The sequence below is a fragment of the Macrobrachium nipponense genome, chromosome 40 (assembly GCF_015104395.2).
Source record: "Macrobrachium nipponense isolate FS-2020 chromosome 40, ASM1510439v2, whole genome shotgun sequence".
NCBI lineage: Eukaryota > Metazoa > Arthropoda > Malacostraca > Decapoda > Palaemonidae > Macrobrachium > Macrobrachium nipponense.
In genome coordinates this window covers 31013135-31119081 of record NC_061101.1, presented here as the reverse complement: position 1 = coordinate 31119081, position 105947 = coordinate 31013135, and the positions used below count along the sequence as shown (strand labels likewise).

At 40.9% G+C, this 105947-nt stretch overlaps 1 protein-coding gene across 1 annotated transcript; it reads right to left on the bottom strand.

Moving 5' to 3' along the window:
* Window positions 1-27775: 27775 nt before the first annotated feature.
* On the bottom strand, window positions 27776-101398 carry LOC135212059 (PHAF1 protein CG7083-like). Its single transcript, XM_064245399.1, is given in 10 exon segments — window positions 27776-29067; window positions 39825-39971; window positions 51671-51844; window positions 53726-53928; window positions 54293-54512; window positions 57587-57746; window positions 58518-58645; window positions 69958-69979; window positions 69981-70038; window positions 101000-101398. Coding segments are annotated over 10 exon segments (1236 nt in total). The 5' UTR covers window positions 101064-101398; the 3' UTR covers window positions 27776-29007.
* Between the last annotated feature and the right edge of the window lie 4549 nt (window positions 101399-105947).

Here is a 105947-nt window from a genome sequence, read left to right as displayed (position 1 = left end):
ACTGCAGTTGAAGCTTGTACTAAAATTCAGTTTGCAATTAAATGCTGCTACTTCCTGGGCTAATAGTAAAGGTTTCAAATTTTTCTGCAGAAAAACTAAAGCTATACGTTTTTTTGCAGAACACGAAGAAGGGAAGAGATTCCAACCTTATTTTTAGAAGGTTCTATCTTGCTTTATGAAGATAAAGTCAAATATTTAGGAATTATTTTTTTTTGACAAAAAATTGACTTTTGCTGAACATTATAAATGAGACTGTAGTAAATGTTAACAGCGGGGTGCAATATTTTCTTAAAGTTGTTAGTAACCTGAATCTTGGAGCAGACCGTACTACTTTTATTAAGAATTTATCAGGCACTATGCTTGAGTAAGATTGATTATGGATCTCAGGTTTATGGCTCTGCATGTAAGACTTGTTAGGTAAGCTGGATTGTAGTACACAATATGGCATTTGCGTATTTGTACAGGTGCTTTTAAACTTCTCCTGTTGAGAGCCTTTATGTAGACTCTGGTTTTTCTTCCTTCTCTTTTCATTCGGAGGGAGGAACAAGGTCTCCGATATGTCTAAGAGCACTAACCTCTCAATCTAATCCAAATTTTAAGTATATAAAAACATCCTGTGACAGAGCACCAACTAAACCTACATTGCCTAAGCCCCTTGAAGTTAGATTAAACATTAAGTGCGAGAGAGGTAGGCCTTATTCCTCCACTGGTTATGGAACTACATTTTCTAAATTCCCTCCTTGGTGTAGGCCTCCCTTTAGATATTTGCCAAGTTTAGAGAAACAACAAAAAAGATCAGCTCAAGTGTTTCAGCTTAAAAAAAAGTAGCTTCTTGGCCCATGTTTCTGAGCATAGTAACTCGATTTTTTGCTGGTATAACAGATGATCAAAATCAGCTAAATGGGAGTTTTGGATGTTCTTGTCATCGTCGGTGAGAGAACAATTACAAAAGCCTCCCTATTAAAAAAAATTCTCAATTTTAATGCAGAGATTTTTGCTATTTTTAGCTTTTTGTTTTTGAAATTTATTTTTAGTACAGGTAGCACTGGGGACTTCATATATTATTTATTGTGATTCCCAGAGTTCCCTAGCTGCACTCCAGAAGTTGACGCCATCTAATCAACTCGTCCAAGAGGTGCAGGATTGGCTGGTCCTCCTGCATTCTCGAAAACGCATCAGTGTGAAGTTTTGTTGGGTTCCCTCGCATGTGGGAATTCGTGGTAACGAGCTGGGCTGATACAGCCGCTAAGCAGGCAGGCTTCCTCCCGGGCTTCCCACTCTGTGAGGGTTCCCTGTGAAGATTTTAAACTTTTTTTATTAAATCATTTTGTAGGACTAAGTGGCAGAATCACTGGGTCCAACTTGAATAGTAATTTAAAGCTGAAATCGATCAGACCTTCTGTTCATCCCTGGTCACCTTCTGTTGGGATGGATAGAAGATCTAGTATAGTTTTAACACGCTTGCGTATAGGGGGCATACTTTTTTAACTCACCGGTATCTTTTAACTAGTGGAGGCAGAGAGGCAGGTTCCTCAATGCTCCCAATTGTAATGTTGACATTACAGTTGAGGCATATATTTTTGTTGACTGTCCTCTTTATTTTTTTTAAATCATAGACGTCGGTTTGGTTTCACCAACAAACCTTTTGTCAGATTATTTTTAGGAGAGGGTGCTCCCGTAGAAGAGATTTTTTAAATTTCTTAAGGAAATCCATTTGTTTTATGATATTTAATTGAGTATTTTAAATATGAAGTTTATTTTAATAATTTTGTGATTAATTATGTATACCTTTTTAGTAAATATATTTTGTTGATATATATGCGCTGAATGGCCTTTGGCTCCGGCGCGTGGCAAATGGCCACAAATTTTATAAATTCAATACAATCCCCTCCCTAATGGACTTCACCGCCTTCGATGCGAAGGAGATGCTGCCTTGTCCGCAAGAACTTCTCCGTGGCGCAGGTACTGAAGGCAGGGGTCTGGTCAACCAGACCACATGCCCTTCCTTCTACCTTCGGGATATTGCCCCAGGTCATTGGATCTTTTTCCTTGGGACCCGTGGTGGCTGCTCAACACGTTGTGTAGCGAACCCAGACCCTCGCAGGCTGAACAGCATCGAGTCCTGGTGTGACCATAAGAATGGATGAGTGAATGAGAGTGTGACTGGCTCCTCTTCCCATCTTTTTCTTCCCCTCTACCTGTGGTTAGAGGGACACGGTCGTCACCCTGCTGGATAAGGACAAGATGCAGGTGAGCTACTCAACAGAGCCCCATCCTATCCCTTTCACTAGGGATAGGAGCGTATATCCACCACTTCCTCCAACAAGGGGGGAGAATGTGGATGCCAGCTTGAGACAACCCATACTTTATGTTGCCTCTTGCAAACAGGAACAAGTTCTTGCTTGCTGGTACGAAGAGATACGCTTGCCTCTCTCTTAGTACTCGGCCCAGAGGTCTGACCATTGATCCTGCGGTGCACACCCCGATCAATCGGACAGAGGCTTGGATCCCTCCCTCGCTCTTACGACCAGGAGGCATTCCAGGGATGGACGAACACCAGTCTGTTCATCAAAAGACTCAGATTCCTCCCACCAAGAAGTGAGTCTTCCTATTGTTAAAAAGGACCGATGGTTTGTATTACGTATCGGAACAAATGACAATTTGTCGAAAATTGCATTTTTCCTAACTATACAAACCTGAGGTCCTTTACATATTAGTCCCTCCTCATGCCACCCCTCACTGCGTATTTTGCATGGGCCAAAAAAAGCAAAAGTGATTTTGTTTACCTCCCAGTCGCGCGGCGCGCGACTGTCGGACAAGCAGTTAACTACCGTTCTCCCCTTTGTTCGAAGCTTACGACCGTTCCAGCTGCCGCTAGCTACTTCCTATTGTTAAAAGGACCTCAGGTTTGTATAGTTAGGAAAAAAATGCAATTTCGACAAATTTTCATTTTTTATATCCTACAAACATTAGTTGTTTCCGTCTTACCTGTATTATTTAGCTGTCTCTTACACTCCACCAAGGGTGCCAATCAGCTAAAGTATATATCTGTCAGGGAAAGTTCATGTACAAAAATGATATTGTTAAAACTACAATAAAACAAAAGTTTTGTACATACTTACCTGGCAGATATATACGATTAATGGCCCCACCCACTTTACCTGGCAGATATATACGATTAATGGGCCCACCCAGCCTCCCCTCAGGAGACAGGTGGAAGAAGAAAAAGGAAAAAAAATCTGACAAGCAAACGGGAGTGGTTCGTACATCCGCACCACCCCCAGCGGCGGGTAAGGTAGACCCACCTGACCTACCTGTCGCGTGTGCCGCGAGAATTTTAAAAATTCTGTCAGGAACGTCGGAGGACTATGCTAAGTATATATCTGCCAGGTAAGTATGTACAAAACTTTATGTAGTTTACAATATCATTTTTATCATAATTTTATAGTATTGAAGTAGTTAGTTATGCAACATTAACATATTTATTTTGTTCATGAAACTTACCTGTCAGATATATTATATAGCTGTATTTTTCTGAAGTCCGACAGAATTTTAAAAACTTCCGACACACGCAGTGGTCGGCCAGGTGGTTAGTACCCATTCCCGCCGCTGGGGAGGCGGGGTATCAGGAACCATTAACCCATTTTCTATTCATAATTTTTCTGTCGCCGGTGCTGAAAACACCTGTTTTCAGTACCTCCGTCTTAGGATTTTGGAAACTTCATTGCCGTCTAAGTATCCTAATTGTCTTTTGATTTATTTACTTGGATTTGTGGGATTTGTGGCTAGGCATACGCTATCTTAAATTGATTTGAATTTGATTCATTTTTGCATAAAATATCTGAATCTAGTTAGGCTAGTTTCAGACGGGGTTGTCTGCAAAGATAGGTGTGGCTACCGAAAGCTTCGGTGAGATCCGCACTTTGGTATGTACGGAGGGGTATGGTCTTGCTTCTTTGTTGAGGATTTGTCATGTAAGGGAGTGTGAGACTTTGTCTTTTCCGTAAGGAAGACGTATGATTCGTATGTACGCAATTAATCAGTAAACATGTCTAATTCCGTAAGGAAGACATATGATTCGTATGTACGCAATTAATCAGTAACAAAAGTCAGGGGTAGTGAACCTGCTAAACCTTCCTGTAGACTTTATTTTGCCTAACCCTGTAGTATGGCCTACGGGCTATGAATATGTCTACGAGAGGTCTCGCTCTCCTTCATTGCTGTGAAGTGCTACTTCTGTAATTGTTACTCCTAACCCTGCAGTGTTGCCTTCGGGCCCCTAAGCAGTGTCTGTAGAGGAATTGCCCTTTCTCTGATACTCTTTCGATTCGCAACTTAGAATCGAAGTGCTTGCTTTAGAGAGTAAAAAGTGAAGTGCAGAAGTGCAGTGATAACCCCTTGTGTAGTGGAGGGTGCGTCAGATCGGCCTCGTTTCGCCTCTAGGCCGGGGAACCTCTGCTTGACTCCCAGGACCCGGGGAGGGAGCATGTCGAAAGCCTAAGGAGGGTTACAAGGAACCCCCACCGATCTGGCGTGCCTTCGGCAGTTTCTGATGAAAATCCCCAGACTGCCAAAGTGCGTTGCGCGTGTACGAATCCTGAAAGATTGCTTCTCGTCCTCCGAAGCGTCCCCCCGCCCCGTACAGGGGTTGGAGCTTTCGGGAAGGACTCGCGCCCTTCTAAATAAGAAGCTTTATAGAAGAGGACGCTTCACATCCTCTCTCTCTCTCTCTCGTTATGCGTTTCAGTAGCACGAAGCTTTTGAGAGCGGAACGCCAGGGACGCTCGGATGGGACTCCAGGCGCGCGCGGGTGCACGCCAAGCGCGCGCCCAGTGGACGGCGAGCGCGCCCGCCCAGTGGACGCCGACCCCCGCGCGCGCCAGTGAACGCCGAGCGGGCACCAGCGCACGCCAGGTGTGTCGCCCTGGCTGAACGTTTCTGTTGAACTCTTCAAGCTCTTGTTTCAGATTTGGGCCTAAAGAATTTTTACCTCTACCTTCGGTGATACCTTCTACCTCACCATGCAAAGAATGTGAAGTAGGCAGTGCTTCGGAGGAAGCTGAAAGTGAACAGACAAACTTCTTCTTTTCGAAACCCAGCAAGACATCGGGTTTCGTGAATTCAAGAGGTCTCTGTCAATTAATATTGCTTTTCGCATAGGTGGATGGAGTTAGGGAAAGCTCAAGGGAAGATCTCGTTTGCTCTACCGCAACTTTGCCAATTCTGCCATTAAATTTAAGTTGCCACTACCGCAGTCAAGACTTTGCGATAAGGCAGTTACGGGTTATGTAAGGCTCAATGTCCTGCACGTCAGGACTCTCGGCAACGTTCAGTAGGATTCTTGCAAAGGCACTCATCAAAAGGATGCTCTTCAGGAAAGCGCAATACAGGACTTCCTTTGCCATACTGCCAATAAATTTTAAGCTTTAGCAGGCATTAGTTGTGATACTGGGAGAGGAAGCTGGTTGGAGAGTTTCTTCCTCTTCCCCAGGATAATTTTTGCAAGCTTTTTTAGCCCATCTGAAAGGGTTTTTTCAGATGATAGATTTTGTTAGTTTCTAGTCGGGACTACGCTGCCGATTTGAAACATCGTCGTTCTACCTGCCGTAAGCCCAGTCTCTTAACAGGATTCTTGACCCTTCCCTCGTTTGAGACGGGATCGGAAAAATTAAATGCTCGACTTCCTGGATTACGTTTTGTCAATTCAGTGACTTTCCCCCATTGACAATATACTTTCGTTTTGTCAAGTAAGTGGGTATCCCCTCATTGACAAAACTATCTTTGTCCAGTAAATGGTTAGTTCTCATTGACAAAACACTCTCATTAACTTGATATTGCGTAAGCAAAATAAGCTCTTATTGACAAGATTCGGAAGAGCTTCTCATTCGTCATTCGCAGGACTCGTACAAGAAATAGACTTGTAGACTACGTCAATGAACGCTTATGTCCAATAACATAAGAAGCTAGAGCTGACTGCTTCGATTCTCTTAAAGTTTTGTTCATGAAACTTGCCTGTTCAGATATGTATGTAGCTGTATTTCCGAATTCAGCTATATATATGTCTGCCAGGTAAGTATGAACAAACTTATTGTGATATAATTTCATATTTTGCCTTGCGTTATTTTACTTCTGGTTGGTTCAAGTCATATACGCTTGCTGTAGTTACCTCTTCGGATGGCAACCGAGAGGTCTATTGTCTATTTAAGGACATTTAATCGTTATTTTCTCCCTGCAGCCTTCCAGGAGTTTCCGATTTATCTTTTTACCGTTGTATGGTAGTGTTCTGACGACACAAACGCATCTATATATTTAGCGTTTTCTGTTTCGCTTAAATATACCAGCTTGAGAGTCTTTCTGCTCAAAAAAAAAAAATAACGGACCTATTTCTTCGTAGAATAGGGTGGGTAGCTGGCAACCCAGACATAAAGTTAAGAGGACGAACGTTCGTAAGCTGCTGGCTTGCTGCTGTCACGCTGTGTTCTGTCCTCCAGTCCAACGAGCCAGTAACAGATCGTGCGCTGTCATGCGCTGTAGGTTACGTCTCTCTCTCCTGCGGGATTGACTGACTAACCGTATCTCTGTGCTGACGGTTACGTCTCTCCTGCGGGATTGACTGACTAACTGTATCTCTGTCCTACAATCACGGACTTTAGCCTAAGATTGAGGGGATTTCTTACGTGAATGAATAAATCGTTGCATTCGTTTTGCCTTACTATGTTCAACCAGAGTTATCTCTAATCCTTTCCGGTTTCGTGCTCGTTACCGCACGGTATGGAACTACGAGTCTACCGCAAACATTGCACTTTTATTTGCTCTCCTGCTTAGGCAAAGCGCAGCCTAATAGGGAAGTAAGCATACTCGGGGAGGGAATGATGAGCTTGCTGGGATCATTTCCTTCCTGAAGAAGTTTGTTTCCCCGAATAGACTGCAATTCAGACCACAGTTTTTTCCTACCGGGAAACTGAATATATTCTAGATCTAGGAATGATTCTGAACATCTCTCAGTGCGTCTATCACCTGATAGAAAGAAGGTGCCGGACATCTGGATAGTGTTTCAGATGTCCTGGATCTTAATGTGAAGAAGTAAAAGCGATTCGGTAGTCCCTCCAGTCCTCGAAAACGAGTTTTTGGGAACCAGTGGGTCCAGATCAACTCTGATATTCCACAGCTCTCTCATATCTTAAGAAGTATCTTCTCTCGGTCCTTATTCGAGTTTACGAGAAAGAGCCTATTATAACAACAGGCGTAGATGTAACGATCCTCTACAGGTTCGTTACAGGATTGCAAAAAAAGTCCGTACGGAATCGTTCTCGATCGACGGCAGCAAACTATTCACTTCCGAGTGGAATCTTTCTTTAGAAGTAAGTGAGAGTTGTGTAGACTTTAGGGACGCCCCTTTCATTCTTCTCTTTGATATGTTGAGGACGAAGAGGCTTCTTCTTCTCTGCTCCCTTATTCTCGATCCGGGATCGGTACCATTAAACGCCATCCTATGATATTGAACTGAATGGATGTTTAGTCTCTTTTTTTCCCCTTTTTCAATCGATTAGGAAATGTAATAAGAGGATTTATGACGTCACAGGGAGCGACAATGACGCTGATCGCCCTATGTTGGCCTTCAGGATGCTGGATTCACAGAGGTCACATACTTCCTAGTTCACTTTCCAAGGACCTTTTCCGAGAGAGCGGTCTACTCTAACTCGAAAGGTACCTATAACCTCTCCGCTCTGAGTCTGACTACGGTTCAGACTATCGAGATGTTGACAGGAATAAGATTACCGTCTTCCATTTCCGTCTGAAGAATGGGATAAGCTGGCAGTCACAAACTATTAAAGAATACGCAAATATGTTGTTGACGGCCTTTGGGCTCAGAGATTTGCGTCTGTCAAAAAACAACAAAGCCCTTCACGATCTTTGAGTTCTGTGGAATCTCGAAACTCGCTCACCATCTACTTTTTGTCTCACCTGTTTTCTCGGAGTCAGACACCTCGTGCGAGATCAGGCGACATATAGTAGCCCTGAGTTTTTCTTGTTGACGAAGTCGGTTGCGTTTATACACCCCCCGATGGATCGTGTAACATGAGACCAGGTTGGACTGTCAGGCATTCTTCCTTCGGGAACTGAATCGCCTTTTTCTTTTTGCTTTCCTTCCTCCTGGCACCAGAAGCTCGAGTCAGGAGTTTGATTCGCTGACGACGTTGGGTGCGTTGTTGATACACCCCAAGGTTTGCTTAGATTGAATCGCCCAGGCAGTCCAGACACTCATCCTCAGCGAATAGTGCCTTATGGGTGTTCAGGGTACAGCCTTGCTGTCCTTGATTCGTCTGACTGGTCAACTGGTCGGGGTCACCTGAAACTTTAGTACAGACGGACTGACTGTTGCATGTCCAGATCGAAGCTTTCAATATGGAACTTAGAGTAGTCTGAAGTTCTTGATGTCAAAGCATTCGAACCTCTTGCATGTGATCAGGAAGGCCTTCTTCTAACCACCCTAGATACGACAAAGAGGGTTAGTGAAATTTTAAGCCATCGTCACAAGTTTTGGCTTTAGAGAACACAAGGCGGTGTGCTCTCTAAGCCTTCCGTTGTGGCCTAAGAATGGAAACCCGTTTTGTCCTTGGGCCAGGAGCTTGGAAGCAAAGGATGGCAAACAAGTTAGTGGGGGGGGGGCAGGAGCCAGAGAGAGTCCTGTGCCCTGTCGGGTCTCTCAAGTTTTATCTACATAAAACTCAAGAAAGTCGAAGTCATTCGGGCAATCTGCAGTGTTCCGAAAAAGAGACCAGACTTGCCCATATGCGAAGAACACCCTGGCTTTAGTGTTAAGGAGTTCTTTCAAAAATGCTCCTTCATTGTGTTTGCACAAAGATTTGAAATCTTTTTATCTGAATGCTCACGAGGTGAGGGCGCGGCCTCGGAAGCATTTCAACAGAGCATGGCACTCAAGCAACATCCTGAGTACCATGTTTCAGCGAAGCAACTCTGTGTTCACTTCACACTCCCTGCCGAGATGTGAAGATGGCATATGAGATCTGCTGCGCTAGGGCCATACGTGTCTGCAGACACAATCTTGGGGGCAAGAAGTACCACTCATCCTATCCTGTAGAAAATGGTTAGGAAGAGCTCTAATTTAGTTGTTTGAGTCGCCGACAACGGCGATTTCTTAGTTAACACACATTAACTTTTGGCTAGGTTGGTCAGGTGGTGATATATATATTTATTTTACTTCTTAGCCCTCATGGTATGGGTCAATATGGTCTAGTCACGTCGTGGTCTCGCCCCTGTTGACAGATCATCTGGAGTGCAGCTAGCTATAAAGGTCTCTACCTCGCTGGCAACTCTAGTAGCACAAGCAGACTTACGTGGCAGTAACCACGAAGCCAGCTATGCTAACAGGTGGAACCAAGATGTAAATCATCTGCATGCATTGTTTCCAAAAAAAAAATCCCTTCTATTCTGTCCTTCCCCACCTCCAACTGGTGGGATTCAGCTATATATATATCTGACAGGTAAGTTTCATGAACAAAATGATATTGTTATGATACAATAAAGTTGTTCATACTTACCTGGGCAGATATATATAATCAAGTACCCACCCACCTCCCTCAGGGACAGTGGAAATAAAAATTAGAATAGAAAAAAATGGGAAAATGGTTCCTGATACCCGCCTCCCAGCGGCGGGAATGTCTACTAACCACCTGGCCGACCAACTGCGTGTGGTCGGAAGTTTTTAAAATTCTGTTCGGGATTTTCAGAAAATACAGCTATATATATCTGCCAGGTAGTATGAACAAACTTTATTGTATCATAACAATATCATTTCTGGGCTCAGTTCGTGTCGCTGCGCGCGAAAAATATCCTTTAATATCCATTATTTCTAAGGTAAATGAACTAACAAATACCAGAGAATAAACAAAAATAAAGAAAAAGGTCAGTATAACTGACTCGCTCACCCTCCAAGAAGGGCGTCGGTATGAAACACTAGGGCGAGTGAGACCACTACCACGAAAACCTCTTGCCAATAGAAATCTCCTACGACAAAACCCCCACAAGAGGGGAGCCGACCCACAGAAACGGGCAGCAACTACTACTACTCCACCCACGCTACCGACTGCTGCGCCTCTGGTGGCCATCCTTTTCGTTAGCACGGGCCTAATCGGACGTACTTTTTTGTCTCTTGTGTTTTCGTGCCCCTTTTTTGAGGATTTTGTTTAGTAATGGAGCGTTCAGCCATCGCATCAGCTATGTTTTAAGTATTCCGTAAGGTTCCTACTTAGTTTTTTCCAGCCTTGAGTCAGTATTTGCCGTTTTTTTAGGTATAAATGCTGGCTCGCGGCCGGAAGCATGGCGGCATTGTTCTGCCTCGTGGGCGGGTTCGTTCTTGGTCTTCCATACCTAGAACCATTCCTTTTACTTTACGCTCTATTACTGTTTATCTATATTATGTTTAGGGGATCCAGCCTGCATTGGTTTATGTCATGCATGCATGTCTTCCTTTACCTTGCGTAGGCATTTTCGCTTCTATCCAGACCCTAGCCACAGCTCTTAGTATCGGCCCCGGCTAGCTTTGAGTGGTAGACTTTCTCTCGGGTTAGTCGTACACTCCTGGATTTTTTCTCCTACTGTTTTATTTCCTTACTTTCATTTTAATTTAAGTTTTTGGTGATTTTATTTTATTTATTTTTGGGTTAGCCTAGGGCGTCTGGCACGTTAGCGTAGCCTAGGTTTATTTTTTATATCATGGTTCCATCAGTTTTGTTGCTTCCTCTCATCAGTTTTGTTGCATCTACGATGGGCATCTCGCTGATCAGTTTGGTTGCATTAACCTAGGCTATGGTTTTCGTGGGTTTTTATTGAGTTACCGCTTCGTGGTCACCATGTGATCGCGATACAGCCAGGCGCCCGTCCAGGTCAACCCTGCCCCTCCTCCCGCTCTCCCATAGAGGCTGGTGGGAGGGAGGTCCGTCCTCGCTCGCTCCACCCGGGCCTGTCTCCCTCTCTCCCCTACGCGGAGGGGAGTAGGGGGAGGCTGGACAGACACAGGACTGGACTTGACGTTCTCTCGGCTTCACGGTGTTGCTTTGTGGTGACGGGGTAGGGGGATTGGCCTTCCCCCTCCTTTGTTGCTCCGTGGCCCCGATGTTTGCTCGAGTCTGTCTCGCCCTCTCGCCCCTTCCTTGATTGTCAGTGCTTTTTTATCTTACCGGAGCTCCGTCAATCACGAGGAAGGGAGCTGGTTCCCCGCTTGCGGGCGGACCTCAGGCGTTACAGTTGGTCTTTTTAACTAACCATCCCGTCTCGTCGGTATAACGGGAGACGAACACCTCCGCGATCCGGAACCATTCCGGAATTTAGTGCTAATTTATGCTTAAGTGTATCATAAGTTTATTTTAAGCTATCATAAGTTTTAATTTAAGCTAGCTTAAGCCGGGTTCCTCCTTTACCTCTGTTTTCACACCGGGATCAACTCCGGGTTATAGCCTATTCAGGCGGTAATGGGAGGGGTTATGCCCAAAATTTTTTCGCTCTCCGGCATGCATCGGAGTTCTAATTAGCCTGTAAGTGATGTTTCTTTTTTATGGTAGTCATGTATCCTTCCACTTACAGACCACCAACTGTGAGCATCCGGGATGTAACGCCATGCTCCAAGACCCCTGCGGACATGAAGTCTGCAGGTCCCACGCACCGTGCGCGACTCCGCATGGGAATCTGCAGATTCTGGTTCCACGAGACCTGTACTATTTGTTATGATCTCGTGGGTCAGTTCTTAGATGGGGTAATTATTTCCAACTCTGTACGTGAATTCTAATGACTGTTCTAGATCTTAAGTTTAATTTTAATGATTTATTTTAAGCTTAAGCTCCTTATATGTTGGGAATTACATCCCCCGAAAACTTTTTAGGTTAAGCCTAGTCTTAGTTTAAGGTTGAATTTCAATTTTAAAACTTAAAACTAATAAACGCCCTCTCTTCCAGGCTGCTGCCGTTAGAGAGACCGCTCTGGCAACCCTGAGGGCTTGGGTCGGCGGATTTGTGAAGAACGCGGCCAAGGGACAGCCCTACATCCTTGAGAAGAGGATGGCTGTCCTGCTGTTTCCCCGGCGGCAAGTCGACCAGGTTACGTCGACCCGGCAGAAGCAGCCCCGACCTATGGCGGCGATCCAACAACAGATCGCCACTTCAATGAAGGAACCAGGCCACGATATCTCATCGGAAGTCGCGACGCTGGATTTGAATGTTGAAAACCGATGGTAGGTGTTGACGACCTGTTGGTCGAGGTAGGTACGTTGGACGCCCAAGGGCTTCCCTTGGGCGCCACTGGATCTTCTTCTCCTGCTACTTCTCCAGCTTCTTTCCAGGGCTTTACAGGAGCTGAGCTCCTTTATGCCCTTCACCCAGTGCTTCGGTGAAAACCCAAGGTGAAGGGCCAAAGGGTACACAAAACCCTTAAAAAGACGTCGTCGTCCAAAAAGACTTCGTCGGCGTCAACATCTCGTAAGTCTCTGGCTACAAACCCCGGAGCAGAGAAGTCTAGAGCTTCTGCTTCAAGCTCGAAGTCCTCTAAGAGCAGGTCTTCCAGGAGAGGCCCGTACTCCGGCGGAGCCTGCGGTCTCTCCTCTCCCCTTGGTACCTGTGCCGAGTTATCCCCCTTACCTCTGCATCAGCTCCGGCATTGGATCCCAATGCTGGATTGTTGCAACAGATGGGAGACTTGGTCGGCTCTCTGAGGAGCAGCATGGAGCAGATGTTCTCCGGTTGTCCGATAGGATTACGTCCCAGGACAATATAATTGCCGGACTTAACAGGCCCCTCTAGCACTACCTCCAGCACATTCGGTGCTGGACTGCTTCAGCTCCCACCTCATGACTCTGCCTCCGTTCTCTATGAACAACCCCTGGAGAGTGGCGTCATACGCCCCTTTCTAGGACGGCCTTATCTCTATCCCGGAATGTGGCACTTGAAGGATTGAGGACTTCGAGTTCTACCCGGAGGGCCTCCAACCGCGGGTTCATTGGCTACGCTAGACTTACTGACGCAGCCATGACTAGAGAAGATAAGGTGCCGAAGGAGACAGTCCTCTTACTCCCGTGACCAGGCTCAAAGAGAATGGTTCAGGTGTTAAGAGGAGATGGATTGTTCAAAACACGAGAATACAAGCCTTTAAGAGTCCCTTCACCATTTTTACGATGGAGGAGGGAACTCCTCTTCCCTTCTTGACCAAGATAGCGACAGTCACCATTCCGGGCTTGCCCTGAAAAGGAGAATCGTTACCGCAATTAAGGGAAGCAGACCCCACATCTCCTTTGCTCCCTTCACTTGGAGATCTGTGGGAAGATTTACCTAACACCTTCTCAGCTGGCAAACTCAAACCAGACTGCGCTATGGATCATTGTTCGGCGAGAAGCTGCCTAGGCTTCCTGACAGCCTCATTCAAGCCTGAATTTGAGGCCAAGTCTAGGCTTGCCAGGTCCATGAATACCTGGCAATGACGGAAGTAGCGGCTCTTTCTTATGCTTCAGAGCCACTCTTCAAGCTCCTGACTAAGTCCCAGACACATACCGTCCAGTCTGATCTGTTTGAGTTTTGCTACAGCTAGGTTAACTGCGGAAGCATGTCCTCCAGGAAGCAACTATTCGGCATGAGCCGAATAAGTTGCTTTCCTCCAACATCTGGGGGGCAGACCTCTTTCCTGAGTCAATGGTCAAGGAGGTCCAAGCAGAAGCAACAAGGCTCAACCAGAGCCTAAGGATCGTTGGGTCTCACAGCTAAGAGACGCCAAGATCAATCTACAAAAGGTAAGACACAGAAGAAACTCAAACGTTACCAGCCTTACCAAAAGAAGCAGCAACATTTCACCCAGGCTGTTTCGGCTGTACCTATGGTACAATCAGCCCAACCCTCTACTTCTAAGGCTCAGTCACAACCCATCTATGTGATTTCCCCCCAGCCTCAGCCTTCCACTTCCTACGCTGTCTCCCCAGCCTTTACCAAGTGTTCGAGGGCCAAGCCTTTCAGCACTATGACCCGGTTTGGCAGGGGAGGAAGAGCTAGGGGATCCTTTCGTCAGAGAGGATCAGGAAGGTCCCTCAACAGGGGAAAACACTTCCGTGGAGTCGCGGAGGTCACTCAACCCAGCAAACAGTGAGAGCCTCGAAGGTAAGAGGGAGGCTGCTTTCTCTTCCGTCATCGGTGGGGATTCAGCAAGGTGGGCACAGAGCATTGTGTCAAAAGGTCTGGGTTGGAGTTGGATTGCGGATCCTCCTCCATCCAGACCATTCCTTCAACTTCCATCAAAAGAAATGACGGAGTATGCGGAGGACCTTCTTTAGAAAGGAAAAGGAACATAGCGAGAGTCAACAGATTAAAGTTTCAAGGTCGCTTATTCTGCGTGCCAAAAAGAAAAGGGCTCACTAAAAAAGAAAAAGGGTAATCTTAGACTTGTCCCGCTTAAAACTTGGCCATTCGCTGCGACAAGTTCAAAATGCTGCTATCTCGCAGGTGCGGACCTTACTTCCCCGTGGGGCCGTCACCACCTCTTACGATCTTACAGACGCATACTATCATATCCCTATTGCAAGACACTTTCGCCCTTATCTGGGCTTCAAGCTAGGAGACAAACACATTCTCCTTCAAGGTAGTTCCCTTCGGTCTGAAACGTGGCACCCAGGTGTTCACGAAGTTGGCGGAAGTAGTCGTCCAACAACTGAGGTCGCAAGGGATAATGGTAGTAGTGTATCTCGACGATTGGTTGATTTGGGCTCCAACAGTCGAGGAATGTCACAAAGCCACTCTGAAAGTAATCCAGTTTCCATAGAGTATCTGGGGTTCAAGATAAAACAGAACAAAGTCAAGACTCAACTCAAGGAGTCCAACTTTCAGTGCTGGGCATTTCAATGGAATTTTATCTCCCATACTCTGTTCGATTCCATCAGCCAAGAGAAAGGAAATAGCGAAGTCAGTGAAAAAACAATTTCTAAAGTACAAATATGCTTCAAGGAGAAACCAGGAAAGAATCCTTGGTTCCCTCCAATTTGCCTCAGTGACGAACATCTTGATGAAAGCCAAACTGAAAGACCTAACCAGGATCTGGCGCTCACGAGCAAATGTCAGATCCAGGGACAAGTTGTCATCAATCCCACAGATTCTACGGAATCGTCTGCGCCCTTGGCAAAATTGAAGAACCTGTCCATATCAGTACCCCTTCAATTTCCTCCTCCGGGAATTACCATCCACACAGACGCTTCATTAAGCGGCTGGGGAGGATATTCTCAGTTCAAGAAGGTTCAAGGAACATGGTCACCTTAGTTCCGCCAGCTTCACATAAACGTATTGGAAGCGATGGCAGTTGTTCTTGACTCTGAAGAGGTTACGTCCGCCAAAGAACTCTCACATAAAGTTAGTTCTAGACAGCGCAGTGGTAGTCCATTGCGTAAAACAGGGGAGGCTCCAAGTCAAAGACATCTGAATCATGTCATGGTAGCCATCTTCTCCTGGCAGACAAGTTCAGTTGGCACCTCTCTCCACCCATATAGCTGGAGTGAGAGACATCATAGCAGATGCTCTATCCCGCTCAGTTCCTCTGGAGTCGGAATGGTCACTGGACAACAGTTCGTTCCAATGGATTCTCCGGAGGGTTCCAGGTCTGCAAGTAGATCTGTTCGCATCTCAAGCGAACCACAAACTTCCATGTTATGTGGCCCCCAACCTGGACCCTCTGGCCTATGCCACGGACGCCCTGTCCATAGATTGGAACAACTGGGAGAAGATTTATGTCTTTCCCCCAGTGAATCTTCTCCTGAAGGTACTGAACAAACTCAGGACGTTCAAGGGTCAAGTAGCTCTAGTAGCCCCAGACTGGCCGAAGAGCAACTGGTACCCTCTGATTCTGGAACTGGGTCTTCGTCCTCTTCGAATTCCCAATCCCAGGCTCTCCCAGTCAGTACAAACGAAGACTGTGTTCGCTTCCTCAGGAATTCTCAAAACCCTAACTTTATGGACTTCATGAAGTTTGCGGCTAAAAGAGATGCAGATATCGATCCACGAAATATTCTTTTCCTGGAATCTGATAAGAGGGATTCAACTTTAAGGCAGTATGATGCTGCAGTCAAAAAGTTGGCAGTCTTCCTGAGAGAATTTTTCAGACATTAAAATCATGACAATCAATTCAGCTATATCCTTTTTCAGATCCTTATTCGAAAAAGGCTTAGCAGCTAGCACCATTACGACAAACAAGTCAGCCTGAAGAAGATTTTTCAACTTGGTTTCAACATAGACTTGACAGATTCTTACTTCTCGTCTATTCCCAAGGCTTGTGCTAGACTTAGACCTTCAGTAAGGCCTACGTCAGTGTCATGGTTCTTAAATGATGTTCTAAAGCTGGCTTCAGACACAGATAATACGACATGCTCATTTATAATGCTCTTAAGAAAAACTCTATTTTTATTAAGCTTGGCTTCAGGAGCTAGAATTTCAGAACTGTCGGCGCTATCCAGAGACCCGAATCATATAGAATTTCTTCCCTCAGGGGAAGTTCTACTTTCTCCGGATCATAGCTTTTTTAGCAAAGAATGAGGATCCTTTGTTGAGGTGGGAACCGTGGAAGGTTATACCCTTCCTCAAGATGTCTCTTTGTCCAGTAACGACCTTACGAGCCTTTCTGTCCAGGGACATCCTCATCGGGTCCTCTCTTTAGAAGAGAAAAGGTGGTAACTTTATCAATTAAAAGGTATCAGGCAACAGATCCTGTACTTTATTAAACAAGCCAACCCTGAATCCTTCCCTAAAGTCCATGATGTCAGGGCAGTTGCCACCTCAATTAACTATTTCCAACACATGAATTTTGATGATTTGAAAAAGTATACTGGATGGAAATCGCCGACAGTATTTAAGCGTCACTACTTAAAGTCCTTGGAATCTCTGAAATTTTCAGCAGTTGCGGCGGGTAACATAGTTTCCCCCGACTCTGCTTAATCTTAAGTTGAAGATCCAGATCTCCTTTCTACCTATCTCAGCCAACAGTTTGTCTATACCTACCATGTTCAATCTACGTCTACCTTGAGTCTTAGCTGCTCTTGTGATGGTACAGTGGGTGTCCCTTATTTTTTTGCTAGGGTCACCCACAATTGATTGTATATAATGATCTCAATGATGTGGTCCCCTTATTTCTATGCTAGGGGTGACACATCTCCATTTACAATGGTTATGGATTTGTCTATTAAGATCTATAAATTTATTTACCATATAAGATCTATAAATTTATTTACCATATTGTATTTTAAGTTTGTTCAGAATCATATTATTTATTATAATTGCTTTAATTATTGTTGTCTGTGATAATTATACACATGTGTTAAGTTCAACATATATTTTCCATGTAAGCCCTGTACATATATGTTAAAAAACTTAAGCTAATCTTAAGTGTTGTTTCTTTTCCAAATTGTATAAACAATTATGTATGTGTATATACTTTCTTGCAATTATAATAATTTATTTTATTTTAAGTTTTATTGAGACCTTTATTTTCAATCTTGTGCTAATTCTCTGGTACGATTTCGCGCAGCGACATGAACTGAGCCCCAGAAAAGGGATTTTTGACGTAAGGAAAAATCTATTTCTGGGCGATTGGTTCGTGTCGCCCAGCGAAATCCCACCCTGCCCATCCCTACGCTCAAGATTGCCTGCTAACTTCAGGATGGCCACCAGAGGCGCAGCAGTCGGTAGCTGGTGGGGTGGAGTAGTAGTAGTTGCTGCCCGTTCTGTGGGTCGGCTCCCCTCTTGTGGGGGTTTTGTCGTAGGAGATTTCTATGACAAGAGGTTCGTGGTAGTGGTCTCACTCGCCCTAGTGTTCATACCGACGCCCTCTTGGAGGGTGAGCGAGTCAGTTTATACTGACCTTTTTCTTTTATTTGTTTATTCTCTGGTATTTGTTAGTTCATTTACCTTAGAAATAATGGATTAATGGAAATTTCGCTGGGCGACACAAACCAATCGCCCAGAAATAAATTTTTCCTTATGTCAAAATCCCTTTTTTGTCATTTTTTTTGCCGGGGGGTTACACGCCCTTGCCAGACCCTGGCCATTGATGGAAGATGCTTTCCAAAATCCCTGGGCCAGTCTGGATGTATATGTTTCTTTCTCATTCAGCCTGATTCATTGGGTGATCAGTAGGGTATGGATCACCTCAGTTCTTGTGATGCCCTTAGTTGTTCTGCATTGGCCTCAAGCTGAGTGATATCCAGATCTGCTAACTCTCCTGGCTGGGGCACTGAAAGAGATGCCCCTTGTGTGGCTCACTCTCCCCTGTCAACCACATGCTCAAAGGTGCCATCTTCAACTTCATTTAGTTATTATACTTATCTTGTGAGAGGCTTAATTGTTCCTACAAGATATACAAACCTTCGGTCCTTTACATTAGGAATTACTTTACTGCAAAGTGGGAACAATGGTGGCCTTGTTAAATTCTTGAACAAGATGGTTAGGCAGTAACTACCGTCTGGTAGGCGGGTGGGTAGACCACTTGCCCGGATGTAAAACACTTCACTTTGCTTTCAGCCGTCTTCCATGAAGACGTAAGTTTGTGAGCTCTTGCTGACTAGCCATTAATCATGTTTTCCTGATGGGATCTTTCTTTTATTATATTAATATTTTGAATATAATGTGTCTGATATTAATAATTAATTGGCTTTGATAATTAATATACAAACCCACTTTTTGTGATAAGCCTTGCTAGCCGCCTTTCCCCTTTGTGTTAAGGGTCAGCGGCAAGGCCTGTATCTACGTACACCCTTATCACTTATTTTCACCCTTTAATATCAGGGCAGGAGAATATATTTATTTATCATTTACACTTACAACTTTTGAGAATTACCGAGAGGGAATTCGGAAGTTTGCTTTTGTTTTTCTCCCAATATTCCTTCTTCTTTGACCTTTTTTTAAACTAGCTTATTGGACGAAGAGAGAAGACCGACGTGTGGGTTTGATGTTGCGGGATCTCCTCTCATTTTTGAGGGGAGTACCATTGGGAGCAAAAGGGTTATCCATTTTTAATCCTCATTTTTCCTTTTCATGTACGGGCTTAGTGAGCGATAATAGATTACTGCAGTAGATGGTTGGATGTCTCTTCATGTTGGTGATCATAGCCTGTTACAAGAGGATTGATGACTAATATTAGTCCTCTGCAGGCCTTAGGGTTCAAGGCAAGGAGCTGCCCGTGCCAGTGGAGTGCCTCTTTGAGTGGGGCATGAAGAACCTGGTAGCATGGCTGGCGCTTCTTGCTCGAACTGTTGTCTTTGAATCAGATGACACAAAACGATGTGCACTTAAAGAGACACCTTTCCAATGGTGCTCTGTCGAAGCCCGGGAAAGGGCAACAGGCTCAACGAAGGGGGTGACTGTCCATGGGCAAACCCCGCTGACCTCCCTTGGACCTCTGGTATGTCTTCTCCCTGGCGTTGGAAAGTGGGATAGGGACCTTCATCTAGCAGCCCCCTCCTTAACACTGACACTGGGCATGGCACTGTAGATTTTTCTCAAAAGCACTAAACGAGGAACCCAGCTCCATCATTGCCTCGGCTAAAAACTTGAACTTTTGATCGAACCATAATTCGAGGTCGGCAATGGCATTGGGATCAAGAAACATAGAAACTTAGAACAGGAGTTGATTGCAAAATTGTAGGAGACTACGGACAGGAGAAGCAGGAATGTGAGGATAAGAAACAGCACTAGGTTCTACAGTGCTTGTTCCTTGACTAAGCTCTAAATCAGTCTTATTTTTAGCTCTAACAGTCACCTTCCTTTTCATGTCTTTATCAAGTTTTTCCAAATGGGAACTAAATACTACCTTCCATTTTTCTCATCCCAATCATGACATCTGGGTAAGCGTTAACCTTATGGCAATCCTACCCTCTCATTGACACACTTAGTGTGGGGCTCATTGCAAGACTTAGTTAATATAATTTTACAACCTTGATTGCAAAACCTAACACTCAAAAGCTAGAGCCAGACATTTTAAAAAAGCTAATATTAAAGCTAACTAAAGCTAACAAAAACAAAGCTTTGAAGGATACAAAGAAATCTGAGTACTTCACCAGACTGAAGCAAAAACCCATCCAAAAAAGGATGAAGAAGACTGCAGGGAAACCAATGATATTGGTCGGGAGCCAGCAAACGAATGGAAGCTCTCCTCTCCTAGTTGTTCCTCCTGATACCTGGAAAGTGGGCGAGGCTGGTTACCTACACCAAAACAGTTGCTACGTCGCTACCTTGAAGTTTGATTTTTAGGTGGCTGTAGATAATAACTTTTACGTGGTTATGTACTTTGGTAAGTTACTTATACAAAAATGATGGTTTGCACTCTCATAGGAACAATTTTTATAATAAAATTAGATGTTATTTAGTATACCATCAGTGAATTTACATACAAAAGGATGGTTCATTCCTAGTTCGCATAGTACATATATACATATTCTTCTGTGTAGCTTCAGCATGATTGTTTGCTCGGTCTTCACCAGATATAGTTTTCGATTGTGCATATTCCCCCACATTTAAGTGGGGAAGAAGCTAGTGTCACCCATTATCTTGTCTCAATGGTCTCCTAACATAATTATCTTTGACCTAATTCATTAGTGGCTGGCAAGTATTCTGACAAAACATCGTTGTAGACAGCCATTTGGGAACTGGTACAGAAGAAAAAGCAATTATCATTTTAGCTTTAACGGCAAATCCAGATCATTATATGAATATTGGAGCCCAGGGTGTCTCAGACAGTTATGAATATTATGTGCAAAATGAAAGAAACTGCCTTTCAGCTCTACTCCAAGAAAACATTCATCCATTGCAGAAAAAGCTACTTGTTCATAATCACAATAAAAATACTCTTTGGCTGTAAGTCTGCAGACAAATCAGTCACCATCTGTAACACACTTTAACATATGTTGCTCAACGCTTATTAGGTATCGTAAACCAAACAATCACTGAACCTCCCATATTCGCAGATTCCAGATTCAAGAACTCGTGTATTTGCAGATTTCTCTGGAACATTTACCCCGATTATTCACAGAAAGTTCACCTATTTGTGGTATTTTTCTATGAGAAATATCCACAATTTTTTTTCATCAAATTCATCATAAAATGCACTTTTGTGATAACACTATTAAAGAACAAGATATAAACATTTTTGGTGGGTAGTTTTTTAGTTTTAACTAACAAAATAGGCAGTTTAAGCATTTTAAGTTTTTCACGAAGGGCGTCAAGCTGTTGCTAGCTGCAGAAGAAGCTCTTCTGCCAAGCTCTACCAGTCCAAGTGGAGAGTCATTAGGTCATGGTGTAAACGATATAACCTCTCTTCTTCTGAAACATCTACAACAGAATTGCAGAATTTTTATTTCTGAGGGACTCCAAGAAGTTGCCACTTCGGCTATTAAAGTATATAGGGCCATGCTTACATCAGTATTTAAGCATAGAGGCCTCGACATCTCGTCAAATCAGGACATCAGCGACCCTGATCAGATCCTTTAGTTCCTCCAAGATATTCAAGCTCGAAGAAGTGGAATGGAATTGGATGTAGTTTTAAGTGGCTCTCCGTTCCCCAATTCGAACTGTTGAATTCGGCAACCTTAAGAGATGTAACTAGGAGGGCACTACTCCTAGTTTGCCTTAGCCACAGTGGGGAAGAGTAAGCGAGTTGCAGGCAATGAGTAAGGAAGTGGGTTTTGCCCAGGGCATAATTCACCAGTTTCTTCCAGACTCCTTACTCTTACTTCACTTGATACCATTAATCAAAACAAGCTAAAGGATGCAGCTGACCCTGGCAACGACCGGCCGATTGCAATCACAACAATCGCATCGGAGATACTCAAGTCGGTTCTCCTTGTGGGACTTCTCCCCTTTCTACACACCACTGAAAACCAGTTCGGGTTTAAAAGCAAAGCACTAAAACAAACCGACACCTGCATTTACACCTGTTTTCCTATGTTTTGTAGATGTGAGAAAAGCATTTGACAGAGTAAACTACCTGAAGCTCTTCCTGAAGTTGCATAAAAGGGGTACACCCCTATATCTAATTGGCATTTTACATTGCTGGTTCTCCACACTGCAACTCTGTGTCAAATGGGGTAACGTATTATCGTACACCTTCGGCTCCCTAAACAGGCTTCGGCAAGGGGGCATTCTCTCTCCATACCTGTTTTAATACGTACACAGATGCCTTGAATGTCAAACTGAACTCACTCCCAATTGGATGCACTGTCAATGAAAGAACTATAAACAACCTCTGTTACGCCGACGATATGGTTCTGATTTCCCCATCAGTTCATGGCCTCCAACGACTCATCGACACTTTCCGCCAATATGCAGAGGAATTTGATATAAATCTACAACAAAACCAGACCCAGTGCATGTCGCTGCTCCCAAGATCGCTTAAGCATATTGCAGAACACAAATTTTCCTCGGAAACCGTCGGCTGGAATTTGTGTGCGAATTTCCGTATTTGGGTCACATTATCACCGACAACCTAAAAGGTTTGGCAGACATTGAACAGAGGCGTCGTAAACTATGTGCATTTGGCAACATGATTGCAAGGAGGTTTGCCTTCTGTCAGAGACATGAAACTGCTGCTCTTCTGCTCGTACTGCTACAGTATCTATGGGTGTTGCCTCTGGACGAACTATACCCGAGAGACCATGAGATTGTATCCACTATTGTGCACAATGACATTCTGAGACGCCTCACAAACACTCCACACTACCACTCCGCCACACAGATGTTCTTAGGAAACCATCTGGAAAATTTAAAAATCATTGTAAGGCGAACAATGTCCAGTCTGGTAACCCGAGTTAGAAACAGCAGCAACTCGCTCATACAAAGCATCCTAAGGAGTGAAGCAAGAAGATGATCTAAATTGTGGGAAAGATGGGAAAATGAGGCCTTTGTCCCCTATAGTACTTAATCTCTGTATTGGCAAGATGTCATTGCAGATTTTGTCTTTATTATATTTTTTGCTGATATTTTATTTTTTCATTATTACTGTGATTACTATAAAGTTAAAGTTTTTTTTTTCTACATTCTATTTTCGTATTTAGCCCTATGGACCTGACCACTGTAAACCACCTAAGGTCTCTAGTTGAAATTTAAGTTATATAATCTGTGCACTAACTGTTATAACTCTCAATGCATTTTTTTTTCTCACCAATATTATTACTGTTATTACCAGTATATTATGATTACTATCTTTTATGCTACCTCAGCTATTTTGTGGATAAGTGCCGATTACTCATTTTTCTTATGATGTCTCGTATATCTAGATTGTGTATGTTACTGTGTATTTTGTATATTCAATGTATATGGCCCTGAGCTGAAATAATGGATATTATTATTATTATATTATTATTATTATTATTATTATATATGTAACAGACTTCCTTGCTAAGAACAAGGATCCTTCGAATCTTGGCCCCGTTCTTTCAGGATAAAGAACTTAACGGACTTAGTCGGGGCAGAAGACGGCGAACGTACATTGTGTCCGGTCAGAGCCATCAGACACTACCTGACTAGGACAGAAACTTTGAGAGTAGAGTCGAACCAACTCTGGTACTCGGTGAAAGACCTGTCTCGGTCTCTTTCAAAGAATGCAATGTCATTTTTCCTGAGTAGTTTGATCCGAGAAGCGCATGCCAAACTCAGAAAAATACTCTTAGTGTGCTAAAAGTGAAGACACACGAGATTCGTGCAGTAGCAACATCTTTGGCTTTCAGACAAAATATGTCTCTATCCTCCATTATTCAAACAACATTCTGGAGGTCGAAATCAGTGTTTTCATCGCACTATTTGAAGGAGATAGAAACTACTTTCAAAAACTGTTTTAGATTGGGACCGTTGTCAGTAGTGGGAATGGTGTTGGGAGAGGAAGCATAGGGGGACCCGGTTTTTCCCCTTTACTATATCCTCGCCTTGGATTTTTGAGGTTGTTGTTGAGGTTTTTGGGAATCCAGTGGGGGTACATGTAGCCTAAGTACCCGCCTGTTCTTTCATCTGGTTAAGAGTATCATATGGCTTTTAGTGTAGGTGATGGTGTTTTGTGGTCTTATCTGGTCTTTTTGCCCAGGGCAAGGCAAATTATTGATGTTTTGTCAAACATTAGTGTACTTCTATTGGTTGCAAAATTCCACCATTAGTTGGGACAACCCTGGCCATTACTGCCACGTCTCCTACATGTGATGAGAGTGCCGACCAGAGGCAGTATCTGCCTGTAGCTGCCCTTTCAAAAGGTAAAGATACTGCAAACATTATATATAATGTGAGCACATGATTATGTTTTTTTGTTCATAAAGCTGTCCATATCCCACCTTGTGGGTAATGTGGATTCAGCTAATGTAATTGTTTGGTCACTTGTGAAAATATTTTAATGATAAAATAAGGTTTCACATATACTTATCAAAGAATGACCTAATCAGAGCCCTCCCTCCCTCCCCACAGATGGACGTTGCGGCTCATCGAATTGACGATAGTTAGCTCAGGAGTACCGGGTATTCCTGAAAATGGGCGGGACCTGTATCACCTACACGAACGATGGCAGCACCGCCACCGCTGCCAGGAAATTTGATTTTTGTACATGAACTTTCCTGTCAGATATATACTTGGCTATAGTCTCAGACGTTCCCGACAGAATTTCAAATCTCGCGGCACACTCGACAGTTAGGTCAGGTGGTCTACCTTACCCGCCGTTGGGTGGCGGGAGTATGAACCAATCCCATCTTCTATTCAGATTTTCTCTGTCGCCGGGAATGACAACAACTGTTGTGGTTTCCTCTCGATAGATATTTTCGATTCTCGCTTGCCTGGAGATCCTTTTGGACCTTTTGGTGACGTATTTGTTCTGTTTGGCTTAGCATACGCTGTTTGCGGACCGGTTTTTGACTTTGCACTGGATTTTGCTTGAAACGTCTTGATTTTGATACCGTAACTAAGACTCCTGTTTTGTTTAGAGTATGTTAGGTTGAAGGATGTAAGGTGAGGTTGCCGAAAGCTTCGGTTGACCCTCACACTGTGTGTATGAAATGCGGGGGAATGAGTGCGCGTTTAGTACCCATGTAAGGAATGTGATGGGGCTGAATGAGGATGAATATAAGGCTCTTTCTTCCTACATAAGGAAGTTGGAGAGGGATAGTTCGTAAAGCTTCCTCTAGAAGCTCTAGTAGGAGGTCTAGAGTGAGTGAGTTAGAGTCTGACCTTCAACCTTAATGTAGAGATAGAACCTCCTTCCCAGGTTGCAGCCCCTGCTCCCCGCGCCGAAGCGAAGATTCTTCTTCGGAGGCGGCGGCTTTGAAGGCTACAATCAGTCTATGGAGTTGAAGATTCGCTTATTAGAGCAAGGTAAGAGTGGGGAGTGTTAGTGATCAGTGCAGTGCCCCCAGTGTTGTGGAGGGTGCGTCTGACCGGCTCCGTAGTGCCTCCAGGCCTAGACCTCTTCCAGACTCCCAGTTCCAGTGGAGGAGGAAAGTCGAAAGCCGCAGGAGGGCTAGGGAGAGCCCCCACCGGTCAGGCGTCCCCTCGGCAGATCCTGAAGTACGCTCCCAGGCTGCCTCGGATCGTTTCAAGAAGGAGATCCTTCGTTAGTGTTTCTCCTCTTCTTCTTCGCCCTCACCGAAGCGTGGCTGGAACTCCCCGGATGCTTCGCGCCCGTTGAAGAGGGCTTGGAAGGCGCCCTGCAGCTCTTTGGCTTTCCAAGCCCGGAGGTCTTTTCCCTGAGGAGCCTTCTTTGGACGTGAAAAGGCCCAGAAGATCCTGTGATCGCTCGTCTTCTCACGCGCCTCACTCTGCTGCTTCGGAGGAAGATCCTGTGGAATCTCCTACTAGAGTCCTTGTGGGACTCCAGGCTCAGATCTCGGCCCTGGCGGACTCTCTGGCTGTTAGATCTCGTAGAAGGAAGGATGTGTCTCTTCCGGTCAAAGATCTAGACGCCCTTCTTCAGAGGATCACTCTCCTCGACGTATGTGATCTCCTTCCGTATAGGGCGGATTCGGCCGAGCGAAGGAGCTTGCGCGAGTGGCCCCACTCTCCTGGCTCCCTCTCCGCATCGTCAAGGCGCCAGACTTTCGGGCAGGCGCTCCTTGGATGGCGACGACTTTTCACCGGATAGGCTCCCCGCTTCCGGTAGGCGCTCCTCTCCTGTCAAGCATTCGTCTTCTAGTGTGCGCCCTATCGGAAGAGAGACGCTCTGCGCAGAACAGGCTTCTTTCGTCAACGTCCTTCAAGACGTTCTTCTCCTCATCGACTCCGAGAACCTTGCAGGCGCTCGTCTCCGGGTAGGCACTCGTCGCCTGGCAGCCGCTCTCCTCTCGTTACAGAACAAGTATCTAGTAGGCGCCTATCTCTTGTTAGGCGCTCTTCTCCTTTCAGACGTCAAAGAGTCTGGTGGGAGCCATGCTCCTGGTAGCCGCTCTTCGCCTGGCAGCCGCTCTTCTGTGGATAGGCATCAAGAGCCTCGGGTCCACCGTTCACCTGGTAGGCGCTTGTCTATTGCGAGGCGTCCTACTCCTGACAGCCGTTCTCCGCTAGACAGGCGCCAAGAGCCTCTCAAGCTCCCTTCTTCCGATAGGCGCTCGGCGCCTAGTAGCCGCTCTCCTTGCGACAGGCGCCAGGATTATCTAGCAGGCGCTCTCCCTCTCGCAAGCGCCCTGTTTCTGGACATGGTTCTTCCAGGGGTAAGAGCCCAGACTCTCCTTCGTTCAAGTTTTCTACTAACTCGAAGAGGGAGTCCGAACTCAGACAGGCCATATTGGATATATAGGTGTTCTTCTTTTTTTGACTCGCCGATCACCTGAAAACATAATTCCGCAGTGCTACCGAGACATGAAATGAATTGTCCTGTGTTATTTCTGTCAGGATTCCCATCAGTTCGAGTAGGTGTTTATCCGTCCCCTTTGCCTTGATTTCAGGGACCTTTGTTACATCTTCATCCTACTGCTTAATGCCTATTGCATTTGTAACAAGTGTTCATCCTTTAAGATAATTTATTTTCCAACACTAATTTATTTTCCAAACACTAGACATCACATTCTTTCTTTTTTTCCTCACTTTCATTCATTCCCCCTTTTCTTTCAAAATCCAATAATTTATCCTAGCCAAGTTGCTTATATTTCTTTTGTTTTGCATAGATGAGCACAGACTTTATTGCATATTTTTCTTCTCTTAATTGAAGGGGCAGTTCTAAAATAACCTTGCTTGGACCCTCTGTTTACCAGTGCAGTAGGTTTTTTTTTTTTTTTTTTTTTTTTCCAGACATCTTAAGTCCTGCCTCTTAGAGTAGCAGAAATGCTATTTTTTTTAAATATACTGTTCTGTAACAGAGTTCTTAATCAAACCTTTCTTTCTTTACATGTCACTTTATGCTTTATTATTCTACTGGTCACTCTGTTATCCCAAAATCCTCCAGTTTGTATCTTCGTTCAGAAAGCTGACAATACACTTCTGCCATCAGTCAAGCATCTCTTATTTTGAACTTGAATTTCCTATTTTCATCTTTATACTATACTGCTTTTACAGCTTCCCAATCATTCTCAGCACCTTTTGCTATCTTAATATTTTTGCTGGTTTTCCCTCTGTTATGCCAAGATTCCATTCCATTTCCAACTCCTCATTTCCCCATGCCACCTACTTTTTAAGCCTCCTCCTCTTCAAGAACACTTGAAGTGAACATGGATAAAATTTAAACACAAGCAGTTTTAATAATGGGAGAATTTTTATTTTTTACTTTAGGAAAAATATAAAACCAAAACAACTGATAAGTTTCATGTAAAAACACTTTAATATTATTAGAAGTTTATATGAACAGCTCACAATGGTTATGCAGACCTAGTAAGCTTCCATAGAATACAAAATTCACAATCTAATTAAATATGGAAATCAAAACTGTCATGGTACAGAAGAAGCGTATCCATGACTTTAGAAATGTTAATTTTTTCTATAGTCATCACTGTCTTCAAATGAGGTTCACATTCTCCTTGCACACGCGTGCATATGCACACACACACACTAGTACACTCGTGCACTACCTTTCTGAACACAACAACTGTGGTCAGATAAATTGTGATTATATATATAGATATATATATACGTATAGTCATATACAGTATATGGATATATATAGATATATATGATATATATATAAATATACAGTATTAATATTATTTATCAAATACTGTATGGTATCAAAATACAGTACCTTATATTTTTCTGCTATGAAAAAGAAATTTCTCCACATTAGTTAGGAAGATAATGTGCAAAACTGATTTTTAACTTAAGACATACAGTAATACAGAAGTACAGTAATACAATAACTAAAGTTTGCAAGTCTTTCCATGTTGCTCCTCTTTACATTATAAACAGAACCAAACTAGAGTTTACACAACCATAACTTAAAAACATATTTGTATTTATGCAAGATGAACAAAAGTTTGCAACTTTTATATACCTATCACTGAATACAATATTGAATAATAAAAGCCTCTTGTATTGCTCTGGCAAACAGCGCTGTGCATTAACCCTTTTTTTTTCTTTTTTGAGTTTTGTATTTTCTTTCTATGTTAGCACATTGAACATCATCCACAAAACAAACTCTTAGTGGTATCACTCCTACAAGCATGAAGATTATATATATAAAATGTAGATATTGTATATATAGATTTTTTTCTGTATTTTTTGGTATCCTTAATTTATTGAATTTGTCCTTGCCTTAAAATGGAGGAAGTACACATTGCCAATGAAACTTGACCACTACTATGCGTATAGATATCATTAGTATGTATAAGGAACTATGATTATTAAGATCACTGATACAAATGACATCAATCATAACAATGATTTGCGCAAATACAGTGGTTGCATTTTCTAAGATAATGTTGGGAAGGGAAAAGGGTTAAAGCAAACCAAATTCTCATACAATATTGTATTAATAATTGTCTGTGATTCTCTACCACTAAGTTTTATCACTTCGACATCTCACTTAAATCCAGTACTATGCCGCCTCTTCACTTTCATATAACGTTACTGAAGCTATATGTCCATTTGCCATAACCTGAGAAATAAAAATGTTTTAATTAACAATGAATTAATGATTAAGGGTAACATACATCATCTTTTGAAAAGAACTTGACATAAAAAAAAGAGTAATTACTTGCAAAACCGGGTGTAATGATAAATGGTGGAATATGTGAGACAGGAAAAATTAAATGGAAGGATGACTGTAATAGAAGTACGTATTACTAATATGTCCTCAATATAACTTATGCATCACAAAAGGGAAGATCTAATTAAACATGTTGGAAACAAAGTATAAAACTGTTAAGTGGTAATGGAGAGACAAAACTAAGAGGATTAATTAGTACAGGGAAGAACCAAAAGATTTAGCTCTAGTTCTCACTATTCTTATGTGAGAGTAGAAGTGGGTCCAGCTGCTCTTCCTCTTGGTATCTGTTTTGATATGCCATTTATTTTCAGTAATTTCTTTGTACTGATGGCTTTATTCTGAAGTTTTTTAACTTAAGGTGGTAGTGTTTTAATTTTACAGTGTCTGTGTAATTTTGTTAAACTTTAGGTGGTAGTGTCACTCACTGCTATTTTTTACAGTGTCTGTGTAATTTTGTTTAACTTTAGGGTGTAGTGTCACTCACTGCTATTTTTTTCAGTAATTTTTTTTCATTTTTGTTTACTAGGGAGTGCCTGTGTTATCTTTTTGAGGTGGTGATTTCTGTATTACTGTCTTGAGACTGCTTTAGGAACTGTAGTTTTGATTTTGTGCTGTTTGATGTGCTTTCCAATTTCTCATTATTGGTTTACCTAAAGTTCTCTGTTTCTGTTCCCTAGTTTTCTTTTTACATTGATAATTTTCTGATGTAACCTATACCTTTTTAAGGTTACATTCAATTCTCTTGCTGTGGTTTTTTTTTTTATCAGAATTTTGTAATTTACACAATACCCATTTCTTTTACATGTATTATGAGTGGACATGTAATTTACATCCAGCATAGAGAAGTTATCACCCAATGCACCCTTCGAGTTCAGGGGAACAACTTTCTCTGCGGAAGAAGACATGTTCAGTGCTTGTTTCAACTGAAAAACAGCCAGTGGTTTGTCTATGCCCAGGGATGAGCTTGCAGCTTTGTAAAGCTAAAGCCTCCAGGGTTGCCTGCCAGACTTATCGAGTGGTGCCCTTGCCCCCGCTGAAGTCGAGACTCTTTGGGTGAGGTTCCTGTGTCCTTACTGCCTTCTACTTTAGACAAATGTCAGAGATAGCACCACAGGCCCTCATCTCTATCTATCCCTTCTGCCTTGTCACATGATAATGACGTTAGTGAAAGTCCCCTTCCAAGGCTTGTCCTGCAACACCAAGAGTGATTTTTATCTCATCACCTTGTCTCCCCCTTGACCCCACTATCATCCTGTTCATCTAAATCTATATTGGTTCCTCCTGCTCCTGTACCTATGCCTTCAATAGTTCTTAGTAGTGGATGCAGCCCTTGCTGAGTGTATCAAGGTGGTGGTCTGTTTTGTGATCATTTTTTGGCGGCAGAGGATTCATCTGCAGAAAAGTTGTGCCCATTGATGTGTGTTCCCTTTACCTTTCAAGATGGCTGTTGCAATTCCTATTTCATTGCATTGCCCTCAGCCCTACATAGACCTTAGACAGTGACACCTTGGCTGGTAATTCTGCCGACTTGTAGCTGAGACTGTTAGGGTTGGACTCTGCTGGCAATTTCCTAGTATTTGGTTCATCCTTCTGCAACTGACCTTGGATCTTATTTGGAGGGAAACCTTCCTGTGGACCAAGCTGTTGCTGTAACTGTGATTACATTTATGGGAGGAATCCAACCTCCTACTACAGGTATTCCTGTCACAGGGAGTTTCCCTTCCAGCCCAGAGGACAGGCAAGTCCTGGACAGAGAAATTTGCGCTATTGACAGAGACTGCCAAGAAATTGAACTTCAGTTATACATTTCAGTACAATCATTTTAGCGTTCATCTAACTCTTTAGATGGAAACTGTGGCATTTGTCAGGTACTAGTGCCAGGGGTGGGTATCCTTGCAGCTCTATGCCTTAGGGCTACCTATTCCCATGATTCTATTCTATTCTGCTGCATTTGAGGATGTTCCTTCAGCTAAGTAGAGGGGTTGTAAGTTCAAGTTCTAGGTCTTTGGCTTTAGACCAAATACCCCCTCAGGTGTTCACCAGGATTTTCCCACCTCTGGCCGCTCTGATGCTATCTGGATGACAGGCTGGTCTATGTATCTTCCAGGAAAGAGTTAGACAAACATCTGGACATTTTTCATGTACTGCTTTATACTTGGGGTTCCAGTTCTACCTAGAGAAATCAGACCTAGGGCCTTTCATGCATGTGGTGTATTATCATTAATCAAATTGTGGCAAGTTCTGATAACCTGTTGGTTGTCCCTGGAGAATGAGTTCCCAAATTCCTTCTACATCTACTCCTTTTTGACTTGTGTTATTTTGGAAGGTTGCTATTATGTTGCAATACATCCAAGTTGCCATCTCAGAGTACTTCAGAATCTCTAGTGGCGGCGGCAGGACTAGCAGAACCTGGTGAAGTGATTTTTGCTTAGGGTTATATCTGACAACACTACTATTGTAGTTAATGCACAGAATCCAGGCAGAACAAAGTAAGCCTTTTAGGGACTTCTATTTGGCTCTCCACATAGGCAAAACACTAAGTTATGGAATATCATGATTTGTCATAGAAACTAGTAATTATTAGCAAACATACAGCAGTGCTGTATGATTCTTCCAAAAGGGCAATCTCTACACTTGGATGTCTGCTATGCTCTCTGGCAAGCACAGGGAACCTCTCTGCCAAATCTATACCAGAATTGCTCGTCTGGACTTTGAAATAGTTCTCCAGCATATTTTCCTAAGCCCATGAAAGTTTGAATACTTCAATGCCATTCGTTACAGTTGTGGCATAACCACCATCCTACAACCTCTGAAGGACGATTTTGAAATTTTCAAATGGGAAAGGAAATGAATTTCTTTAAAGATTTTATTTAAAAGATTAATGAAATTTCCCTAGTCAATTTAGGAAAATCCTCAGCTTCCTAACATTCTGTCAGCCACCATCTGAAGCCTCTGTCTCACCTAAACCTTCATGCACTTCACTTTATGTTGCATAGCCTTCAATGAAGTGTTAAGTGTCCTTGTAATTGTCCTGTCTGAATCTCTATTGCTATCCATCCTGATGACCCTGTTGTTGTCTGATCAGAGTAATTAGTACTAATAACTTGGTTATGATGAATCTGTGAAATTACAGCATATCACAATGAAGACAAGTTTATCAAAGAGCCAAGATTTGGGTTTAAGTGTGTTAACATGTGTATTTGAGATTGAGAAATAAATATTTAAGAGAAATTTATAAATGTTTTAATTTTTTTTTGCTTATGATAAATTGGGAAACAACTGTTCCATTAGTTTTAAAAGCCCCTGCAAGAAAGCATTACAATTTTTAAGGTTACTTGCTGTGGAGGAACATTTTCTTGAGTGTAAGTATAGTATACTAAAGTTCTGTACAGCACTAAATGAAATACGCATGTCTAAATGTATTTTAAATATGCAGTAACCATTTGTAAAATTAAAGAATATATTTTCTATATGAAAGATTAAGTCCACAAAACTTATGTTTTCCTTAAACAGGTTTTTTTTTTATTAGTTTTCAAGGCCACAACCAGATCGTAACAAATATATATTTAAGGCGATTTTACTGTGGAGGAAATGTTTTTCCATTTTTCAAGAATGCTAGTTTTCATATGCATATACGTGCAATTACACACATTAGCTACCATTTTCATACCAACTGAATATCAGAATCTGGATATAACATGACAAATTTTAAAATTGTCAATAGATTTGTATTTTTAACAGGTAACAAACCTGAGGTCTTATCAAGAGGAATCTTAATGCAAGCTGATGAACAGGTAAAAATCAGATTGTGAAGCAAAGAATCTGTGGCATCTGGCAACTCATGCATATATGAGGTGGAAGCTGGTCACCAACTGGGCTTGAAACCTCATGGCCCAACCCCAAAGCAGGCCTGTAGTCTCTGACAGCCGAGATGGAAAGACTTTTTCATCTCTGAGAAAGTTTAGAAAATCCTCTGCACAGAGGTTCCGAGTGGAGAGAGAACCTGTTGACGAACACAATCACAGTAAATGGCCCACTTGCCCGGGTAAACCGCTGATGAAGACCACCTGAGATTGATGAACATTGGCCCGTTGCTTTGGCAGTCTCCAGCCTTCAAATGATAGGGACCCTTCTGACTGGTGAAACCTTTTCACATAAGGTTGGCAAAGGAGGTTGTGCCATGGGGAAATTTCTCTCGGAACCTGAGACAGAAGGTCTGGGAACCAGTCTACATGCCAAGATCATACTCAGATTCCAGTAACTGTTTACTCTGTTCAGGACTTGACAGATCAGGCAGAATGGAGGGAAGGCATACACCTCGAAACTGTGCCAAGGAGGCTGAAGAGCGTCCAATGCCAAAGCAAGAGGATCCGGGACCACCGAGAAGTAGATCTCCAGTTTCTTGCTGAAGCAAGTGGCAAAGAGGTCTAGCATCTTCCCCAAAGGTGAAACAACCTGTCTGCTATGTCATGATGCAGAGGACATCTGAAACATGTGGACTAGAGTAACTCTTGACTTATCTTGTCAGCCACGACATTCCTCCTGCCTGGAAAGTACTCTGCAATTGAGCTCTGCCATGGTATTGTCTGCCATCAGAATGACAAGAGTAACCCTCCACCCTCTTGTGGAACTCCTGCAGACCTAGGAAAGCTGCTATAAACTCCAACACGCTGATATAAAGCAGCTTGCCTTTTGTACTCCAAACTCCTGAGGCCATGAAATCCTCAAGATGAGCAGCCCAACCATAGATGGAGATATCTGAGAACAGGAGTAAATCCGAAGCAAAGGACCTTGAACTGGAACACTTGCTTTCCAAAGCTAAAGCGAAGGAATCTCCTGGACGATGAGTGAGCTGGAAACTGGAAGTAATCATCCTTCAAGTCTATCGACAGCAAAATGTTGTTCTCCCTTACAATTGCTGAAACCATCTGAGGTATAGGCATCCTGAACCACCTCCTCCTGATGACAATGTTTAATATGGAAAGATCTATCACTGGTCTTTAATCACTAGTTGCCTATGAAACCAGGAAAATCCAGCTAAGACCCCGGTGAAGAACAAGCACTTCCTCTACTAAGCCCTTGTCCAACATCTTCAACACTTCCTCCTGAAAAGCTGCATGGGTTAGGAGAAGGAGGGGTCAGTCTGAGAGAGGGGTGGAATGGTGAAAGGAAGTAGATACCCCACCCAAAGGGTACTGCCATTTGGCCCAATGGCCTTCTAGACATTCCCCAACCTGTGGAAACGGGAAGGGAGTAGCACCCTCTCTATTGACGACCCACCATGCCCCTTCCTGGTTTGTAGGAGGGAGGCTGAAAAGGCACTGCTGTTGCTTAGACTCGAGCAGCCCTAACAGATGTCGACTGCTTGGCAGACTTCCTTGGAGGAGACTGCCTACTCTGCCTTGGAAAAGGTGGAGGGCAAGAGTGACCCTTCAACTTCGAGACTGCCTGCTGAACCAGCCTTTCCTTGGTATCAGCACGCCTCTGGTCTATTGCATCTTCTAATTGCGGTCTCAGAAAGTGAAGTCCCCCAGGAAGTCCCCATTACGAAGGGAAGACAAAGACTTGGTATCCACCGAACCTGCCACCTTTGACAAGGCTATGTCCCTCCCTACCAGGAGCAGGGTGGCCCAGGTAAGAGAAGACCTTAGCACCAGACTGTAGCAACATTATTATTATTATAATAAAGGTGTGCAAGCTAACGCAACCTCCATCAGAATGACATGATGCTATCGTGGTCACAGCAGTAGACTCCAGAATAGAGCCTCTTGAGAAGTCAATGAACAGTCCTCATCCCTTATTTGATCCAGGGTCAAGCCAGGCTCTTGATGGATAAGGTCCAAATGCTGCAGGAGAGGAGGGGGGAGAAGTTTAGATGACCTTACTAGAGCACAGGGAGCCATCCTGATCACAGAAGACTTGAGTCTGTGTCCTCCCTCCAAGATTATAGAACTAACGAATGAGAATAGTAACCTCCAAAAAAGGAGATAGAAACTCTTGAATCTCCCGCTCCTCTGGCTCCGGCAATGGAGAATAGTAACACAAAGCAGTGGGCTGATTTAAGATCCTCATCCTTCCCTAAGGCCAATGGAGAAGCTTCCCTTAGAAGCCAGACTTTACACCCTCCACCGGCAGGACTAAGACTTCAAATGACGGAGGATCCAGTGAAAAGGGGCTCAGGGACTTGGTCAAGCGATGAATCACATAAATGGCCATGAGCTGAACCACATACACGATCATGTGACGAACCATGTGCATGCTCGTGAGATAATGAACGACATGAGAATGTCCTGGAGAAGGAGATCGACCACAACGAAAATTATCAAGGTCCCCAATTCTGAAAGGTGAATGATGCAAGCGGAACTCTTTAGGGAACAAGAAAGCCTTGGCTTCTTGGACAAAGGAGAAAAGGCTGGCCTTCCCATCACACACAGGCAAAGATGGCCTACTAGGCTGAGAAACTCTTCTGCAAACGTCAACAGCCACATAATGAGAGGCAGAAGCATCAGTCTCTGGGAGAGGAGAACTCTTAGAAGGTGCAGGATCAGTGACCCCGTGTATTAGACACCTTCGACCTCTTAATCGGATCCTTATCATTCTTGCGGCAAACTCAAACAGGTGGAGGTGATGAAGAATCAGCTTGAAAATTGAGGAGAGTGAAGGCCCTCACGAGCTGAAACATGTCCATGTACAAGCAGGGGGGGAGGCATGTCCGTGCTGGGATTGCAAAACCCACCTCACTCCCAGAAGACAAAGTAGCAAACTCCTTTAGAGAGTACAGGATACCTCTTGCAAAAAACAGAGTCCAGCCTATCAACCACTGCTTGAAGGAAAGTCTCTGATGGTTCAACAGGCATCCAAGGAGGAAGAACCCTATAGGCCTAGGGGAGGCCCAACAGCTGCCATCCTGTGCAGTTGCATACTCCCTTCCGGGAGGGAGATTACCTCCCACGAGAGAGGGGGGGGGCCACGTTATACACAAAATCATCCTGTGCAACTCCTGATATTCCCTAAGACAAACCAATGGAAGCAAAGGAAGGAGACGAGGTGTCAAAAGTAGCAAAGGGAAAATTTTTGGAAGAGGGGACTCCAAACTGTCCACTCTGGGAGGCAAGAAACCTTGTAGAAAGCAATCCACTGCGACACAGGCCAGGAATGACATTCAGGGCAAGGGTTAGTGATGGCAAAAGAAAATTAGAATGGCTCCTACTGCAAGTGGTATGGGGGTCAGTAACGGAAGACTCAAAATACCTTGAACATGGAAATCCTGGAACGTCCAGACACATGCCTTGATGAGGTCTACAGCTCTTGGTGGAATCCATGGTAAAGGACAAGAAGGTGCGAACAAAGAAGCTGGCTTGGAAAGGAAAGTGCAAAAGTGAGACTACTCTCCAAGGTAGTCAAAGAAAGACTACACGTCACAAGGTTTCAAGCCCAGTTGTTGACCAGCTTTCACCTCTTTTACGCATGAATTGCCGGGTGCTACAGATTCCTTGCTTTAGAATCTTTTATTGTTTTAGCCAGTTTCCAGTTGGCGCTAGAAGATTATTCTATTGTTAAAGCCAAAGGTGATTTCTACGTATGGACAACTGTACCTTCATATATAATTATAGCTCTGGTCATTGAAGTTGAGACAGTTACCCAAATATAATACACGCAAATAATATTATAGAGTACAGGAATAAAAATTTTAGATGTGACTTATTTACATCTGGTATTTTGCTTAACTTGTTGAAATTATATTGGTAGTGAGACATATTCAAATATATTAGTAGCGAGACATATTCATTCTGATGGAAAATTTTCATCAATTACTTTATTAATGATATTAATATAGTTAGTTTAATGATAGTTAGTTAATGATATCTTTAATCATCCATATAGGTATTTGCAAATCTAAAAAATTTATGAGCATGGGACACCATACCTTATATCCTAGAGGTTCCAATACACCACTAATATTTGTCATGATTAAATTACTTTTAATATTTGCTATTATTTTTTAGCAACCACTATAAAAATGAATTATACAATTATTCTACACCAAAGAAATGAAACGAGTATCTCGCAGATTTGAGAGGTAATTTTTATTTCATTTAATTAAGCAAAAAAACCTTAAGCCCCTTAGGGGGTAGTGCTTTCAGTGCACCTAATGCGGTGCTCTGTAGGCATTACTTAAGATTCTTTGCAGCGTACCTTAGGCCCCTAGCTGCAACCCCTTTCATTCCTTTTAACCCTCTTACGCCGAAGCCCTAAAAATCAAAACCTCTCCCGTATGCCGGGCCCGGTTTGGAGTGAGCGCGGAAGCGGAAAAAATAATTTTTTCAAAAAATCACAGTGCGCTTAGTTTTGAAGATTAAGAGTTCACTTTTGGCTCCTTTTTTTGTCATTGCCTGAAGTTTAGTATGCAACTATTAGAAATGAAAAATAATATCATTATCATATGTAAATAATGCGATATATGGTAGAAAAAAAAAAAGAAAAAAAAAAATCATATTCAAAATCACGCTGTGCAAAAAAATGGTCAAAGCTAACGAGTTACTTTTTTTTCATTGTATTGTACACAAAATTGCAATCATTTTTATATATAATACATTGTAAAACAATAAAAGCAACACCGGAAAAATATTATCACAAAATGATGTATGAATCCGTAACGCGTGGACATAAAATTTTTTTTTTTAAATTCACCGTAAATCTAAATATTGTTTTCTAGCGGCCTTTCAATTTGTTTCAAAATGAAGACAAATGATTGATTATTACGACTGTAAAAGAGTTTTAGATTAGAATTGCAGATTTCGACCATTTCGGACGAGTTAAAGTTGACCGAGTGTCAAAATGTTTATATATATATTTATTTAATACGCACATATTTCGCAATATTATGGGAAAAGCTACAACCTTCAATTATTTTTTAATTGTATTTTTTCATGAATTTGCGCACATTTTGATATATGAAACTCTATAAAACGGCTAATATGAAAGGAGCAAATATTAGGATAATGCGATGTACGCATTTCGGAGACTTGCGGCCACGAATCGGCGCGTGGAGGGAAGTAAATATATTTTTCAAAAATTCACCATAAATCACAATATTGTTTCTAGAGACTTAAAATTTGTTTCAAAATGAAGATAAATGACTGAAAAATTACTAGGCCGTAAAGAGTTTTTTAGCTTACAATTGCATTTTTCAACTATTTCGGTAGAGTCAAATTTGACCGAACGTGGTTTTTTTTTCTATTTATCGTGATTTATATGCAAATATTTTGAAAAAAGAGAAAGCTACAACCTTCCATCATTTTTAGTTGTATTCTATATGAAATTGCGCACATTTTCATATATAAAACTTTATGTAACAGCTAATCAAAATATTGTGCTAGAGACTTCCAAGTCGTTGCAAAATTAAGGTAGATGATGAATATTACTATAATATAAGAGTTTTAGCTTACAAATGCGTTTTTTCGACCATTTCTTGGTAGAGTCAAAGTTGACCGAAAGTTGAAATTTTTGCACTTAATGTTATCAAAACTGATAAAAGCTACAACCATGGGTTATTTTTAGTTGTATTGTGCATGAAATTGCGCACATTTCCATATATAAAACTTTATGCAACGGCAAATTTAAAATGGTGCAAACATTAAGGACAATCGCACGAAAAAATTTATCGAAAGAGTTTTACCGCGCGAATGTAAAGAAAAAGTTTTTCATAAATTCACCATAAATCAAAATATTGTGCTATGAGACATCCAATTTGTTGCAAAATGAAGGCAAATGATTGAATATTACTATAATATAAGAGTTAATATAAGAGTTTTTGGCTTACAATTGCGTTTCTCGACCATTTCGGTAGAGTCAAAGTTGACAGAAGGTTGAAATTTTTCCACTTATCGTTATTTATATGAAAATATTTCAAAACTGATAAAAGCTACAATTATGAGTATTTTTTGTTGTATTTTACATGAAATTGCGCACATTTTCATATATAATAATACTTCATGTAAAGGTGCAAAAATTATGTCAGTGACGAAATAATTTCCGAGATGTGTCACTGATACTTTTTAGTGCGATAAGAAAGAAATTCGCGCTTGCGCGCCTGCGTAGCGATTGTAAACAAAACAACGCCTTGATCCGTGAACTCCCAGCATCCCCCAAGGCGCGTGATTCAAAAAGTTTTGGTTGGTGTCGGCCTATAAGTATTTTCCGTGAATTTTTAAAAAAACTTTTTTGGGTCGACATATGATACGTCCATTCGGCATACGGGAGACATGTTGACTCAACGTTTAATACGTCCATTCGGCGTAAGAGGGTTAATGTGCCTCCTTTCATATTCTCTTTCTTACATCTTACTTCCCAGCCTCGCCTAACAATTGATTCATAGCGCAACTGCGAGGTTTTTCCCCGTTACACCTTTCAAACCTTTTACTGTCAATTTCCATTTCAGTGCTGAATGACCTCATAGGTCCCAGTGCTTGGCCTTTGGCCTAAATTTTATATTCAATTTAATTTAAAAAAAACCTCGGAGACATCACAAATTACCTCTAAGGAACTGAATACATGCAATTAATGAGGGACTACTTTAAATGTAGAAAAATTGTCATCATGTTTTGCAGTAATTAAACAAGCCATACTAAAAGCATAACACTCACTTCAAATATTATATCTTGATATGCATGGCAAAATGTTGAGCCAAAGGGGTTTGATGTATTTGTTGAGGATGACCTATGAAGAACCACAGGGCGTCCACGGGGTTTGATACGAGATCCAAGTGTGTCCCACAGTGTCACACTCTGCACCTGTAAAACAATATCAAAACAGATTTATTATTTGGATGCTCATATCATAACTGGGAGGTCAACTTTATTCCAGTAGAGCAATGAATTTTTACTCATTGCTCATTAGAAAAAAAATTTTTTTTTAAATTAAAATCATATAATTAATATATATGGGATAAAAAAATCTTTGCCACAGCAATTGGCAATCAAACAGAAGGAAACAGAGTAAGAGGACTTTCAAAAAACATGATCGGAACAAGAATACTACTGACTAGATGTGAAAATGACCTACTATTTTAGTACTATAATAAATGTAAAAAATTTCAAATAAAATTCCTTTTTTTGCATACAGACCAGTGCCTTCATGCAAAAGTTCAAAGAGAGCTACATATGAGGTGGGAAATCTTTGCATTTCACTAATAAAATACAAAAGGTGAGAAGGTATAAAAAGAAGGTTATTTTGATGGCATAATCAAACCCTACAAAAAGCCCTCCTCAAAGAGCTTATAGGATGGTACAGACTATGAAAGCTCAAAGGAAAGGCCTACTTATAAGATCATGCAAAAACACTGAGTTAGAGGAAGGGTTCCCTGTTTTTTGCAAAAAAAAAAAAAAAAAAAAGAAATAGTAATAATATATAATAATAATAATAATAGGCTTGAAGTACCTTGAAGATCTAAAGAAATTAGGATGATACCTTTTCTCATGGAATGAACTTTCCATTCTGTAAAACTTCAGTAACATCAAATAAATAAAGGCTAAATGTAAGACCCTGGGAAGGTGCTGAAATTGATCCTCTGACTGAACATTTTCATATATAACACAGCCTACCTTTGCACTACTCACACAACACATCCTGTACTAGCACCTGATGCAGTTCTTTAAAAATTATCTCTAACCTAGCAAATAAATGCTTTAATTTTTAATGTATAATACAGACTAGCTTTTTACACTGCACACACACATATCCTGTACTTACACCTAATACAATTCTTAAAATTGGAAAAAAATCAGCTAAATTACTCAAATTTTTCATACAAGCTGTTACAAAATTATAAGAGAGCAAATTAATGTGCTTATCAATGGCTGGCATATGGTACTGGACCATTGTGTACATTCTAAAATGATGAAAGCAAACTTAACACATCTTGCCAATATAGACTGCAATAGGCTTATCTTTACACACTGCTTCTGTTTTCGACTACATAGTATGCATTAATCTACTAATATATATTTTGTACTACAGTATATTTTCTATTACGTATACAGAATTTTAAAAAAATAATAAACCATTAATTACCAAGATTACACTGGTGCCAATATGTAAGCAAGCCTAAGCTTATGGGGACAGACCACAACCTGGCCCAGCTGGTGGTAGTACCTGGATTAGGGATCACACGCTCAGGATATGAACACCTGCTGTCTTGTAGGTTGGCATCTCTTAAAAAGAAGCTAGATCCACAATTGAAAACTATCCATCATCCCACTTGCAGTGGTGATAGAATTAAAGCAGCATTAAGTACTTTGTCTCCTCAGCCTCAACTCTGGGTACCCGGCAGATAACATTGGTTAAACATCATGACCTTAATCAGCTGGGAACTGGATGTTACAAGGAATTGGCTATTCTTTACCATATTTAACAAATTAGTTCTCTAGGTATTCTGCCATATAAATGGAGAGATAATTTAAAACTGGCATCGTCTCCTCAGGCATATAGGGGTAAAGTAGTTCCCCCGTACTCGTGGGGGATGCGTACCAGACACCCCCGCGAATAGTTGGAACCCCTATAAAAACGCTGAAAACAGCCTATTTTGATAGTTAAAACTCAAGGAAAACCCACTAAAAATTTTTATACTTGGTTTTTTTAATAGTTTTATCACAAAATGTGAGTTTTATGATGAAATTGATAAAAAAAAATGGAATTTCTGGATATTTCTCAGAAAATACCACAAATAGGCGAATTTTCCACGAATAATGCGGGGAAATGTTCTTGAGAAATCCATGAATGTGTGCGTCTGCGAATCCGGAGAACACGAATATGGGGGGTCCACTGTACTCATAATCTGGCAATTTTAAGAAGGTTCCTTGTTGTTTGTTTGAAACATTTAGTTGGGCTCTCACTTAGGTACCCTAGGGTTATGAAGCCAACATACAAGCGTCTTCAATTACCTTATTTTCTGGATCTCACAATGAAGATAGGACTTGTTCTGGTACTTACATCTCTTGTAATACTATCCTAAAATAATTCTCAGCAAGGCTGTTTGCACTCAACTTCTGCCTTCCATCACAGTAATGAAGAGGAACTTCAGCTCTGTCCAGTGAGGTTCGCAATGCTCTTCTTATCCACAGGATACAGAAGGCAAGTTTCCAAGAACTAATATTAACCAATGGCACAGGTAAGTCATTCCCAGCGCATACACAAATATATATCAGAAAACTAAGCCAAAAATGTAACTACACAAAACCAAAGTCTTCCCTAGTTCTGTTGCCTTTCAACATAAACATAAAAGACTGCAGGTAGCTGGCAATATCACAGCCTACCTTTAAGATGTTGGGACTCTTCTTCCACGTATTCAGAGTACCTCATCCTGGATTTATGGAACCTTTGAGAGATACTCATCTGGGATTATTAGCCCCTATGCCTCATGTTGATGGCCAATGTACATATTATCCAATCTGAATACCTTTCTTGATATGCACCTTGGTTCCTGAATCATTCCAGTCCCAAAATTTAAACTATGGCAGGGTTTAGATGAAATAAGAAAATTTTATATTACACAATAATAGAGATTGCACTCCTAGTTCCACAAATCTCACTGTCTCAACTAAAGTTTCCACAAATGTGAGATAGGTTATGGTTGGATATCTTAAAGGTCCAAGATTATTGTTGGGTACCTGAAGGTCCATAGGTGCATGAAATGTAAAACTACCTTTCTTTTCTGCCTCTTAAGCAAATCAGACATGGAACATTCAGGAAACAAAGAGTAAACTACTAAAGGGTTTGTAGGAAAATAATAGTTGCATCTTGGATAAAAAGAACTTTGTTTATGAGTTTATTGCCCTCTTTTCATGGACAGAGAAATATCTCTTCTCACTGACTTGTACTGCTCAAGACTGAAGAGGGCCCCTACAGTGCATGCCTTGGCCTGCATACAAAGCAACTTTTTCACCTCACTGTTTGTATGCCAAGTCCACATCTAGCAAGATGACTGCAGTCACTTTATGATTAATAGATTAGTGTGAAAAACAGTTGTAATATAAAAAAATGTTTCAAAGTCCTTTAGTTATATATTGACTGACTAGCAATTTAGGAAGAAGGATGAAAGAACACAAGCAACAGTTGAATCTTGTAAATGCAGTCAACATGCTAACAACAAGAATGATTAAAATTCAATCCCAAAGGAAGGCCACTTATGAATCCTTGTACCAGAGTGCCAAAGAGATGACTGAATATTAAAGTTATGATTTGGTAGCATATGCTACACCAAGACAACTAAGCCCAACAAGGAAACATACATATATTCAAAGTTACAGCTCTCAAAAATACCTTGTGAGACAGAATGGCATTTCCATAATGCTCCAAACATTCTCAAAGGCTTATGTACAAGAAAAAGTACATCCCATGTGTCTTCACCTTTATGATTCATGGCTTTGACCAAACACCAGTTCAAGTGTGTGTACAGTACCAGGCGAGGCCTTCAGCGCGTCACACTTAAGAGAGGTGAGCATGAGAAAAAGTCCCAAAAAAAGGTAAAACCAACTATGGATGATTCTAGGATACATTCATAAAGAGGCCTTGCCAAGTTCCTCAAAACTAATACTGTACTAGATCTTGGCTAACAGGCTTCATAAACATTGGTACATATAGATCTGCCACAGTGACTGAAGTCTGAAAGATTTCAATCACTACTTAAGTAAAGTTCAACCCACCACTGAACACACAAGACAGAACTCCTATTACCTCTATTATTTTGATTGCCAATGCCAATAATGGCATTGGCAATCAAAATAATAGAGGTACTAAGTGAATGAGTATTTTGTTTGACACAAAATGCGTACTTGGCTCAGTACCATTGGTAAAAGTTAGTTGTCAATGTCCTGTAGGGTGTCACTGAGGCATGGTAAAAAAAAAAAAAAAAAATATTGTATGTAGTAAGCAATATCAGGCCTACGCATAACTACTCTCAATGCCAGGCACTCAGGCAACATGAATACATCCTGAATTTTAAAAAGCAAAGAAATACCAATTGAACTTTTAATTATTACAAATTAACAAACTATACTCAGTAGCCAGCTATTGGAAACTATGGAACAAAACTACATAACTTCCCACTTGATATGTAAGTTGAGAGCTGAATGAGAATTGGAGTTAATGGGAAAACTAACGATAAATGGAAAAAAGTAACCCAATAGAAAAATCATCATCATAAATCTTGTTTTACATCAACCTCCCATTATGATGTTAGATGTGAAATGAGTTTTTCTCCTCTTTTGTAATGTGCTCTTCTGCCTGAACTCTCATCAGGTCCAGCTCTTCATCTATCCCCTTTTCCAAGATTTCCTAGGCCTTCCTACTTGTCTTCATTCTGCCATTTTTTAAATATTGATTTTCAAATAAAATTTTCTCCCTTTGTTCCCATAGCATGTTCAAACCATCTCATTCAAAGTAATCTCAGTCTTTTCCCAGCTTGTGAACAACATGTTTCCACCAATTAAGTGAAAGAACATGAAATCAGAAACAAAGTACATAAAAGACTAATGAAGTGAATGAATAAAATCAAGTGAAAAGGAATAAAATTGAAATAATCATGGCATAAAGGCAAACTTAACATGACATTCTTGGAAATAGCAATGATATGGATTGTCTGAATTCATACAAATTATCAAGAGTAAACATCTCTCACAGGTCTAAACAACATGCACAGTAAGGGCCTTGCAGTCTTGAACTGTGCAAGTTTGTGGAAATGGTATTTGCTCGTCCATGAAACAAAAAGACTGATTCACAGGTCACGATGATAAAACTACAAATTTGCTTTGTGATGTTTCGAAAATTTAAGAAAACACTAAAGTTTGGTATTGAGCTTCTGACAAAAAAAAAAAAAAACATTTTTCTTTGTACTGCCAGTGGTTAATTGGTACTGAAACATTTTCAAAGCAAAATTTTTTTCATTAGCTAAATATCTGTGAATTAATGGGTACAGAATAATTATTACTAGGTATAAATTTCTGATTAGTACATATATATCATCATCGATCACTGTGGTACATCAATTAACCAGATATCATAAGTATAAATATAGCTATATACATGAAAAAAGCTACAAAAATAAAATATACGCACATTAAAATAAGCAGCAATGCGTCCAGCATACAGGTATCATTCCATTGTTGCAGGTATCAATCAGCATGCAGACAATATGCAACAAGAATTTCAATAAGCATGCTTGATTAGTTGATGTATTGTTCCTAAATGAAGAAGGAGGTTAGAAACACATTCTTGCAACTAACAGCTACCTAAAATATCCACTTATGGGTAAGCCAAATTTATACAATTTTAGTATTTATATATATAAACATAAAAAAAAAACTTTCAGCTGGAAATCTTACTTACATTTTATTAAGGGGAAATAAACACTTGGCAGATTACTAACAGGACCTTTGAAACTTTTTCTCAAAAGTTGTGAACTTGCAATCACCATTCAGCACACATGCCTAACTATCTGTTACTGCATAAACAATTCTTAAAAATTCAATTGAATTGTGAATTGCCTTTAACACGCTGACAGTTTAAACAATCTCCTCTACATCTTGTTTACACATAAATGTTATCATTTGATACAGCAAATGAAAGCCAAAAAAACAATTGTGTAGGGTGATAGTCTATCTACCAAACATTTCTACTTGACAAGTAAAAATACAAACTACAAATAATGAAACCAACAAGATAAAAGTGTGCAGAGTGGAATTATTTATTGCGCAGAATGTGCAAATAAATGAAATTTTTAATACGCAACTTAAGTGAAGTTTCCAGGTGAGGAAGTGATGGAGGAAGAATTCACTGTTTAAAATTAGAGCAATGGCATGATGAAGTATCTTTCACTATCAACAATGTGCCAAATTTTAAAAATTAGAGCCTATCAATAATAATGTCAGTTTTGACAACTTCATGTATATTACAGTATATATATAAGGATGACGACAGATGAAGGGGTGTACACATTTCCTTTGCAGTGCAGTGAAGTCCGTGTGTGAAGGAGTATCAAGTGTAGCTATGGGTACCTCATTATTTAAAATATCACTTGGAATTTTATGAAGTAATGTTACTACCTACCATTAAGACAGAAGGATGTAAAATGGTATGGAATATATAGGTAGACAACATTATTTGCTCTTGAACACAGGAAGCATAAATCAACTAAGATATATTGTTAGCAAAAATTCTGCTTTACCTTCACAATTGATAATGGTATGGAATAAACACTCGTTTTCGAATGAAACAAAGCACAGAGGTATGCAAATCATAATTATATACCATAGAGTGTCAATCACTGGAGTGGCAATCTCCCTACCGACCGTGTGACCTTGGGCGGCCATGTTCAAAGGTCTTGGTCCAGCTCATAGTATTACTATACTTTATTACTATTATTATTGTTGTTGCTCGTGTTATTATTTTTATTATTATTATTATTATTGGACCCAATTTCACAGAGAAAAATTACCTTACAAAAGCAGGTTGGCCTAAGCACTCCAGCCATATTGGTCAAGGCCTAAGCATCTACTACTGCCAATCTAAGCAATGTAGCATAAATGGTTCCTGTAAATTAAAGGACTTACTTTGCATACAGTCACTAAACACTTAACTAAACAGACACTTACACTCACTAAACACACACTTAATATACACTCTCACTCGCTAAACTCACACTTAATATACACTCGCTACACCCTCACCCTCAATAATACTAAACACTTACTAGGCACCTACTATATAATAAACACTCACTGCACCCCTAAACCACTAAACATTTACTAAACAATCACTTAATCCTAAACATTTACACTTACTCCTAAACATTTCTTAAACTAGACAATACTAAGCATTCACTAAACTATACTAAACATTCACTAAATACTAACTATACACTAGACAACATTCACTAAGCACTCATTAAACACTAAACAGTGTATGAACATCCACTAATCACTCATTAAACACACTAAACACAAATACTAAAAATTCACCAACCACTAACATTCACCATACACACATTAACATTCACTAAATCCTAAAGTTCTTTATCTTCAGCTTTTCCCATCTTTATATGGGGTTGCTGTTTGTTATTAGTCTTCACCATCTTCTGTGATCATGCACCATTACCTCAATCACGTTCCTCTCCCGCATGTCCCTATTAACTGTCTCTCCATCTCATTTTTGTTCTACCTCTCCTCCTTGTTCCGGGCACTTCCATGTTCATGGTTCTTTTACATACAGAATTCTCCTCTCCTCTCCTTTCATATTATGCCTAAACCATTGCAATCGTCTCTGTTGCAGCTTCTTTGATACTTCTGTAACTTTCACCATCCTTCTTATGAAGTAATTCCCTATCCTGTCTCTCCTTGTCATTCTGCACATCCAATGTAACATTTTCATTTCTGCCACTTCCATCCTTCTCTCTTGTACTTTCTTCATGGTCCATTTTTCACAACTTATACATCAATGCATTTTCCCTTCAGCTTTACATTAAATCTTTTGTCACATAGCACACCTGATGTTTTCCTGCAATTGCACCAAGCTGATTGTATTCTGTGGTTCACTCCACAATCAGTGACACACAACCCAACATACTTAAAAGATGTAGCCCTTTTTACTTCTTCCTGCTTTAAGTTGATGCTTCCCCCTTGGTCTTCTCCATTCATCCACATATACAGATTTTGCTCTGCTTATCTTTAAGCCTCTGTCCTCTGATGTACTTTTCCACAACTCCAATTTCCTGTCTGCTTCTTCCGTACTGGTAGTTACCAACACTATGTCACACTCCAAGGCATCTGATCTTTCATTCCAGCCACTATCACACCCATTACCATATCAAAAATACAGGGACTCATGGCAGAGCCTTGGAAATCAACTTTCACCTCAAACTTCTCTGTTGTTCCCACTGAGCTTCTTATCTGTGTTGTTGCTTCTCTATACATATAATTTACAATCCTCACATATTTTTCTGAGGCACCTTTTTCCCTCATGCACCACCAAATTTCTTGCCTAGGCACTCGATCATATGCTTTTTCAAGATCTATAAATACTAGAAGTAGTTCCTTTCCTTTTCTCTATATTTTCCATGACTTGTCACAATACAAAGAAGGCATCTATTGTTCCTTTTCCTGGCAGGAACCCAAACTGTTCGCCACTTATAGATGTTTCATCCCTTAGTCTTGCCTATTATTCTTTCATAAATTTTCAAGATACGAGGCATCAGTTTTATGCCCCAATAGTTGGCACAATTTTGGATATCCCCTTTATCTTTGTAAATGGGGACTAGCAGGCTGTTTCTCCAGGCATCAGGTATCTTCTGCTGATAGATCTTATTGAACAAGTCCCACAAGATGCTAGTTCCTTCCTCTCCTAAGCACCTCCATACCTCAACTACTATTCCATCTGGTCCCACTGCTTCACCCTTCTTCATTTTACTTGGGCCTGCCTCACTTCTCTCCGACTAATCCTGGGAACTTCTCTTTCATTTGCTATTCCCTGGGATTTTCTTCATTTAGGAGATTTTCAAAATACTCTCCATCTACTTTTCATTCCCCCTTCTTATGTTAGAACTTTACATTTCTATCTTTAATTTGCTTAAATGTGTGTGAGATCTTATGTTGATTGTCTCTAACTTTGGCTAACTTGTGGAGGCTTCTTTGGCCCTCCGGTGTGTCGACATTCTCAAACAGATAATTGAAAGCAGCACCCTTTGCTCTGGCAACTTGTTTTGAAACTTTATTTGCTTCTTTAGATGTTTGCTTGTTTTCTTCTGTTCTGTGGTTATCATAGTGCTTTTAGGTATCTTTCTTTTTCTTGATCTTGTCTTGTGTGACTTCATTCCACCACCAGCTTTCTTTATCTTTTGGTGGACCTTTGCCTGATGTTTTGCCTAAAATTTCCTCCCCACGTCTTAGGACCACTTTGCTATTAAAACTCCCACCAATCATTTACATCATCTTCCGACTTTATTTCTCTCAGAACTTTCTCCTTAAACCTAGATGTCAACTCCACAATTTCTGCCTTTTCTAGCTCCCACCATTTGATCTTAGGGTTATTGTTCCTCTGTCCCTTTTTGGATTGAAAAGTCTATAACCACCAGCTTATATGTTGGCTAACATTCTCTCCATGTATCACTTTACAATCCTTTACCTCATTAAGGTGTTGTTTCCTACAGAGCTGAAAATCAATTTGACTCTCTCTTCCACCACTTCTATATGCTACATAAACTTTCTTCAGGAAGAATGTATTAATTACTGTCATATCAAATGCCACTGCAAAATCTATAATAATGCTTTCACCTTCTTTGTTCCTCTCCCCCATTCCTAGTCTTCCATGGATTCTTAAAATCACTCTTCTGTCTGTACCTATATGTCCATTTAAGTCTCCACTCAATACAACTCTCTCTTCTTCTGGGATTCACTACGCCCTAAACACTCACTAAAAATTCACTAAATACTTACACACTATAAATTCACTAAACACTAACATTCACTAAACACTAACATTCACTAAACACAAACGTTCACTGAATACTTACACACTAAACATTCACTGAATACTTACACATTAAACAATCACTTAACCCTAAACACTCACAAAACTTATACACTAAACATTCATTAAACTATAAACATTCACTGGATACTTACACACTAAATGCTAACATTCACAATACATTCACTAAACACTCACTGAATAATTACACACTAAACATTCCCAGAATATTCACTAAAACCCTAAAGACTAACTAAACATTCACTTAATACTACTTACACAATAAACTTTCACAAACATACACAATAAACTTTCACAAACATTCACAAAACATTAACTAAACCCTAAACTAAACATTCGCTAAACACTTACTCATTAAACATTAACGACAAAAGTATTCACTACCTCACTAAGCCCAGTTAAATTTGCGGGTTTCCAGACCTTTAAAGACGGCCAGAAGCTTTGTAGTGCCGCCCTGGTGGAAGACCACTGAACTACGTAGTAGTGGTATAGAGATCGCAACTCTAGGTATATACCCTCTATGGTATATACAGAAAAAGCACTCATATATATGCTTATACATTATTTTACTTATACCACAGTAAAACCATGAAGAAAGGTGTTAGAGTAAGTTTAATCTTGAGAGCTTTGGGGCTATACAATCCAAAATACATAAGAGGAAGATATTAAAACTAAAAATTAGTTAATGAAACTTGCTTGCCCAGAATGCTTCACAGGAGGAGGTAAAACGTGAAAATTTTCCTAGTAGGAAAAACAATAAATGGAATGGAAACAGTAAAGCCATAATGAAACTATCATAAATAAATGCAGTTTTACATTCACAATTTAAAATGACAGTGAATCAACACTCTTGGTCAGATGATGAAACTAAACCCAGAGGGATTCAAAACCAAGGCATACAGGTAAAGCACTTATACATATGCTTACACATATTTTTTCTTGCCACAGTGAAAGCGTGAAGAAAGGTGTAAGAGTAACTTTAATTTTGAGAGCTTTAGGACTCTGCATTCCAAATTACATAGAGGAAGAAGTTAATCCTATAAAAATTAGTTTTACAAAACTTATTTGCCCAGAATGGTTCATATTAGGAGATATAAAAAAAGTGAAAGAAATTTTCCATGTTTGCAGGAAAAACAAGGAATGGAATGACAATGGTGAAACTATCATAAATAAAAAAAACCCACTAGTAATTTCAAGAATATGATTTCACTGTTCATTTAAACAATACAATTAGAAAGACAATATTCAGTAAGAAAAGCAAGGATGATGATTTAAAAAAAAAAGGGGGGGAGGGGGGGGCAGAGGCTTATATAATTGTGTGGGAGAGGGCCGAGACCTCCTTTCTGTGAGGGACAAATCTCGATTTGTGTAATAAGGAACACAAAAAACAGTAAACATACAAGACAGAAGTAATAAATTAGTTGTACACTATGTGGGGGCCCTTAAAATCAGTATATAATGTACTTGGACAAGATCTAGGACTGAGAGATGCACAAACACATCTGTGGATTGAATATAAATCACAAGGTCACTAACATGATGATAGCTGCAGGTTTCATAATGCTAAGAACAGTACTGTGTAAAATAGTGTGTATGAAAATCTGTAAAGAACAAAAAACATGCAAAAATTGGGCTTTTTCTCTTATTGCAATTGATTCTATTGGTAATTCATCCTTCTCTGAATGAAGTTTGGATTAAAGTCGAAGGCGATAGCATTACAAATATGACACACAATAAATATGGAAACTAGGTGGAAGAAGGGAGGCAGTGGTTATGGTGTGATGCTTATACAGTAAGTGAGGTTAAACAAGAGACTATGATGTAGTGTAATGGTTTCTTGGTATCTCTCCTGAAAGCTTTTAGATTTAAACATAAGTGTGAGGTGTTTAGATAAGACTATGTATACTTCATGCAACAGCATTCTAATAAGAAAACAGAATATTAAGGTTCTCACTGTTATAGTAGATGGTAGATCTATAAGCTGCGTTGTGTCTTCTGGTTGACGAGGGACAGTCAAAGGTAATTCAAACTCACATCTGTGGTACATATTAAAATTGTAATGCCCTGGGAAATTTGTATGAAGCACGAACTTCTTGGCACGCTGAGTTTTGGCATCAAAGAGGATATCCTGAAATGTGATGGATTACTTTTAGATTTAGTTTAAAATGAACTACGTAGCTCAAGTTATGATGTATGCTTACCTGCATTAGTTCTGAACCTTCCCACATAAAAAAACATCAAGACCTGAACTACCTAGTGTATTAGCTCTAGAATTACTATGGGTATCAGAGTAATAATTTTAAAGCTAGTATGAAACTGTAAAATGAACTAATTTAATTAATTCATGTCTTGATGTTAACTGGGAAGATCTAAAGCCAACGTGGTTGAGCATACACTTAAGAGTATTATATCAGGAATATATTTATCATTATTAGCAAAAGATATACTATCTCCTGCAGTTCCTCATTGGAGGAGTCGGTAATGTGCTCAACTACAGATATCTTAGGGTCCGGGTTCAATTCTGTGCTCTGCCAACAAGGAATCACAGGAATTTATTCCTGGTGATAGAAATTCATTTCTCGGTGTGGTTCGGATCCCACAATAAGCTGTAGGTCCCGTTGCTAAGTAACCAATTGGTTCCTAGTCATGTAAAAATATCTAATCCTTCGCTCCAGTAGGCTTATATATTAGGCCAATTTATGGAGTTAGAATTTTTAATTATGTTAAATATATATAATGTGCACATGCTAGTTCTCACATAGTGATCCTGACTACAGGCAGTTGCCGATTATCGGCAGACCAGGTTAATAGCGATCCGGGATGGCGCTTGTCTAGCCCCATAAAATCTGCAATTTATGGCGCCATAAGGTGCTGATAATAGAGTTATGGCACCATAATACAACTAACAGAGGCGCCATTAACCGAAACTTGGCGCCATAAGTGCCATAATCCCCGAGTTTCGGTTAATGGCGGCTTATGCTTATCAACACCCCGCTGATAACCAAGACTTCATCAATCCATCACGAATGGACCCAGCAACAGGGGCAGGGTTCAACAGAATGTTTCCATGTCAGGTAATTCAGTTTGACAGAAGAAGAGGCATGTTTAAATGGATATTATCCCTCCTGCTCCCATTTATTATAGGCAAATATTCAGTCTTTGGATCAATTCTTTTCTGGAGTATGTAATAATTTTTTTTCCATCCTGGCCCTCTGAAGAACTCATCTCCATTTTCCAGTCCTTCAAAATGTTACTCAACCAGCCTGGAACTTGAAGACTGATTTCCAAATTAATTTCATTTCTAGACCATAGGCTTTCTTGGGATGGGATGGCACTATACTATCATCCTCTCAACTTGTCTGTGATTCAGGTAACTTAAAAAAAAAAAAAAAAAAAAAAACACCACACCACCACCACCACAGTGTGATCTCCCTCTTTATCCAACACTTATTCTAATACAACAGGTTAGTGAAATGAAATTTTCAAGAAACTTATCTCTGAAGACTTTACAATGGAAAACTCATTCCACATACAATATTTCAGCTCATAAATGCATATTAAATCTATCAAATTCAGATATATCTTACAAATTAGGACAAATATGTGGAATCTACTGGTCACATTTACCATATCTATATTACTACAACGGCTAACATTCAATACTCTCTCTATCTCTCAATGTTTAGGCTAAGTTCTCCAAAAAAAAAAAAAAACCTGAAAATGGCTTTGTAAATGAAATAGACACACATTCCTTCCCAGCAGGGGTCAAACCTAGGTTAGGATGAAAAGCAGCTTCAGTTTACCACCCACACAATTACAATGAATATCAATACATTTCAGATAATAAATGCAAGTTTTATCTGTCCAATTCAGATATAATTTATTTGGAATAGAACCACCTTTTCTCAGTTTTGTTTAGGTTAATAACTACCCATCAATTTGCTGATATTTTACCTTACAATAAAAAGTTTCATTTAATAACAAAATAGAATCTACACGATAAGCTTACCAATCCAAGGGTAAAATAATTGAAGAAAAAGTCAGATCGCGTGGTAGCTTTTCTTGCATGTGCGTTGTGGATTTTCATTTTATCTTCTGACTTGTAGAATATCCGAGAAGGGGCTCCTAATGCAACTGCTACTTCCTGACATGATGCTCCAAAATAAATAGTCTGAGTAAAAGTTTGTCTTGATTCATGATGCCGAGATCTCCCTATACAGAAAAAAGACCAAAAGGTGAGGTTAAACTACAATTAAAATCTTTCTTTTCTTAGAATTCTGCAAAAAAAATGGAAATTATTTCAAATGAACTAATCTGAGCAAGAAAAACTCCTTTAATCATGATCAGAACACTTTATAATGACCACGTATTAAAGAATAAAAAAAATTCCAAATTCACCCCAAGACAGAAGGCCTTTTCATAAAATAACTAAAACTTATTGAAAAAAAAAAAAAATTCAATAAAGTCAATGAACAGACTCATCTTGCAAAACCTACACCTATTGAATGACATACTTCAAAGTAGAGTGCATTATGTTTGCAACAGAAAAGACTTTGTTTGTCAAAATCATACTTACCATCATCAGTAAACAGATTCAGTCTTAAGCCTTTTGTTCTGCCCATATCTCTAAGTACCAACAAAGACTCCAAATGCACAAGACTGTGAATACATGATGAAGGAAGAGGTGGTGCTCTGGTGTCATTAGGGTTGCTACCATTATATATAAGCATCTTTGACACTATTGGCGACGCTCCACTGGGGAACTGCAGGGAGCCTAACCCTTTGTTTAGGCACGGCTGATAAGCAAAAATAAAATTGTTATAATAGCACTACGCAAATATGTTTTGTTACTGTACTATGTTACAGTTGGGTAGTTCAATTAAAGACTAAAAGAAAAATGCCCATACATATTCACATAAATAGACAACTAACATTTTTAGCTCTAGCTGATTGTTATCATGATGTATTTAAGAGCTCCAGATGTCCACTCTATATTAGCTGCTTTGTGAACTATGTTTTCAAATTCTTTGGTTTGAAAAACTTAATAATGTTACTAAATATTACTATCTTATTTGCTTGAGTATGATGGGAAAAATTACAAAATCCCCATTATAGTACTGGAATATCAAAATAGCCCCGTAGGGGGTCATGCCATGAGTACATTTCATGTGGTGCACTGTATGCATTCTTTGCAGAGTCCCTTTGGCCCCTAGCTTCAACCACTTGCAATACATTCAGTATATATATACCTGTTAATGTTTTTCTTCCACCTTACTATCTGTCATCTCCAAACTTGGTTGTTTCATAGTGCAACCATGAGGTTTTCCTCCAGTTACACCTTTAAAACCTTTTTACTCTCTATTTCCCTATCAGCACTGAATGACCTCATAGGTACCAGCATTTGGCCTTTGGCCTTGATTTTATATTCCATTCCTAATACCTGTATACAAATAGTAAGTGGCCATGGCTGATTTGGTATCTACAATAAAAGCTAGTAATAGATTCATCACTTTCAGATAATTGGTGTCAAGTGTACATTCTGTTGATTCCTTTAAACAACAAACAAACAAAATAGCAACCACAGGTTACTTTGGGGGTTTCCAGTATCTTAAACCTGAATGAATGATGCTAGATACAATTAGCTGTAGTCACTGGGTACATAGTATATAAAACCCAATTTCTGACACCCTTGCTCGAAAGCCTTGCTTACACTACTGATTATGGGGGACTATCAGAGGCCATATAATAGCAATTTAATAACATCTCTGACTTGCTCAACAGAGACTAATGTAGTGCATTCACTGTCAACACAGAAATAACCTTCAAGGCACTACAGTAAACCAGTGTTATCTCAGAACTTGAAAACTAAAACTTGGGAATAATAGAAGGACTTAGATAAAATATAGTAATTAAGAGGTTTGGTTATAAATCTTTAGTGCTGACTCCTGGGATTCTTATATACTAAGTTGACCTTTTTCCTCCTCAGTTACTGGATGTTCTTACTTCAGAAATAAAAAAACTTTTCCAGATGTCTTCTCACTGGGCCTACTAGTTGCTAAGGGACAAATTACACAAAAGGATGGTGCAAGAGGTATTACTTCTACTCAATCCTCTAAGTTTACACTTTCTCTGGTACCTTCTATATGAAACCAGGCCCATCACCCCCGTATTGCAAGTGAATACTTTGGTTAGTGGATCCTATTTGCTCTGTTCAGTGAAAACCACTGTTTTTACTGACCAAGCACATGACTATACATCATCTTCCAACCACCTTCTACATGCCAAAACTCAGACAGGACCTCGCTTGAAACACTTCTGTCTCCTAGACCTAGAGTCCTCCGCTTTTAGGGATATTCGTTTTAGCTCTCCCTCCTATTTAAACATTCAGGCATCTATGATTAAAAGGTTGCTGCTATTACTAAAAAATAAATTTTCTCACAAGCCTATTAATTGTAAGGAACTTTGCCCCTTCTTGCATCCCTGCACTCAATTGATCCCAGAGAGAGGGCAAAATGGATTGAGTGTCAATGCAGAGTGGAGGAAAGGATCTGGCCAGATAGTGGACATGTTCTTTTCAGGTTTAAACTGATGAAAATGGGACAAGTTATGTAATTTATTATTTATATTTCTGTGTGAATGTATATTTTTTTTATAATAAAAACACTAAATTACTGTCCACTTGCTTTAAATACAATTAAATGGTTTTAGTCATGTGGTCAACAATCAGTGGCAACCTTGGTTACCTGGCTAACTGATTTAATAGCCATGGAATTTGTAAGTGAGCTTCCATAATTTTGCCATGGGTTAGAAGAGGTGCCATACTATCCATTGTTGGGAAATCAGTGGTGAACATGTATCATAATCTTAGCCCCTAATATCCTTCTGCAGAGAGTCTGAAGGGATGGTTGTAAGGCACTCAAAATACTGCAGTGTCTTTTTGAAAGAAAGATAACTATGCAAGTCAGCCATTTAATTCCCACAATAAATAATTTCTAAGGTAGTTTTCCTATATTAAAAAGCTAACCCTATAATATTTCATGAGTACAGCTTTGTACTTCAAACGTTTCTTCCTGAATGTTTACAGGAAACATTAAGCAACAATACTTATGATGGTTTAACCTTTCATCACATCTAAATTTCAAAATTGTCCTTATAAACATTTAAAACACAAAGAAAATAAATGGATTCCAAAGACCTGCAATTCCCTAAACCTTACCGACACAAGATCAATATCCTCCAGGTCACTAGAAAAGATTGATACAAAAATTTTCTTTTCAAGCTCAAAGTTAAGATCACTATCTCTGTACTAACATTCCATCTCTTTTATTATGCAAAGGGTTTCAGGGTATTCAATTTAAAACAAAACTGCAGATATGACCAGACTTCACTATTAAGAGGTGATTGTGTAAAAAAATAAATGAAAAACATAAAATAACACTGTAAAAACAAGACATTTATCGCAACTGCATAACAGCAAAATTGGCCAGATTACCTTGTACAGTAAAGGTTTGAATTTAGCATAGAGAAACAACATGTAGTAAATTACACTGTTACTTGCATACTGCTTGGATAATTCATACAGCTGCCATGAAAGAACATAGGTCTAAAATCAACAGGGGGGGGGGGACAATTCTTACATTCTGCACCATTGATGTCATAATATCCAATAATGTATACAAATTATGGCTAAAATGAATGATTATGATTAAAAAATCTCACCAAAAAGGCAATCAATAAAGGTTCTGACATAACACTAAAACACAATTCAAGAGAAAATCATGAATTCAGAGCCTAAACAATAACCAATCACACAATGCTTCTTGACAAGCATATAATCAGAAAAAAAATTAACATTCTCATGTTAACTTACCTGGTATTTCTGGTCAACTGAAAAGAAAAATGAGAGGCCTGGGAAGTTGATTGCAAGAATCTGTCTCTCCCAGTCATAAATACCAGGGTGAGTGGCTCCAAATGAATGGTCAATCTGCTCAATGCTCGGAATAACTTCCGGCGAGTTGAAAGGCATTCCACTGGAAGTAAAGATTATGAGCAATGAACGTGACAGATTTTTAAAATAATTTTATTTTTTCCAGGCATGCAAACCAGAGCATTTTATAAGGGAGTAACATTGTTGTGAGCTGGAGATGGTATTTGGACTTGTTAATGAGGTAATTAACTAGTGGTTATGGGGGGGTAAGTGGAGAATACTTCTGACTCACCTGCCATCACCAAGCACTTTTTCCTTTGGCTTTGGGCAAAAAGCAAGGTGGCTGAGGTGAGCAGACTGATAAAAAAAAAAGCTATGGTTTATATCCTCAGACAAAATACAAATTGACTTAGAAATTTATTTTTTCTTTTGGGAATACAAACCATTGCCTTTTATATAGATAGGAGACTTCCTCCTTAGGTGGTAAATCATCTCCAGCAAAACACCAGATGCTGAACTGGGCCCAAGAGAGGGTTTAGAGCCTAAGATATGCCATCTCTGGCTAACAACCAAGTAGTAAACAGTTCAGAGTAGTAGAGCTCTACCACAGCTGCCATTGTTAAAACCCTTCTTCGATATTTCCCAAGTTAACTACCTAGTTAACATGTTCAACAACTGTCTTGAGTTTGCGCTGAAGGATACTCCAATATAGTTTAATTATTTGCATTTCTACAGAAACAAATTAGTTTTGCAACAATTCTCTCAAATACATTTATGTAAACTCAAATCAATACCAAATATATTACAAAATATTCCAAACTAATACTACAGTATACTTTAAAAAATTTGCATACATAACACAAATAGCACATACCAGTACTTCAATTTTACAGCCTTCATGTTATAAACTTCAATCACCTTCAACCGCTGACACACTGGATCAAAATATAACTGAATACCATCTTGAGATAAATTGAGGATGAGATCAGTCTCCAGCGAGGTCTGCAACAATAAACAAAGAAAAATGTTAGAAATAACAAATCTAAGCAAGCAGCGCTATTAATATTACCAATCTTTGGTTATTGAAGTAGTACATACTTACAACTTTCTCATTTACATCTGCAAGAAGACAAACCCCAAAGGGGGGTAGTGCCATCAGTGCACCTCATTCAGTGCAATGAAGGCATTAGTACTTAAGGTTCTTTGCAGCATCCCTTCGGCCCCTAAATGCAACTACTTTCATTCCTTTTACTGTGCCTCTGTTCATATTCTTTCTTAAATCTTACTATCCACCCTCTCCTAACAATTGTTTTATACTGTAACTGCAAGGTCTTCCTCCTGTTACATCTTTGTAACCTTGTACTGTCAATTTCTGTTTCGGCACTGAATGGCCTTAGCTGCCCAATGCTTGGTAAAATGCCAAAAAATATATAGTAGTATATATAAATAAAATCAAAAGTAGATATAAGTGTGTTTAATGGAATTTCACTTACGTGAACACTGCTATGAATAATTTCAGAACAAATTATCCCTAAGAAATTCATGATGCCACACAACTGCAAATAAGAGTACCAAATGTTAACATGATTCTACCACATGCTGTACAGTAGATAAACAATTTTATACTTATGCCTTTGTGTAAAAATTTCCCTAATATCTCTTACTGAGACATCAGAATTTTTTACTGATGAGACACCAGAATCACTTTTGATATGGAATTGTAATATTTACAAGCTACACATCCTGTTCTTCTAGAAAAAGCATCTTCATACCATACATCATTATATTATTGATTATGACCATAAGGCACTAACTTGCCAATTTTCCCCTTTACAGGATAATGTGCAAACAAATCCTCTACATCTCTTCCGCCTTGTGAACCTCTCTCAATTTCTGACTAATGTAGGTCTTCTATGTTATTCCAATAAAATTTCTTTTATTCTTCCTACTGGCGCCTTTATCCTGCAATTTCAACTTCTACTATGCAACTAATTTCTTCAGTCTCCTCATCAATGAACTAAGCATTTTATTCTACATTATCTTTAACCCTTAATGTTCGGATACCATCAATAGCGTAAGTAAGCCTTAGAACTTTTATAATGTTAGCTTACTTAGGTTACCTTTAAGTCCCTAATTCATTTCTGAAGGCTGTAAGTTTATTGTTAGTTTGCCTTCTTGTTAGTGGGGGTCTCCTCACTCCAGTGGTATTTTTGATTAGTCTGGTTGACAATCCTCCCCGTTTCTCCTCTCCATGTTTATTGGCTGTGCCGAGTTGACTTGGGACCTGAATTCCAAGTTGCAGTTAGTTGGACTCTGCACCTTTACTTGTGAACCTGCTTCTTCCCTCACATTATATGGATTTACAGCACGTCTTTGAATATATGTATATCTTCAGCTGGAAATTCTTCTGTATTTGCATTATACCTATTATTACCTCTGGTGCAGTACTAGCTAGATGGACCTCACTTGGCACCTGAAGTACTTCCATATCAGCATTATACTTATTATTGCCTCTGGTGCAGTACTAGCCAGAGGGACCTCACTTGGCGGTGGTAAGGTGTATTCTATCAAGATTTGCTGGTATCAGTCATTAAGGGAGTGATATCTGGAGGAGACCTTAATCACATTTCATTATTCATCTATTAGATTGTAAAATTGAGATTACTCCTTTCTTTTGTCATTTTCTATTTCTCTCTTGGCCCCTTTCCTCCTTCAGAGACTGTATGTGATGCCTAATTCATTTGTGTATGCTTTTGTGTAAGCGATTTTTGTAGTTCTATGTGTCTGAAGTGGTCTAGTAATAACTTCTGTCATTTTATTGAATTATAATATTTTTTGCTTTTTACATTGTTTTGCTATCCCCCTCAAGTTATTCTTTGCTGCATTTGTTTGGACTGCTTCCACCTTAGTGGACTGCTGTCTTTAGAACACCTTAATCTATGGTGTGTATTATAGTTATTTATGGTTCTGAAGACCCCGTGTGTGTAGTGGTCCAACGAAGCCATTACAGCAGCAATAATAGGTTTTGAGTGGTGGATGGATTCACTCGTGGCGAGCATCAATATTACACACCATACGTTCTGGCTAGATCAAGCAGTTTCCATTACTTCAATGGGGTATAAATGTCTTGGCAACTGGACTCTCAGGTCCTTCTAGCCAAATGGGCATCTCATGAGGTTAGTTCTGTTCTGGACTTCAAGGGGGAATGTCAAGCTCCTCTTTCTTCCACGACGTCTTTTTATTTTATTTGCTCATAAATACAACCAGGGATTGCTGTTGGTTATAGCTCTTATCTTTGATGATAGCATGTCAGCTATAATTATAATTTTGCAAGCAAAAGCGCAAAGAAATAATAGAAAAAACATGAAAAAAGAAGAAATATTGGCATGAAAAAAGAAGATATAGCATTAAAAAACAAGTATGTCTCATAAATATTTTACAACAAATAGACTCTGAATTTGTTACTGATTTTAGTTCTTATCTGTTTTAAAGTGTGTGAGCTGTAATTATAATTTTACAATATAAAAACTAGTAGTATAACTTGGTAAAATTTTCAACTCTTATAAACTAAGCCCCACAAGGGGTTACAAATACTAGTCACTTTCAGCTTCTCATGGAAGGAAGGGAGAATTTTTTAGATCTTTTTTTCTTACACCATGTGCATTAGCATATCTTCCTCTTTCCATTGATAGTTTTTTTTTTTCTTAAATTGGCCGAGAAAAAAGTTTGCCTGGTCTGGGGTGCTGCAATTTTTTTTTTATCGGCTCCTACGGGTTAAAGTATTTTTACTCTAGACATTAGTATACCCTCTAGGAAACCTATTTGCTATGATTTTCCAAATGTAGATAAGCTACGAATTTTCGCATTCTATAGTCGCACCGTTTCATAATCACTTGTTTTACTTTACAGACAGTCCCTGGCTTACGACGTTCTGAGGTTACAAAGCTTTTCAATTCTATTCGTCATAAATTATTTCCAGGTTTACAGCGCATCTTCAAGGTTACATTGCTTACGACGCCGACCTGATGGAAGAAATATGACTCCAAAAATGCAAAATAATCAATATTTGAAGGTTTTTTTGATGAAACATGCAATAAAAATGCAGTTTACACAGTTTTTAATACACCCAAAGCATGAAAAGTAAGGTTTTCTCCGAATTTTTTTACTATTTTCCGGCTTACGACGTGTCTCAAGAACGGAACCCTCGTCGTAAGCCGGGGACTGCTTGTATTATCCCCACCCTAGATTCACTCATGCGTAGGAAACATCTGGAGAGCCCAGAAACACCATTTTATTCAACCAGCTCCTGCCATCTGTTGATATTATGGCAAGATTTCACTGGGGTCCTTTGCATTCCATAGGTCTCAGAACTTGACTGACTGACTGACTGACTGCATAGAGGGGTAACGTGTTTTACACATAACTTATTGTAGCAGGTTTTCAATGGATAATTTATAGCAATTTACTAATGGATAATTTTATTGTAGCAGTTCACTAGCAGGAAAATTTTATTAACAAGTAGATGTCTTCTAAAATATGAATGGGGAAACTTTCCTTATAGTTCTACAATAATAAAAAATCTAGAAAAAACAGGAATAATTCTTTATGAAATTACAGATGGGTAAAAAAAAATTATATATTCACATTACCTCAAACTTAATGAAAATGTTTAAATTGGTATCCGCGACTATTTATTTTTTTTATTATACTATTCAGATGCTACAAATACTTTTCATCATTTCAGTTATTAAAGCTTCATATTAGTCTTAATATATTTATCTCTGGAACACTGTCTCCACATTCACAATGTTTTACTGTTTGCTTTCCTCTGCAATTAAGTTAAATAACAGCCAACTTGTTTGCCAATTATCTCCTCTCCCTCCACCATAAGACTTTTCTGTGTCTTTTTTATGAGTAGTACACATATTCTACTAATTGCACAGCTGTCTGGCTGAACTTAAAGAATAAGTCCTTTATGATTAATAACACCTGTCAAGTAATCTCTTCCCACGTTTAGTCTATAAGAACCACAAACCTCAGTTTAAAGATTTTTGGTACATGCCAATCCACTGTTACTGCATAAGGAGTCAAGTTGTTACTGTTAAGACTATACAGTAAATGCCTAAAAATCACATTCAATGCATTTGTTACTGCTTTGACAATATCAAGTGTAAGATTTAATTAAAAAAGTAAAAATTTTGATTACAACTGAATTTGACTTTAGTAACAAATTTTGCACAATACTTCATGTAAAAATATCAAGGAGAAAAAATGATATTGTTATGATACAATAAACGTTTCATACATACTTACCTGGCAGTATATACATAGCTATCGACTCCGTCGTCCCCGACAGAAATTCGAATTTCGCGGCACACGCTACAGGTAGGTCAGGTGATCTACCGGCCTGCCGCTGGGTGGCAGGACTAGGAACCATCCCCGTTTTCTAATCAGATTCTCTCTCCACCTGTCTCCTGCGGGGAGGCTGGGTGGGTCTTCAATTGTGATATATCTGCCAGGTAAGTATGTATGAAACCTTTATTGTATCATAACAATATCATTTTCATACATTCAACTTACCTGTCAGATATATACATAGCGATTGACACCCTTTGGTGGAGGGCAAGAGACAGCATAACTACTGACTAGACAGGTAAACAACATATGTTGTAGGTATTTATAGACCTTGGTTCCTCTGTGTTTCTAGACGAAGGGTTGACTTCCTAGCTATTGCATAGGAGTCTGCTTCGTCTCAAGAGCCTTAGCAAGATAGTGATCTGTGGCCAAGAGTTCTTGTGGGTCTACCGATGGGGTCTTATCCACTTACTCGGTCGAGCCTACTTGGCATTTGTCAATGGGTGCTAATCCGCTTATATGACAACATGCCTATGCCTATTGGCATAACTAAGGAGCGCAACACCGATCCCGATCACCTGTTTCTAACATGAGGGTTCGCGCTAAATTGAAAGAGAGGTTATCCCCCAAAACTCCTTTCAAACCTCCAAAAAAAAAGTCATTGAGTTAAAAATAAATTCAACTCCATTATTAAAGGATCAGTGTCGGCTCCTTATCCCAGCAACGTATCCGCTGATACGTATAAACCAAGAGAGAAGAATCTCTCGTAGGTTAACTTTGAAGTCCCTTCGTGTAATGAGCAGTCAACACATAGTTGCATCTCTCATATGTTAAAGCTAATATGTCTTCCTGACATATTGTTACGAAAAGAACAAGAATTTGCAAAAGCTCGCACTTCATGAGCTTTTTAAATTCTCAGCTGTTTGAAGGTATCATCAAGTCACTTATGAAGTGCTTTAGAGATCACCATTGTTTCAAAGAAGACTAGGACTTTCTTTGAACTGGATCTCATCTGGATGAAGCCTAGCGCCTGGCTTGCGCCTGGCTTGCGCCATGGCCTTGCGCCTGGCTGGCGCGCGGAGTATACCTTTTGTTTAGAATACCCTTGGCCTGGCCGACAGTCGGAAAACCTCTTCGAATACTTTTTCCTGCCGGTTGGAAAAGGCGCATTCTTCGCTCCAATACTCCTGGCGCCGATGACAGTCGTAAAACTCTTCGGAATACTCCTGCCAGACATCTGGAAGGCGCATCTCGCTCCAATACCCTGGCGCCTGTTAGGAGTATTAAAGCTCAGAATACTCCTGGCGCCTGGCAGGAGTATCGCGCTCCGAATACTCCTGACGCCTGGAGGAAAGGAGTATCGCGATCGGAATACTCCTCGTCCTCGGAATACTCCTGCGCCTGGGAGGAGTATCGCTCTCGAATACTCCTGCGCCTGGGAGGAGTATCGTGCTCGAATACTCCTGGCGCCTGGCAGAAGTATCGCTTCCTAGGAGGAGTATCGTGATCGGAATACTCCTTTTCGCGCCTGGTCGGGTATCACGTTCCGAATACTCCTGGCGCCTGGGAGAGTAGTCTCTCATCGGAATACTCCTGGTGCTTGGCAGGAGTCTCGCGGGTTCGATACTCCTGGCGCCTGGACGATACTCTGGCGCCTGGCCGCTGGTTAGGAGTATTAAGCTCAGAATACTCCTGCGCTGGTAGGACATCGCGCTTCGAATACTCCTGGCGCCTGGTAGGAGTTAAAAAGTCTAGAATACTCCTGGCTCCTGGGAGGAGTATCGAGGTCAGAGTAACTCAAGGCGCCTGGCAGGAGTATCTCTTTTCCGAATACTCCTGACCTATGAAAGGCGCATCTAGTTCCGAATACTCCTGTGGCTTGGTAGGAGTATCGCTCATGGAATGCGCCTTTCGAATGGCAAGTATATTGCGCTTAGCGGGCGCTATACTCCTATCAGGAGTTCTCTCTTCTCCAGTTGGCTCTTGTTGCTTGGATGAAGATCTTGGCCTAGAACGATCTACAGTAAAGTCAGGCTCTTTGCGCCTACTTGGCGCCTGGCTCCTAGTTGGCGCCAGACGCTTGGCAGGAGTTACTTCCTTTCCCACGTCTCGCCTGCCTAACGCATCGCTCCCCCCAGAGATGGCCGCTTGTGCGACAACTCCCCTGTAGGGTTCGTCGCGCCCGACAGGAGATCGGTATTTGGATCTCTTAATCGGAAGCCTGTCATCCTTTTTACGAGTAGGCTCTTTAGAAAGTACTCCTACCAAAGACGCTAATTGCTCCTGCACATTCATCAAAATTTAGTCAGCTCCATCCAGTAGACAATAGGAAATCTCAAAAGTCCGAGAGACAAGTCTTCCTCCGAGGAGGATCCTTATTGCATACTTCCGTTGCTAACGAGTTCTCCTCCTACATGTTGATGAGTTTTCTCGTTGCAGAAGCTTCTCTATCCTTGGCCGAAGGAAGGGAAGGAGCTTGGAATTTTAAAGAGATTCTGAGCTGAAATTGGTAGACTCCTGATTTCTAGCTCTTGAATGTATCTCTCTGAACCTTTTGGGAAGTAGTTTGAGCCCTCCTCGCGTTCCAAAGACTCTGTCAGTAAACGTTTAAACCTTGTCTTCTTCTGTAGATGACAATGTCACTACATTACCCGGACAACGAAACCTCTATCTGAAAGCGTTGATCCAGGAATAAAAGGCTTTAGTTCTCTTGCCAAACATACTATGCTGGCCAGAACCCATTGCCGAGTCTTCACATAGAATTTGATTCAGATTCTAAAGCCCAAAATTTCACTTGTCCTTTTGATCGTTTAGGACCAAGAGAAACATTTGATTAGGAGCAGTTCCATCTTGTCGGAACACGGAATCTGAGCCCAAATTAGGATCCCATTCTAGTATAAGATCTCTTACTCTTAACGTATAGAGGTATTGTATAAGATCCGAAGATCTTAATTCTCTACTATCTCTAATATTCTTTGTCTAGACAGAGTATATCTTTTCACTGTGTTCATTGATAGCATAAATTACCAAGGTGATTCTTCCCTCTGAAAGGGAAGAAAACCATTATGTGGTTCACAGAGGTATCGGAAGAGGACAGTTTCCCCTTTCTATCTAGCACGATCTGCAGCAACTCTATGTCTTTAATATATTTAAAGGAATTATCAAGTTTCCCTTGAAAAATCCTCTCATTCATATTTACTTCTGGTCAGTCTGCACGCAGACAGACTCAGAGTGAATAGGTTTTTCAGGTCCAATATTTATAATAGATTCCGATCAAATCTCTACTCTCTTAGAAAAAACCTTCCGACACATGCTGAAAGAAGAACGTGAACCTCTGTGAATCCAACCTTTTATTGCCAAAATGATGCATTCATCTTCTTCCTTTGACGCCCATGTTTATTTTAATATGTGTTAAGAATATATATAACTAGGGGAAAAAAAAGACTAAAAAAAAAAAAAAAAAAAACAAAGTTTATTCCCCTATTTAAATTAAAGATGGCGTATCTTGCTACCTCTCTTGTTTCGAGGAAAAGGAAGCAATCTATAAGAAGCTCGTTCATCTTCTGCTTTGCGAAGAGATCTGTGAATACTTTCCGCAGGGTCTGACAACTCTTTCCAATAAATGTTAAATCGTGCTCTGCCGAATTAAAATCCTTTATAATCCCGTCACATTGTGGTAAACAGCATTCATCTAGGAAACTCTTGTAAGGATAGTAGGAACGCTGTAATTAACCACGGTGTGTGCATAAGGCTTAACCGTATCGTTATCTTAAGGTGAATTTCCTACTACATTCTTTCCTCGCCGAGGCAGAGAGATATCCTTAGCAAAACGAATACGATGTTATTCATGTTTGCCTAAAAAATCCCCTCAATTCGTGGTTGAGTCCCTGATTGTATGGGGAATATACGGTGAAGCATTCGATCCCTTAGGAGAGAAAGATGTAACCAACCGTTCACGACCGAGAACCGGATGGTACTAGATTGGCCCCACAATACAGTCCGTCTCGTTCACTGCCTGGGCTGCAGTTCATTCTGAGTTGCCAGTTACTCCCTTCAATGAATGGATATAATAAAATTATTCTCGAGTCTAAGAAAACTCTCAATAAAGCAAATTTAAGCCAAACAACCTTTGTTAAATACCGAAGCTGAGTAGGTATTGTCGTAACAAACCTTTTAAGCGAAATCCTTACTAGGAAAATCCTGTAAGGATATAGATAATTCCGTAGCGAACCAGAAAGGCAACTATGGTATGCGTATATGACTTGTCATTCAGTAGTCGTATACAGCAAGCCTTCTACGACACTCTTTCCTTTCCGACATGCAGAGAAAGAATGGAAATCTTACTCTCTTCGTTCATTTCGTCAATAATCCCGAATGAGTATTAGTCGAAAGAGATCGCAAATGACAACCGAGGATCGAAGAGAATCTCTCCAGCTTTTATTATCTTGGAGATAAGTCCGTATTTTACGCCTTTCTTATCTGGAAGAGCCTCTAATCAACGAATGAGAGCTCGTACGAATCTTGTTCAATTTCCAAACGATTGCCCCTCTTTCTGTAAATGGTTGGTTGCATTATTTTTTAAGAAGGAGGATGATTTTAATATCCTCTTACTAATACTGAACTAATTCTCACAATTCTGCTCTATCTTCCATTCCTCAAGTTGGGACAAGATTGAGCAACCGGAGGAGAGCGCTTCCTTTCGAAAGGTGAAGGGCTTTTAGTAGTACCGACTCTAACCTGACAAGGGCTACGGCAGCCTGTGCTACATCTTGAGTCCCTGCCTGGAAAAAGCCGAACTTGCTCTTGCCTTTATTGCATTAAGACGATCCTGACAAGGGCAACGGCCGCCTGTGCGACAACTCCCGTCCCTATCAGGAGAAGCCTCGAATGTCTTTCACCTCTCGCCTGGAGGACTCTTGGCGGTTGTCAGGCTCTTCTTGTAGGAGAAAGTGCCTGGCGCTAAGCAGGAGTATCTTGCCTAGAATACTCCTGGCGCCTGGGAGGAGTATCGCGATCGGAATACTCCTCGTCCTCGGAATACTCCTGGCGCCTGGCAGGAGTATCGCGCTCCGAATACCCCTGGCGCCTGGGAGGAGTATCGCGATCGGAATACTCCTGGCGCCTGGTAGGAGTATCACGTTCCGAATACTCCTGGCGCCTGGGAGGAGTATCGTGCTCGTCGGAATACTCCTGGTGCTTGGCAGGAGTATCCCGTTCCGAATACTCCTGGCGCCCCGAGCATCTGAAAGGCGATCCTCGCCTGGAAAGTTCTGTACGTCTGGAAGGTTATTCGAAGCTGGAATCTTCCGCCTTCTGGAAGGTTCCGCTTGTGCGGAAGGTTCTGTGTGCGGAAGGTTCTGATCTCTGTACATTGTTCTTGCTTAGAATTCGACAATACTTCCATTTTCGACATAGCCCTCCCTTTCTTCTGAATGAGAAGGACTTCCATTTCCGATGAAGATCCTGGTTCATAGTGCTTCAGGCGCTTTGCGCCTATATTCAGGCCCTTCAGGTGCTTTGCGCCTCGTTTCAGGCGCTTTGCGCCTTGTTTCAGACGCTTTAGGTGCATTGAGCCTCGTTACCGGAGCTTCATGCCCAAGGAGCTAGAAGCTTAAAAGTTATATATATATGTGTACTCACTAAACGAGATCCATATAATTCATTCGATCAACAAATATTCTTTAATATCTAATTCGTTCTTCTCAGAATAGATATATTTTCATATACATGTACCGATGAGGAATTTATTGAAATAACTATTTCAAACCCCCATGGGATAGAGTCCCCCCCCCCCCCCGTCCAACCGTACGGGGGGACGAACCCGGATAGGGCAATGCCTCTACCGCAACTGTTATCGAATGATGTCTTCCTTTCTCCGTCTCTTCTGAGGTTCCGATAGCCAGACGAGATTATCTTGCATCTTCATTTAATCTACGCCGTTGAATGTTTCTTCTCCTTATTCGTCAAGACGATAATAATAAGGGGAACACATTGAATTAGGATGCCTTTCCAATGGCTATCCCTGGCAGTCTGGGACGTTCTACAGAACCTGCCGAGGGGACGCCTGATCGGTGGGGATTCTCCATAACCTCCGTAAGGCTTTCGACATTCCTTCTTTTTTTCCTTCTCCTCTGGGCCTTGTGAGCTTGGAAGAGGTTAGGGCCTGGGAGCGAGACAGAGCCGATCAGACGCACCCTCTATTGCAATGGGGAACACTATAATCACTTCTTACCTTATAATAGCTCGTATCTTGAGCTACATTCCTTTATCTTCAAATTGCAAATGAATTTGTAGTTTCTGTGAAGAAAGAAGGTGATGAGGAAACAACACTACTAGTACTGTTAATATTCTAACTGCTTGTCAGAACGAGGGCTATTAAAGCTTCTAAAGAAAGCATATCTAGTTCTATGTTTTTCTGACTTCCTCAAATAGGAAGTTACCTTATTTTCCTCAATCAAATTCTAACATTTATTACACTTTATCAATGAATAAATATTTATATTTCCCTTTCTTGCAAACTATGTAATTGTCTACCGAAAAACTTCGGTAGTTACACATCCTCTATTCTTTGAAAACTTCGAAGTTAATTCATTAAAAGTTATTAAAAAGTTATTAAAAACGTATGCCAAACCACCGATCCAGTACTTCCCTGTAAAAGTCGGCCCAGAAGATCGATGGCGATGAAACACGAAAATCAAATCAGGAGGGAAAGTAAACATATGTTTACCTTCCCAGCGACAGAGAGAATCTGATTAGAAAACGGGGATGGTTCCTAGTCCTGCCACCCAGCGGCAGGCCGGTAGATCACCTGACCTACCTGTAGCCGTGTGCCGCGAAATTCGAATTTCTGTCGGGGACGACGGAGTCGATAGCTATGTATATATCTGACAGGTAAGTTGAATGGTATTGAAATTATGTTTTATAAACATCTGACATGGTTTAATCAAAACATACTTACCGGTGTCGCTGTAGAGGACTTGTACCCCGAATGGTACCAACTTGATGTTGTATTATTGCCACAGCCTGGCTGAAGTGCATCCCTAAAAAAAAAGGCATTTAAATTAGAATATTTTGAAATTTGCTACCTAAACACAGTGGTTCTTAATCAAAAGTACTGGAATATGCCTACACAAATGTTCCAACATAACATTACCTAATGAAAGGCACGAATATCAAGTATAGCAAGTAAAAATGCACTAAAGTTTCTTTGACACAATTGAGTTTTCTGTACAGCTGCTACAGCGCATAATATTAAAGGCCACTGAAAATAGATCTATCTTGCGGTGGTCACAGTATAATGCTGTATGAGCCACGGCCCATGAAATTTTAAACACAGCCTGGTGGTGGCCTATCCTATATCATTGCCAGAAGAACAATTATGGCTAAGTTAAATAAAATAAAAATTACTGAGGCTAGACGGCTGCAATTTGGTATCTTTGATGATCAACAAACCACCAATTTGTAGCCCTCTAGCCTCAGTAGTTTTTAAGATTTCGCGGGCAGCCAGGCAAAGCAGCACAATAGTTTTCTTTTACAGAAAAATGATATTGTTAAGATACAATAAAGTTTTGTACATACTTACCTGGCAGATATATACTTAGCTATAGACTCCGTCGTCCCCGACAGAAATTCGAATTTCGCGGCACACGCTGCAGGTAGGTCAGGTGATCTACCGCCCCTGCCGCTGGGTGGCAGGAATAGGAAACGATTACCTTTCTAGAACCAGATTTTCTCTTCCACCTGTCTCCTGAGGGGAGGTTGGGTGGGCCATCAATCGTATATATCTGCCAGGTAAGTATGTACAAAACTTTATTGTATCTTAACAATATCATTTTTGTACATGGAACTTACCCAGCAGATATATACTTAGCTGATTGACACCCTTGGTGGTGGGAAAGAGACAACTATTTACTGAATAGACAGGTAAACAACATACGTTGTAGGTAATAAATAAATAAAACCTTGGTTCCTACTTGATCAGGCGGAAGACTCCATGGCTAATGCCTCGGAATCTGCTTCTCCTCAAGAGGCCTCTCAGCGAGGGATGGGTGACCCTATGGCTAAGCGTTCTTTGTAGGGTCTGTCGATGGGGTCTTATCCATTTACTCGACAGAGCCTCTTACATGACAATATGCCTATGCCTAGTGGCATAATTAAGGAGCACAACACCGATCCCGATCACCTGATCCTAATACGAGGGTTAGTGCTTAAGTTGAAAAGAGTTATCTACAAACTCCTTTCAAACAACCCAAAGAAAAAACACGACGTTAAATAAAATTTAACTCACTAGTTAAGGATCAGTATCTGCTCCCTATCCCAGCAATGTATCCGCAGACACGTATCAACCAAGAGAGAAGGATCCCTCGAAGGTTATCTTGACATCCTTCGGATAATGGGAAGTCAACACAGAGTTGCATCTCCGTATGTGACAGCTAATATGTCCTTATGACATATTGTTAGGGAAAGAACAAGAATTCGGAAAAGCTCGCACTTCATGCACTTTTAATTCTCAGCTGTTTGAAGGAATCATCAATGCACTTATCAAGTGCTTAGGAGATCACAATGTCTCAAAGAAGGCCAGGGCGTTCTTTGATATAGATCTCTTCTGGGTGAAGCCGGAGCTGGCTCGCGGCTTCGTGCCTGGCAGGCGCCTAGCGCCTGTCTAGCGCCTCGCGCCTGGCTGGAGCCTTGCGCCCTGCGCCTGAATGGCGCCTAGAGCCTGGCTGGAGCCTCGCGCCTAGATGGCGCCTTGCGCCTGGCTGGCGCCTGATTGGCTCCTCCTTCCTGGCTAGCGCCTCGCGCCTGGCTGGAGCCTTGCGTCTGGCTGGTGCCTTGCGCCTGGAAGGCACCTGGAGCCTGGCAGAAGACTTCATGATTACTGTCTATGAGTCTGCATGCCTCAAGAGTTTCAGCGAGGTAGGGACCTATGACTGACAAACCCTTCTGGATCATGTCAATGGGGGCTAGCCCGCTTACACGACAGAGCCTTCTCGGATCGTGCCAATGGGGGCTGACCCACTTACATGGCAGAGGCCGTTACCTGTATCATATCAATGGGGACCTAGATCCCTCTTACATGACAGAGCTTTAGGTTGCTCTTTACTGGAAGGAGCCTTGCGTCTGGATGGATCCTCAATCCTGACTGGAGCCTAGCCTTGAAGGAGCCTGGCACCTGGATGGCGCCTGGCTGGCTTCTAGAGCCTGGCTGGCTCCTAGAGCCTGGCTGGCTCCTAGAGCCTGGCTGGCTCCTAGAGCCTGGCTGGCTCCTAGAGCCTGGTTGGCTCCTAGAGCCTGGCTGGCTCCTAGAGCCTGGCTGGCTCCTAGAGCCTGGCTGGCTCCTAGAGCCTGGCTGGCGCCTCGCGCCTGGCTTGGCTCCTCCACACTTGCTGGAGCTTCGAGCTTGGAAGAGTCTCTAGGCTGTCTGGCAATGTCCACATCGGACACTCTTATATCTGTCCGATTTGTTCGCCTCTGGCGCATTTGCGCCAGGTTGGAGGCCCGCTCCTTCTCAGTATCAGACCATGACCGAGTTCCTTGGAACTGTCCGCCTCTGGCGTTTTCGCCTGTATTGGCATTTGGCGCTTGGCTGGCGCTACATTGTCCGAGAGTCCTGAACAACCACATAGTTTATCAGGAGACTGGAGAAGGGTGGAAGAAATTCTTCCCCTTTGAGCTTTTGGCCCCTGGCAAGGGGAGGTGATTTTAGTCAGCTACACCCAGTAGACGACAGGATATCTAACAATACGAGAGAGAAGAGTCTTCCTCCGAGGAGGATCCTTCGTGAACACTTCTTTTGCTAACGAGATCTTTCTTACATGTTGATGAGGTTCCTCGTTGCAGAATCTTCCCTATCCTTGCCCGAAGGAAGGGAAGGAGTCTGGAAGTCGAAGGAGACTCTGAGCTGAAATTGGGCGGAACCCTGATTTCTAGCTCTTATTGTATCCTTCTGAATACCTTCTGGGAAGCATTTTGAGCCCTCATCGCACCCCGAAGACTCTGTAGGCAAACGTTTAAACCATCTCTGCTTCTGTAGATGAAAATGTAAGTACCTGCCTGGGCAACTAAACTTCTATCTGAAAGCGTTGCGTCAGGAATAGAGGGATTTATTTCTTTTGCCAGTACATACTATGCTGGCAAGAACCCCAACCCATTGCCGAGTCTCCATTGAATCTTGATGCGAGATTCCAATGCACAAAAAATTCCCTTGTCTTCTTGGTCGTTTAGGGCTAAGGAGAAACAAAGAATTCCTTCATAAACTTCCTCAAAGAAGTTGATGAGGAGCAGTTCCATTTTGTCGGAACACGGAATCTGTGGCCACAAAAAAAAATCCCATTCGAAGTACATGATATCCTACTCTTGTCGTATTGCGGTATCGTATAAGATCCTGAAGATCTTAATCCTCTGTTATCTCTAATTCCCTTTGTAGAGACAGAGTATGGCCTTTTACTGCGTTCTTTGATAGCAGATATATACATAGGTGATTCTTCCCTCTGAAAGTGAAGAAAAAACCTCGCTATGTGGTTCACAGAGGTTATCAGAAGAGGACAGTTTCCTCATTCCATCTAGCACGATCTGCAGCAATTCTATGTCTTAGCCATGACCTATTGTCATTTACCTTGAAAAAACCTCTCATTCATGTCCACTTCTGGTCAGTCTGTACGCGGACAGACTCAGAGTGGAGAGGTTTTATAGGTCTATTTATAATAGATTCTGATAGAATATCCAGATACTCTTGGAAAAGCCTTACGAAACATGCTGTGAGAAGAACGTGACTTCTGTGAATCCAACCTCTCTAAGGCCAAAATGAGGCATACATCCTCTCTTCCTTTGACGCCCAATTATCTTAATATCTGTTAAGAATTTATAACTAGGGGAAAAAAGGCTAAAGTTTATTCCCCTTCTTTAAATTTAAAGATGTCTTATATTGCTACCTCTCTTGGTTCGAGGAAAAAAGAAGCAGTCTAAAGGAAGCCTGTTCGTCTTCTACCTTACAAAGAGATCTATGAAGACGACTTTCCGCAGGTTCTCACAACTCTTTTCAATAAATGTTAGACATACGTTAACAGTTATTACCTTCGATCGAGAAGGTTCTCACGGACATGCAAAATCTTGCATCGAACCTCTTAAGGATCGTTACGTTCCGTGTCTGTTCCCAAATAGGTTCTCTTTTGTTAACGCGAACAGGGGCGAAAAAAAAGAGATTCTCGATGCTCTTTGCGATATGAGAGAGTCGTGGAATTGGCCTAAGTGATTAAAATAAATCATTTCATCATTCCTTGTAAGCGACCCCTTTTCGATTAAATGGGTAACGAAATCAGGAACGAATCTTGTCGTTACCGAGCCTGCTGTCCGAGAGGCTACTGGACTCTTAGGTTAATAACTCGCTAAAACGAGAAAATATCTTGGATGGTGCGGCAGGCGCTTCCTTCTAGTTCTTTTTAGGTTATGTGCCATAACATCTATGCCCTTATGGTACCCGACATCCTTCACATGTTAATTCCGTTCTTAGTGGGAAAAAACTTTTATATACGTCGTATAGTCCATTCAGGGAAACAACTTCTGCCACTAAGAGAATGTTTCCCATCCGACTCACCCAACTTCTCTTGAGCAATATCCGAATTTAAAAAGGTTGTGTGCGTTTCTCGAAAGGATGAGAGAATTATATATATCGCGCGCTGCCGTATTAGAATCCTTTATAATACTGTCACATTGTGGTAAACAGCATTAATCTAGGAAACCTTTGTAAGGATACTAGGAATTCTGTAGTTAACCTCGGTATGTGCATAAGACTTGACCATACCGTAGTCTTAAAAGTGAATTCTCTACTACATTCATCTTCTCACTAAGCATGTACTCTAATAAGCCATGCTTTCGTAAGCATGAGAGCATTATACAATATAGAGTTCTGCTGCGTTAGAATCCTTTAAAAATGTTACCTACGGTAAACAGCATTGAAATGTTGTAATATCTTTCTTATTGAAAGCTTCTTAGCAAAAGGCAGACAATATATTATTTATGTTTGCTTAACTATCCCCTCAATCCGAGGCTAAAACCACGATTGTAGGGGAGAGACACGGTTATTCATTCCATCCCGCAGGAGAGAGACATGTTACCGAACACTCATGACCGACACCTACAATGATACTGGGCGGGGGGGGGGTTTGGTGTCTAAGCGATAGCAGTCTCGTTAGCCGACTGGCCTTACTCTCCAGAGTTGCCAGCTACTCCATTTAATAAAGGAATCTTATAAAATTATTATCGAACTTCAGGAAGTTCTTATAATGCATATCTAAGCGAAACAAGACTTCGATAAATCTAGAAGCTAAGTAGGTGTTGTCTAACAATCCCTTTAAGCGTAGTCCTTCCTAGGAAATTCCTGGAAGGATACTGGTAACTGAGTTGCTCAGCAAAGAAGAAACTACGGTATGTGCTTATGATTTGCCGTATCGTATTCTCATACAGCAGATAATCTACTACCTTCTTTCCCTGCCGAGGCAGATAGAGAAAGGATATTCTGGCGCCTGGATCCTTGCACCTAGCGCCTGGAATGTTCCGCACGCTAGAAAGGAGACTCGCTCCTGGAACGTTCCGCTTGCGTGGAAGGTCCCGTGCGCCCTGACAGTTCCGAGCGCCTACTAGACCCCTTTTAGAAAGAGCCTCTTGCCCGGAAACGTTCAATGGAAGGATCGTTCTGATTGCCACTCTACTGTAAGGCTCCTTGCTCTAGCCGTCTGTTTTTCTGGCGCAATTTGCGCCAGGCTGGCGCTTCGTCTCTTTGAAGGCGCCTTGCGCCAAGAAAAATTTTCTAGAACGCGGCTCGCGTTTGGTTGTAGGAAACGCGGCTCGCGCTAGTCTGTTAGCTGGAACGCGCCTCGCTGCTGGCTATAGGAACGTAGCTCACGCTAGCTTGCTGGAACGCGGCTTCCTGGCAGCGGCTGGCTCTTGCTCAGTGTTCTCTTAGTTTTCAGAGAACGCGCTAGATCATCGCTCCAAACATACATTCTTCGTCTTTTCGGATGTAAGATGAAGAGACGCACTTTTTTAAGGATGCCTTATCAATGGCTATCCTTGGCAGTCTGGGACGTTCTACAGAACCTGCCGGAGGGGAACGCCTGACCGGTGGTTGGTTCTCCCTAACCTTCCTGCGGCTGTCGACTTTCCTCCTCCACTGGGTCTGGGAGTTTGGAAGAGGTCTAGGCCTGGAAGCGCTAAGGAGCCGATCAGACGCACCCTCCACTGCACTGGGAACACTATATTCACTTCTTACCTTTTAGAGCTCGCCTTTTGAGCTCCATCCATTTATCTTCAAATTTGCACAAATGAATTTGTAGATTCTGTGGAGTAAGAAGGTGATGAGGATGCAACAACTACTAGAATTGTCAATACTCTAACTGCTCGTTAGTAAGAGAGCTCTTAAAGCTTCTAAAGGAGCGTATCTAGTTATATGCTTTCTGACTTCCTAAAGTAGGAAGTTAGATCTTATATTTCCTTCATCAAGTTCTAACACTTATACACGTATTAGTGAAAAAAAAAAATCAATATTTTCCCTTATTGCAAAATATAAGTGTCTACCGAAAAATTCGGTAGTTTCACGTAATATATTCTTCGAAATTTCGAAGCCAAATTCATTAAAAAGTTAATAAAAGCGTATGCCAAACCAAAGACCCAGTACTTCCCTGCAAAAGACAGCCCAGAAGGTCGATGGCGATGAAAAAACGAAAATCAAGTCAGGAGGTAGCAACAACGTATGTTGACACTACCGCGACAGAGAAAATCTGGTTCTAGAACGGTAATCGTTCCTATTCCTGCCACCCAGCGGCAGGGGCGGTAGATCACCTGACCTACCTGCAGCGTGTGCCGCGAAATTCGAATTTCTGTCGGGGGACGACGGAGTTATAGCTAAGTATATATCTGCTGGTAAGTTCCATGTACACTTAAAACAAAATTACACATCAAACAAAATATACTCACCTAACCTCCAAAATAAGTTACACTTAGAAATCTTAGCTTACATTAAAAAGTTCCTTAAAAAAGTTCCAAAATTTGAAGATCACCTGTTACTTGTATAATCCTGAACAGTCTTTGATGATAAAATCGGTTGATAAGATATTTTATAATTTTCTACTGTTCCTTCCTCTGTTTGCAAAATTTTAATTATTTTTTATATTTTTTTCTGAATTGTTCAGTATAATATTAAGAAAAATAGTACCTTGAGGAGCAGCCAACATGAAATGAACTTACTAAAATGAAAAATTTTCTAAGACAATTTGTATGTTTCATAGCTACAAACCTGAGGTCTTAACAATAGGATAATTTCTAGCACCTAGTTTCTGTGCCTTCTTTTCAGCTTTTATGCACTGTTTTGTGGATTTTAAGTCCTTGGTATTAACAACTCCATGATCCTCTTCTTGTTCTACATTATTTATGTCATTCCCAAGCAGTGTTCCTATTTGTACCACTTTACACCTATCTACATTAAAAAGCATTTGCCACCTTTTTGACCACTATCCCATTTTCTTTAGGTCATTTCTTAAACTTCCTACTGTCTCTGGGTCTGCTGCATTTACACCTAGTTTGGGGTTGTCTGCAAATTTGGCTATCCTCCACTTGTCACATCTGCCCATTCTGATTCTTCACCGTTTATTATGACTCTCTGCTTTCTATTAGCAAGCCAGTTTTCAATCCAGTCTGCTGTTTCTCCTACAATTCCAAAAGCTCTAACTTTTGTCATTAGTTTCTTGAGTGGAACTTTGTCAAAGGCCTTTTGGAAATCTAAGTAGAGTATATCTATTGCTCTACTGCTGTTGTAAATACCAAGCATGTTATGAAAAAACTCCAAGAGGTTTGATAGGCAGGATCTGTTTTGTCTGAAGCCGCATTGACTGTTTAACAAAAGGTTGTTTTCATCAATGTGATCCACTGCTAGGATCTGCAATTATGGACTAAAAAATCTTACAAATGACCGATGAGAGAGAGAGAGAGAGAGAGAGAGAGAGAGAGAGAGAGAGAGAGAGAGAGAGAGAGAGAGAGAGAGAGAGAGAGATATTTACCTATAAAATCTTGAAAACTTACAAATTACCTAAAACAAATTACAGCCACTTTTTCAGGGTTTCTCCAAGATTAAAAAATTTTGCATTTGTCTGTGAAACACTCCATATGATAATTAGTTAGATTCCAATGAAAAGTTTGCGCTGCTCTGAATTCGAGCAACTCGAATCGCATAAGATTGAGGTATGTACTACTATATAGAATAAAAGATGTGAAGCATATTTTAAACGACCAGAAAATCCACTTCCCCAGTCATATCCTAGGGCTGCTAATATTTGTAATTCAACCAATCAGAGTACGTATTGTGATTCATGTCTGCAAAATACCCATGCTCTGATCCAAATGCCCCCATTCTTTCCCGTTCCTGCCAAAATAGAACCATGTGAATTTTTCTTTACTGTTACATGATGTTCACCTATTGTTTTTCAGATTTTTCAGATAAGTTAGAATGAATGAAAAAATGTAAGATTTGAACTTAGTACTAGTGCTAAGGGGTAGCCTTGGCCAGTCCAAATGCTTGATGTTCAGGGTTCACCAGGTCTGGGAACAGCCGCTGGGTAAGTTAAGTAATGTAACAATCTGGTTAGGGTAAGGCGAACATCCTAGAAAAGGATTTTGACGTAGGAAAAATCTATTTCTGGGCGAGGAAGCCGTGTTGCCCAGTGAAATACGTTCCTTTAGCGCTATTTCTAAGGTAAAATATTGCTATAATACCAGAGAACTGCTAAATTGGACATGCCAGAATATTCTGACTCGCTCACCTTTATTAAAAGGTGTCGGTATGAATCTGGGGGCGAGTGAAAAACACTACCACAGCAGCCTCTCCAATTAGCCTTTTCCACATCAAAACCCTTTAGAAAAGGGGAGCCGTGCTACGGCTCACTTCCTGCTATTTGATTAAAGCATAACCAAAGCCAGACCATGTGCCCAAACAAAAACTTAGACCAGCCAATCTATGAGAATGGAAAACATCTGGACAATACTCCCAAAATTACTACTGTATTTCTGTAAACCCTATACTACAATTAAAAAATCTTGCACTTTTTTATGGTGTCTGGATCTTGATCAGCCACTGTATATTCCTTCCTATGGCAAGAAGGAAGAATGGTAGTCCAAGGTAAAAAATCAATATTATTACTGTTGTTGTTGCAACCAAAAACCAGCATATAGTTTAGTTTTCTATAAAAAAAAAAAAAAACTTTTAGGTTGGCAATACCTTGTCCTACCTTCTGTAAGGGCTCAAAAGCATAGAAATTTTTAATAGATTAACTGCAAAATTCTTCTTTTGAGAAAATTTAAGCTTTGAGTGCTAATAACATTTTGCTACTCACATTTGCACCTTACTGGCTGCATTTGTTACTTTCTGTTCTTTCCATGGATGCCAAATTTGTGAAAATTGCATTTATGGAGTTAATGCATTTTGCCTTTATAAAGCAGATTTCTTTAGTGATTGAGTAGTTTTACAGATCTGGATTGCGCTTTTCCATATATCCTAAAATTCAGAGGACCACAAGGGTAAAATAAAGGGATTGATTTAAATCAACCTAACGTAGGTAGGGTCACTACCTAGCTGGGAAGTCTTTGCCCTTCTGGAACCTTCCCAACCTAACCTAACTTGCTCTAAAGAGGGTATCATAATGGTGGAACAGCGATGCCAAACATACTTTCATCATATGAGAATCATCAATTAAAACACTTCCTTAGTCTCTTAAAAGGAACACTTTGATACACATTCATAATTATAACAAGGGCAATAATATAACTTATCGATGGCTAAAAATGGCATATATTATCAATCCTTACAATTAGCAAAAATTATGTAAATTATGTGAAAAAGTCTAAAATCATAAATTACATGACTTAAGAGTCAACTAAATTTAATTAATATTAAATTTACTAAATCTGTCACATATTCGTATTATAATAGAAATAACTACTCATAAAGATATAACTTTTAACTTAAAATTTGGCGGCTTAAAAGAAAATGAAAAATAGGAGATACCACGGAGGATTATAAGAGGTCAAGGTCAAATAAAAAGTTATCAACAATCAGTAAGGTACCTTCCACTACTGCAAAATATGTCAGCAGCGTATGACACTTTGGGGACCACTTTTGACAGACTTTGGTGGTTTCCCCAATGAGGACTAAGTACTTGCCTGATACTCCATCTAACCTAACCTAAGGTGCTGCACCCTTACCTTGCTGGGTGGTCTTGGCCCGCAGGACAACCCCCCACCCCACCTAAGCTAGAGCTGTGTAAATTGAAATAGTGTTGCAACCCAACCTAGGGCACCAAATCCTCATATAGGGAGAAACACCGCAGTGGATCCATTGTCATTGCGTGGATCAGCCTTATTCACTCGATATTTAATTGGTGACACACGAATACAATTACATCTTTAAGCATCTTCGTAAAATATGTTTTCAAGGCAGTTTTTAAATCCAATATGGCATCCACCGACTGAGGTGCCGTTCGTAACCGCAAAGGATCCAACATCTTTCCCAGCCTTCCCAGCACTCATTTGAACAATGTTAGCGTATATAGGTAACGTTTATTCATCTTACTCAAGATTCAAGATTGCAGTTGTAATCAGCACAATAAAACATTTTGTTGCCTATATTAGTGAGTAAGAAAATTCTTATTCCCGGGGTCATGGTTTGAACTGAAATACATTTTTACCTTGTAATCGGTGGTTTTATCCTTACTACTATCACAACTGAAAGTCCACAGTGCTTATTTGATTGTAATTATACATGTTTTGGTCTTAATTCACTCCAAATTGCGCTTGAACTACGTTGTGGTTCCTGGTTCCTAAGCACTCACTCCACAAACACAGTTGCGGGCAGCACACGACTACACAGTTTATGAGGTGTAAAGCTTTATTCCCTTAATTGTTTAATTTACTAATTATTTAGTTTAACTTTACTTTGTAACTTAAAAATGTTTAATTTATGTCTATTATCCCTTTTTTGCAACCAAATTAACCCCCAAAAATTACAGATATTTCTAAAGTAGATACGAGCAGACGATGGCAAAATGACATTATCGTTGCCAATTTAGTGGAGCTTCATACATACGCCGATGCATGAATTCTAATTGTCATAGTAATGCAATAATGATAAAATTTCTCTAATATGTATGTATACTACAAATAGATACGCTAATTTCACTTGTTTCACCAGTTTTGTGTAAGTCTTATACCCAATTTGGAGGGTAAACACATACCAATTGGCAACACTGATAAACAATAGAAAAGCGCGAACAATGCCGTAGGTACTGTTCACAGCAAAACTGTTGATATTTGAGTCAGGAATCTAGTTACTTTTTCTACAAAGAATATTTTCAAATTAATAATCATGAATATGTAAAACATTTATGCAATTCATGACCTTATAGTACTGCTGTTTAACTATTTATTTAAATAATTATACAGTGCACGCTTCTTCTTCTTCTACCAAAACATTGTAGTTTCCTTAGATAAGCCGTGGTTGGCGTCGTTGTTGACGATGGTTGTGAGGGAAGTGCCCCAGCATTCATGGGTAAAAGTGGTGTGCGGATTTAACTCAAGGAATGGAAAGTTTACTGACACAAGCAACTCTGCAAACATCAAGATGGCGTCAATCTTCTAAATTGTTGGTGTTATAAGTAAAAATTTTGAAAGCATCATGGAGGTATGTTTGCATTGTGCATGGCTAGACTTTCATTAACCTCTGTTTAATCTTAAAATATGACCTTAATCTTTAACTTTGGAGAAAATACTTACTTCGGAAGGATGGTAGAGGTCTCGAGCTGTTGCTCTCACCACCGATGATTTGTGCCCATCGCCGGTGTCAGGAGGTGTTAAAGTACTTTTTCGAATAGCGGATCAACATGCGGTGAAAACTGGATCAGTCAGTCCAGTCGGTTGTTTCCCTTAGTCTACCACTAGATTAACATAGTCTAGGTTACCAGGTCCTACCTACATAGTGGGTAATGTCCTTTTAAAAACCCTCTTTAAACCATACCTTAATCACAATCAAAACTTACAGAAGTATAATTAGTATCTTAGAATACATCCTTGTATATCACTCTTATACTTTCCCCATATCCAAAAACCCCTTTCCCACTGTAGTCCCCATAACTGTAGGACTTAAGAGAGGATCAGTATCTAAAACTAGGCGTAGCTTACTTATTTGCTACCAAAATGAACAAAACAAACATTTGAAATCCACAGTAATCAAAAGAAAATCACATTTTAACTTCAGAATAATTATCTTTTACAGTACAATTTACAAACTATGTAACATTCAATTAACCTTACCTAATCACATTCAGAACTTGCAGAAATATCATGGACACAGGTTGCATTCCAAGTAAGGGGTCACAAATTACTTGGGGAGGGGGGGGTCATAGGCTCCCATCCCTCCAAGTAAGGACACAGCATCCACGATAAGGTTAAGTAAAGGAAAGCCTAGTTCGTTCCTAGTCCCTCAGAATTGCCTACCATAGAAATGCCTACTAGGCCTACAGTAGCCCTGGCCATTTACTCAGCATTTGCTCCAAGGGTACATTACTTAAGAAGACATTTTGAATTTTTCTTCTCTCCCAAAAAACCCATTGTTCCACTGTGGTCTCCCATAATAGTAGAATATAAAGTGGTTTCAATATCTATTTGTTAACAAATTGGGTAATTCTTCAGAAAAACTTTGGCATGGCTCCATGATCAGTACCAGCCCCTTTAGTATAAAGATAAAAACATAAACAGCAAATTTGTCAAATTATAGGGTAAAATACAGCTGTGTGACCATTGATCGGAAAAAAAGACCGCTTTTTCACTTGATCTTTAATTAATGAAACAACAATACAATTAAATATTTAAGCATACCATTCAAAAGATTGAAGTTTTGTCAACAAAATGAGATATATTAAACCGCCATACAAAGTAAAATAAGCATGTGAAGCCTTAATAAAATGTGTGTTCAAGGCAGTTTTTAAATCCAACATGGCGTGTGATGATTGTGAGTGCAATTCGGTTCTACAATCAGGGCCACGTCCCTCCCAGTGCTCATTTGAACAATATTTGCATATATATAGAATTTTTATTGATATTATTCAAGATTATACTTGTAATCAGTACAATAAAACATAATTCTGTTACCTATACTAGCGAAAGTATGAGACGTCTTATTCCAAGGGTCATGTTTGGAACTGAAATGCATTTTTACCTTGTAATTAGTGGTATTATCCTTACTGCCATAACAACTGAAAATCCACAGTGCTTATTTGATTGTAATTATACACATTTTGTTCTTAATTCACTCCAAATTCCACTTGAAAAATGTGAGTTTGTTTACAGCAAGGCCATGGCAGACATAATTTTTCAGCCTTGTTGTATATCTAGCAACCAGAATCCATGAGCAGCAGATTACGGTTTAATGTATCATTTATGAGAAAAAATTTGAACTTTTTTTGCTAGCTCTTTTCCTTTATTTAAGTCAATATTATTGTCTTTAAGTCTATATTACTATTTTGAGACTTTTTACTTTTAGTTTTTTTAATAACTATATATATAGCTGAAATAATTTTTTAATTTTTAGTAATTGTATGGCTGAAACAAATGTAACCTTTAATGTGTGCTAGGAATGGAAAATCATCGTTGCCAATTTAGTGGAACTTGACACATACTCTGATGCCCTTACAAATTGTTTCCATGAATTCTAATGTCATAGTAATAATGCAATATTCTGGATGTCATAGTAATATAGCAATAATGATAAAATTGCTCTAATATTTATGGATAAGCTAAATTCACTTATTTCCATAGTTTTGTGTCTTATCCCAAGTTTGGAGGGTAAACACAAACCAATTGGCAACAGTTATTAAAAAAAAAAGGAAAGCACAAACAAAGCACTGTAGCTAATGTCCACAGAAAATCCGATGAAATTTGTGTCAGGAATCTGGTTTCTTTTATACCGATTATTTTCAAATGAATTACCATGAATAAGTGATAAATTTATGCAATTCATAACTCTATTCTGGTATTTAACTAATTATTTAAATGTTATATAGCGCATTCTTCTTCCTCCCGAACAATCGCCAGGTTTCCCTGGTCACAAGCGTAAAAACCATTGTTGTTTAAGATTGTTGTGAAGAAAGTGTCTCAGTGTCTATGGGTACAAGTGGTGTGTGGATTTAGCACAGGAAATGGGAAGTTAGTTTACACAAGTGACTCCTCAAACATCGAGATGGCATCCATCTTCTATATGTTAGGTGTTTGAAGTAAAAATTTTGAAAGCCGTCATGCAGGTAAGTTAGCACTGCGCATGGCTAGTTTCATTAACTTGTTTAATCAGAAGTTGTGGCCTTAATTTCTAACTTGGGAGAAAACACTTCGATAGGAAAGTTGAGGTCTCGAGGTGTTGCTTCCACTCAGGTTGGGTTGTGGCTGATGTCTAATTCAGGTTACTGGAAGTGCTAGTCATTTTTTGAGAGTGATCACTCTACTGTACAGGTGGTTGCCTGGCCGCAAAGCAGTGCTTTACCCTACATCACCTGTACTGCATTATATTATATATCTACACATTTTTCTATATTGCTTGCCAAAATATTTATTAGTAAATGATAGCCTAGCTTATCTCTGTGTGTGGAGCTTTTCTGTACGATTACCAAAATAAAGATCAGAAATGCTTACTAGGGTAGGGAAAATATCACAGCAGGCCAAGCAGGCCACCTACAATCAACGCTAGCCACCCTCTGAAAAAGTACATTATAACGCGTCCTGACACCGGAGATGGGCATCAGTCGCGACTTCTTGTTGGTGAAAAACGGAGCTAAAGACCTCTACTCTCCTTTCGAAGTAAGTATTTTCTCCAAAGTTAGAAATTAAGGCCAAATTTTAAGATTTAAACAGAGGGTACTGAAAAGGGTGGCTACGGCAGTGGAAATCTCACCAAAACGCTTTAGAAATTTTTACTTACAACTAAAAATGTTTCGAAGATTGACGCTATCTTGATGTTTACGGAAGTCGCTTGTGTCAACAAACTTCCCATTTCATGTGCTAAATCTGCACACCACTTGTACCCATAGACGCTGGGGCACTTTCATCACAACAATCGTAAACCCACCTCATACCAGCACTTATTCGTACTTATTCAAGGGGACTACGGCATTCTTTGCGGCGTTTTGCGCTCTTCAATTGTTTATCAGTGTTGTCAATTGGTATGTGCTTACCCTCCAACTAGGTATAAGACTTACAAAAAACCGGGGAAATAAGTGAAATTAGCGTATCTATTTGTAGTATATATACATATTAGAGCAATTTTATCATTACTGCATTACTATGACAACTAGAATTCATCGAAACAGTTTGTAAATGCATCGGCGTATGTGTGACGCTCCACTAGATTGACAACGATGAGCCATTTTTCCTCACGTCGGTCTGCTCTTAAGTATACATCCGAAATATTTGTAATTTTTGGGGGTTAATTTGGTTGCAAAAAAGGGATAATGGACATGAATTAAATAAACATTTTGAAGTAGAGTTAAACTAAATATTGAGTACAGTAAACAATTAAGGGAATAAAGCTTTGCATCTCATAATCAGTTGTTGTCGTCTGCTGCTCGTAACGTTTGTTTACGGAGTGAGTGCTTAGGAAACACGAACAGCAATGTGGTTCGAGTGCACTGTGGAGTGAATTAAGACCAAAATGTGTATAATTACAATCAAATAAGCACTGTGGAGTTTCAGTTGTGATGGCAGTAAGGATAAAACCACTGATTACAAGGTAAGAATGAATTCAGTTCCAACCATAACCCCGGGAATAACAAGTTTCATACTTTCACTAATATAGGCAACAAAATGTTGTTTTATTGTGCTGATTACAACTGCAATCTTGAGTAAGATCAATAAACGTTACATACATACGCTAACATTGTTCAAATGAGTGCTGGGAAGGCTGGGGAAAGATGGTGGCCGTCACTGATGAGAACCGTCCATGCAAAACGTAGCCGCCATATTGGATTTCAAAACTGCCTTGAAAACATATTTTACGAAGAGCTCACATGCTTATTTTAGTTCGTATGGGGCTTTCATAGGGGGAAACATCACAACAGGCCAACCCTCATCACGGTAGACGGGTCTTATTCACTCGATATTTAATTGGTGAAACATGAATACAATTGCAACTCTAAGCATACCATTTAAAAGACTGAAGTTTCGTCAACATATTGTGATATATGAAAGCCCCATACGAACTAAAATAAGCATGTGACGCTCTTCGTAAAATATGTTTTCAAGGCAGTTTTGAAATCCAATATGGCGGCTACGTTTTTCATGGACGTTCTCATCAGTGACGGCCACCATCTTTCCCCAGCCTTCCCAGCACTCATTTGAACAATGTTAGCGTATGTATGTAACGTTTATTGATCTTACTCAAGATTGCAGTTGTAATCAGCACAATAAAACAACATTTTGTTGCCTATATTAGTGAAAGTATGAAACTTGTTATTCCCGGGGTTATGGTTGGAACTGAATTCATTCTTACCTTGTAATCGGCGGTTTTTATCCTTACTGCCATCACAACTGAAACTCCACAGTGCTTATTTGATTGTTATTATACACATTTTGGTCTCAGTTCACTCCACATTGCACTTTAAACCCGTTGCTGTTCCTGGTTTCTAAGCGCGCGCGCCATAAACACAATTACAAACAGCAGACGACGACAGACGACGAAACTGCAAAGTTTTATTCCCTAAACTGTTTACTTTACTCGTTATTTAGTTTAAATTTACATTGTTATTTAAAAATTTTGATTTAATTCATGTATATTATCCCTTTTTTGCAACCAAATTACCCCGAAAAATTACAGATATTTCTAACGTAGATAAAATCAAATGTTTCTAACGTTTCGTACATCTGGCTGCCGAAAACCATAGAGGAACGAATACGGAAAAGTGCATAGAGGAACGCCTACGTTTTTTTTTTTTTTTTGTTTTTTTTTTTTTTTTTTTTGCTTTTTTGTTTTTGCTAGCACTTTTTTTCATTGATTTCAGTCTTATTAGTATTTTGAATTTCTTAAATAATCGTATGCCAGAAATAAATGTAACCTTTAATGTTTGCATGCTTTAATGTTTGCATGCTAAGAATGGCAAAATCATCGTTGCCACATTAGTGGAGGCTTCACACATAACCCGAACCCGTTCCATTATCCTGTTAAGCGTCGCCCTGATGAGCTCGCTGCTAACGTACCGTCACGCTTTTTTTGTAATCAGCGATCATAGCACTGATGATAGTTTTTCAAAGTTAATATTGATTTTTATGCTTGTTATTCATACTGTAATTAACTGTAGGAAATTCTCTCTCTCTCTCTCTCTCTCTCTCTCTCTCTCTCTCTTCTCGGAGTCCAGTCACTCGGCAAAGAAAAGTCATCTTCACCTCCCGCAAATTGGAAGGAAAAGTTTGTATCATCACTGGAGGATTCAGAACTAGAGCTCTCATCATCAAATAGGTTATCAATATCACACTCCTCATCTAGTATTTGATTGATCTCACCTAAAGAAATATGCCTCCTCTTTGGGACATTCATTGTGAAAGACGCGAAATCCAATGTCTCGATAAACGCCCGAAGCGTATTGAAAGAAAACCAACAGGGACAGGCAGTTTTCTAGCATAAGCGACCACCAGGAAAGAGTTGCCAGGCTGGAAATAAGTTTCCCATGTGCTGAGAGTGTACCAAATGATGTTCCTACACTTTCTATACGAGTAAACGATTATTACGGGGCTGACGGCTTGACAAGCACAGTTAAAGTCTTGAACGTAATATCCCGTTGAAGGCGCTACCGAGTAGATCGCGGTAAACGTATTATTACGTGGGTGACGCTTAACAGGTTATAAACTGTTTCCATGAATTCTAGTTGTCATAGTAATGCAATAATGATAAAATTGCTTTAATATTTATGTATATATACTTCCAATACATAGCCTAATTTCACCAATTTCAACGTTTTGTGTGTAGTCTTATACCCAGTTTGGAGGGTCAACACATACCGAATGGCAACAGAGAGAGAGAGAGAGAGAGAGAGAGAGAGAGGCGAGCGAGAGAGAGAGAAAGGAAGGCGGAGGAACGAAGAAGAAAAGGGATGGCGGTGGAGGGGGGGGGGGGTTGGGGTTGTGGGGAGAGGGTAGGTGGAGCTTTATACGCGTGTTCGTATCCATTTCTGCATAATGGAGTTTTTCTCTTGGTAACCAAGACAAGTGTCGTTATTCTTTACGATTAGTGATTCACGATACCCTTATAAATTACGGCACTGGGTGTAATGCACTATAGCAAAATCTCGTTCTGTTAAGAGTGTTCGTTACAGAAATAGGTATTGCCCCAAAAACCTGCTTGCACTGTCTCTGAAACCCATAGTAGACATGCTGCTTAGTTGTCAATCAAGTTTTTATAACCAAGTATTTTTACAAGCTAGCTATTGAATAAATTTGTATTTTTCTCAGTCAAAACATATGCCCCTCAATGCTAACTTTCCTCTTTTAACAAAAAACGACTTTCTGGTCATTGCAAATTCGGCCCCATAATTTCTTATGGTGCGAAAACAGACAGAGGCCCATGGACCGAAAACGATTGCGTCACACTACGGCGATAATCCAGCAGTAAAACATCTTCATATATCCAAAAAGTAAATAATAAAGATATATATGCGCATTACGATTATAACAATTACATGTATAGCTGATAACAATCTGCATGAATAACTGGTAAACTGTTCTGCAATGACAGTTGAGTATAGCAATTATTTACAATAGGTACGAAAGTCAAGATGTCGTGACGTCATAATACAGAACTTGAAAGAACGTTCTAATTCAGAAAAATAATTACTTAAATTTGAGTCAGAGTCGAGTACTTTTTCAATAACGAATATTTTCAAATTAAATCATGCATAAAATATGTAAAATAAGTAATTTTGTCGAAAAATTATTTTTTCCTATATACAAACCTAGGTTGTCTAACAAAAGGGATATCCGCGGGAACGCGCCGCCGCTACCGCATACAAAGAGTTCAAACTTGAATCGCTGTACCTGGGTCTGGGGTAACTGCGCGGGGTGAGCCCGGGCCAGCTTGGGTAGGTCATTGTGATACCATTCTTTGAGCCGTTAGAATACTTAGTCTAAACAGACACACTCTTCAAAATGGGGGCCATAACTCAATGAGGGGTGGATGAGGAGGGCCATAATCGTTAGACAACCTAGGTTTGTATATAGGAAAAAATAATATTGCAATACACCCCCTGAAAAAACACCTGAACTAGCCCTGGTCACTTACCAGCCCGAACCATCATTTTTATTAAAAAATTTACCAAATCTTTGGTTAAAATAAAAAACGATCAGTGTTGCCAATCTCCTGGCAAAACACCCTCGTTACCTAGTTACCAGCCCACCGCTAGTAGCCCTGCCTCACGGGCCGGTCACACCTGCCCTCTCACGTCAATCACTTATCGTTCGCGGTGGAGTACAGATGTATCCACAGCGAACTCCTTTTTGGTCTTGCCGGCCTTCATTTGCACCTTTGATTTGATTGAATTTGGTGACGAATTACGCATCCCTTTGGATTACGGTTGGATTGCTCTTAATACCTTGTCATTAGAAACAAATGATTCTGCAAAGTAAGAAACAACACAGGCTACGACAACGACTACTGCATCCTCGGCCACGACATCACAGAAAACGACGAGCGGGAGTTCAACAACGTATCGTCTTTGCCAACAATGCAAGAAAAGGATGAGTACCCTATGACACGATAGTCATTCCTTATGCGTAAATCGTAGGCCTGTTCAATATAATGTAAAAACCAGATGTTTGGAATGTTGTCAGGAGTGGTCTTTGGACCAGATGTTAGGGTATCTCAAACATAGGAAAGGTCTCGTATTAAGAAGTAACTGTAGGCAGGAAGAGACTAACGTAGATTCAAGATAAAGACTTAGAGACAGTGCTCTTTAAGAGACTTGAGAGTACGCTGACATCGAGTATGACATCTCTGTTACCGATTTTATGTCAAGATTAGGCGAGGATAGATCGAGCAATAGGATACTGAAATTACTAATCGTTCTGTTCCAGCTCCCCTGCCTGTTCCAGAATCAGCCCTAACCGGTGCTGGGGGTTATGGGGATCCGCAAGCCCACGGGCAGGATCCGCCGTCCCCCCTGGCGCGGAGCAGGCAGTGTTGGCAGCAGATTCCCCTTCCCTCGATGACATCTCTGTTACCGATTTTAGGTCAAGATTATGTGAGGATAGATCGAGCAATAGGGATACTGAAATTACTAATCGTTCTTTTCCAGCTCCCCTGCCTGTTCCAGAATCAGCCCTAACCGGTGCTGGGGGTTATGGGGATCCGCAAGCCCACGGGCAGGATCCGCCGTCCCCCCTGGCGCGGAGCAGGCAGTGTTGGCAGCAGATTCCCCTTACCCTCGATGTGTAAGTTCTCAGGATGATAAAAACTTAGGTCAGATATAGACGAGTAGGGATAATAGGTTACCATAGTGTTTAGTTTAGGAAGAGAAGTGCAGGCCTTCTTCGGGTCGGTTTCTATTAAAAGTGTAGTTTTTAGAGGCACAGTGTCCTTAGAGCATCTTTAGGCTTTTTCCTGCTTCGAGTTCCTTGCATCAGAAAGCTTTTAGGCCAGGTTGGTCTTTCAGATATGCTCCTTCGTCTTTAAGGTTACTTTCCTCTACGTATACGATACGATAATTGTTAATATCAACTAATTCTCCGTCAATGCATATTGACTTAGGATATTCAGTATGAAGAGAAATCGAATAAAATTAACTACGGTTAGCCTAGTGTTCACGATGATATATCGTATGCATATTCAGTAGCCTAGCCTAACCTAAAGTATTCGCTGTACAACATATCGGTAGTTATTTTTATATTGGCTAACGCTGTAGGCTTAAGGCATTCTTGACTTCGGATAATTCAATACAGGTGTAATTGAAAATGAACGAGAATCCGATCTGAGGATAATTAATATGAATGTAATCGAACAGAATGAAGAGCGGATTCTGTCCGACTAAAGCATTATAGTTGTATTATGTGTATCATATTGGCGTAGTATAAACACTAAACTCGGCAGTCATTCACGCTGGAATCAGCGGATGACGGATACGGGTTTGCGTCGCCGTATCCATCTCATTCTCTCCTGATTGACTAAAATGACTAACGTAACAACACACTCACTTATGCCAAGTTTGTACAAACGTCTTAAAGGAGACGTGTCTTCAACTATGTTGACATTTAATATAGTCAATGAGGTATCTATCTTGGGGCATATAATCAGATGTCAGATATAAGGAATTTGTATGTATGACGTCTTCATACGTTTAACAGACTATTGCCGTCAGTATTTATATTGAGCTTATGTCAATTACAGTTACAAATTATTACCAGTCGTATTATCAAATTACTATGACAACTGAAATTAATATTAGGCCTAATAAAGTTAATTTAATTACCTTTAAATATTATTTTATTACTTTTCAATTAAATTATAATTACACTAGCTTGTCGTCAACAGCACTATTGTAAGGAGGTGTGGTTTAGACAGACAAAGATGCCGGCTAGTATTTTTTTTTCTCCTTGGCTTCAGATTCAACCATATCACTTGGTCTCGGCTAATGTTTTTGTCCTTAGTTAGCATATTAATGAATATCTGGATACTTAACTTTATTTGTAACGAAAGTCATACTGTTTCGTCTTACGATGTAATTTAAGACCAAAATTTGACTGATACGTCTCATTGGAAGCTAGTTTTTCCCTCGGGTTAGATGGCGTTAAATTTAGGATTCCGTTCGTTTTTCACTCGTTTTCATAGGTATTACGAACCTTACACTTTATATACGTTATTAATCCTTTGTCTGTGTGAAAACAACAGTAATGAGCTCTTTCATGCTATTAGTTTCTTTTACCACGGCTGCGTTGGAATTCATACATAAGCTCGGGACTTCTGTCCAGGTTGCTGATGAACGTAATTTTGCCTTATTAGCTTCAGCTGCATTTATAACATGATACAGTAATTACCGTCCCACGCGGATGAATACAATAACATGTTGCTATCGGATTCGATCACTGTCACACGCTGATCAATACAATAAAGTGATGTTGTTATAGGAGTCGATCGCATTAGCAACAAGTTCTCGTTCGGTTGTTCATAGCTGTACGGAGTTATACGAGTATTATCGTTAAGATAATACCCTTTTAACTTGCTGCAATTTGCGGAGGTGGAGATATTAGACGATCGTAATTTCTCTCTCTCTCTCTCTTTTCCCTGATTTTATCTCTCTCTCTCTTTTCCCTGATTTTATATTCTCTCTTTATCCTAGACGATTGTGTTTCTCTCCTCTTTTCTCTCTCTCTCTCTCTCTCCTCTCTCTCTCTCTCAGCTCTCTCTCACTTTTTCTGATTTCATATTCTCTCCATATTCTCTCATCCTATTTTCCACGCTCCTCCAACACTGGACTCATTGTGCAACAGAGGTTTTTCTTCCTTTCACACCTTTCAAACTTTCTCAATTTCCCTTCAGCGCTGACTGACCTCATAGGTCCCAATACTCGGCCTTTGGCCTAAATTCTATTTTTAAACCCAACAATCTTGCTGTCTGTTAGTTATTAGAGTAGGGAGCGAATATTCGGAATATGTATAAGGTATTCATGATATGATATATCACAAGAGGATTTTAAGTATTAGGAAAGATAGGAAAGAACATGTCTGGGTCTATCTGAGGGTATTCTTCCAAGTGCCAACCAGGCAGAGTACAGACAGGCAGGTACAACACTACAAGAGAGGACATCACTACGATCGACGACACCGTTGTCTCCTCCGTACATGAGAGGGCCTAAGGCCACATGGGAGGTCTTCAGTTTCCCTCCATACATGAGAGGCCCGAGAGCCACATGGGAGGTCTTCAGATTCCTCCATTCATGAGAGGCCGAGAGCCACAGGGGGTCTTCAGATTTCCCTCCATACATGGAGAGGCCGAGAGCCACATGGGAGGTCTTCAGTTTTTTCCTCTACTCAGGTGAGGCACATAGCCAGCTGAGAGGAAACAGGTTTGTATCCCTTCCGCACTCAATGAGTTTTGACCTTAGGGTAGAGGTGCAGGGAGTTTTTCCTCCACATATGGCAGGCCTAGAAGGCCACACATGGGAGATTAGCTTGGACGAGTGACAAATGAACTTGAGACTGACTCGCGTACTCAATTATATTGACTGACAACTAGTACAGTGGAGGGCCGCGGCAGATTTGATTCCCCACAATCCAAATTAATGTGTTAATCGGGCTAGTTCAGTGTTCAGGGGGTGTATTGCAATATGAAGTTTTTATTGTAAAACTAGTATTGTAATACCTACCTGAACACCCTGAATGATTCCCACCCTCCCCTCTCATACAGAGTTATTGAGTTATGATTGACGTGAGAGGGCAGGTTTGTGACCGGCCCGTGAGGCAGGGCTACTAGCGGTGGGCTGGTAACTAGGTAACGAGGGTGTTTGCCAGGAGATTGGCAACACTGATCGTTTATTTTAACCAAAGATTTGGTAAATTTTTAATAAATGATGGTTCGGGCTGGTAAGTGACCAGGGCTAGTTCAGGTGTTCAGGTAGGTACTACAATATTAGTTTTACAATAAAAACTTCATTTTTCGACAAAATTACTTTTGTTCCGACTAAGTACAAACCGTCGGTTGTCTAACAAAAGGAGACTCGAACTGAGGATGGGAAGGTGAGTGACCTGGAAATGTACCCTTTGAAGAGCCGCCAATAACTTCACATGACCTGATGTTAACCCAGACCCCCTATCCTCATGACACTTTACCGGTAAGGATTCAATAGGGGAGAACCCAAGGGGCTCCGGCTGCTGGTTGTCCTAACCTATGGTACTAATACTCACTCAAGAGAGCTGTTCCTGAAGGATTCTTAGCCATCATTCTACTCTCCAGGTAAGTCAGTAGTGGACCAAGTCGTGTCATGGACAGTACAGTCATACGTAGGATATTACCAGGAAAACTCACTCATACCCCTTACATTCGGCCAGACTTAGGCGGGAATTGCTGGGAGTGTGTGTGTGTGTATTTCCAAATTGAGGTACGCAGTGCGGGTGACCAACGCCTAGAGGATCTCTTGGGCTGCGACAATGGGGCCCAGAGAGAACACTTCTAGAGATTTTGAACGTAACTTTCTCGTAGGTAGAAGGAGGTGAAGGTGGTTTGACTCTTCCAGGTGCCTGCTCTCAATACCTGACCCACTTGAGAGGTTCTTCCTGAAGAGCATAGAGGAGCCTATGCCCCTAACTTCGTGAGCCCTCACCTTTGGCATTGTACTTCCTTGTTTTCGTAGGCCCTTCTTATACCTGTCTGATCCAGAAGGAGATGGTATTCTTAGCCACCTCTTTCGGATGCTTGCCCGTGGCCACGAACAGCCGTTTGATAGCCGGTCTGAACTGTCTCGTCCTCTTGAGGTAGGCTTTCATCCGGCTCTGACCGGCATAGAATCAGTTCCTCTTTGTCAAAGCCGGTAAAATCACCCCAAGGAAGGAATGGTAAAAGAGGAAAACATCTCCTCTGGCTTGTATGGTCTTGAGTCTTGGCTACAAAGCCAGGGACAAACGAGAACCCCATCTCCCTCCAACGCCTGGTGTGTGACACTTCGTAGGACAGCGCGTGTAGTTCGCTGACCCTCTTCGAAGATGCCAGGGCTAAGAGGAAAAGGGTCTTCAAGGTGAGGTTCTTCAAGGAAGCTGAATGTAAGGGCTCATAGGGAGGACCTCTCAAGGATTTTCCAGGACTAAGGCTACATCCAGTGGGGAGTCCGTAGCTCTCTCGGGGGACTGGTCTTCTAAAGTGCTTGAAGAGCAACAAAATTTCTGGAGATGCAGCGAGGTCCATGCCTTTCAACGCGAATACTTGATTTAAAGCCGCTCTATAACCCTCCACTGCCGATATGGATAGTCGTTTATCCTTCCTGAGGTGGTGGAAAAAACCCGCTAGTTGAGGGATGGTGGCCTCGTCTGGGGCAATGCCTTTATCTTGACACCAATCTTGAAACCGTCGCCACTTTCCCTGGTACAATCTGCCTGAGGAAGGTTTCACAGGATTGGCCATGGCCCCAGCTAACTGCCCTGGAAAAACCTCTATCGCGGAGGATTTTGATGACAGTCTGAACCCGTGTAAGCGGAGGGCCGACGGATTTGGGGGTGTAGGCATCCGTTGTTGGGCTTGGGCGAGGAGATCTATTCTGTCTGGTAGGCTTACCGGGTCCTCTAACTGAAGATCCAGCACTTCTGGGAACCAGGGGGCTTCCGGCCACCAAGGAGCTACTAAGGTTACTCGCAGGTTCTGCGAGTAGCGAATCTTCTGAAGGATCTTCTGGAGGAGGGGGAAAGGCGGAAAGGCGTAAGCGTCCAGGTTCTTCCAATCTTGCAGGAGGGCATCCTCCCCCGCTGCCTGCGGGTGTGGGAGTGGGGAGAAGAACACTGGCAGTTTTCTGTTCCATGCGGTGGCAAAGAGGTCTATCGACGGAGAGCCCCACCTCTTTATCAGGCCATCTGCTACTTCTTGATGGAGGACCACTCTGTGTTGATTATTCTGTCCCTGCTCAGATGGTCCGCCCAAACATTTTTCTTGCCTGGAATATATCTTGCCTTGAGGGTGATGTCCATTTCCTCTGCTAACTCCTGGATTTGTACTGCCAGGCGACAGAGATCCAGTGAGACTGTGCCCCCGTTTGTTTAGATATGCCACCACCGTGGAGTTGTCTGACATTAGGCCCACCGTTTTCCCTTGGAGTGAGACAGGAAGTGCTGAAGGGAGAGGAAGACTGCCTTCAATTCCAAGACATTGATGTGAGCTGCTTTCTCTTCTTCCGACCACAGGCCGCTCAACTTCTTCCTCGTCAGGTCGCGCCCCCCACCCTTCTTTTTGATGCATCCGTGAAGAGAAGAATCTCTGGGGTTCTCGGACTGAGAGAGATGCCCCCTTGGAGGTGGGAAGGCACCATCCACCACTCCAGGGACTTCCTTACTTCTTGGGAGAGAAGAATTTTGCTGTGGGGTCCCCTTCCTGAGGAGACCATTGTTTCTTGAACAGCCACTGAAGCGGCCTCATACTTCTGCTGTGAGGCACTAGTCTCTCTATTGAGGCCATGTGGTCCTAAGATGGACTGCAGAGTTTTGCCGTGGGAGGGCTGGGCCCCAAAGCTCTCCGCACTTGAGATACTAGGCCGGAGACCCTGTTCTCCGAGGGGAAGGCCTTCATGAGGGATGAATCTAGTGTCATTCCGAGGTACACCATACCTTTGCCTGGGAGTGAAATCCGACTTGTCGACATTCACCACCACTCCCAGTTCCTGAACGAATGACAAAACTAGCTGAAGGTGCTCCGCACACTGCGCAACCGTCTCGGCTAGATGAGCCAATCGTCCAGGTAGCGGAGGAGACGGATGCCTCTTGCGTGTGCCCAAACTGACACTATCTTGCAGACCCTGGTGAACACCTGTGGGGCTGTGGCGAGGCCGAAGCACAGGCAGGTGAACTGCAGAGTCTTTCCCTTGCTGCCAATCCTGAGGAATTTTACTGGAGGAGGGTGAACAGGGACTTGGAAGTAGGCATCTTGAAGATCTATTGAGGCCATGAAGTCTCCCTCCCTGACACAAGCTCGAACGGAGTCTGCCGTTTCCATCCGAAACTTTGTCAGAGAAAGGAACTTGTTGAGGGGTGAAAGGTCTATGACCGGCCTCCAACCCCTGTTGCCTTTCTACCAGGAAGAGTCTGGAGTAGAACCCTGGACCTGGATCCTGAACCTCTTCCAACGCCCCTTTCTGAAGTAGCTTGGATATTTCCTCCTCCAGGGCCCGTCCGCGGTCCGAGTCCGGTCGATAGGAAGGGGACTGGATGGGGGTGGTAGGGATAGAGTGGGTGTAGACTGGAAGGGAAGACGGTAGCCTGACTTGATAACCTGCAGGGTCCAATCTTCCGCTCCTGCTTGCTGCCACACTTGCCAATTGGCAGCCAAGCAACCCCCTACCTTCCGCTGACGGGCAGGATCTGGCCTCGAATTCTTGCGGGGACCTCCCTCTCTTCTGTTGCCCTTCTGCTTCCGCTCCTTTGATGGAAAGGGACGAGTCTTCTCCCTATGGAACTTGTCCTTCGACACAGAGTAAGGTTTCTTCTCCTCTCGCCTACGCACGGGAAAAGCCGGTCTGCTGCGCTTCTCTTACCTGTTGGCTAATCTGTGGTGCTGGCCGTAATCTATGGCCCGGGGTTGCGGAATTGGAGAGAGCCCACCTAGATTGGAGAGATCGCTCCTTCTTCTCCGCTGCCTTGCGAACTTCTTCCGCAGGAATAAGTTCTTTCTGGAACAGCGGGTTTTTCCGTAAGTCCGGGAGGAGGTCTCTCACCACTGGCGATTTGGCCTCCTTGAAGGCATTCTCTCATCCTTTTCACCTCCATATTAGCCCACAGGACCGCTAAGTTGTCTGCTTGGTGCGAGAGTGTCTTGATCCCAACACTGCATGAACGAAGAATAAGTTCTGCTGGCTGCTGCGAGGCTGGAGCTCGGGTAAGAATGCGGAAGTGCTGCCAGTAGACGTTTCCATCCCACGAATTGCTTATCGATGGGCCCAGAGCTAGAGCGCGAATGAGTCCTTCGGTTTTTTCTGATGGGAGAGAGCAAAGAGGTGGCTTTTTCTGAAGGGCGTCCAGACTGACATCTAAGAGATCTGCAAGGTCCCTGGAATATGCAGACTCCTTAGTTTGTCACCTGTTGGCCTATAATACCTGCTGGCCCCTGAGCAGGGATAGGAAGCCACCTCTGTTTCTCAGATACCCTAGTTGGTGAAGTCGTGGCTTCTCGGGACGACTCTAGCCATGGCTAGTACCTAACCTGGTTGCTCCAGGGGAGGCTGACCGAGGGGGGCTGTGAATTCTTCAGGTTGAGCACCTCATGCACTCTGGACTGAAACTCCTGGTTCAGTTCCTCAGTTTCTGTTAGGCCATTGGCGCTTCTAATCAACGACAGAATCTGGTTGAATGATAAGGGCTCGGGCTCCGCAGGTGAGCTAGTCTGACTGCCGTCCAGAATATCGGGGGTCAGAATCGGGCTCCCCCTCGGAGCAGAATCGGGGCTCGGAATCAGAGTCAGAACTGTCACCCAAATCTGGAAACAGTTCCTCTGACTTCTTTTCCAAAAGGAACTTCTTCCTGGCTTCTTCCATCCTACGGGCAGACTCCTCTAGACTGGTGTTCTTCTTCTCCACTTGCTAGGAAGGGAAACCCTTTTCTCCTTTTTGGAGCTTAAGTAGTCCTCCACCGCCTGTTTGACCAGGTTCGCAATGTCCAGTGCGGGAGTGAGGACCTGGGCCCCCACTGTACCTAGGCTAACTGATGGAGGTGGTGCGGTAGGTACTAGGCTCATGCCTTGGCCTAGCTTTTTCGGGCATCAACGCTGGCACTGGTCTCTCAGCGCGACCTAGGCCTTGCGGCATCGAAAGGTCTACATTGATGCTCCTCCTCCGAGCGTTGTGGCTGGCTGGCTTCTTGCGTCGGGTTGGGTTGCCGCAACTTCTGGAGGGGAGGGGGCCGGGGCCTCCGTCTCCTGCGAGTTGGGTCCCGTTCCGGGCTCCTTAGCACTGTCCTCAGGATGGGAGGGTGAGGCATCAGGTCCGTCACCGGATCCCTCCTGGGGCTGGACTGATTGTGCCCGAGAGGAACAGGGGGTTACCTTGGCACCCGCTGTGTCTCGGTACTGCTATGGTCATACCTAGATAGTTCGGCCTTTTAGGCTAGGCGGGAACAAGCTCTCGGTTGAAGACCCCTTCTTGTTACGCTTCGAGGCAGGAACATGGATCCCAGCCCCTAGGGTAGCTTCTTTCCTCTTACCTGCTTTCCTAGCCCCCGATGACGAAGGTTCTTTTAGCCTAAGTTTCTTGGGAAGGACACTAGGCTCACTAACTAGGTCCCCCGTTAATAAGGAGGAAGGATTACTAGGCCTAGTGTTCTCCAATGGGCACTATCCCCCTCACACACGGCCTTAGGCCCCACAGTAGTCGGCCTAGGCTAGGCTTATCGGCATCAACATTAGCGTCACTGAAAACACTCTCATGCGCCTCATAATAGAGCCTCCACTGATCATTATTCCACTGCGCACAGGTTGAACACGATGCATCAGGGGAACATTCAAAACCCCTACAAGCAATACACCAAAAGATGAGGATCCGAGGTTGGCGAAGGCAAAGATTGTACCGCAACGCATGCCATCGGAAACACACACACAAATCCTCCCGAAAAACCCACCATAGATCCGCCTTCCATACTTACAGGGAAGTTAGGATGCTAGGTAATACTAAAGGATAAATAAAAGGATAGGAATAGGGCACTGGGGAAGCACTCAAACACAGGATGTCAAAGATATATCACGATAAAGAAAGACTACAGTCGGCGGTCATGCATTGTTTATCTCAAGTCGGGTCAAGGCGGAAGGAGTAGGTGTTGACACGACGGCTACCGCGAAAAGAATGGTATCACAATGACCTACCAAGCTGCCCGGGCTCACCCCGCGCAGTTACCCCATACCCAGTTACAGCGAAAGTTTGAACTCTTTGTATGCGGTAGCGGCGGCGCGTTCCCGCGGATATCCTTTTGTTAGAACAACCGACGGTTTGTACTTAGTCGGAACAAATTGATGTTTTACTACTTATTTAAAAATTAGCCAAGAGCACGCTTCTCGTCATCTTCTACCCCAACAGCTGTTAACGCCTGGCTTGTTGTTGATGAGAAATCGTGTTTCGATTTGTTGTGATAAAGTGCTCCAGCATCTGTGGTACAAGTGGTGTGCGGATTTATCACAGGAAATGTTAGTTTATTGACACAAGCTACTCCGTAAACATCGAGATGGCGTCAATCTTCTAAATACCTCGAGTTGTAAGTAAAATGTTGAACGCGTTTTTGGTGAGATTTGCACTACGTTTGAGACCGTTTTCAGTACCCTCTGTTTAAATCTTAAAATTTGGCCTTAATTTCTAACTTTGGAGAAAATACTTACTTCGAAAGGAGAGTAGAGGTCTTTAGCTCAAGTTTCTCACCAACAAAAAGTCGCGACTGATGCCCATCTCGGGTGTCAGGACGCCTTATAATGTACTTTTTCGGAGGGTGGCTTGCATTGATGGTAGGTGGCCTGCTTGGCCTGCTGTGATGATCTACCCTATATCACAATATGGTTGACGAAACTTCAGTCTTTTAAATGGTATGCTTAGAGTTGCAATTGTATTCATGTTTCACCAATTAAATATCGACAGTGAATAAGACCCGTCCACCGTGATGAGGGTTGGCCTGTCGTGATATTCTACCCTAGGTTGACCCTGCAGTTCCAAAGGATACCTATTAGGCTATCATGAACTTTTTAAGCATCACATAGGCTATCACAAAAATATATTTCATCAGTTGTAAACTAAAGGAAAACTGTGATGAAATTCAGAATACTTTACTCGTTTTTTCTCATGGTAAAACAATCCTAAAAATGCCATGTATCCAAAGTGCACTGCTTAACCTTGGGTTAACCTACCCAAAGATGAAGCACACCCAAAATAGGATATAATATGCGCCTAATAGAATGACTAAAAATGAAAAACAACGTCTACAAATGGTCTAGTAATGAAGAATTAAGAAGAGGCAAAAGCAGTAAACTCGACTAAAAATGTCAGCTTTACCCTACACAAATAGGCTTTAGTCTGGACAAGAATTTGGCCTTAGACATTCCACAAAAGAAATGGCACGAAAACTGTAACACGCAACTAACAATAAACACAAGCTAGGATATAACAAACTTGCATTTCAACGTGTCACAACCGTTAAGGGCTGGGCTGAACCCTCGGGCTAACGGTTCCTATGGATATAAACAAACGACAATGGAAACGAAAGACGAGAACGAGAACTCACCTAGTACAAACTCCCATCTTTCTGCGCTGAGTGATTGTTCAGGAAAAACTTCTAGCTCCAACATACTGTTGCCCTACCACAACTCTTCGTTACAACATTTGGCGAGTCTTCATTACAGTCGGGGGGTTTTTCTCACGTTTTACGTATCAGAAGTCTCGTGCGCCCTTTATTGTGTCTCTGACTTACTTCTTCTCAATTTAACAACATAAAGAAACTAAAACAAATAAGATCCACTCGCGTAATACATTATTTATAGAGGGCATTTATGTACTCAGCACCGAGTTAAAGAGAACTGGACACTCATCAATGGCGAGTTGTTGGGGACTATATGGGGTTCGAACTGCTACTGGTAAAGTACTCATCAATACAGCGTATTTTGATCGGACAGATTCCTCCATTTATACAGCAACAGCTGATCAAGCGCATGCGCAAACATGCTTTGCGTTTCAAGGTGTTTTACGTCATTCGTCTGTCATGCATAACTGATTACACATATTTTGCCTTTTCTTCGTAAACTGACTAAACAAGGTTTCATGAAATATAGCAGCATATCGGTGTAAATTATCAAAGCTGTACTATCGAGGTCCGAAATTAAAAGAATGCGAATGAAAGATTTATGTACCCAAAACAAAAGAACTTGCGATTCGCACTGGGAGGAGTCATACCAAAGTAGTGACGAAAACCTTTGGTTCTGAAATGCCAACAAAACGGCTGCCTGCAACAGAAAAAAAAATATGCGCAGTTTATTGGTAATATCGTTCTGTTTAAAATATTAATAGGATAATTTTACTTATTTATCATTTCAGTTTTTGCTCTTCGGATTCTTGAATATCATAATTATTTTAACTCGCCTCATACTCATAGAGTAGGCCAAAACTGCTATACATTAAGTACTGGTTCTTCGGCGTAATGACAACAGCGCAAATTATCCAAAAGTTTTCAAGATATGAGTCTGTAACACACTACTCTTAAGCTTTACTCACAAAGAAAATATGTTTTGCTCACAGAAAACTAATCGCAGTATAAGATACGGGATACTCTAACAATTGGAAAGTTTTACGTCAGATCTTTTGCACACACTTTTGATACTTTCGTCGTGTTACCAGTTAGCTGGTAAATTCCCTTATGATTATTTTGGACCTTTGCTACTCTTCAATCAATAAATTTAGGGGGAAAATCTAATATATAAAATCTATAAAATGCTAAGGTAATTTTGAATATATTTATGACTACTTTAGTACGATCATTCCTGTGCTTTTAAATGCGTGTCAATGTTATTGCGAGTCATTGATCTGCATCACTCGGATATCTAATCTTCTATGACTCATTCTGTTTTATTGATTGCCGATTAAAAGATACCAGTTCACTTCTAGTAACCAGTGTTCGTAGTCGGTAGCTTCATGAAATTTATGACATCTCAAAGGTTTCCACACGAGGGCAGTTCACCTTCCTATTCTAGAGAATTTTAAAAATGTTTCTATCAAACAGCTTCTAGTATCTGTTACTCTAGACAATGGTCAAACGTGCGGAAATTTCGATGAGTAAACTTCCTACTCGTATAGCATGTTCTGACCAAAGTTCAATAGCACCTCTTGAAGGACAGCTTTTGTTGCATTATGCGCAATTTGGATGAGGGTATTACGCCTCTGAAAAGCACACTGTAATTGTCGACGATTTCAAACGAACGCATTTTTGCATTTTGCTATGTTGACTGTTCCAATCTAATTTTCCTTTAGACACCATCAAGAGGAGAAACAGAAAAAATCTCTTATAAAAGGGATGAAGGTGAATTTGAAGTATGTGCATCTTTAGCGGTTTTTCCAAATAAAATCGAAGATAATTTCGAAACTGACGTGCAGGGCAAAATGCCCCAACACCCATTCAAATTACACGAGTATAATAATAACAGCCCTTTCGTAACATTGCAGCGAGAATAATGTACAATCGTGTTGTAAAATGTTGATAAAGGAGATAGAAACAGTGGTAAATTTTAAGATGTACTTTACAATAGAAGGACCTGCTAATATAAATAATTCTTTATTAAGCAATTAATGTACTTGGAGAGATGGGTAAACCGATGACATACATTTTGTGATGTTAGAAAACCCGTAAATTAAGAATTCTGAAATAATGTACACTAATGCACAACTAAAACCTATATAATTATGAATTCGAAAAAAAACCTGCACAAAGGTTAAAATCACTGAGCTCCTCAGTAATTTGTAAAAAGGATACAAAGGCTCCTACAGAAATAAATAATGAAGGAGAAGGGCTAATTTTCTTACAATACTGTAATACTGAACACATTTAAAGGAAAAACAGAACAAATAGAAATCTCTATAGATTTTAAGTAAGTATAAAATTTTATTACTATATATATATATATATATATATATATATATATATATATATATATATATATATATATAAGTCATATCACATTTCCGTGATTCATAGTAGGTAACGCTTCACTGACGTTCCTGGGTTTGAAAGGATCCATAGGTTCGCGCCCTGGTCCAGGCAAATCTATATCGAGAAAAAAAATTTCCCCTTCGGTTAAGCATATATGAAAATATATTAATTCCGAGGTAGAGCGAATAGATATTAAAGGACATTGTAGCTCGATATTTATATATATAATATATATATATATATATATATATATATTGAACAAATAGAAATCTCTATAGATTTTAAGAAAGTATAAAATTTTATTTATATATATATATATATATATATATATATATATAAAGCTATATTTCTTATTATATATATTTATTTTTTTGTGGATGGCGTAGATTGAGTTTATGTGAATGGTAAGTTATTCAAATATGCGGTATTTCCAAGCGTTGAGAATCTGCAGTGTCCTATTCTTTGAGGGAACAGCAAGGGGATAGATATTAAGTAATATAGCCTATATATTTCTCGGTAAGGGCTGCGATGTCCAGCAAATTAATTCATGACTGTTTATTGATCCACTACGATTGTGTCTTTATGTACATATAAACTTATTACGATAAACAGTCCAAATGGGTTTAAAAGTTGAAAGAAACAAATTATGGAAAATTTCCTATGGATGGTAGACCGACCTACCAGACCACACTGGTGGAGAACAACAGGCCTCTAGGCCGTTCCACCCATCACCCTGGACTATAACCCCCCCCCCCCCCATTTCATTTCTATGGGTTGTGGCGGTGGTGGGGGGTGAGACACCAAGAGACACCAGATGATCGCAAAAACATCATACTGTAATGGAATTTGCGTTGGAGATCCGATTAAAACCCGAATTTTTGAGTTGCAACTAGTAAATTATTCTCACGTTTTTTTCGTTTTTTTTTTTTTTAATAAGTGCTGGACGAAACCCCTTTGTTTAACGTGCATTCTCCAATTCCAATCTTGGGCGACTGTCCGCCCGTGCAATCATGGTTTCCTAATTGTTATCCTAAATGAAGTCATCGGTCATCTATGTTTCACTGTTTTCGACATGATCGCAGTTCTAGAGGAAATAGTCTGATGAACTGTCTTGCAGGGAGACAAAGAGATACTGGTAGCCTAATCATCAACGTTAGTGAAAACAAATATTAACAATGAGAAATAGTAAAAATAAATAAATAAATAAATAAACTAATACACGTGAGGATACTAAAATCAATACATCGATTTTTCCTCTCCCAGTAGATTTCTATACATGGGTAAGGACAGTACTTCAGTTTTCCTTTGTCCTTTCCTGGCGCTGCAGGGCGACAAACAAAGAACAGGCAACGATTTTTTTTTTTTGGTTGGGACAAGAATTTGTATTATGTATCAAAATTACGACCCTAGCGCATACTATATATTTTTTCCCGCTACGAGAAACAAAACTGGAATTTCTTCGTCTCCATTCTGCCGATTCTCAGAACAATATACAGTAGAAGCATGATTAGTTACCATGGCCAGAAATATTGTACCGCCTTCATCCTGCATAGTTGGTTTTGTAGCTGGGTTTTTATATTTCCTTATTTAGAGAAGCTACTAAAGTAGCACTAGCCGTATTCGACCCCGCTGTGAACCTTATCCTAGACGCAGCTTTCAGCTGAACCTTTGTTTTCAGCTTCTGTCCGAGAAACAATGGCACGTGTGTTTCTGGAGATCATGCCCTCAGGCCACTCTCTCTTTCTTCGACAAAACACGGACGGCAGCACCAGTTTTCTGGATTTTTCCAGTTTACTGTTGTTACTGACCTTGTCTCCTGGATTATTTTCCCCCCACCTGCCTATACCATTGCTGTGAACATTTCCATTGTTTTCCGAGCTTCTGTACTACACCTTTCATGTTAGATTAAAATAACACGTTAGGGTCCTTTTAAAAGAACTGGCGTATAATTAAATTTCTGCAAGCAATAATCATCATTATTGCTTCTAAGCCATAGAAAATGATATTTCATCATAGAACATACAAACTGTAATATACAAATCTTACCCATCATATAGAGCACCAACAGGAAACCCCGCAAGCACTATAATTATAATAATTATAAGGGCGGTCTGTGTGTGACCTTGGTAGGCCTATTCTTCTGAGAATGAACATCTGATCACGTTCCACAACACCCAACTATACATTTGTTCTCACCTTTGAAAGGATGTTTTGTGAATTATCCTTTCGACCAGTCTTTCACATTACCATACTATCTTCACCTGGGTTTTTCCTATAATTATTGTGATCCTTAGTCATGATTACATTAGTATCTTGTATGAGAAACATTTCAACTCTCTCTAGGGACAGAGGCATAACAAATAAAAACCTTAATTCAATGATTAACGTTAACCGTGAATAATTAGCAATGGTACTATTTTTATAGTGAACAACCAGCAAAGTTTGGGGAAGGTATCTCTTTTGTTTGTTTGTTTGGTGTTTTCGCTTTGCATGGAACCAGTGGTTATTCAGCAACGGGACCAACGGCTTTACGTGA